Raw genomic sequence first — 144,179 nt, 5'->3', positions numbered from 1 at the left:
GTAACCGGGACCTCAGAAGTAGGCGTAGACGTAACCGCAGATGGTATCGTTACAGACAACCCTGCAGTTGCTACCACTGTTCTCTATAAATCGTGCCACGACCTCCGTTGGAGTAAGAGTTGGAGGTGGCAAGGATACAATCTCTGGAGTCGATAGCTGGAATGTGATGGGTGGGAGGCCGAATGCAGATGATGTAGCCACCACGGGAACGTCCGTAGCGCTTGGCCTTGTAACTTGTAATGATGTCGGGACTATAGATATACCGGACAGAGCGGGTGGAGTGAAACGTACCACCCTTGAGCTCTCACCAGCTCCCATACCTGCACCTGTCCTGTCCCTTCTTGGTCTGCGAACCAACTGATGAATTTCTTCCTCATAATCTGACTCGCTGTCATCATCGGTTCTCTTTCTTTTCCCTTGAATTCTTTCTTGCGTAACTAGAATCCGTCTCGCTTCATCCACTTCATCATCAGAATCAGAATCAGCCACCGTCGTAGCTGTCCTAGTAACATTCACACTCGAAACTTGTGCAACCGAGACTTGTACATTCTCCTGAGGATCAATCTGGTCCATATCAAAGAATCCTTGACCACCAAACAATGCATCAAGGTCTACATTCTCCTCCGGATCCACAACAGAAGCAGCAGGTATAGCTTGAGGCGATCCAGCCTGTTGTGGTGCTGGGTCCCGAAACTCATCCCCACGAGCAGGCACATACTCCCGGTTGATCAAGTACCCAAATAGTGGAGTATGTCGAGGACGGAGCTCAGGTTTGCTCCTCGCACTAGAAGATCTGCATTGGGCGAAGATCCGTTTATTCACACTTTCCACGTATCTGATTGGGCGGTGCTGAGGTAGCGTTGGAGCCACGTGATTCAAGATCATCTGAATGAATCTTGGATACATAATAAATCTCTCACGCGCCACCGCTCTTCGTTGTCGATCTATCTCGTAGAAGACCATCTGACTAAAGCTGTAACGCTTATTGTAAGTCAGAGCAGTCATCGCCGACTGCATGGTCGCGCCCATGCCATCAGTGCCAGCCTTTCTCCCTGACATGCACACGATCATGACATGCATGAGAAAGCGCCACTGATCGAGTAAGAACCCCTTCCGTCTCTGAGTATCTCCCAGGGGACCAGAGTATCCCATTCTCAGAAACGCTCCATCTCGGAAAGGAGCTACAAAGTCTGTCGGGTCATCTCTCGTCTCATCTCCAAATCGTAAAGCCGCCCGGATCTGTTCAGATGAGAACTGAACAATCTGATTGTTGACCGTTGCTCGCATCACCGGGGGCTCGACGCGACAGTCATACTCCACGGTCTGCCAAAAATCCTCAATGTTTGGCAAGGATATCGGCAGTGTTGTAATCGCGTGGAATATACGCGAGCGGAGTAAGAATGTGATGATTTCGCGGAAATCATCAACACCACTCGCATCCGGGTCTAATGTTATGTACATGTTGTCACCCGGGAAGAACTGTCGTTGGTTGTCTCCTCCATCATCTCCACCAGCACCTCCTGCTCCAGCTACAGCAGCCATTTCTGCACCAAACAGTCTAAGTTAGATAAACGTTAAGGCAAATCACAAGTTCGCTTGTTACCATGAGCGAAGTTGTGATCTATTCTGTATAGGCGAAGTTAAAGGTGGGGCGAAGTTGGAAAACAACTTCGCTTCAACTTGAACTTCGTCTGTTAACTGTTAAGTAAAAAGGTCCAGGCGAAGTTAATGATAACTTCGCCTAACCACAACATCGCCTCATATACTGTAACCTAATTAATTGTCAGGCGAAGTTAAACCTCAGGTGAAGTTACGGATAACTTCGCCGAATACGAATCGGCAACAGTTAAGGTTTCAATTCGACGTGTAGATGATGAATTTGGAGATCGAGGACTCCGTAACACATGATTTTATGAAGTTTTAGACGTTCAAGTAGTTTACGACCACGTAATAACAAGTTTGAAATCGGGTGTTTAAGGTTTCGAAAGACGAGGTCGAGAATCGAGTCGAAACGACCGATGATTAACCTCAATAGACAGAGATTATACGATTCGACTACCCTACACACCTTTAATCACGGATTAGAACTGAAAAAAGTGAACACAGAAGATTCGATCGATAACTTCGCTTAGGGTTACGAAAGTATAAGTTCGCTGGTTTGTGAAATAATGAACAGTCTGACCTTTAAAACTTCTTTATATAGGGTCAAAATTTTACAGGCGAAGTTATGGATAACTTCGCCTATTGCAGGCGAAGTTATGGATAAGTTCGCCTATATATGAAAATTTTCAAAACAAACCCCTATAATTTGAACAATTTGCAATTAAGTTTTAAAACATCCTTTAAAGCGTTAAATGATATTATCAAGACCAAGTAACCAGGTATAAAATCATACAACTACATAAGTAGAAAAAATTTTAACAATAAAGTACACGGGATCAAATTTCAGTCTCGTTAGGGACTACTACGTTTTAGAAAAGATCCGAACAGGAATCATACTAATTACGTGACTGTCACATAGATCCGTGTTTAGCTGTATTATGACATAAAGAAACAGGTTGTAAGCAGGTAAATGACTTAAAATGGTTTTCATCGTTTCTGTGATACGGGTTAGGTTCAATTAATCTCAAAACTTAAGTGGTCAACAACTCAGAGATTATGATGCCTCCTATCTATTCTCAAAGCGTATTTGGCTTTCCCCAAGTCACCCAGAGTTGACCTCGACCCGTAGTGTCTGATTAACTAGAAAGTACTCTTCGATCTTTAGACTCTGCTTCCCGTTCTCTTTCTTACACCTTGATTGAGAAGTCTTAACATTATGAACTCTAGAATGTCTCAAAAACACACACAAATTTTTTTTTTTTTTTTTTTAAATTAAACAAAGTATTTACATAACTTCAGAGTAGTAAACAACTGCAAGTCCCGAATCTGGATCACTGCAGTGTCTTGACACGCTATCTTCACGGGAATCAGAACACTCACGGGCTCTTGTATGACTGGGTAATCGCTTTTCTGCCTATCATTCGGAAAGATATATATGAAGACATGCACAACTCTTAAGGAGTTACCACGTAAAATCGAGTAGATTTAGTTAGTATCACTTCTACTTTTACGCACCATAAAAAGCTACCATGACATACAATGACTGTTCTAAAGTCTTTTAGGCCTAATAACTTCACTAGTTAAGCACACAGAATCAGTATATCTATCACTTTCCAAGGTTGGATCAATTTTCTGTTAAACATAGTAAAGTAACTTATTACGAAGTAGTAGACTTGAAAAATAATTTCATCTCCCGAAAATAAATTTTAACTTCTATCGCCCCGATCAAGTCAAGTTTTCAGGTAAACGGCTATCCCGAAGATCCAATGGATCAGCTGGACCGACCACATACAAGTATGTGTCCTTCTAACTAAGTATGAAAGACTAATTTTCAGCGAAAGAATAAAAACTACATCATAAACTGTCCCGGTCACTTTCAGTCATCTGGTTAATGGCTATCCTCATATTCTACAAGTAGAAATGAGGACCAAACATATCCGAAGATATGTCCTTCAAACTGAGGCAACCGACATAATTCTAAGCGATAGTGATGTTTTTTTTTTTTTTTTTAAACATAGACAAAAAGCACGGTTACTCGGGATTGATCATCCCATTCAGCTCAACAAGGTTTTGAAATCTAGTTTTGTCAAACGCTTTCGTAAACAAGTCAGCGAAATTATCTAACGTATCAACCTTTTAGAGCACAATCAGTTTCTTCTCAGCACAATCCCGTATAAAATGATGACGTATGTCAATGTGTTTAGTTTTACTGTGCTTTACGGGATTGTTAGTTACTGAGATAGCAGCAGGGTTATCAATGCAAATAGGAGTATGAGTGAAATTCAGACCGTAATCGCGCAACTGTTGTTGAATCCAAAGAACCTGGGAGCAGCAGTTGGATGCTGCCATGTATTCTGCTTCACAGGTTGAAATGGCGACTTAGGTCTGCTTCTTGCATTGCCATGACACTAATCTTCCACCAAGAAACTGACATCCACCTGTTCTGGACTTCCGACTCTGATTGCATCCTCCATAATCAGAATCTGTGTAGGCGACCAACTCCAAGTCTCCTCCTCTCGTGTACCACAATCCCAGCTTAGGTTTGCCTTTGAGATAACGTAGAATCCTCTTCGCACCCTTCAAGTGAGATTCCTTCGGGTTTGCCTGAAAGCGAGCACAAAGACAAACTGCAAACATAATATCAGGCCTAGAAGCAGTTAAGTACATTAAAGAACCTATTATTGCCCGATATTGGGTTGGGTCCACGTCTGCATCGTTGTCTGAATCAGCACCCAATTTATGATTGACGCAGACTGGAGTATCAAATGGAGTACTGTCCTCCATCTTGAAGCGTTTGAGAACATCATGGACATACTTAGTCTAATGAATGAACATCCCATCTTTCTTCTGATCAACCTGCAGTCCTAAAAGGAAAGTTAGTTCACCCATAGCACTCATTTCAAACCTCTTTTTCATGACGGCCTCAAACTCCTGACACATGGCGACTTTTGATGCAGCAAAGATAATGTCGTCCACGTAGACTTGCACCAGTAGAAAGTCGCTCCCTTTTCTCTTAAAGAACAATGTGCTATCAATCTTACCTCTTTCAAACTCATTCTCAAGCAAGTAATCGGATAAAGTAGAGTACCAGGCACGAGGTGCCTGATGTAGTCCATACAGCGCTTTACTTAGCTTGTACACGTGATCGGGAAAGTCTGGGTCAGGAAAACCCGGAGGTTGCTCAACGTACACAACCTCATCGACTTTACCATTAAGGAACGCACTCTTCACGTCTAGCTGAAATACCTTCATCTCCTTGTGTGCCGCAAATGCCAAAAACAAACGAATGGCTTCCAATCTCGCCACAGGAGCAAACACCTCATTGTAATCAATCCCCTCTTGTTGATTAAAACCTTTTACTACCAGCCTCGCCTTGTTCCTGATAATAATCCCTTTCTCATCTCTCTTGCATTTGAAAACCCATTTTGTGCCAATCGCATGCACATCCTTCGGTTTTGCAACCAAGTTCCATACCTCCATCTTCTTAAACTGGGCTAACTCTTCTTGCATAGCTTCGACCCACGAGCTGTCCTTGAGAGCCATTTGATAATTCTTTGGTTCAATCTGGCTGATGAAGCAGGTGTACAAGCATTCGTTAATTATGCCTGATTCTTTAATGCTTGTGTAAACACAGGTGTGCTCATTCAATCTTTGTCTTGTTTGTACACCATCGGACAGATCACCTATCACGTTCTCCAAAGGGTGATTCTTGTGAACTCTCGTAGTTGGAATCGTACTGGCATTCAGATTGTCTTCTAGGTTCGAAGGTATCTCATCAATGGGTGATTGTTGTTGAGAGTGAAACGGATTGAAGAACTCTTCTTCAGTAGAGGCAGCAGGGGTATCGACAGCATTTGACGAGGAAGGCTGACATTCATCGTACTGTGGTCGTTGCACCAAAGTGTCTTCCTCATCGTAAATCATCTTCGTAGCAATTTTCTTATCAACTTCTGCACAATCCAAATAAGGTATGTTAAAAGATTTAAAAAGTCTATCATAGTCGAAAACCCCAGCGGGTCCCGTGCTTGGTTTTGGTGATTTGTAACTTGTGATATCAGTGTTACACACCACCTCAACCTTGCTGGTCGATATATTAAAGACACGTCTGTTAGGAGTCCCAACAACATATCCGACTAAAATTCCTTCGTCGGCTATTTCACCAAATTTAGAATTTGTCTTTAATATCGAACACGGGGACCCGAATGGTTCAAGACCACTCAAGTTGGGCTTTCTCCCATGCATAAGTTCAAAACATGTTTTATTCAGTCTTTTAACAGTTAACACTCTATTAAGGATATAACAGGCTGTTGCAACAGCTTCAGCCAGAACACCACAGGAAGCTTCGAATCAGCCAGCATGGTTCTGGCTCCTTCAATTAACGTTCTGTTCTTCCTCTCAGCCACCCCATTTTGTTGCGGAGTATACGGTGCGCTGTACTGGTGTTCAATCCCTTTCTGTAAGCAGAAGATCTCCATCTCATAGTTTTTGAACTCTGTCCCATTGTCACTCCTGATGTATTTAACCCTTTTCCCCATGATATTCTCAACCTTGGTAATCAAATTCTTTACCATCTGAACCGTTTCATCTTCTGACTTCAGGAAATATACCCAAGAATATCGTGAGAAATCATCAGTTATCACCAAGCAGTATGATGTTCCTCCTAGGCTTTTTACATTCACTGGACCGAAGAGATCCATGTGAAGTAGGTCTAGGGTACTGACTATAGAATTAACCTTCTTGGTGTGATGGGATTTCTTGTGTTGCTTTCCCTTTTTGCATGATAAGCATTGGTCTTAAAAATTAAAACTCTTCAAGGGAACACCCAGCACTAACCCATTTTTTACAATGTAATTCATTTTCCGAAGATGAATATGCCCCATTCTCCTATGCCATAACTCGGACTCCGATTCTGTTGCTTTTGACAGAAGACACGATTCTTCTGTGGCCATCTCAGTCGACCTCATGTCCATAATATACGTATTCTTTTCTCTTGGAGCCTTCATAACAATCCAATCCTCTGGTATCTTAAAACCAGGATACAGCACGATCGCCTCATTCTTGGTAAAGTGCACGGTGTACTCTTTGTCACAGATCTGCGATACACTCAGCAGATTATGCTTCAATTCTTCAACAAAATTCACTTTCTCTAAAGTCATTTTTCCATTCGTCACCGTCCCAATTCCTGTAATCCTTCCACCGCTCTCTCCAGCAAAACTCACTCTTCCTCCTTGAACAGGTTTCCATTCATGTAACAAATTATTGTTACCCGTCATGTGCCGGGAACAGCCGCTATCCACAACCCATAGATTGTTGCAGCCCTGTTCAACTGTTCCTGCACGATTAAAGCAGAGGATTAAAATCTGGGGACCCAAGACCTATTGGTCTTGGGTCGATACATCCCGTACCTTGGCTGTCCAAAGTTAGTATCAGAATAATTTCTGTAAGTCCTAAAAGGATACCTTCTTGGAGATTGACTATGAGGCCATCCAAACCTTCGTGAATTAAATGAATTATTACTTATGGTTTGGTTGTTAGCAGTGAAAAACTGAGATCGAATTCTTGGAAAACCTGGATTAGTTCAATTTCTGAATTTTGATGGGTTTTCATTTTTACCATTATATTGATTACTGTTAGTTCTTTTCTCAGATTTTGAAGGCCTCACACCTCTGAATCTCTGCTTCAGAGGGCAATCAGCAATTAGGTGTCCTAATTGATTACATCTGAAACAACTTCTGTGTTCAACTTTCTTTTCAATAGTTGTTTTAGATGTTGAGGCTGCATTACTTCCCGTTTGTCTCACATATGGTGGGACATACGGGTTTAGTGGAGAATTCTTTTCAGTTGTTTTAATTTTCTCTCCACTTTTTGGTAACACCTCCTCTTGTTTTGTGTCACTCGACTCGGATGGCTTGTCCGAGTTTGACGAGACAGGACTAGGAACAGAAATCTTCACATTAGAAACAGGCTCACTCGTTTCGCCTTTACTAACTTCTGGATCTTTAATAGTTACCTTAACCGGAACTGTCTGACCAAAATCATCATCAACAGATTTCTGATTACTAGGATCATAAGTGTAATTATGATTGTAAGGTGGTGGAACTTCATGATAACCAATTCCTCCCCTTTTAACTGGGGAACCTTGATCACTAACGAGGTGATCAAGTATAGCGGAGGAATTTCTAAATTGCTCAAGTTTCCTGTTCAGTTCCACCACTTTCACCTGGTGATCAGCTATCTGTTTATCCCTTTCAGCTATTAGTTTGGTTTTCTCTTCTAACACTTCATAGCTAAGATCAATTACTTGAATTTTTTCAGCTAGATTTGCTTTAAGACTTCTAATGTCTTTCTCACTGGCTTTTATTTTTACCTTATAACTGTTTTCTCTAGCTTTAGTGAAATGTTGATCTTCTTTTAATGTTTTAAATTGAGCATCCAAACTAACAAACTGATCAGTTATAGTTGTCAATTGTTCAGACAGATTTTCACATTTAGTAAAAGGGAGTTTGGTACTTACCTCGGAGAGCTGGTCTGTCACATCAGCCATGAAAGCTTGATTTTCTCCAGTCACCTTCTCACTTTCTGCAGTTTCGATGTTTGCCAAATTAGCCTGTTCAAACACTTCCTCAACATGCAGATTCCAGTTGTACTCCCCGTTCTGTCTGGATATCATGGCTCTATTCTCATTACCACCCCCACTCTGCTGTGTAGACCTGCTCTGACTACATTCTACACGTTCATTTGTGCACTCCTTCGCAAAGTGGCCATTCAGCTGACAGTTGTAACACCAAACCTTCGACTTGTCAAAACCTGGCCTTTCACCAACAAACTTCCTACCGGTCTTCTTCATAAACCGTTTAACCCTTCTAACAATCATCGCCATCTGCCACTGCAGATCCATTTCTTCCAGATCATCAGCATCGATCTGATCATAGTCATCGTCCAAAATTGCAGGATCAACAATCTTACCTTAAATGTAATTTTCATATGAAGCAATGAAAGATGCATAGAGAGCAAACTGCTGTTCAGCAGATTTAACACTCATGGGCATCTTAGAGTAGTTGTTGTTCGAAACACTTGGGGAAAAACTACCCTTGGTTGCTTGAGGTTTAGAAGCATTTGATCCTCCAGCTACAAAGCACACATCACCATTCATGTTGAGAGATACATGACCTTCATGTGTTGAGTTAGAGCCCGACTCTCCCTTTGAGTAGTAAGCAGATGATTCAGACTTCGAACTTGAACTTGAGTTAATTTTTGCACCATACATTCCCGGATCTTGAACCTGATCAGTAGGTGTCTCTTTTCGAACCTTGTTTAGTTCAAAAGTTCATAACTTGTTAACTGCTGTTTCCAAGTCATAGTCGGCAAAGTCTTTGTCTTCTCTCATCAACACAGTGTACATCTCCCATTTCGGTGGGAGAGCATCAAGAAGCTTTTCAACAATTTCATCTTCTTTGTATGCAATTGAATAATTGCTGAGTTCGGTCATCATGTGATAATATCTCGTGATGATATCATCAAGTGATTCATTCTTCAAATACTTGAAGACCGAGAACTGGGTTTTAAGTAGTTTAATCTTTGATGCACGAATCCCCACATTACCCTCAAACCGATTTTCAAGTGCTTCCCAAAGCTCTCTGGCAGTTTTATACTTCCTGAAGGTGTGAAGTATTTCTTGTGGAAGAGCCATTGTTATCGCTGCATGAGCTTTACTTTCAGCCTCATACATTTTCTTCTCTTCTTCTTCCATCTTGCTGTATTTCTTAATCTGATCACGACCCTCATACTCAGCAGTTGGTGGAATGTATCCATCTTGGATGCACACCCACATCTTAGCATCTTGGTATTTGACATATTGTTCAAACCGATCCTTCCAAGCCACGAAATCGGTTCCTTTCAGCAACTTCGGTGCCTTAGTAGCTGAACCCGCTTCCACTTCCATCTTCACCAGTTCCGTGATGTTAATTGAAGACATCTTTCACGAAACACAAAGAAACCCGAAAAATAAAAATTTTATTCTTAACAGTACTGTAGGCGAAGTTGTGGTTAACTTCGCTTAAGTCTTAACTTCGCTGATTCTTAACTTCGCACTCTTTCTTAAATTCGCCTGATTTGGCGAAGTTGTGAATAACTTCGCTTGAGGTAAGCGAACTTGGGAGGTAGGCGAAGTTGTGGGTAACTTTGCTTAGGCGAACTTGTAAGGTAGGCGAAGTTGTGGATAACTTCGCTTAACCTTATATCTTCGCCGAAACCCTACTAACAGTGACGACAACTTCAACTGATGAACACGAAGTTTCTGCAGGTTTGATTTCTGGATTTTGCGAGGTTTGTGACGGTGTAATGGGTTGTTTATGATGGTGGGAGGTGAGTAGGACACAAAAACTCGGTAAACTCGTCCCGCGAATAGTCGAACGGAACGATTTCTACACCCGCGTGATAATCCCGAACCACACAATCACGAGCAAATGCTTTGATACCAATTGTAGGTTCCTAGCCGGATCTACACGAGATATCTCGTTCTACGTAGGTGCGGAATCCCTACGTAAGACGTTACGAGCGTAGAAGACGATACGATTAAACACACGTTACAATAAACACAAACACGTTGTATTGCAACCGGAAACACGTGATACAATGATCACTGATTACACAAACTCTCTGACTCGTAAACTCGAACAACTGATTGATCAGAACTCGTAAACTGACTCGTACAAAACTTATGAAACAAAGCCGTAACCTAATGGCTTATATAATCACGACAACTTCGCCTGGCATGTTCAGGCGAAGTTGTCCCTAACTTCGCTTGTATAACAAGTTCGCCTATATCAGCGAACTTGCTTGCTAACTTCGCTACATACAAAACACAAATCCAAACGACTCGATTACAGACACTAGACACTGAACTACTGACATCATGTACCAACAGATTCGGTGACCGGACATAATATAGAATGTCGTTTGATGTTTGAGTTATGTATTTTGGTTACCCGGTAAGATTAAATACTTGTTGGAATGTTTCTTAAAATTTTTGAGTTATCGGTTCCGGGTTCGTCTGGGTTAAACGAGTTTTGATTTGTTTTTTTCCTATTTGGGCAAGCCTATCGACATACGGTTTGCTTCAACCAACGTAATGTTTGGTATCTAACGATATGTTTAAAAAAAATAGCCCTACATTTAGGGTTGTCACAGTCTCCCATGTTTATAAGAAATTTCGTCCTCGAAATTTGCTTAAGGTGTGGTTTTCACACTCTATGGTCCCATTCCTTAGCTAACAAACTAGCACGACACTAATTACTTAACAAATCACAGTAAGTAAACACATAACATGAATCACATTTGCAATTAACAAAAACAATTACCTTTTTAGATATAAGGGCTCAGATCGCACAACACTCTTTTATGGTTCGGGGTCATCTATCACACATGCATCTTCGTCAATTTCACGTTGGCCTAAAAATAAACGAGGGTATTTTCTTTTTGCTTCGTCCTCCATTTCCCACGTAAACTCGGGTCCTCTTTTCGAATTCCACCTAATTTTCACTATTGGGATTTGTCGTCTCCTAAGCCTTTTCACTTGCTGATCTACTACTTCAAGTGTTTCTTCAACAAAGTTCAACTTCCCATCAAGTGTGATTTCCTCATGCGGTTTGACTAATGGTTTGTCGGCTATGCGTTTTCTTAAATTGGATATATGAAATGTGTCGTAGATATTACCTAATTCCAGTGGCAATTTAAGACGGTATGCCACCGCACCTATTCTTTCTAACACCTCAAATGGCTCTATGTATCTTGGACTTAATTTACCTTTCTTTCCAAAACGGATAGCACCTTTAACTTCATATTCTAACGGCTTTCGTCTAACATCGGCGTAGCTTTTGTATCGGTCCATTGCCATTTTCAACTTTTCCCTAATCTTAATAATCTTATCAGTCGTTTCTTGAATGATATCAGGTCCAGTCAATTGGCTATCTCCCACTTCTACCCAACACACGGGTGATCTAAACTTACGGCCATATAAGGCTTCTAATGGCGTTGGTTGAATGCTAGTGTGGTAGCTATTGTTGTATGAGAATTCCACTAGCCGTAAGTGGGTATCCCAACTTCCTCCAAAATCCAAGACACATGCCCTTAACATGTCTTCCAATGCTTGAATGGTTCGCTCACTTTGACCATCGGTCTGGGGGTGGTAAGCAGTGCTTAAATCTAAACGCGTACCTAAAGCTTGCTGAAAAGATTTCCAGAAGTTTGAGGTAAAACGACTGTCACGATCTAAAATAATTGAAATTGGTACACCATGTCGAGAGACTATTGTAAGTCCCCCCGGGGCGTCACTGATCGATACGAGATCCGCACGAGGTCTAGGAGTGCGGAATCCTCCTAGACTCGTTTAATGGTGTAGAAGACGAAGAACACGGTTACACATACATAAACACACGAACAAACACAAGAACGGGATAAACGAATCTGCAGATCCTTTCATATAATAATCATAACTCGTTACATACCAAACACGAAAACAAAGACACGGCTGACCCGAGGAGAGCTCTACCTCGGTTCGTCCCACACGACTCTCCCTCTCTGTTTCTCTCTAGACAATTGAACTACACAAAACACACTCTAACTTTTCTGGATACCCAACTCTAAAAAAGACACACCTATATATAGATACACAACTTCGCGGGCTTGGGCTTGGGCCTGTAGGCGAAGTTGTTATAACTTCGCCTAAGGCGAAGTTGTTCTAACTTCGCCTATGGCAGAAGTTGTTACAACTTCGCCTATGGCGAAGTTGCTAACTTCATACTTCGTTTCCGCTGAACATAATTGCATAGCGACGGTCACAAAATGCACCAACAGACTCCCCTTTGACCGTTGCTCTCAATTCTAACAAACACAAAAGATCATCTGTTACAAAACATGCACCAACAGACTCCCTCTTAACTGATGATCTTCTGTTTGCTCTTCAACCAGCCGTGTCTGAAACTGTCTTGTAGCTTCACAAATCTACCAATCACCCAGCGTCTTCCATATCAGATCTCCCCTTCAGTGTAAGCTTCTCCGACTATATAGATTGAGGTCTTTGAAATGCATGCATCCCCGTGCCTAATTGATCATCTCAACCAATCACGTGAGTCCTTCTGACTTCACCAACACGTGAAGTTCTTCTAACTTCACCAACACGTGAAGTTGGGCTCCCTCCACAACTTCACCAACACGTCGGCATACGATAAGGTTTAATCTTCAACTACTCAACATCAAATGATCAATTTCATCACAAAACCACCTTGACAGAATCTAACACACATGACCATTAATTAATCCGAAGCATCTTCAATCACCAGGGATAACGATCAAGAACATAAACGCTTTAATTCCCGATTAAATCCAACTTGTTCCAGAATTTTCACTTTAATAAATAAGCATCACGTTTCAGGATCCAATTCTCGAACGCCTTGAAAATAACATAAATAATATGCTCTGACCGCAATCCAGTAATGACGAAAACCTTCAGTTCAATTTGACTTTCTTCAGTTGGTCAACCTCGAACAACAACTATTTCATTGCCCACAAACACCCAAATATGTGTCAATATCCAGTTTCAATCAATATCCCATTCACAACCTCAACTCCATATCCAGAGTTGACACGTATTTGTTCACACGTAAGACCAAGAGATAACAAGTTTCACTCATTGACGGAACAACGTCTTAGGTCTCACAATAATCGTGTACACCTGGCCATACAAACGAAAACTCCAAACAAATTTTTTTTTTTTTTTTTAACTTCGCCTAAAGTCAACTTCGCCTAAAAGTCAACTTCGCCCCTCCTTAACTTCGCCTGTCCATAACTTCGCCTGACTGATAACTTCGCCTAAACCCTAAAATTTAAGCGACAACTTCGCCTGAACCCCATAACTTCGCCTGCGGCGGCTGTTTGGCCAAAAACGCATCAGAAACGTGCCAGAAACACCAAAACGCAGATCTCGAACCATAGCATAAGAGCCTAAGGCTCTGATACCACTTGTAAGTCCCCCCGTGGCGTCGCTAATCGATACGAGATCCGCACGAAGTCTAGGAGTGCGGAATCCTCCTAGACTCGTTTAATGGTGTAGAAGACGAAGAACACGGTTACACATACATAAACACACGAACAAACACAAGAACGGGATAAACGAATCTGCAGATCCTTTCATATAATAATCATAACTCGTTACATACCAAACACGAAAACAAAGACACGGCCGACCCGAGGTGAGCTCTAACTCGGGTCGCCCCACACGACTTACATATCATCTTTGGTATATCATCTTCCTTGATTCTCATTTGATGATATCCCGATCTTACATCGATTTTAGAGAAGTAACTTGACCCTTGCAATTGGTTGAATAAGTCATCAATTCTCGGTAGTGGGTACCGATTCTTGATTGTCACTTTATTCAAGTCTCTATAATCGATGCACATTCGAAGAGTTCCATCCATCTTTTTAACGAACAAAACGGGGGCTCCCCATGGCGAAAAATTTGGCCTGATAAATCCTTTATCCATGAGCTCTTGCAATTGTGTCACTATTTCTTGCATCTCTGATGGTGCTAGTCTGTAGGGTGCCTTAGCAACAGAGGCCACTCCCGGCAATAAGTCAATTCGGAATTCGACTTGTCTATGAGGTGGTAGTCCCGGCAACTCCTCAGGGAAAACATCGGAATACTCGGGTACAATTGGTACGTCCTCAATTTGCCTTTCTTCTTCCACCTTCAACACATAAGCTAGGTAGGCGACATATCCTTTCCGGACACATCGATTTGCTTTCAAGCATGAGATAAGGTTCGGCGTTTCTCTTGGCTTGTCACCGCAAATCACGAGCGTCTTCTCATCGGATAATGGGATTTTTATCAACTTTTTATCAAAAATAATTTCGGCCTTATTCTTTGCTAACCAATACATTCCTAAAACTACATCAAAACCTCCTAATTTAATTGGCATGAGGTCTATGGGAAATGTTTGGTTATCTAAACACAAAGAACATCCTTTAATTATTTCACTTACTTTCAATATTTTCCCATTTGCCAACTCCACCGTAAATTCATTATCCAACTTACACGGATCTAATCCGATCATAGGTCTAAAGGTCGAAGAAATGAAACTTTTGGTTGCGCCAGTGTCAAACAATACAGAAGCATAAAAGTCATTTAGTAGGAACGTACCCATCACCATGTCCGGTGCCTGATGAGCCTCTTCTGTTGTTATCACAAAGGCACGTCCAGCAAGCCTTCCAACATTTGTCCCTTGGGTGTTCCTAGGTTTCATGCAGTTGGTGCGGATGTGACCAAGCTCTCCACATTCATAAAACTTCGGCTTATTCCCCTGGTAACTCTTTGCTCCATTTCCAAAGTTCCTACCATGACCTCCTCCAAATTTACCCTTATTTGACTTGGTATCAAATTTCTTAAAACAACTCCCCTGATCATTCTTAGTCTTAACATCATCCCACTTCCTCTTTAATCCATTAAAACCTCTTGCAACCTCATCTGTCAGCACAACAGTCTCCACAGCCTTTTGAAAAGTAGCAGGCTTGGAAACCCTCAATGATGGCCTAATTTGGGGTTTAAGCCCCGTATGTACCTACCGATTTGCTTTGACTCGGGGGTTACCAAGTGCGGTACCAGCCTAGAGAGTTCTTCAAACCTAGTAGTGTACTCTAAGTGTGCGGTTCCTTGCATTTCCAAGGAAAGGAACTCCACCTCCATTTTCTCGATCTCATTCATTGGGAAGAATTTCTCAGTCACCAACTTCTTAAAGTCTCCCAACTTATGCGGGTGAGTGCACCTCTCCTCTAGTGCCTATTAGCATGTTCCACCAAGCTAATGCCCCGCTTTTTAATGAAATTGCGGCAAATCTAGCCTTGTCAGCTGGTAAGCAGTTGCTGATGTTCAATATGGATTCCATCTTTTCAAGCCACCTAATGGCTCCAGTAGCTCCTTCGGTACCATGAAATTCGGGGGGTTTGCATGCCATAAAGGTCTTGTAAGTGCAACCTTTCCTTTCAGCAGTCTTCTCATGATCATCTTGCTTTTCCTTTTCGTTGTTGTCACCTTGATTCTTGTCTTTTCCTTTACCCTTGTCAGCATTCAGTTGGGCCACAATATCGGGTATAGCCTTGGCGATACCGTCAGCTAACAGTTGTTCAAGGTTAGCATTTTGATTGATCCCGTCATTGTTATTAACTGATGTTTCAACGGTTGTGCCATCACGACCTTCCCATGTGGCGGCTTGGTTTACACGGCCTACACCGCGGGGACGTCCACGACCTCTTCCTCGTACCATTTTCTATAATTGAACCAAGTTAAATTGTTAATACATAAAAATACACACAACAATTCATCATTTATTCACGACACACATTTTCAACCATGCAATTAAATAAAAGAGCAAAATTTAGGCAGGAGCATAATCGCTTGCTACCTATATATATAAATGTAAATAAGCAATGTCATATGGGCAAAAGCATACTCGCTTGATGCCCTGAACAAGAAATAAAACATAATGTCAAGGCAAAAGTGGTAACACTTGATGCCTAGTACAAAAAGGAAATGAAAACAAACATCAAACATAAGTGCACTCCATCCCACTCAATGACGCTTCCCGAATCTGCGCTTTAATCCCTGAATAAACCTTCCTGTGCGGCTCATTGATGTAACCATGTCTTCTAAGTGCTCGGCTTCTTTATCCACGGCTGCTTGCTCTTCTTGAAATCGTTGACGCAATGCTGCCACCTCTCGTATGGCCATCCGTCCACGCTACTCAGTATAGAAGTCCCTCGAATACTGGAAATATTGGTCTCTGCTGTCGCATATCTAGAGAAGCTCGCACGTCCAGCCTCAATCTGGCGAGGATCATAATATCGCATCGAGTGTCCGATATGAACACTGCGCCTGGGTGCCATCTTATGCATGTGCATACCTGTCGGAAGTACCTGTGCAAATGGGGCTCTCGTAACTAATGGCTCCATGTGGAACGAGGACCGCAACTGGGTCCATTCCTGCTGAAAGTCGGTGTCGGTTTGTACCGATATTCTTGCCCCTGGTTGGGGTCTTGGTCCACCTGTTGGTCCAGATCGAACCTCCCGCGAATGTTGCGATTGGTGTGAGTGGCTCCGTGATCGGCTCCTTCTCGTGGGTGCGTTGTCGCCACTTGACTCTTCTGTCAGCTCAATCTCAGACGAGGATAGGATGTAAGGCATTCCGTGGAGTGGTGATGCCTCTCGGGGGTTGGACATCTTTGTCTTCCACGCACCTGCTTGTCGGGATGATCCATCACCAGGGTGAGTTGGTGGTGTGAAGAAGGTGCTAAAATCGTGGTGTGCAATGGGCTGGGTGGATCCTTCAATAATGTTCTTTCCATTGTTTTCCATCTCTGTGAAATACAAACTTAGTGCCCAAAAAGAAAATGGAAAATGGAAAACAAAATCAAAATATAACAATTTAATTAATTAACACATATATGTATCTAACATGATACTAGTTCACCTTTGTTTCTTAGATTCCTTAGCAAGGATTCGGTTTCCTAAATCACTTGGGCAAGGTTTACCTAAGGGTGGTGATTCCTTTGCAACTGGTGGTCGGGTTTCTTAGGTTGGTTAAAGCTTAGGTACCTAACGGGTTCCTAATTCGCTAAAATCTTAGGCTCTGATACCAATCTGTCACACCTAACCCACGGGGGCTAGTCGTGACCAATTGGTATCAATCATGAGCAGCGGAAAATTAATAAACTTAAAGGAATTTCATAACATGCTAATAGTTTGCAAATTCAAAGGTACAATTAAGTAAATGGGTCAACCATGACCCTTAAATTGTCTTAGGTTCATAGCACCGTTAATTAGTCTAGGATGTCATCTAAAGATTACATCTTTATTTATCAAATAGTCTTCCAATGACTACATTAGTTATTCTTGAGAACCAAGGCGTCTACGGTTCACTATGGCGACTAGGGCATTACCGGATTCCTCTCCCCAATGGCTAAGTTACCTGAAAAGTACATACTAAAATACGTCAACATAATGTTGATGAGCTCGTGAGTTTCAAGTCCACAATCAAACCTGCAACTAGCATAATGATAAGATTGACACATCATGGTATAACATATCATGGTATAACATATTTCAAGTCCACAATCAAACCTGCAACTAGCATAAGTATCCCCAACTCGTACTAGAAGTTAAACCGTCCCGGACTATCGCCCTGCTAAAAGCAATAATCAAACAAGTAGGTTATATGCCGCAACGATCCGTAGATCTTAGTGTGGTTCACCCAACATAGGGTCACTGTGCGTGGGGGTCTCCTAAATAGTACTACCCATACAAGCCTCCGGCCCATTTCCTCAGGCTAATAATTGTGTAAAGGTTGGGACAAAATTTAGCAGTAACTCTCCGATAATTCCATACCATATAAAAAGTTTAAGAGTATGTACCAGTTCCCAAAAATGTACGTAAAAAGGGATTACACCCGAGACTCACCGAATGCTCCAAGTAATTCAACGTCCGACTTCCCATAAGCAGTGGTTCCTGATGTGTGTCTAATAACCCTATAATAATGACCCTCACAACTAAGCTTTAATATTAAAACAAAAATCCTAAAACCACACACAACCGGCAAGTGTACCGATCGCAAGTAGTATAGACCTAAGAAGTCCGAGTATCGAACACGTGGACATGTAAGACGCTAACGATTACTAACCCTTGACAAGACCTACCTTAGAATAATATTTAATTGATTTTTGAATTCTTTTAACTTAACTGAACTAACTAGACTAACTGACAAAACTTACCAAAAATAGAAAACTTAACGAAAAACTAACTGTGTTAACTTAGGATGGAGAAAAACGTCTACCTAGGTCTGAATCAAATTGTAGGCCTAACAAGACAATGGATTGAATGACTTCAAGACATCGGTATCTAAAGATGATACGACTAAGGATCGCTCGGGCTCACTGGATTACCTCTCGGTCTCACTCAATAAACCCTAACAACTTAAAATCGGCTAAAACGACCAAACCGGGAAATAATTGCTAACATGTTCTAATGTTAGATCACCTCTCGGTCTCACCAACACTCGACCCTAATGGCAATGAATACTACACAACCAAGGATAGAGGAACAATTCAACTTAAACTAAAATAGATCAAATAGTCACTCAAAACACCTAAACCTGACAAGAAACGAACTCGCTCTCGCACAATCCTTATTCTAGCATGCAATGGCAATGAGACAACCCTAACTTCTTATCACCTCTCGGTCTCAAAGAAGGTGTTTAACCGCTGTACTTTAACCAAATAATCATGCAACAAAACCCTACGGTGGTACCTACCGCAAACAAACCCTTAACACAAAGTCTAGAATCAAACAATGCACCGATCAATCAATACAAAACTAATCAATCAACACACGGGGTTTATGCAATGAATCACCAAAATTTCCAGCCCTTAAACACAACCTATTTCATGTCTAAATCAAACTTTACAATAACAATTAAGGTCTATTAATCCAACAATCCATAAAACCAATCAAACACTAACAATAATCATCATTCCTAGGTAGAACTAACAAGATTAGCCAAGCATATTATTTGGACAACAGCTATTGATTAATAAAAACACCTTATAAATCATTCCAATCATCATAATAATCATCCAATGATCAATACTAATCAAAAACAATTCAATCTCTCAATCAAGTGCAAAACTAGTTAACAATTAAACAAGAGAATTAAAGTTGTTGAACAATGTTATGAAAGAAAGGATATTGGGTGAATATGGGGCTGCTCCTTGCTGTCAAAACTGATGAGAAACGATCACTGACACTTATTCTTTCTTGTTCTTCCTTCCCTAGCCGCCACAAACACCAAGACCTAGCCGACAAAAGATTTTTTCTTCCTTCCCCCTTGCTAGAATTTCTGATCGGCAGGTCTAGGGCTGCTAGGTTTTTATTTTTATCTTTTTATGTTATAACATTGTAAGTAATGGGCCTCCATGATGCATATGGGTCGGGCCTTGAGCTTTGTCTTGAACTTGTATGCGTAAAAGGCTCGCAGAATGCTCGAAAAGCTCGGTTTCTTTCTTTCTTTTACCCAAAACCTACAACATGAATAAAATTATGTAAAAGCTATCTAAAACGAGTTAAAACATATAAAATATAATATAATACGTAGATAAAACGTGCGGAAAATACGTGTGTTTTACAACACATCAAATATCCCCACACTTAAGACTTTTTCGTCGCTAAAAAAAAGAATACTACACAGGATCATATCCGAGTTCAACTGACAACTCTTGGTTTTATTTATTTACTATTATTATTAATATATTTTTTTTCTTCTTTTTAAAGTATTAGAACAAGTGACCCGTTACCCCTTCCAACTTTCACCTAATAAGTTGGTTTTTATAAATTAAAATATGTAGGTTTTTTAAAATATGTAGGTTTTTATAAAAATATTTCTGGAATTATTTACTAATTTATAAAAATTCATTTTATCTGTTATATTTAGCCCAAAAATCGTCCGTTATACCAAACGATCTCCGAAAAATCCGCCAAAATTGCTGAGTGACAAGAATATATTCCAAAACAACCTTGTCAAATATCCTTTTCAAGCCAAAAACGACTATGAAAATTCAAATAAATGCAAATGCACAAAACATACTTAGGTTTTTCCAAAATACCCCAAATTTCATATGTGATCATAATATACCAAATCTAAGTTTCCCACAAAATTTCATAATTTTTGAAGCATTTTAACTACTTTTTCCAAATAAACACCCCAAATCGGTAATAAATTCACCAAATATTCTCGGATGGTCAAAATAATACCAAATTTGAACAGAAGCTCAATGATATGGTCCCTGATATTTTAGCAAAATTTCATGACCTAACAATATGCACATCACAATTGAATCCTAAACAGCCCACAATCGAGTGATTCGGTATTACCTTAGCGATTTTGGTTCGTTTTCGCCCTTCTAATCAAGTTTTCGGGTTCTTGTACTTCTATGAAAGCTAGGTACAGGTCCTATGTCACAAAACAAGCAAGTTTCATCAACATGGCAGCCTCTTAACTTAGGGTTTTGGCTAGGGTATTAAACCAAACTTTTGAATCGTAAAAAACGTCGTTTAAACCCTTTAATCCGTGTTTATGGCCAAAAAAGAGTATGATTTTGATTCCTAACCATGTGTATGATCAAAACATGTTTTTGACCATTTTTATGATTTTTGCATGGTTAGGAATGATTTTTGGTAATCAAACTATGTTTATATGATATTAAACAAGATTAAACTTGTATAAAATTGATTAAATCTTATTAAATACCTGAGGTTTAGGGTGCAAGTCAGAAAGATCAGCTGAGTTTCAAGTTTATGTTCTGGAAATTTGTGTGATAAAATATCTCTAAGTTACTTAATATTAAAGAAACATAAGTATACTAATTTTAAACGGGTGGCGGCCGGAAGTTTATTGGGCCTCCTTCTTGGCCCAATTTTGGCATATTTTCTTGATTTGCGTGCCCGGACGTGAAATGCCGAGTCCAAATTTATTTCGGGTTCGGTTTTTTACCTAAAAAATATACCGGGTACGACAAACAGTGCGAAAACGAGTGTTTTTCGGCCAATTTATTCTAAATTTAGAAAAACATTGTATTTTTTCATAAATTCAAAAATATTTTTACGGATTGCTTAAAACATTCCCACTAAGTGTTTTATAAATCTTTTTCAGCTTAACGGATGATACAATGCTTATTTTGTAACTATCTTTCGCGTTTAAGTTCATAGCGGGTAGTTAAACGAGCATGTTTTCATTTAACTGGTTTGCTATCATACTAAGGCCATAATATCAATATATTGGCTTATATTAAATGTATATCACTTATAGATGTCCTTCTGAGATATCTGGGTCATAACCAGACCCGTTTGGTTTTCTGTTCGTTCGTTACGCAATAAGCGGCTAAACAATTATTCGATTTGTAAATACTTAGGTGTACCCGATTTTGTCACGAATGTCACATTCTCCCCCCCCCCCCCCGGTTAAGAAATTTCATCCCCGAAATTCAATATGCCAATTATACGCTTCTTAGGGACAAACAGGAGTATCTATTTTCGTTTTCAAATATAATCGGTTCCCCGTTGTGGATTTTACCAAACTTTGATCAATGGAATTTTGTTGAGTCGTAACTGTTTGATTTTTCCATCCATTATTTATACGAGTTCCTTATAAGTTTAGTTATGAATATGTTTTCAAGTGGTACTATCTTCGCCTCATCAGTAAGGTACTTGTTTGCTTCGGTATATAAGAAGTTATCAGTAGGGCTAAACTCATGAATGAAACTCGACTTTTAAAAGTAGTTTTAGTAGATATACTATGAGATTAATTTTGTTTGAGATAATTTCGTACGGTTCCATGTATGTTGATGTTAACTTATCGGTTTTTCCTCAACTTAAATAACACCCTTCAAAGGTCAACAATTTATTATGTACATCGGTGTTGTTCTTTGGTCAGTCTTAGGCTGCTTCCAGTCTGTTTTTTTTTAATTTTACGAGCTTTGTCTGTGGCTTCCGGAATCAAATCGGATTTTACGTTTTGAGTGTTGCCAGCTTTTAATCTAATAAAATATCGATTCATGTTCTTGCTCGTATCATAACAATTATAGTGTCGCTCAATAACATTATGACAACTATTAGTATATGAGGATTAGACTAGCAGAAAATGCTCGACTTAAATTTCTCTAAGGTTTAATATACAGGCGCAAGGTAACTCTTCCAGTGTCTGTATAGTTCGCTCAGATTGATCGTTTGTTTGGGAATGACAGGTCGTGCGTAAACCGATTTGGTTTCCTAAGTTTACCAAAATAAGAGGCGAAATGACTGTCTCAGTCTAAAGTAATCAAAACAGACACACCATGTCGAGATATGATTTTGTTGACATAATGGTAGGCGAGCCTTTTAGTTGTGATGGATCGGGAGAAAGTGTGCAAATTAAGTTAGCCGGTCAATTAGTACCCGGACTACACTGTGTTCTCGGGATGATTTATGAAAGGGTGTTACAAGGCTCATAATAATTTTTTCCCACTTCCACTGGGTGTTTCCGGTTGTTGTAACATTACCGAGGGCTTTTGATATTCTGCCTTAATTCTAGCACGAGTCAGACATTCCGACCACTAATGAAATTCCTTTAAATCTTTGTACCTCTTATCGGCACATGGATGAATAGGATCTTTGCACTTATGCGCTTTGTCCACGATCAAGTCACATGGTATACCAAAAGTTAGAATCCAGACTCGGTTTGTTTGAGGTATAAAATTTCATCGATTTTCTTTTCAAGGTTCTACTCGATCCTGTGCAAGTCTTCGTTTTCTAAATGTTAAGCTCTTAGGGCTTTCTTTTGGACGATATTAATTTGCCCGATAAGGTTCGTCTGAACAATCATTTCATGTGCTCGTACTTTCTAAGACTTAGCTTTATCCCTCCATCTTAAGGCATTGGTTTTCACAATTACAATTGTTCCACAACTCTACTCATCTTCCTTACTCCATATTTAGTTCCGTTAGATCAATTGCAGGTCGTAAGCTTTTGCGATTCATGTTATTTGTGCATTTGGTGGCATATTAGTAGTATTCCCATGTCTTAGGTGCAAAAATAATCGTTCCATACTCTGGGTCATGGATAGTATAGTTCCTTCTGAAATTTTTAATATTGGAAATGAACAAACTTTTTATATTACTAACTAGAAGGACATTTCTTGTTCTTCTTCCCAATCATGATTTCGGTCTTTCTGAGTTAGGAGGGCTAGTGGTTGAGTTATACCGAATATATTTATTTATTTATTTATTATTTTTTTAACACTAGTAGTATCCAGCTATTCCCAAAATTTGTCGAATTCCTTTTGGTGTCTTTGATGCTTGCCAACTTTTGATGAATTTTATCTCGCTTGGGTCTACATGAATTTCGCGTCGATTAACAACGTGTCCTAAAAATGTCATCTCTTATAGCCAAAATTCTCACTTCAGCAACTTGGCGTACAATTTCACCAGCTTCAACAACTCCAAGATTGTGCGTAAATATTGCTCGTGTTACTCCTTGGTTTATTAGGATGTTATTGATAAACACTATAACAAATTTATTGGGGTGCGGTTACAAACTTGGTTAATGATGTCCATGAAAAATGCGGGTGCATTAGCCAGCCCGAAAGGAATAACTAAGGATTTATAGTGGCTAAACCAAGTTCAGAACACCGATTTAGAACATCTTTCTCTTGGATTTTAATTTGGTGTTAATCAGATCAAAGGTTGATTTTCAAGAAGTAACTCGCTCCTTGGAATTGATCGAACAATTCATCTATTTGTGGGAGGAGATATTGATTTTTGTTGGTAATATTGTGTAGTTTCTGGTAGTCAATGCACGTCTTAAAACTTTCATCCTTCTCCTTTACAAATAACACCGGGGCTTCCCAAGGAGAATAACTAGGTCGCATTAAACCTTTATCTAATAATTCTTGTAATTGACTGTACAATTCTTGCATATTCGAGGGTGCTAGTCGATGAGGTGCGTTGGTAATGGAGGCTGATTCTAGGATTAGGTCAATATGGAACTCAAATCATCCGGTCGGTGGTAATCTAAGTAGTTAATTAGGAAAGACATCGGGGTATTCACGCACTTTGGGGATCTCTTCTATATGTTTTTTTTTTCACCGGAATTATTTACAGTTATGTTGCCATAAATGCCATACACCCATTGCGTAAACACTTTAAGATGAGGCACGAGAGGTGGTATTGCACCAAACTTCTCTTCTTATACCATAATCGCTTCATCATCCGAGAGAGGAATTTTAACTATTTAGCCATTACACACGATTTCCACCTTGTATATAGCTAACCAATCCATACTGACAATTTCAACGATGCTTCCCAACTATACCGGGAGTAGATCAATAAGAATCGATTGTTCTTTCAGGATGATAAGACAACTTCGGAATATTTGGTTAACAATTATATGTTTACCGTTAACGAATTCTATAGCATAGGAATCTATTAGTTCACTAAGCAGAATATTTCCCAGGGGTAAGAAATTAGTGAGAATAAGACTTCTATCGGTATCTATATCAAACAAACTGAAGCATATTAATCAGAATTTACAAATGTACCCTTCACCACATTTAAGTCTTGTGTTTTATCGGATCAAATCACTAAACGTGGCCTCTAGCCGAGTAAGACGTCAGTGTTTGTTCTTGGTTTAACCAGGGATAGTTCTTTTGGAAGCGTTTCGTATTTCCACACCCTATCAAGTATGATGGTTTGTCGTAGGTTGTGAGCGACTTGGTTGCTATTGGTATGACTATAAATGGTGAGGTTAGAACGGTTGGTTTACAGTGCTCATAATGGTTCCACAGCTACAAGCATAGTGTCCAATCTTCCGCTTTTATGATATTCGTTTGTTAGACATTCCCTCATAATAATTACATAACCACGCTTTGGCAAAGATTCATTGTATACTTTTCGTTCAGAACTAACATTGATCGCAGTATTGTTTTAAGTTGTAGGGCGCGTATGTTTAATTTGTTATACCTCTTGTACTCCTGTTTTGTGATCGGTTCATTTTGTACTGGATAATTCCTCAGGCATTCTTAACGTACCACTTTTGCCCAATTCAGAAGCTACCACACTGGCTTGTGTCACAGCATATTCAAAAGTTAAATGGATACTGAATTGACTAAAGTCTCTATTTCCGGGCAACTAACTATAGCATTAGTCGAACCAGATTGTTAGAACGGTTTGCGAATTCCAGTTGACCCACCCTTTCATTTTGGATTTTTCGGGTTCGTGTTTATACTTTCTAGATTTCATTAAAATTTACATGTTTGCAAAACTTAAATCGTTTAAACGAGTATTCCCGTTGTGAAGGATCATGGTTGTTACGACTAGTATTCATGTTCGGTAAAAGATTTTTATTGCCAATGGCATTTAGTGGGAGAAATTATCATTATCGGTAGTAGCATTAGTGCTCAGTGGTGGGGGGGTATTCTTCGTGACAATGTTCGTATTTATCAAGAAAATAACATTTGTAACTGTATTAGTATTGGGCGGCGAAATAATATCCGTGGCCGTATTAGTATTTAACATTTGATTTGTATTCATTATTGTATTATTGCCAGCAGCGAATCGTGCTACGGTTGTTAGAGTTACTATCTGTAATTGCCGAACAATCATTTCAGCCATAACTGCCTCAAATCACGTGTTTGTTTTCTTCGGGGCCATTCTATAATGATAAGCAACTAAACTTCACATAATAGTAATTTTCCCTATAACTCATTGCGCAGGGAATCACATTAGCCAACATTCATGTAATTCAAATAGCAGATACATATCACACAAACCGAATCATATACCCATATACCCAGGATAGTACATAGATTTATCTTGATATGGCCATTGTTTGCATGCATATATCAAAAATTTTCATCCCGTGACAAGTAAATTTATCCCGGTAAGGGTCAATGTTTGTACTCATAGATCCAAATCGTCTCCCATATCAGCATAGCACATTACCAAATGCTTGCATGGAGTATCGAAACTATACACACATTGTCATACTATCCTTGTTTATTTGAGCACACGTTATAATAATCACGAATAGTTCACAACTTGTACAATAATTATTCAGATGTAATCCCTCCATTGGGTAACTGTTTTATCCTGCCTCTCCCGTAAATAGACATTTGTTCGTTATGAGTTTAAACTGTATGTCATAATCGGGAGGCATTTGTATACTCCCCTTGACCTTTGGATGCTATTAAATATAACTACAGAATATTCTTTCATCGGGTCATTCAATATATGCAAGCATGCTGGGTCTACTAAAAGGGATAACTTATTAGTTGGGAGTAAGTATGATCTCTACAAGCCAAGACACATCATTGGTCCACGAGCGTGAGGGTTCTCTTTTATGATACACTGATCAGAGTGGCAACAATATAGGAGTGGTTAGAGATACTCATACATAGATGATTTGATAAATTTATTATTTAAGGAGTGTTCATCAAGGTCGGTGGTACTAGTGAGGTATAGAGGAGTTATTATATTAATAGCTGGTGTATGATATATGTAGGTGGTCACGGTCTGTTATATTATTGAAAATTCAATAGGATAGTTATTATATTTATTATTATTTAACCGTAAATAGATATTGGTTCGTTATGAGTTTAAACTGTATGTTATAATCGGGAGGCATTTGTATACTCCCCTTGACCTTTGGATGCTGTTAAATATAACTACAGAATATTCTTTCATCAGGTCATTCAATATATGCAAGCATGCTGGGTCTACTAAAAGGGATAATTTATTAGTTGGGAGTAAGTATGATCTCTACAAGCCAAGACACATCATTGGTCCACGAGCGTGAGGGTTCTCTTTTATGATACACTGATCAGAGTGGCAACAATATAGGAGTGGTTAGAGATACTCATACATAGATGATTTGATAAATTTATTATTTAAGGAGTGTTCATCAAGGTCGGTGGTACTAGTGAGGTATAGAGGAATTAATATTTTAATAGCTGGTGTATGATATATGTAGGTGGTCACGGTTTGTTATATCATTGAAAATTCAATAGGATAGTTATTATATTTATAATTTGATAAACTGTACTCTTTCCTAAGTATTTTCTTAGGAGTTGTATTTATTTTTAAACAATGTAAGTGGAGAGATGGCTAGAAAATAGTTCAGTTTACTGTTAGAAACTTGTATGTGAGATGATTAAGCCCGATTTGAGAAGTGTTGTGTTCCCTTGAAATGGTCGTACGCATATCATACCTTCCACGGTTCCTTTTTGGGCCATGAATTTACGCTCGGTCTGTGATTCAATCATACAATAAGGTTTAGTTTGGACTTGCTAGAACAACCTTGCATTCCCGTTTACGGGCAACATCAGTTCTTCATCCGATATGAGACTACCGATTTCAACATCTTTCATTTCACAAATTGTCATAAAAATAATATTTTTCAATAGTAGGAATCAGAGTAGAAAATATTAATACTTAAGGCAAAAAAAAATATTTTATTTGTTCTGGTCAGGTACAATATTAATTATGATAAAATATAATATTATTTTTAATAACATATAATTTTAAATTAATATTGATTATAATCGAATATAATATTTGTTACACGGAGACTGAGTATTATCGACAGTACAATACGAATACGTATTCGTATACCTTGTTCCAGATAAGCACGTATGCGTGTTATACACACACACACACACACAAACACACACACACACATACTCAGCTTACCTTTTATACACATATGTTGCCATTTTTACCTACCCGTACGTTCCTCGACTTCTCCCCAAATTTCCTCGTACAAGCAAGTCTGTTATTATTTTCCGGACCACAATAACCCACTTGCCCTACAAGTTCATCCCAACATCCATTAGTATATAATATTAAACTATTATTTATTTCCCAGAGTTAATCGAGCCTACGGTTATATTTTTGGTACCCTAAGGGATAACCTAATCCTTTATAACCAATGGCTCTGATACCAACTTTTGCCACACCCTGTTAAGCGATTTGCGGAAGCGTAAAACGGAAATGTAACAGACACCTCTGATATCAATCACATTGTTTATAAAGAAAAATACAAAATACTTTACAATATTGTACATTGATCTAACTTCATTTACAACTAGGTGATACAAACTAAATCCAACCCATTAAGCGGCTTTACTTCCTATTAGCACACTTGCATCAATTCACCCAACATTGATCGCAAGCCAAACACGTAGCACATTGACTTTGTAATCCAATCCAGTACCTGAAAAACATGTTAAAACAGGTCAACTACAAATAGTTGGTGAGTTTCACTAGTTTCAAGAAATCAGTTGTGCGTACAACAATCACAGTTTGTAAATACGCAAGTATGTATGTATGTACGTTCACAAGTACATTTGTTTGTATGTTTATGATGTAATTATACTAAGCTACAGTGAAGCCTTGACTGTCTGTGTTGCGTGCATCCATTTCCCACGCCCAATCAACCATTGTGGCTCCCCTTCCGCCCACAACAAGCCCCGGTAGCTATGTCTAACACTACATAGCCTGCTTGTATAAGTATGGTCATGTGCAAACGGCGCTATGAGACACGGAAACCAGGCCAATTCCGTTTGGGTTTGTCAAACCAATAGTACTATTAACAAGCCACCGGCTCGAAGTTAGTCATGTGTTCGTGGGGACTTTCGTGTGTTAGCACTTAGATAATTCCGATCATCAAATAATTCAGAATATACAGATATGTATCAACATGTTTTTCACCCCAAAAGTTCGCAAAAACAGTTTAAAAGTGGGGTCATGAAACTCACGGTTTAGAAGACAGTCAGCACAGCGGTACAGTGTAAGTTCGCATTTGTTTTGACTCATTCACTAGTCCCTATAATGAATATTATAATAATATTAATATTTTAATATTATTATAATCGTTATACTAGACTGGGCTGTATAGCTAATCTGGGTATACCTGTTACACCCAGAAAGTGTCAGTAGGTTTATATTGTGATGTTGTTCAATGTCTAATACTTAAAACCGAACTTGGCTCAGTTTTCCCGTTTCACCAGCTGGGCCAAGTTGTTCGTCTATGCGTTCAGAAAACAGTTATGGGGATGTAAGCTTGGGTAAACATTTTGGTCGATAAAATGATTAAGTTATAAAGAAAGATCACCATTTGGGGACCTGGATTCGCTACGGGGCTCGTTTTCGTTTATTTTGTTTGATTTGGAGAAAATTAGCAAAATTTATTCAAATTGTCCCGATTTTTCACAAAAAGTTTTTTTTTACTTAATTAGTCCGAAAATATGATTTTTGACCACTCTTGGCGTTTTGATATTCCAACAGGTTCGTTAATCACGAACTCGTCGGTTTTTATCAGAATTGAATTTGTTTAATCTTTAAATTAGCATAATTAATTATCTGTTAATCCTTAAATTATCAAAATTTAGCCACTTATCAAATAAAATACGTAGATTTTAATAAAAATATTTCTGGAATTATTTACTGATTTGCTAATTTATAAAAATTCATGTTATCTTTTATATTTAGCCCGAAAATCGTCCGTTTATACCAAAAGATCTCCAAAAAATCCACCAAAATTTCTGAGTGACCAGAATATATTCCAAAATAGCCTGGAAAATTTCCACAATTTAAAAACCTTGCCAAATATTCTTTTCGAGCCAAAAACGACTATGAAAATTCAAATAAATACAAATGCACAAAACATACTTAGGGTTTTCCAAATAACCCCAAATTTTGTATGTGATCATAACATACCATATCTGAGTTCTCCACAAAATTTCATATGTTTTCAAGCATTTTAACTATTTTTCCCAAATAAACGCCCCCAATTCGGTAATAAATTCTCCAAGTATCCTCGGATGGTCAAAAAAGTATCAAATTTGAACAGTGACTCAATGATATGGTCCCTGATGTCTCTGCAAAATTACATGATCTAACAATATGAGCATCACAATCGAATCCTAAACAGCCCACAATCGAGTGATTGGGTATTACCTTAGCGGTTTTGGTTCGTTTCGCCCTTCTAATCAAGTTTTCGGGTTCTTGTGCTTTTATGAAAGCTAGGTAGAGGTCCTATGTCACAAAACAAGTAAGTTTCATCAACATGGCAGCCTCTTAACTTAGGGTTTCGGCTAGGGTATTAAACCGAACTTTTGAACCGTAAAAACGTCATTTAAACCCTTTAATCCATGTTTATGGCCAAAAAAGAGTATGATTCTGATTTCTAACCATGTGTATGATCAAAACATGTTTTTGAACCATTTTTATGATTTTTGCATGGTTAGGAATGATTTTTTGTAATCAAACTATGTTTATATGATATTAAATAAGATTAAACTTGTATAAAAATGATTTAATTATATCAAATACCTTAGGTTTAGGGTGCAAGTGAGAAAGGTCGGCTGAGTTTCAAGTTTATGTTCTTGAAATTTGTGGGATAAAAAATCTCTAAGTTACTTAATATTAAAGAAACATAAGTATACTAATTTTAAAGGGGGTGGCGGCCGAAAGTTTATTGGGCCTCCCCCGTGGCCTAATTTTGGCAAATTTTCTTGATTTGCATGCCCGGACGTGAAATGCCAACTCCAAATTTATTTCGGGTTTGGTTTTTGACGCGAAAAATATACCGGGTACGACAAACAGTGCGAAAACGAGTGTTTTTTGGCCAATTTATTGTAAATTTAGAAAAACATAGTATTTTTTTATAAAAGTCAAAAATATTTTCATGGATTGCTTAAAACATTCCCACTAAGTGTTTTGTAAATCTTTTTCGGCTCAATGCTTGTTTTCTATCTATCTTTTGCGTTTAAGTTTATAGCGGGTAGTTAAACGAGCATGTTTTCGTTTAATTGGTTTGCTATCATACTAAGGCCATAATATCAATATGTTGGCTTATATTAAATGTATATCACTTATAGATGGCCCTCCGAGATATCTTGGTCATAACCAGACCCGTTTGGTTATCCGTTCGTTCGTTACGCAATAAGTGGTTAAATGCTTATTTGATTTGTAAATGCTGAGTTGTATCCGGTTTTGTCATGAATGTCACACCGGTGGATAAAGTTTCCTTTTATAGAAAGTTTCCTCTATACAATTTATAAGATGTGTTTTCAAGTGTTTAGTCTAACTTCTAAATGTGTCAGTTATCTCGTTTTACTTGACCGGGTTTTAATAAAGTTTATATATTTAGAATGTTTGGGCCTTAGGTTCGATTGCGGGTTACCGTATGATCATAAAAACTATATAATTTATTCATATCAATAGCATAATCATTTCTGGTTGGAAACATTAGATCTTGGGGTTTCAAAAGTTAACAAATCGGTAGTCATCGGTGTTGTCGGTTTTTAACGAAAAGTCTTAAAAATATAGTTTGCATAAACAAATTCCCTTATAATTAAAATTCCAAATTTTTCAGAAACTTAAGGTATATGGAAACATATTATTTTCAGTTCTGACAATACAACGAGTTTGGTGCTGTAAGGACTTAGTTCGCGTACTTTCGTTTAGCATTCGTTTTGGTGAAAACCGGGTTTAAAACTTGGTTAATGTTAGGAAAATAAGTAAACACTAATATTATGACTTTGAAAAAATATAATTACTGAAAAAAAATCAGAATAGCCATATTTTTGTATTTTTGAAACTGCTCGTTCGGTTTATGTCGGTTCACCGCAACTAGCGGTAAAATGCCAAATCTTGTCCAAAATGGTGTGGTTTTTTCATAAAATGTTTTATATATTTATACTAATTATTTTAAACATAATTTTTTGAAAAAATTATGAATCTTTCCTTTTTGAAGCGTTTTAGTCTTAAAAACCGGCCCATTTGGTTTTATAAGAAACAACACTTTAAAGTTTGCAAACGGGCCCGTTTTGTAAATCCAATTTTCCGTACACATTTCATAGCTTATATCTCCCTATATAAAATTATAATCTTCTGTTTTAAAGGTTCGTTTTAATATTTTCCGGAAGTTATGGTTTAACTCGATTCTTTGTTCCAAAAATACCCTTTTTAAACAAAAACCCACTTTTAGCCAACAAACTTGTTAAGACCAGTTATGATGCATAAAAATAAGTTGTTTTTTATCATTCCTCGGGTTTTTAAATCATGCTCTTGGCTGCACTAATGCAAACATACCCGGTTTTGGCTCGTTTAGCTTCTAGTGCGAGTTTTAAGGCGAGGTTTTGCGAAAACTGATTCTGGTCAAATTATTACTTTTCGAAATGTCATTTTTAGAGCTGCAAAATATTGTTATATTCTTATTTAGGTTTGCGGGCTTATTTCTTAGTTAAACGAGTTGCAAAATGCGGGTTTTAAAAGGTTTTTAATGTGCGGTTTTGAGTTATTTTTCGGGGCTGGTTTCGTGCAATTTCTAGGGCTGGTTTTTAACTATTTTAACTTCTAGAAATTATGTAAAAAACCCAGCAGCTGAAGTGGTTACTTATCGGTGTGGTTTTCAAACTAGTTTGCCTAAAAAAAATATTACCAAATGTTGGTTTGAAAGGTATTTAGCGCACGGTTTAACTTTAGTTTTTGGGTTGGTTCTTTTCCGGGTTTAAGGACAAAAATAAAATGATTTTAACTTCTGGAAATTATATTAATTCTTTGTCAGAAAAATGTTGGTATGGTAGTCATTGTCTTATATACAACAGTGTGTAGGGGTGAGCTTATGAAACTATACTGAAAATACAATAACATATAAATTATGTCACCACAAACACACAATAACAAGAATTAGAATTCGCCACTGTTGAGATATTCGATTGGATGTAAGACTTTATTTAACGGTTAACACACATGACACATCAAAAGTTTATCGCAATGATTATATACCTCTGGAAATTAATGATTCCAGTTGGGTTTTTATACGTTAAACGCTCACTTAGAGATTCTCATTACATAAAACTCTTTAATTAAACTGGAGATTAGACAAGGACAAAAGATTAGTACTTGCAACATATTGTAAAAAATCTTAAAATTTTATGCTAAAGGAGGTTTGTTTTTGCATGACTAGACAGGTATCACAAACTAGCCAAAAATATTGAAATATGTAGCATAGAAAAAGTTTAGGAAAAATACTATATATGCAAATATCAGATTTGTTGCACTTGCCGGAACTCGACTCATCTAATTTGTTCAAAAGTGTACGTTATAAATTGGTTCCAATGAATACGAATATGATTGTGGTTTGTTCCTCTTTTTATTTTTGTTTCTTCAATCGTATGTTTGTTTTTAAGAAACAAACATTAATAATAGAATACTCAGAAACCTACCTTGTCTCTTTTGTTGGAATACCGTATGCCCGAGACACATAATTAGGTTAATGTGGCTAGTTGTGTTTGATCCAAGTCGGGTCATACCCAATAACGAGTTAGACACACACCAATTATGTATTTGTTAGGATAAGATCTATGAGACAAATACAGAACACGATACATTCAGAAAATCGGGTTTCTGAATACCTACTTGAAAGTGTTAAATAAATTAATTGGTTAATTCATTTATTCAAATAATTATTATTGGAATGATTATTTAACTATGTGTTCTTTTATAAAATGGTTTATAAAAGATGGGGTGTTTATATATTTTATGAAGTATAAAATAAATAAAAAAAAATAAATAAATAAATAAATATATTTTGGGGCCGGTTTTGGGTGGGCCCCACACCCCAAAAGTTTTGGTCAAAGTTGGTAAAGAATGGATGGAGGTTGAGTGTGATTACACTTGACCAAAAACCTAACATGGACTTGATTGAACTTGATTGAGATATGATCTCATATTATAAACATATGGTTCAACATACTTTCAAAAAAAAATACACAACCACTTTTCTTTCTTTCTTTCTTGTTTTTTTGGGTTCGGCCGAAAGTCAAGAAAGGAGGTTCGGGTCTCGGTTATTCGTGTTCAAGCTCCCTAACAAAGTTCGGTGTGTGTTGGAGGCTCGGGGTATCTTCCGTTTGAGGATTTTCCCTTTGAAAGTCTAGGATCAACATCATCATCTTCTTCAACATCAACTACACTCTTAAAAGGTTAAGAATGTAAGTGTTTATAGCTTTGATAGTTTAGTTTTTTCCGTATCATTTGATCCTTGCTTCGGGTTTCTAATAAATAGATTATTGGTAATCTTATGACATGAATAAACTAGGTTGTTCATGAACACATCTTATATAAACTTGTAATATATACATATATAAACACATGGATACATATGTTTAGTTTGTAAATATCACGCTTCCGCCATTTTAATGACTAGTTAAATGGTTAACTAAGTTTAAAATATCCATAGAAACCCAACAAATGGTATCAGAGCCGGGATACGGGAAACTAAGCTTCGGGTTTTCGGTTTTATATTTTTCCCCTTGAAAGATTTTATACAAAAATTAACATGCATGATTTTTTTTGTATTTAATCTTGTTATAATTTTTGGCTTTGTTCAAAAAAAAAAATAAATAAATAAAAAATATAAAACCGAGTACATGGGCCGAAGCCCAATTCGGGTGAAATTGGGCCGAAGCCCACTTGTTTTGGTTAATGGGCTAACCGAAAAAAAAAGGAGGGGAGAAAGTGAAATGGGCCGAAGCCCATTTTGGTTAAATGGGCCGAAGCCCATGAGACTTTTCATTGGGCCGAAGCCCATGTGTTTTGGACATGTGGGCCGAAGCTCATAATCAAGTTATTGGGTCAAGCCCAAATGGGTTGGGCTAGGCCCGATAAGGTCAAGGGGTTTTGGAACGGGATCCTAAAACATAACGGGTTATGTTTGTTAAAACTAGACCGAGCCGTAGACCAAATGGATGTTTGTTGTGATTGTTATTAATTATTCAAAGTTTCGGTTTGTAATAATTAATTAGGGGCAGTTTTGTAATTATTTATTCATATGGGTATGTAATAAATAGTTTATTTGTAATACCTTTAATTTATAGAAAAAATGTATTAGGACATTTGTTTTGTAAATTTAAAGAAGATTGCAAAATTGGAAGTTTGGGCCTTATTGGGCCGGGTATGGTGATAATGGGTCTCACAAGCCCATTAAGGGGATTCAAGCCCAAAAGAACCTAAGCCCACCCATTGAGCCCAAATGGAAGCTTATGGAAGCTAAGGCCCAAGTTCAAGCCCAATGGATTACAACGGGGTTGAAGAAGATGCTTGACGCATTTGGATGCGGGATCAAGTGGGAGCTACAACATCCATGTGTCGTGTGTCCCTTAGGATCGGACCTAAGACACACACTTGTTTCGGCTAACAAGTGTGGTCTAACTTAGTGGCTCGTGTCTAGTATAATTGTGTATGCTTGTTAATTGATTGTTTGATTGTGTGGTTGTTAGATATTAGGATATCAACTTCGTCACATAGAATTAATTAACAAAGCATAAAACGGGTTCTAATAATTATCGGTAATTACGCGACACGTAGTTTAATAAAATGGATTTATTAACTAGCCGTCTCACGCCCATAATAAAATGGTTTTATTATAAATTAGAATTTTGAAAATGGTTTCAAAATAATCATGTTACTAAATGCATGTTAGAACATGATTTAAAGTTTTACAACTAGAATTATTAAAACTAAAAAAACCCTTTTAAAATTAAGGATAACAAGTTAAACACCATCCTTTTGTATAACGCTTAACATATTAATAAGCTCTTAGTGGGAAAAAGGTCACCTAACCGCGTAGAGTAAATTAATATGTTGAGGTAATATTGGCATATAAATGGGAAAAAGGTCACCTAACCGTTTATATGTTGATATTACAAGTTGATACAAGTAGGACGACTTAAATTAGAACCATGTGAAGAGGGTCACCCAAACATGGGGTCTAATAGGTGTTGATGGGATTAACATGCCGACACGAAATATGATTTCGAACCGGTCCCATAAACTCTAGAAGTTGCAAAAGGGTTTGCAATTGTTATGAATAACTACCTTGATAAACCGACAATGGGAAAAAGGTCACCTAACCGGAGTCGTGTTTATCGTTGGATTCTAGATTTTAATTATTAATTATATTTGGTATATATAAAAGGGTATTAATAATTAAAATATGTAAAACACTAAAATGAACTTAATTAAAATTCTGCAGATGGCCGCACACGTCGACGACAACATAATCCCTAACGTCCAAAACGTATCTCTCCGATCTATTCTCGCTAAAGACCGTCTTAACCACAATAACTTTTCGGATTGGTTCCGAAATTTAAGGATTGTTCTAAAACAAGAAAAATTATATCATGTTTTGGAAACACCTATCCCCAACGAACCGGAAGAGGGAAGTGAGGTCGAATATATGAATTGGGTCCAACACACGGAAGATTCCATTCAAGTGTCATGCCTCATGTTGGCGACTATGGTTCCCGAAATCCAAAAGGATTTCGAAAACCATAATGCGTACGACATGATTACTCAACTTAAGAAAATGTTCCTTAAGCAATCAAGAGTTGAAAGGTTCGAAACGGTTCGAGCCTTGCATGCATGTAGAATGGATGATAATCAACCAGTTTCAACTTATGTACTTAAGATGAAAAGTTACATTGATCGCCTCGCCAAGCTCAATTGTCCCATCTCAAAAGAGTTAGCAACGGATTTGATCCTTAACTCCCTGTCGAAAAGGTTCGACACTTTCGTGTTAAATTATAACATGAATGGGTGGGACAAAACATTGGAGAACTTCACTCAATGCTTAAAACAGCCGAGGCGAGCATGGGTAAAAGGGTTTTACCCGTGTTTGCGATCAATGAAGGTAAATCCAAGAATCGATCTCAACCCAATTCTAAGGCTAAGGTAGCAAAAAGAAAGGGTCCTCCTGTGCATCTTAAGGGTAAGGGCAAATCACCGGTTATGGCAAAGAAACAAAAGGTTGTGGAACTGAGGGGTCATAAGGATGATCCTTGTTTTGGTTGTGGGGAGACCGGACATTGGAAACGCAATTGCCCGGTCTACCTAAAAGAGCTAAGAGACAAGAGGAATGCGGGGCATGCCTCGGGTAATGTCTTTATGATTAATATTGAGCTAAATCTTATTTCTTCTAACACATGGGTATTGGATACCGGATGTGGAACTCATATTTGCAATTGGTTGTAGGGGTTCAAAAGGAATGAAGACTTAAAGAAGGGCGAAGTGAGTCTTTTCATGGGCAACGGTGCAAGGGTGCACGTGGTCGCTAGAGGAGACTTCACTTTATCGCTTCCAAGTGGTTTGGAAGTTGTTTTGAGAAATGTTTTGTATGCTCCTAGTTTGACTAGGAACATTATTTCCGTGCACCTTCTTAGACAATGTAACTTTGACTTTAAATTTGTAAAATCAGAAATGCATGTATCATCTAATGGTATCTTTTATTTTAAAGCTGTACCAAACAACGGTATTTATGAATTAGTTCATGACAATACCTCAAATAGCTCATTATATCAAACTTCCACTAAAAGACTCAAAAAGGATTTGAGTGATTCCTACATTTGGCATTGTCGTCTTGGACACATAAACAAGAATCGTGTAAATACTCTCCAAAAGAATGGTCTTTTGAAAACAAATGAGTTAGGTTCGTTTGATGAGTGTGAATCTTGTATTCAAGGCAAGATGACCAAAGAACCTTTTAAAGGTACAAATGAGAGGGCTAAGGACTTGTTAGGTATCATACATACGGATGTATGCGGACCTCTCAAGCCCACTAGTAGGAATAGTGAAAGGTACTTCATTACCTTTACCGACGATTTTAGTCGATATGGGTATGTGTATCTAATGAAACACAAATATGAAGCCTTTGAAATGTTCAAGGAATTTCAAAATGAAGTACAAAATCAGCTCGACCGAACAATCAAGGTACTCCGCTCCGATAGAGGAGGCGAATACCTAAGTGATGCTTTTCAATGTCATCTTAGAGATTGTGGAATTATTTCACAGTTCACTCCTCCTGGAACTCCTCAACATAACGGAGTATCCGAGAGGAGGAATAGAACACTGTTGGACATGGTTCGATCAATGATGGCACGAAGCTCACTACCGCCATCATTTTGGGGATATGCGCTACTTACAGCGGCTCGTATTTTGAATATGGCCCCGACCAAAAAGGTGGATCGAATACCCTATGAAGTGTGGCATGGAAAGGTTCCATCCTTTTCATATTTAAGGGTATGGGGATGCATAGTTTATGTTAAACGTGACACCCCAAATAAGCTTGAGGCTCGATCCATCAGGTGTATCTTCATAGGATACCCAAAGGATGATATAGGATATATATTCTATGATCCTAGTGAACAAAAAGTGTTTATTTCACGCAAAGGATACTTCTTAGAAACTAGGTTCCTTATGGAAGGACCTAGTGAAAAAAGAGTGGAACTTGAAGAGGTTCAAGAATCACTGGATGATACACAGTTGGTCGATACTAGTTTTCAACACGAGGATGTTGAAGGTGATCAAATGGTTGATCATACACACGTTGCTCGCAGATCTAGTAGGATTAGTCGACCTCCCAAGAAATATGGATTTCTTGTGGATGATTGCTACTTGGTCGATTCGGATGAACCGATCTCCTACAAAGATGCTATGTCACAACCTGATTGTGACAAGTGGCTTGAAGCCATGAGCGCCGAGATGCAATCCATGCACGATAACCAAGTTTGGGAATTGGTTGATCGTCCACTTAACTCCAAAATGGTTGGATGTAAGTGGGTCTTCAAGAAGAAGACCGATATGCATGGAAATTTAGATACTTACAAAGCACGACTTGTAGCAAAAGGTTTCACGCAAACTCAAGGGATTGATTATGATGAAACCTTCTCGCCGGTCGCGATGCTTAAGTCGATCAGGATATTATTTGCCATTGCAGCTCATTTTGATTATGAGATATGGCAAATGGATGTCAAGACCGCTTTTCTTAATGGATATCTTGAGGAAGATGTCCATATGGTTCAGCCTGAAGGTTTTGTCGATCCATCTAATCCTGATAAAGTATGTAAGTTAAGGAAATCAATCTACGGGTTGAAACAAGCATCACGGATGTGGAATCATCGTTTTAATGAAGAAATCAAAGCGTTTGGTTTCGTCCAAAACGGTGATGAGGCGTGTGTGTATAAATGGGCTAGTGGGAGTATAATCATGTTCCTTATTTTGTATGTCGATGATATACTTTTATTTGGAAATGATATACCAAGTATGGAAAACGTTAAAGCGTGGTTAAGTAGTCGTTTCTCAATTAAGGATCTTGGAGAAGCGACATATATCTTGGGAATAAAGGTCTATAGGGATAGACAAAGGAAATTGATCGGACTCAATCAAAGTGCGTACATTGATAAAATCCTGAAAAGGTTCAGGATGGAAAACTCTAAGAAAGGTTTGGTACATATTCCTAGAGGAACCGTGTTAAGCTCATCCCAAAGTCCTAGCTCTAAGGAAGAGCAGGATAGGATGAAGCATGTTCCTTATGCCTCGGCAATAGGATCTATTATGTATGCAATGATGTGCACCAGACCGGACGTCTCGTATGCTTTAAGCATAACGAGTAGATACCAGCACAACCCAGGTGACAGTCATTGGATGGCTGTCAAGAATATATTAAAATACCTTAGAAGGACTAAGGATATGTTTTTAATATATGGGTCTGGTAAGGAGGAACTCGTCGTAAAGGGTTACGTGGATGCGAGTTTCCAAACTGACCGAGATGATTCTCGGTCACAGTCGGGATATGTCTTCATTTTGAATGGAGGCGCTGTCTCTTGGAAGAGTTCGAAGCAGGATGTTGTCGCGTTATCCACTACAGAATCTGAGTACATCGCCGCTTCAATGGCAGCCCAAGAGGCTGCATGGATGAAAAAGTTCATCATGGATCTAGGGATTATCTCTACCATTCAGGAGCCTCTAGAGATATTCTGTGACAATGAGGGTGCTATTGCACAGATCAAGGAGCCTCGTGCTCATCAGAAAACGAGGCACATTGAGCGCAGATTCAACTACATAAGGGATGAAGTTGAAAAGAGAAAGATATGTATTCATAAAGTTCATACCGATCAAAATATTGCGGACCCACTCACGAAGCTCCTCGATAGGCCAAAGCATGAGGGTCATGTTTGTGCATTAGGACTTCGGTATTCTAGTGAGTGGATTTAATCTGTATTTAGTGTTTGTATAAGAACGAATGTAATGGGTATCTCATGAAAATTAATTATGTTTTAATTATTCAATGAGTTATGTTCTATATTTGCATGTTTAATCCATGAATGACTTATGTTGTTCTAAACGTCCGTAGTCGATCATACTTGTGGGAACAAGTATGAAGTTAAGACTATTATGAACCCGGATTGGTTGATATTCATGTGATGAATATAGGGCATAGGTTTGCCACCAAGGTTCATAGATATTTGTGGGATACAAATATTGGACATGATCCGCTCTCAAGGATCACTGCATGGAGTTAGTGCAACTGATCATAAGTAATCCTTGAGTAAAGGCGAGTATCATTGTGTCCTTTGACCTGAGATGCATATTGGATCTGGTTTTTCATCAAGTCTGATATCTTGACTCTCTTCTTTGTTATTTCGGTAACACGATGACGTGTAAGAAAGAGCTCAGATATCATATGAGATGTCAACGAGGATGTATGCAGTCAAGATGGGATTTGTTCCTCTTATGTGTTGAGAGTTTAGATGTCTAAGGCCTGTTAAGTTAAATCATTGAGAGAATGATCACTCTGTGTCTCTTCGATTTGACAGGACATCTAGTAACAAAGGGATGTAGTGATAAGACTTACCTATATCATATCAAGTATGGACTTGAAGGGGATGATGTTATTGAATGGCACTTAGTCAAACACACTAGGGGTGGTGACCTGTTGTTAGGCGGTATTCACCATTAGCATTAACTTCTTATGAGTCACGTGCAAGTGGGAGATTGTTGGAATACCGTATGCCCGAGACACATAATTAGGTTAATGTGGCTAGTTGTGTTTGATCCAAGTCGGGTCATACCCAATAACGAGTTAGACACACACCAATTATGTATTTGTTAAGATAAGATCTATGAGACAAATACAGAACACGATACATTCAGAAAATCGGGTTTCTGAATACCTACTTGAAAGTGTTAAATAAATTAATTGGTTAATTCATTTATTCAAATAATTATTATTGGAATGATTATTTAACTATGTGTTCTTTTATAAAATGGTTTATAAAAGATGGGGTGTTTATATATTTTATGAAGTATAAAATAAAAAATAAATAAATAAATAAATATATTTTGGGGCCGGTTTTGGGTGGGCCCCACACCCCAAAAGTTTTGGTCAAAGTTGGTAAAGAATGGATGGAGGTTGAGTGTGATTACACTTGACCAAAAACCTAACATGGACTTGATTGAACTTGATTGAGATATGATCTCATATTATAAACATATGGTTCAACATACTTTCAAAAAAAAAATACACAACCACTTTTCTTTCTTTCTTTCTTGTTTTTTTGGGTTCGGCCGAAAGTCAAGAAAGGAGGTTCGGGTCTCGGTTATTCGTGTTTAAACTCCCTAACAAAGTTCGGTGTGTGTTGGAGGCTCGGGGTATCTTCCGTTTGAGGATTTTCCCTTTGAAAGTCTAGGATCAACATCATCATCTTCTTCAACATCAACTACACTCTTAAAAGGTTAAGAATGTAAGTGTTTATAGCTTTGATAGTTTAGTTTTTTCCGTATCATTTGATCCTTGCTTCGGGTTTCTAATAAATAGATTATTGGTAATCTTATGACATGAATAAACTAGGTTGTTCATGAACACATCTTATATAAACTTGTAATATATACATATATAAACACATGGATACATATGTTTAGTTTGTAAATATCACGCTTCCGCCATTTTAATGACTAGTTAAATGGTTAACTAAGTTTAAAATATCCATAGAAACCCAACATCTTTATCATTTAATCCTTGTGTGTTGTTAACACGTCTTCCTTAAGATTGCTATTCAACATAAGCCATCCTCCGAGCCGTCAAAATTTTTTGGGAGCTTAAAGTGCATAATAAGTTCGGGGCCTATTTTGTAAGAAAATTTGTTTCCAATCATGTGACTGTTGTGTTGTCTATGCGTATGTATAATTATAGACCACAAACCATATCGCCTAACAATCTCAAAACCAGAATTACTTGCATATAATTTGTTATCTTTTAGAATTTGAGGGTCCTAGAGAAGTGGATGCCTAAAGTCATTGTTTTATTAATTATTTTCACTCTTCATTGAGCCACCTAGGGCCACCTTCGCTTGGTTTTATGAACAAACAAGTTTTAATTTGGCATAATAATAAGACCAAATTCAAGATTGTTAATCTACCAAAAACTTAAAAAAAAAAAAGAAAAGGCATCGACAACTTTTTTGAACATTTTTTTGACCCTTCAATCATAAACTTCATGCACTTTTAAAGGCTTACAAAAACATAATTAAACGGAAATGTTGAACATGAACACAATTGATGTAACCACCCACTAACTAGAAGACACCATTGTCAAAAAGGGTAATAAGATATGGAAGAAACTAGCTACAAGATCAGATGGAAACGCGCACTGCATAATCGTGGGGTGCATGGCCTTGAAGGGGATGTGGTACGTATCACAAAAGATTACGCGATTAAAGTATGATGATGTTGTATCACTGTATGGAATGACAGTACTCGTTCACCCTTTAATCTCACTTTTAAATCTACATCTATGTTCATCACGGGAATGATATCCCCAACCAAACAGGGAAGGACATATTTCTGACACATCTTTATACGTTTATCAGCCTTTTTGGCTTAAATCAAGTGTAATATATTTTTTTATCAGTTAATATGTCAAACTAGATAAGGATGGGAATGTTAAGGGAAGAAACAAATGAACCTATTTTATGTGTATTAATGGCATGACGTATAAAGTTCAACGGTTTTAATTTTCAAATCTGAAATGAATGGTTTGAAGTAGAAAGGCAAAAATGATATGAAGTCACTGATAAAGAAAACTCTCTAAATTAACACCACTACTAGGGGGTGTTTGGTACAGAGAATAGAATTATAGAGAAATGGAATAGAGAAATGGAATTGCAGAGAAAGGGAATTGGTCTGGAGAATGAGAATTGACTGTTCTGTTTGGTAGTACAGAGATTTCAGTAGAGAAATATAGCTGAGAATCATTTCTCTTGTTTGGTACATAGGAAATAAACAGAGAATTATATCAACTTTATCATTAGCACAAGTATTTTTTTCATAACAAATATTTATTAAAAAATAAAAAACATATAAAAAGATGCATAAATTCCAACCAAAATATGCATTGATCAAACCAATTCACATACAACACATAGTTTTTAAGCAAAAAACATCAACCATAGTTAAAACCAATTCACATACAAAACATACTTCAACCATACACAATTATCCCATTGAACCATCGGTATACAACTCGACCATCTCAATTTTCTCTTCTATTATCAACGCAAGAAAAGAACGTCCTAGATCCACATCTTTACCAATCAAATGAGCTGCTTTGAACCGTTTTTTCGTAGTGATACCTGGTAAAGCTTTCAACTCATCACTAACCTTTTCATAGATTTCACAAGCCTCCATACCTTCTTTGCTAAGTTGTTCACCCACCATCTCCCCAAATCGAAGCAAAACTTCCTTGATATCTTTGCAAGACTCTCGATATATCTCATCTGCATCCGTGCTTCTACCTCTTTTGCGCTTGCTTGTTACACTTCCTGTTTGTCCTTTAGATCTATCAACATTTGGAACGGCTTCATCAACAAAATCAAAGTCTTCAATATCAACAGGTGAGCTTTTTTGCGTCTCTTGAACAACATCTTCTTCTCCAAGGTCAACTGCTTTACTACCAGTAGCTCTATCCTTACCGAATATGGTACACAATTTGTCATAGAAAGGAAATGACTTGTCACGAAAATTCACAGCACCTTTGTGAGACTACAAGACAATTACAAATAAATTAGACTAAAATTTTAAAATCTAAAAAATATATTTTTTAGAATATACCTTCACGTATTAATTCCAAACACTATCATCGGCAATAATACAACATTTTTGTTCATCCCAACCAAACCCACTTGTATGCACCATATCATATACAATGCTAAAGTGTGTCTTCCATGTCTTCATCCTAGACTTTATATGTGGTTCTGCTTTGAGGCCAGAGTTAGAAAGACTTACATCTAGCAATTGTTGAACACCATTTAAATAACCTGGTTTGAATCCATTGTCAGCACCAGCATACTTTCCGGATGCATGTATCTCCATTAATGCATCAATTAGCTTTGCATCTTCATCATTTGTCCAGGTATGCTTGCTCCGAGTAACTCCTCTCACTATATTTGAATCTGCTATGTCTACGTACAAATGCATAATTATACAATTAAAAATCATAATTCATGTAACTACAAATACAAATATAACAAGAAACATTAATAAAAAACAAATAAAGTGCATAAATAAACATTAATAAGAAACATCCTTGGTTCTACAAATAAAAAATACATAATTGTCAAACATAATTAAGAAACATTGTTGGCACGCTGCGCACGCATCGCAGTCCAACTATTAAACATTTCATTAGCAAGAAGGTCTCTACGATCGGTCCATTCTTGTGAGGGCTCGATCATAGAAATAACATTGTCATGGTCATTTGCAGGTTGTGTGTGATTTACTGGGATTTCGTTATCAAGAGGGTCTTCACTCATTGTTGTTCGTATGAAATTGTGCAATAAACAACAAGCAATGATGATACGTGGCATGTACTCTATAGGATGATATGAGTTATCACGCAAAATAGCCCATCTATCTTTAATCATTCCGAAACATCTTTCTATAACATTCCTGGCCGATGAATGTCTCATATTAAAGAACTCCTTAGCATTCGTAGGAGGACGAGACCAATCGTTAAGATGATAACGTTGACCTTGATATGGAGTTAAAAATCCTTCACCATTTGTATAACCGGCATCACAAAGGTAGTATGTTCCTACAATTAACCATAAACTCTATGTTAATTATCATACTTAAATCTATGTATATTCTTTGAAAATTGTCTATCACATACCCGGAGTTATTTTAAGACCATTGGGTCTACTGATTGCATCACGCAAAACTCTACTATCAGCTGCAGAACCCTCCCATCCCGCTAAGACATACGTAAATAAAAGGTCTCTCGTACATACTCCGAGTACGTTAGTACAAATCTGCCCTTTTCTTGTCCTATAAGGTTTTCTATCAATAGCAGGGACTTTAACTTTAATGTATGTTCCATCTAATGCTCCTAAGCAACCCTGAGTTAAAAGAAAACATTACTTACTAATTTATGTTAGCAAAAAATATCTTTAATAAAAAATGTGTTTGACTAACCTTAAACCATTTCCATCTTTCATCAGTTTCATTATCTGGCACTGGCACGGGTGACTTGTAGAGTTCTTTGTGTAATCGACATATAGCATTTAAGACTAACTTGAAATACCGACTTACAGTTTCCCCGGACCGATGAAATCTGTTGACTAGTATCCTATTCTTTGCATTATGAGCAAGGGTATGTAAAAACATAGCAACTTGCTCATCGACTAGCATGTTTTTACTATTCTTTAGTCCCCCTCTAGTTTCTAGCATGTCACAAAGTGTTGTAAATGCATGTATATTCATTCTTATGTTAACAACACTCGTAACATCACTTTCATAAACCATCCTCACCATGTTTTCACGCCTATTATGGTAACTCATTAAATATTTTGTACGTAAAGTCATTGACTCAATCGACCGACGCAAATGATAAGTACACAACATCCACCAACGAATCGTAACATAAATGACATAAAATGCACCTATGGCAACTATTCTTTGTCTGGAAGGTGATCTTGCCATCTACACATAAAAATATAAGAAAATTCAAGAAAAGCAAATAACTCCAAAATATAATCCAAATATTAGCAACAAAGTGATCATGAAAGCAAGAAAAATGATTACAGGCTACTTTATTCACTGACTTGCTGAATGTTGTTTAATTGCCAATGTTTACATCAATATATATGTTATTTTGGATGAAATTGAACATCCAAGTTTCCATGTGAGTTACAAGTCAATGTTATACAAGATCCCTAAGGTTTCCATGTGAGTTACAAGTCAATTTCTAGATAAAAATGGTGTAAAAAGTGATGATTTGTTGATATGTAGAAATCTGAGTTTTTTGGTCAGATTTGAGTTTGTAAATATAGATTTATTTATCAACAAAACAATTGAAATAAATTATGAAAATATTTTCACAGAAACTTCAACATCTCTAGGTGTTTATATATTTTTCTCAAATTTTTAAAGTATGCATAAGGTTTTCAACTAAAATGCTAATTATCAAAGGTATCTAAAACTTACTGTTCAGAGTTTGTAAATGTCAAAATTTCTCAAAAATTGACTACTCAGGATTTGCATTCAAGGCCAATTGGGAAATATTCTAGACACTTAAAATGTTCATTAGAAAGAGGAATGAAGTCTAAAACTTCAAAAACAAGAGAGTTATGCTCTTTAGAAGTGGACCTAAAATCTGTCAGTCAAAAACAGATTTGACCTTCGGTTTTATTTTTCACGTTTGGGTAATCAAAACTTCTCTAAAAATTACGAAACCAGTGGGGTTTGAAACTAGACTCTTTGAACTTAATGTTAGACTCAAGAAACGATCAATTTGCATCTGTTATGATCAAAATATTGTTTGAACAAAACATTACAGATTTCATCAGCAACAGCATTCAAGCAACTCATGTAAACATTCAATTTATCGGTTCCAACATTCAACCTAGCATCTAAATATCATTCTAACATAAAATTCATGATTCAAACTCATCAATTTCATACCATATAATGTTCAATTCCCAACATAGACATCAAAGATTTCATCAAGAGTCGAATTAAACATAAACCATTGAAATCTAACATATCTAAATCGATTACCAACAACATACAAACATCCCACGATAACAATCGACATCAGCAGCTGAGTTTGGATCGAGGTTTAGGTCTGGTCGAGCATAAGAAAGTCGAAAAAATGAAAGTTTCATACCTAGGTTCGTTGGAATCGAAGCAAGGATCGCGAATACGAACTCAGTTCTTGGATTAGAGATGATTTGTGGGTGATTAGAGGCTGCAAGTCGATCGAACAGCAGGGAGAGGCGTGAGTTTGCTACTGTAGATCGAACAGCAGGGAGAGGCGTGAGAGAGTGAGGCTGAGAAATGAAACCCTAGAAATCCAATTCTCCACTTTTTTTAGAGAAACAAAATCAGAGAAATGGAAATAGTTTATTTCCATTTCTCACCTCTTTCTTTCATAAACAAACAAGAGAATTCTTTCCAATTCCATTTCTCACCCCTCAATTCCCTCTACCAAACACCAAGTTAAAAACGTTACTATGTGATGTTAATAATTAGGGGCCAGCAAAGCCAGAAACCCGACCCGATTTGGAAAAAGCCGAACGACCAGGCCCAATACCCAAGATTAGGAAGATATAGAACCCGAAGACTGGACCTTAAGTCGTGCAACGGGTTTCAGTCATACGACTCAGTTTCCCGGTCCAGTGCAATAGACTGAAAACGGAGCTTAGCATCAACCTGTTCGATCCAATGGTGCTGTTTGAATTCTATGCAGTCATATCTTTCAATAGAAAACTAGTTCATCCCTAAGCATTTCATCGTGCTGTGCTCTGTATTTTGTCAAGCCTTGGCCAACTATGTAAAAAAAATTTTGTAACTAATATCGGGCTTCGATTTAATGTGGCTTCTGTAGGGTACAAATCCGAACCCGAGACCAAAATCAGAACCGAAGTAGAAGATGCAACTGTAGGGTCGGTTATGTCAGGTTTTTCGGTACACACCTAATTATGCTCGCCCCTAGAATATTAATAACTTTTACATGAATGATTGCCACCGAATATATATGTAAGCAAAGTATAAACTTTGGGGTGTTACAAGAACAAATGTTATCTTAAAATATCAAAGAGGAAACAAAAGGAAAGGAGAAATACTTCCTCTCAAAGGTTGAGCTTTCGAGTATATATAATATATAAATAATTATTTTTAAACAATTAATAAAAATCAAGCAAGTCTGAGCCCGACTCATACTTGAAAATTTTCTCACGAGCCGAGCTCAAGCTTTGGATATAGCTCTAAATGAGCATGCTACCAATTGCAAAGTTATCGACTTACCGGTACAAACTTAAAACTTACATTGACCGATAAAGCTGTGATGATCTCATAGTCAAAACGGTACCAAACAAATTGTCGATACGGTGCAGGTACAAGATCATGTCTATATAATGAACTTTGTACATCCTTCATTTTCTTGGACAATGAACAATGGAATCAGGCATTCCTGTTATTGTCAACCTGTGCATCAACCGAAGCTGATTCCTTTCCCGGGAACTGAATGCCTGGTTCCCGGGAAATGGAATCAGAATCTGTGACTTCTGTAATAACAGTGTCACGTGCAGCACTATCGGGTCCTTGGGGTTTAAGCAGATTGGCATCAGTGATTCCATTGCCATTCTGCAAATCATTCAGTTCTACTTTGGAACCGGAATCAGCATCGCCAGTTTCTTTAACTATCGCGCTCATATCCAGTATCACGTCTTTTGAAACATTAGGGTCAGATTGTTTGTCTGATTCCTTTCTGGATGATCGGATTGCACTTTCAGAAGGGTTTCCAGTACTGGAATCCCCATTCTGTTTGGCTGCGTTATTTGATTCGAGTTCCAACGACTTATTGCCTGCATCATAGATTAAGAAACCAATGTTCAAGTACATTAAAAGGTTAAATGGGAGAGGTGACAATTTTGACACGTTAACTAATGTATATCTGTGTTTTTGATGTAAAGGGATTAATAAAGAAAATTAAGTAAACACGACCCGTTGAAAGTTGGTTAAGCTTTATTAACGCATACAACCTCCCAGAACTGTCCAAACCGAAGCAAGTCGGCTGGTTTGGTCGATCAAATACAACATGTTCGGCTTTAACGGATGGGTCTGGTTTGAAACTTTGAACCAACCATGTACACGTACCGGCCATTTAACCTTTATTATTTTTATACCCTTTTTTCTTTAATATGTAGTCATGTATATGCACAATAATCATAAATTTTTTTATAATTTTTCATAAAAACTAATGATTTTGAAAAGAAAAACTAAAAAATTGGTTCAGACTGTCAAAACTGAACCATGAAACCGATAAAATCGGCCAGTTCGGTTTGTTGTACCCCTAAACCAGACTGTGACCACCCCCCAATTTTGAATCAAGATATAAATTCTAATTTATAATAATATTATTCTTGTATCATCTTATCGCGTTTTAACTAATATAAAAAAGAACATTAAAAAACTGTTTGTGGGTCAACCCAAACTAACCCATCCAAATTCAACCAGTTAAAATTCATGTCTAAACCCAAAAACCCAAGTTGGCCTGTTACCAAACAGGGCACAACCTGCCCATTTTAAAACTTCTATCGAGATAATTATGTGAAAATGTGGTTTTGGTTTGATGATAAACCTTTCTGTGAAGTTATGTTGGCTCTCGAGGTGCCTTTATTCAATAGCGGCTTATATAACATATCAGTTCCGGGAAAGACCAACATATTAATGGACCTCATTTCTTGTTTCTCTGACTTTTCAAGCGGGCTGAAGCCAAAAGCATTAGTCCATGTATGCAAATGTTCTTCAATGGCGGGAATAACCAATTTCTCAACTTTCAGAGAGGAGAGAGCCTGAAAATAGATAATGCCATATATTCTTACCCAAAATTACTATAAGATTGTTAGCATGATAGGAATAATAGACAACAAACAATGCAATACACACACATACACACACAATTTCCTTACTGATTCAATGGCATTCAATAGGCGACGACACATGCCTTGGCGTCTATATGAATGGCGGGTCCCAATGAATGGCATCTCTGCTAGTCGGGTCCCATGTATCCTAGGAATATTATCAAATATAAGATTGAAAGTTTCAATAATAAACAGTGTCGAGTATTCACATACACAGAAAGCAAACTTTTAGAATGACAATAGTAAAGCAGGCTACCTGATGGATGCAGCACAAATCATTTCATCACCCTTGTCCAAAATGGCTGTGAAGAAGCCACTATAGTTCAGCCGACTAAAGTTTGATCTAGAAGATAAATATTACAAAATATCAGCTACATCCAGAAAGTTTGTTGTAACATAAACATACAACCCCCCCCCCCCCCTTCTTTTTTTTCTATCAACCAAGGCAATATCACAAGAGGTGACAATTTCAACCCTTTTTAACGATGAATCGGTCGACTCAGGGTTGTGTTTTATCTCAGAATTTCAGCTGAAAAGAGAATAGACACATTGAATGCCTCAAAATCTATTTTAATATTTATAGCATATACAAACTCCTAAAATATTAGTTTAATACTGCATAAATATTGTTCTCTTTTCTTGCAAAAAATTGTTTGCAGGTCAGACCAAACCAGCCCAGCTAGATGTGTAAAAGAGCCGAGCGGAGCAGCTCGTGAACAACTTGGAATCCACTCGCTAGAAGCTCAAACTGATCCGAGCTTAAACGAGCCAAGCCCAAGATTCACTTATCAAGCTCGACTATGCTATTGAGCACAAACAAGCATGTTATTCATATATCCTTTGAAAATTGAAATATGTTAAATATATATTTGCATAACAATTACTATTATCTATAAATTATGATAAAAATAACTGAGACATTTATTATGTTCCATATAAAATACTAGAATCATAAATATATATTAACATAATTATAAATGTATACAAACAAAATAATTAGATAACTAATAGATGATAAACGAGGCACGATCGAGCTTGGAAAACTATTCACAATCCAAGCTTGAGCATTAGAAATAGAGCTCAAGCTCCCTCAAATTAAACAAGCCGAGCTCGGGCTCAGCTCATTTACACCCTAAGCCCAGCCATCTGGGCCCATACTAAAAAGTGACCTACAGCTTACCCACAATTGTAGACAACATTATGAATTAGAGAAATCCCACTTCTGCTGTCAATAATAGGCAAAAAACACTCATCCATAACAGACAGAGCAACTGCCAGTTTGGAATTGGATTCTACTCTTTGAGAAAAGTTGACAGATGACACATCTGGTACCGGATCAGATCGACGAATGAGATACCACGAGAATCCTGAATCCAATTCATGTTTCACCCACAGAATCTTCTGCAAGCGGTTGTATACCTGCAAAAGCAGACCATTGTATTATATTAATTCTCTCTAAATTGTAAACATTTACCACCAGCTAAAATATTCTCTCTAACTGTTTATTAGTTAGTTTCGGTGAACAATTTTAATTGACCACTTCATATAAACTTATGAAAAGGCAACGAACCAAACGTTCAGTGAACCGTTGGTGAATTGTTCAGCAGAAAGTTCGCTTATGTTTGTTTATCTAATAAATGTACGAACATGAGCACATGTCTCATTCATTCACTTACATTTGTAAACGTTCATTTATATTTGTTAGTTTGCATGTGTTTAACTTCGTTCGTTTACATTCGTCTGTATACTCAATTAAAATGTTTTAAGGCCCACTACAATTTAGCCTAGTTTTAAAATTTTTTAAGCCTGACAGATAGATGTTCATGTTTAACTTTAATTGGTGTTTGCTCGGTTATGCTCATCTATGTTTAGTTATATTAGTCCATTTATGTTCCTTAACCGTCCGTTTATACTATTAACAAACAGAGTAGCGGACATAAACGAACATGAACACTCATTTTCTTAACAATACTTCTGTTGTATTACTTCAAATACAATCCATAAATAAGAAGCTTGTGTACCTCTCGACACTTTCGTTCACAGAAACGAAAACTCAAATCATTAGAATCAGTACGCATGTCAAGCGTATCCGGGCAGCAGGATTTATGATCTGCAAGAACAATAAGTTGCATTTCAACACAACGTTAAACAAGACATGAAAATAAAAGGTTATAAGGCCCTTCTAGAAGAGTAATATTACATTTTTTCTCACACAGGCGACATGTAAGAAGTGAATTTTCAAATCTACCACTCGCTTTAGTGCTATATCTACCAACTCTTTCACAATATTTGCATGCACAATTTGGACAGTGCCAATCGCCTTGCGGAAGCATCTGAAATAAGAAGAGAAGAGAATTTGTTTATCTACGTTTGTTTAATAAACGAACAAACATGAACATAAGTCTTCATTTATATGAGCATTTATTTATATACGTTCACTTAAATTCGCTTATGTTCGTTCGTTTGCATTCATTTATGCTCATTACTTATGGTTGATTAAGTTCATTTGTTGATATATTCATTTAAACTTTTTAGTAGTCTAGTTTTAATATCCTTTTAGGCCTAGCACATTATTGTTCACATTTTAACTGGTTTTAAGTTATGTTCGTTCATTTACGTTCTTTTATGCTGTTAACGAATGAAAACAAACATGCACATTTTCTTAAAGAATGAACAGGACCACAAAAAACTCTGTTCGTTTGATTGTTCACAGATCGTTTGTTCAGTTAAAGTAAAACAGGCAACACGATATGCTCCTTTTGCCTCAATTCGGTATGTTTACAAGCTACATAGATAAAATCAGTCTGTACAGAGCAATCCCATATCATTTTCTCAAAAACATTTTTACAATTATATCTGAAACCTGCAAATAATCAAATAAATCGAGATAAAAATGTGTAATATCAGCCCATCCATAATACCTGCATATCTAAGCAGCTAAGGTGGAAAGTTGATGGGCAGCCATCACAGCAGATTAAATCTCCACCGTCCCCACATTTCCCACATGTATCATCATTAGGATCATCACCATCAACATCTACAGCATGAAACCCTTTTCTCTCCGACTCATCTTGTTTATTCCAACCGTCAATCTGACACTGCATTAACGACTTACCAGATTTTACAAAAATGTTTTCAAATGGTTTCCCAAGTTTGCTTCCTGCATGAAGCTCGAATCTTGATATTGTTATGATCTTGCTGCAACAATCACAGTGGATTCCATCATCAGTTATCCAACCTTCTTGCATTACACGGGTTCTTCTAAGATTCATATATTCCACCTTTTGACCAACAGATACCATTCCAGAATCAATCAACCATGATAGCAGGTTCCTTTTTACCACATTATCCTCTGAATCACGAACCAGCAAAGTAAGTCTGTTTTTTTCTCCTTGTACAATATGAGAATTAGTACGAATAGTCGACTTCTTCAGCCCATGTTTTTGCAATCTTTCCTTATCAACACCGCCACTTTCTTCACGTCGTCTTTCTAATAACTTAACAGCTTTGTCATGCGCAAGCTTTTTCACTTTAGCCCGTTTAGACTTCCTACTGATACTAATACCTTCATTTTTCCCGTTATTCTCAATCTCTCTTTCAAGTTTCTTCCGTGTCTGCCTCGTTAACTTACTAAGTATCTCAGTCGGTAAAGGAGTAAACTCTCCACCCTCTTTTGAACCATCTTTCTCTTTCTTTTTCAAAGCGTCATACGCTTTCGTTATCGACCAAAAAGCACTTCCAGAGGGACTTATATACACCGAATCCAAATAATCTCTACCCCTTCTCGGTCTGTAATCAATCGTCCATCCCGCTCCTAGTAGCATATTCTTAATCTTCTCACGTAACAACTGCTTTTCAGTGTAATTAGCCCGCTGAATCTTCACTTCCTTAACAACACTCTTCATTCGCCCCTTCGCATTCGCATCCTGTTTCTTCTCCGTTTTCACTAATCCTTTCCGTTTACCATCTTCTTCATTTACATTCGATACCGACGACAACCGCAACTTCAATTCATCATGATCCTTTGCACTACTACCACTTCCAGATTCCCTTTGATTCACATTTAACAGCAACTTATGTTTCCCATTACTAACCTCTTCTTCGGTTTCCACGGAACCAGTCCCAATTTTACAAGCATCCTTGTTAATCTTCCCGGAGCGAACCTCCTCTTCGATTTCGACGGAACCGGTGCCAATCTTATAAACTTTCCGCCTGACCGGCTCATCACTGGAGTCGGAATCACTGATGACAACACGAGATCGCTTCAGATGCAACAACTGCTTATCGGTAAAGCCCATAACACCTCCAACGCCATACGAAGGCTTCCTTTCAACAATATCTTTCATGGCCGTACAACATGAACCCTAGGGTTTGGAAAAAATTGGGCGAAATGAGTGATGCATAGATTGATTGAGAGTGTAATGTAATGATGGATGAGATCGACTTCAATTTCACCTGAAATCGTGAATTTGGAGATTTTGATTTGATTTCTTTTGTATCGGTGTGTGAAAACTGAAATGTATTAAGTTATTTTTTAATAAAAAAGATTTTGATTTGGTAGCCCCTGTTTGAGTTTTATCCGTGTCTTTAGATGATATGTACTCCTGGACAAGTCTTGATGTTACTAACATGTGAAAAGATATGTTTTAATGATTTTATTTTATTAACAAACTACCATATAATTGATACAAGGTTGAGTGTGTTTTGTTACATTTTTTTAAGGACTTAGTGGAGTCTTTTATGGTTAAATTTCAGAGAGACGTTAAGTGATTCAGACCGCATATTAATTCAGCACTCGATTACAGACAACCCCTTCGATGTTATATATGATGTACAAAAGATATTTACTGAAATATACAACTTGTTATTTTTATTTGTGTTTTATAAAAGACAGTATTAACAATTCTTTCCCTTCAATTTAATCTGTTTTATTTAAAGACATTATGTAACGTACAAAAAAAGAAAAAAAAACTTCACTTGTTACTTAGTGGTAGGAGGCTTGGGTTTTTCAATGGAGACCCAAGTTCAATGCTTGCTTGTGTCACTTTTGATGGATTATGGCAATGAACGATTTGATCTAGGCCTTGCGTGGTTGACAGTTCGAATGCCAAACCCACCCGGGTTTTCGTCCCGCCGTGTGTTACACCAAAGAGTTATAGTCATGTGGTGGCATAACAGATGTCAAGTGATAGTCGGCAATATGGTTTCCAAGCCAAACTATAAAGTCAGTGGACCTGAGTAAGACAACATAGTCTGACCAGAAAAGAGCAACATGGCTCTTCAAATTTAGAGATTGTAGTTGTAATTATATTATAACAAGGTTTTTGATAACTTTACTAAATTATGCACAAACACGTCAAATCTTTTACTTATTTTGTTGATTGAAATGGAACCGGTTGAAATAACTCTCGAGTCTTGACTATGTGGATTTTTAATTCAAATTATGTTGTTAATATGGGATGCACCTTACGAACAAGAGGATCTATAGAAAGAACAATGGCTGGAATGGCGAATTCACTGGTTGTTTATTTGGGTAAACATTGCCCTAGTTTGGCCACCCCTTGCTCAATGACTTTGAAGAATATTATTAAGTTTATTATGTATGTGATACTTTGAAGAGTATGTTTTAGCTTTTGTTTTTTTTAAGTTTGTGATACTTTGCTTCTATATAAAATATTTTAATGTTTGTAAGAAATTTATTTAAAACTTACCTAGAGATGTAATGGTAATTTGGTTCATTGTATCTTTTTTTCATAAAGAAATCGGAATTGAAATTAATTTGGAATTGTTCAAAGCATTTGGAATTTAAGAAATGGGAATCTATCAAAGGAAGTAGAACTTTTGATGCATTTGTTCACAGTATAACCATGTTTAGTTTGTAAATTTGTTAAAGAAGTTGAAATGTGGTGATGGCAATCTTTATGACAGCAAGGTTCATATGATAAAGGTAGTGGGGAATTGACGATCGTGGTGGTGGCGGTGGCGACAATGACGGTCATGGTATGCTTGTCGTCAGTGGCAAAGCTTGGACGGAAACATGGAAGGGCGGACGAAAACACGTGTAGATATTTTCATAAACAGAGGGGGACGAACTTAAATTTTTGGACAAAAACAGGTAAATGAGTCCGGACAAAAACATGTCTAAATATTTAAGGCTTTTTCGATTTGAGTTTTTCACGATTCGATCTCGACTAACTCACTAACGTTGTGACTCGTTTACAGCTCTATTTGGCTATTTGTGTTTCTTTTTTCTTTTCCCTAATGAAAGATTAAAAATTGAAGGGGCTGTTTGGGATTACTTATTTTCACCTCCTTATAACTTATAAGGAGAAGTCATAAGTTACAAAAGTGTAACTTATCAACATTTCCTCTCACATAATAAGAAAACCCAAACACTTTTTTTTTAACTTATCGTAAGTTATAAGTTATAAGGAGGTAAAAATAAGGAATCCCAAACAGCCCCTTAAACACAACCCAAAGAATACACTCAATTTCCATGTCCCTTTGGTCTGCTAATATCAATCCCTCTTCGCTAGCAAGAATACATTCATTTTTCAACATAAACATAATACAGCATGCCCTACAACCAAGCCAAGCCCTACCCACACGCAACCTCGTATCCAAGTCGAGACACAAACCGCGTCTTCATGCAATGGCATACGGGATTGTTTCTAACTCGGTGGGCCGCCACATGCTCTTTTGGACACATAATAATCCTTCCTTATCTTTAGAGTAAGTTAACCTCACTTCCCAATTCATGGACCTCACCATGTTTTCAACTTCATTCACAGTATCTACTGTGTCCCGAATAATAAGTTTACCTTCTGGTCTCAATATTCGATCGACCTCCACAACTAAAGCCGTCATATTACATCTGTAACAGATCAAACACGTAAAATTCTTATAAAACAAATTATGCAAAAATAAAATGAGTTACGAGGGATCAAAAGTCATCTGGAGCGCATTCAAACGATTACAATGTCTAGGGTTGATCAGAAGGCCCGCAGTTCGCTCGAAAAAAGTTTGGTTTGTAAAAAAATCATTCGTAAACAAGCCTATGTTGGCTCGGCTCATAGCTCGCTTGATAATTGGCTCATTTTAATTATACCCCAAATTCTAATATAATAATAACAACATATAGAAGTATTGAAAAAAAAACAATAATAATAATAATACAATATAAAATGCCTCCAAATCTTTAAAAACTTGAAAAAAAATAACTAAAATAATACAAATAATGTTATAAATTATCTAGCCTATAAACTTCTGTGTTATGTGCATGTTCAATATATGTAAAAACGATTAACAAAGCCACGACTCAAGCTTTTTACGAGCAGAGCTCGAGCTCGACTTTCCAGCTCGTTAAAATAAAGGAGCCGGCTGCCGGCCCATTTGTCATATTTCCTTATTAGGTAACTTCTTCTAATTCTACCCATTTGACCCGTTAGTAATATAAAAATAACAGGTTTTAATCCACTCGCAAAAAAAAAATTAATACGGAAAGATAATTGATAGGAATACTCACTTGTTTTTTATCTTGGAGAATAAATGGTCTGCATGCAGAAGATCATAAGATCTCGGATACGTGCTGAATGATTCACACCAGTCATGATATATTCCAAATAATCCTCGTTCGTATATTATCGGTAACGTATCTGGCGAATCAACCGATACAATATTCATCACCCAAATATTCTTGTCTTTTAACGCAGCCGCAAATCTGCAATATAAATTTGTTATTTGTCAAATTTCAAAAATACACAACAGTAATTCTGTAAACGAACCGAACAAACACAAACCAGATGTTCATGTTCGTTCAATTAGCTTTAACCGAACAACCGATCTAACACGAATAATTAAAAGTAAGGGTTTTCGTGTTTGTGTTCATTCGTTAAGAAAATGAACATGTTCATTTATGTTCATTCGCAAACAGTATAAGCGAATGGTTCATGAACTTAAACAAACATATCGAGCGAACACTAATTGAAAGAAAATGCGAACATCAATCTGTTGAGCTTTAAATATTTAATAAAACTAGACCAAATTATAACGGGTGATATTTAATTTTCAGAAAACTGGACTAAATTGTAATGGACCTAAAAGATCATATGAATATATACACTAATGAACTTAACAATTGTAAACTAATGAACATAACGAAGGTGAACGAAAACTCATAAGCGAACGTTAACGAGCGAACATAAACAAGCGTTCATGAAAATAAACGAACGAGCGAGACACCCATTCATGTTCATTTAGCTAAAAGAACAAAAAATTATGTTTGTTTCATTCATTTATTAAATAAACAAACTTTATTGGTGAACACTATATTAAAGTAGCATGAACATCTGCTGAGATTAAAAGAATTGATAAAACTAGACCACAAACGAATTAAAACAAATGTAAACTCACAAACATAACCAAACATTAACGAATGAACATAAACAAACGTTCATGAACATAAATGAACGAGCGATACATCTGTTCATGTTCGTCCGTTTAACTATATATACAAAAGAATGTTCAGTTCGTTCATTTATTAAATAAAGATACATAAATGAATTCCAAGCCAAACGGTCCACTGAACGTTTGGTTCGTTTAGAAGCTATGAAGGAGGGGAAGAAAGGTCAATATAGTGCTTACCCCCCATATATAGCTCTCATGTCCATGACATTCCTGACAGTTGACCAGTTTATCCCGAGGCCGTTCATGTATGACTTGTTGACCACTCGTTTCCAGTGTTCAAAGTCAGCAGAAAAATCATCGGGTGCAGGTTTTCCATATACACCAACTTGTGAAGATAATAACCAGTAAGGTACTTTTTCAACCCTTGAAGGCCATTGTTCGGGCCATTGGGACCCACGCACCTGTGGGTCAACTGGTACCTTGTGTATACATGTCTGCAGAGGCACTTTCCTATAAAAATAAAACACTAGACATTAATATTATCTAATCGCGTTACATCAAAAGGGTAAAATTGTAAATCAACAAATAAAGTAACAAGTAAAACAAATTGCTCCGTGTGTAACGTTTATTGCAAAAAAACATGCTAAATAGGTTTATTAAAAATATTTAGCTTATTAGATAAAGGATAGAATACAATAATCCTTATTGTACAAAATCGTGAGCGAATTTCCACAACCCTTTGATCTAAAAAAACCCTAAATCACAAATATGCCCCATTGATCTCCACCTCCACCAAGCCATCTCCACCGCCACAGATCCACCAATCGTCGGCATCAAACAATCCTTCGTCATCATCACTGTCATCGACAACCCACTCTTCTTTTTGTTCACAAGTTTGTTTTAAGCAATTGATCAATTAAACTTCGAAATTGATCAAATTAATCATCAATTCATCCAAACAAACACATCTGGATCTTCAATTGAATCAAGTTTTGTTCGGATTGAATCAATTTTGCCCTGAGCGTAACTGATTTTTCCTTGAGCGTCTTAGGGTTTGGAATTCAACTGAGTGTTTTTGTTTTTTGTGTTTTGGCTTTGAGCGTTTTTGTTTTTAGCTTTGAGTGTTTTGTTTTTGGCTTGAGCGTGATTCACGAACGTTTTTGCACAATAAAGATTATCGTACGATAGCTTAACTCTAGCTTATTAATGGAATAAAAGATTTTTTGTGATTAGGCCAGTAAACAAACGGAATGCTCACTAAACAATTTGTGAATCATTCAGCAGTAAGTTCATATATTTAATAAGTGAACGTACATGAACACATGTTTTCGTTCATTTACGTTAGTGAGCGTTCGCTTAAGTCCGTTTATGTTCATACATTTATGTTTGTTTACGTTTGTTCATTCATGTAATCATTTAAATTGTGGCCCATTAGAATTTAGTCTAGCTTTATTAAATTAAAATCACTCATTGCAATTTAGCCTGCTTTTATTAGTTTTTTAGGCCCAAGAGATCAATTCACAGTTGCTTTTAACTGCTGTTTGCTCAATTATGTTTGTTTATATTCATTCATCTATGTTTAGTTATATTCGTTCGTTTATGTTCATGAACTATTCGTTTATACTATTAACGAACGAAAATAAACAAACAAGAACACGCTCATTTTCTTAATGAACACTACTAATTTAAGGCATTTAAAACTCATAATAAAACTATAAAAAGAATCGAAAAGAGTGTTTTCGGGGGTCAACCCAACCAGACCCGACACGCTTAGAATAAAGAATAGTACCAAGCAGCATTTGGATCATCAGATTCAGTACACAGTGGAGGCTCGTTTTGTTGTCTTCTTTCATAGCATTCATTAGACACTGGTTTCCGATAAATAGCCACACCAACTTTGTTGACTTTATCCTTACCAACTGCTTGGACTTCCCAGCACATTGACTTGGTCAATCTTTTCATTGCTGCCAAAATTTTGAAAATAAATAGACAGTAATTATTCGGGATCCACAAACATGTATAATAAATATCTAAAAATGCATACCGTCCCAAATTCCGACGTCTTCTGGATTTTTCTGATAGATAGGAGTTGCAGACCACACAAAGTAACCGCCAGGTCGCAGTAGGCGATTTAGCTCTAGAAGAAGCTTACCACCTAGAGAGAAAAATATATAAATAAATAACTGAAAAAAAGTGAGAAAAAATATATATTTTTTCTTTTTACATTTTCGCTTACCTGATGTGTGGTAACTTTGACCTGTGTACATATGAATGGGCAGACTAAGGGTGGTAAACGGGCCATGTTTGGGGGTTGGCACATTTTATTTATTTTTTATTTTCACATGTTAATACTTTAAATATTCATTTTTAGAACAAAAAATACAGATTTATGTAGACCAATATTCATTTGTTCCAAAATGAAATCAAAATATCAAAACGTATCACTAATCCAAGATCAATCTTATGTCAATTTCTACTTAACTTTCAAATTTTGGAATAAAATACCCAACCAGTAAAAAAAATCCCCGAACCCACTGGATAGACCCAAACATGACCCTTTTAGCTAAATGGGTTCGTGAAGTTCGACCCAAAACTGACCCGTACCCCTTCATATCAAACCCAAACCCGTGAATTTTGTGGTGGATTCATGTCATTCACAAATTCACACCCCTAGCTGATTTAGGTTATGTTTAAACTCAAATGGGTCAAAAGAAAAATAAGTAATATTCCTACTATTGTTATAAAACATGTTTTTATCATTATTAGGCTATTAGCGCATTGAAATATTTATAAAAATGCATAAAGAAGAATTTGTGGGTAAACCCAACCCAATTGAGACCCAATACTTAGCCTGCTCATTTTGCCAACTATAGGCTATAATATGTTGTGATAGTCTATGGTTGTTAATTATGCAATAAAAATTTAAAAATAATAATAATTTAAATTACCTTCAATATGCCATGGAACTCTGCAACGCGCACAATGAACTACATCAAATACTCGAGCTGGAAACGGAAGTCGTTGTGTTCCCATGACTGCAGAAATGGCGGGAATTCCTCTTTCTAGTGCAAACTGAACTTGAGCTTCGTGTTCATCTTTAGGAGCAAGAGACATTGCCAGAACATCTCTATCAAATAGAAACCCTCCAAAGCTAGCAACTCCACATCCAACGTCTAAAATTACACGTGACCGTTTTCCCCATGCAATATCAGGCACATTCTGTTATAATAATATTAATATTAATATGGATAAAAGAAACTTCTAAGGAAAATTTTATGTGACCAAGTGAATCTTGTAATCACATTAAATTAACAGATGTAATAGATATAGAAGTTATAAGTAGATACATCATATATGCATCTTCTGTAGTGTCAAACTTCAAAGTAATTGATTAATCAAGAGATAATATAGCATTATGAAGGTGGCTAAGATTATTACTTCTTGTATGAAATCAATGTAATGAAGAGCACCATGCTTAAACTGAGTTCCGCCACCAGGGAATGTTAGGAATTCGCCATCAACTTTAACCCAGTTTTGGTGTCCTTTAAGAACTGCCAGCTTAGTGTGAGGAACATTATGGTACCATATCTGCAAAAAAGTAGATATGCTACATTGTTCATATATGAAGCTCATAAAAGCTATTACTAAATTCCAAATTGGAGATATACAAAAGTTTGATAAAAATATACTCGATTTTGGAATAAAAACATCAAGATGACGACACAGTGCATAGCTATTAGATTTGACAGTTTCGACCCATATACTTACGAATGGGTCCATTTGGTTAGTGCTTATCTCAAATGGTTTCAAACAAAATACAAGTAACAGGGGAATGAGTAGAATATTTGACAGTCGCGTATTAATTTTAATGCATACAAACTCCTAATCATTGTCTGTAAAAGCATTGTTTATATAATTATAACTAGCACATTTAGTTTTATTAAAGAAAAGTTTAATAACAGATAAAACGAAGCGTTTGCAGGTCAATCCGGCCAGACCTGGACCACTTTGACCCGTTTCAACCAAACCAATTTTGACCGGCTACACACATGCGCATCTTTGTATAAATGCATGATGAAAGAAGACATTAGTACCAGGCCTGTAAGCAAACCAAATGAACACAAACAATTAAATAGACTTTTCTGGTCCCTGTACGTTTGTTTAAAAAAATGAGCGTGCTTGTGTTTGTTTATGTTCGTTCATTAACAATATAAACAAACAGTTCAGAACGTAACGACCAAACAAAACTGAACACAGATGAACGAGCATAAACAAAATAAAAGAAAATGTTAACAATGTGTTGGGCCTAAAAAGTTATTACAAGTAGACTAAATTGTAACGGACCTAAAAGATTTAATTGAGTATATTAACGAACATAAACAAACGAACTTCAACACAAGTATACTAATGAACTGAACTCAAACAAACAAACGAACACAAATGATTTTAAATGAATGAACGCTCACGAACATAAATGACGAACAAGACACATGTTCATGTTCGTTAGTTACGAACTTCCCGCTGAATGGTTCACTGAAAGTTCGTTTTGTTTACAGGCCTAGACATAATATAAAAAGTAGACATAATATAAAAAGTAAGTGAAAACAATATTATAAAACCAGTATACCTTTTCCCTGCTTGTGGGCCACTGTATTGGGCGCTGGTATCCTTCAGGCAAAGGAACAAGGCAAGTAGGCGGGTTCTCGGGACAGTGCCTTTCCCTATGTTCATAATGCTTAGTGGTCCTAAGGCTCCTAATTGCTTGAATATTATCAAGGCATGGAATATAATCAGGCCCAGCAGTAACATTACAAAGTTTCCAATTATACCCTTTATTGTCCTCAGGTTTTACTGCCTTATGTGCTTGCTTTTCTTTACTTGACTCGGTTGCTTGAGTCGAAAACGACCCGTTCTTAACAGATGTTTCACTCAAAAGCTCCGAATCAGCCCCAGAAGGCAAAACCTCAGTTTTTGGATCATCAAATTTGTCATTTTTACCCTCACTTTCTTCATTGTTTTCTTGTTCATCACCATTTTTAGACTTATCGTCTTGTTTTATCTCTTTTTCACTATCATTTGTTGTTTCATCATCCTCTTTAGTATTGTTTTTGTCCTGTTGAGAATGTGTATTAGTATCTCCTTTTGTTGCATCATAAGGTAAATCACCAGGGTTATCCTCAAACTGCTTTGAAGAGGTGGTATCAGGTGTTGCATTCTCGTCATTGTTTACGGTGGTCTCATCAGTATTATCTTCAGTATCCAAGGTTTTAGTGATTACTTGTTTAGCATCGTTGATCTTCTGTGTAGTGTCTATGTTTTGAAGAGGGATAACTGATGATGATGTCATCATCCATACGCCAACCAAGCACAGTGCTACAAAAGCCACCAGTGTAACGGTTGAACAGTAACTGTTTGCTGATTTTCTGCCATCAGCTTTAGGGTGTTTTGGCACTGCCATTTGTATTGATTTTAATTATATCTTAAATATATGAAGCCTGCAAATGAAAATCAACATATCACAGTGTTAATTGACTAAGAACCTTATTTATTATATCTTAACTAGAAGTATAAATCATCTTACTATTATAATATACTGCGTATAGATATGTGAGTGTGTGTGTAAATTCATCTATGTATTCATATACTATTAGATGTTTATAGTGATTTTGAGATCAAAGTGTCCGATATAGAACTCTAAGATATTAACAAATTGTATCAAATTCATACATTTTGAACTCAGACCAAAACCTTCTGATCACAATATTAAATATGATTCGAAGCCTTTTTTCAACTTTAGCTGCTAACAAGACCATAATCAACCAGTGTTGCAAAAATCGCTATTATTCGGTGACTAGTCACTAATCACTGCCTCGCCAATTCGATTTTGGCTAGTCGATGACACTAATCGCTAATCGGTCAAACTCGGTCAAAGCCGGCTGACTAGCGCCTAGCAAGTTCTACAACACTGCAATCAACAATATAAAAAATCTAAAAAAATAAATAAGAATCCTAAAGACAGAAAACTCTGATAACTCATAAAAAAGAATAATATACAAATCACCTTCAGTTTTAGCAACATGCTGTGCACCATAAATTTAGGTCAACTACTAGAGCAAAACAATCCTGATTTCAATTATCAAAACTGTAGCAATTTTCAAATTGGCTAATCGATGAGACTAATCGCTAATCATTGAAACCCGGACCTAATCGCCGGCCGAATAGCGCCTAGCGAGTTCTACAGCACCGTTATCAACAATAAGAAACACTATAAAAAACCAACCCCAAAGACAGAATTTGAATAAAATAATATACAAATGAAATCACCTTCAGTTTTATTTAGCAGGATACTTGAAAAAACAAATTTCAATATTTCATACCACAATATATTAGTTCAACAAAACAACACTCCTTACAATTTTAAGTAAAATGATCAAAATTGTAACAACAGCATGCTAATATAATAAATATCCAACAAGTAATAATAATAACTGATTGCTTCATCATGAAGCTACCAAACTGTATAATAATAATTACAACATTTTGATGAACACTTTTAGGTCATCATTCGCCTAATTACAACAAAAAAAAAGAAAAAAAAGGATATTAATCATAATCTACATAATAATAATAAGTGAAAAGTTATTACGTGTGCATAGGCATACGTACAGATCTGAAGATGGACGGTGCAGATTCAACATGTACCTTAATGATGAAGCTAACGGCGGATCTGGAAGATGAAGAAGCAGCTGCTGCTCATTAGTACGATGGGATCAGTAGGAATAAAGTAAAGAGATGAGATTAAAACACAACGTGTGAGAACTGAGATTCGACCTATTTATTTTTTTTTATTATGTGTTGTATTTCTAGTCCAATAGCATGCGTTTGATGCTTAGGATCTTAAACTCTTATGCTTGAAATGTTTGAAGTAGGGGTAATAAACGTGATTTATGGATTGAATGGGTTGTATTAAAATGTAAATAATATGTCGGAATGTGTCAAACTAAAAAAAGAAAAGGATTGAAACAAGTCGAAACAGGTTGACATTCTTGAGTTTTTTTTATGGAACGAGAAAAACGAAAGAAACTTTTTAGTTTTTACTTTTTTAGTTTTAGATTTATATTTCGGGTTATGATTTTTTAATATAACATAAATGAACCATTATACTGGAAAAAAACACATTAGTAACAGATTTTGTAATATTATTTGAAAACTAAGCTTACAAATGCATACCAGGTTTAAACTTATATTTTAACTCGTGTAGAGTTTTCGTTCAAAAACCTTTTGAAACAAAAAAAATGTCGGGTTTAAAAACCGTAGCTTGCATTCGATTCTCCTATCATGAATTAATAATAATAATAATAATAAACATGTGTAGATAATTAATGAAAAGAGTAGTATAGAGAAAGGAAAATATAAAACAATAAAGAACTTACAGATTGATCCATGAGGACCATCTCCATCAAGAAGTCATTGTTTGAAGTGTTTGTTATCCTTGACGGTCCATACTCTCAAAACTCTAACCTTAATTGTGGATGGAGATGTTTTGAGAACATCAATTTCATCCAACATTGTAAAGATTTGAACCTCCATTGTAATCTGTTTTAAATCAAACGATAAAAGACTTTACTGAAATAATTCATTTAAATATAAAATTTATAATTAACTGTTGAAGAATTTACTTTGTAAAAACCTAGTAAATTTAATAAGTTTTTTAATTCTAACAATAATTAGAATAATTAATATCATAATTACATTAATAAGTTACAAAAATATAAAAGTCAATATCATTGATTAAAATTTTATTGTGAATATGTGGAAATTAGATTTATGGAAGGTTGATGACATAAAAGCCTATGTGGACAACCTAGGTGAAGGACATGCAGACAAAATTGTGTTGCTTTGATATATTAGTTAGATGTTGTTCTTCACAAAAATCGATTAAACACTAAAATATAAATCATACCTGATAATTGCAAACGATGAATATATTTGATGTTGTTTGGATTATGAAACCGACAAATAATGAAGAACCGGTTATAGACGAGGCGAAAAATCTGGTTACACGATGGGGAGCGTTATGATTTTTGAACAAAGCATGTGCCTTTTAAAAAAGAAACGATGAACAATTTAAACATAGTAAATTAATAAGTTTTTTAATTCTAACAATAATTAGAATAATTAATATCATAATTACATTAATAAGTTACAAAAATATAAAAGTCAATATCCTTAATTAAAATTTTGTTATGAATATGTGAAAAAATATATTTATGGAAGGTTGATGACATGGAAGCCTATGTAAACAACCTAGGTGAAGGACATGTAAACAAAATTACGTTGCTTTAATATATTAATTAGATTTATTTATCATATATATTTTATTTTATGTGACGAATTTCTCTCAGTTTAACTTTAGAGAGTACGTATGGTATAGTAGGTATGATTTTAATAATTTATTATTATGTAATGCCAATAATGTTGTTAACCCCACACGCCTTTTATATCAAATCTTTTCTTTTTTCCAAAAGTTACAATAATAATATGAATTAATTTTAGAGACAATACTTCATAAAATATCTAATTATGAGAGAAATTTGAATAATATAAACGATAGAAACACAATGATTAAGCATTAGAACCCTTCTCAGGTTGTTAAGCAATTTAGTAGTTCTGGGTATGAGAATTGAAGTGTTTTAACTCAAAAACAATCGGTGTATTTATGTGTGTCTGAGAAAACAACCTAAAGCTACTCACATTTAAAAGCATAACTAGTTTAATATATTTTTTTTCCACTAAATAAATCAAAAGAGTTAATGAGTTGTTATCAAGTTATAATTATTAAACATCACTTAAAACTTTATTAAAACTTATTATTTTTTTTATATATTTATATGGAGTTCTTAATTGCCTAAAGAAGAAAACTAAGCATAACTTAAATTTTATTGTTATAAATTAATAAATTAATTTTTGTAAAGTCTTAGTAGGTTTATATATTTATAATTTAACAAACCTTATATATAAATATAAAAAATTTATAAATGCAACTTACATTTTATGAAAACGGAAAGAAAAAGGTAAGAGAGAAACACTGGAGGTTCTTAGCCACAAACTTTACTTAAATATCACTTAGGAATACGTTTGAATATGATTTAAACGTCAACAACACAAATATATTTACAACCTAGTGTCATTATTTAGTTAAAATGGTATCTTTGGGATACAATGTCTCAAAATAATTACGAGACATGTTATTTAACGGAAATAATCACAAAGATATATTTTACATGACATATTTTGGATAAAATTATTTATACATACTTATTTATATAAATAATTTGGTGGATGATTAAATTATATAATATATCATTTATTTTATTAAAGTTTATAAATATAGGATTTTAACAACATATTTTGAAAATTGTTGTCTTGACTCTCCGCTTCACTTTTTTTGGGAGAACCGGGTTGTGGGTCAAGGAGTGTGGGCTTCCTTTTGTTTGTCAGTAATTTTGTTCTACGAGTACAAAGAAAGTCTTTGAAAGGTAGAGGTGTACAAAATTGGTTTTAAACCCAAACCGAACCGGTTTATAAACTGAACCGGTTTGGTAAACGGCTGGTCAAAATCGGTTTGACTTAAACCGGTTCGGTTTATAAACCGGTTTAAACACAAAATAGGTCGACCTGGTCATGTCGGTTCAGTTCGGTTTATAAACCGGTTTAACCGGTTTTAAACCGGTTTTAGCCGGTTTTAAACCGGTTTTCCTCAAACCGGTTCGGTTTTAAAACTGGTTTGGCCGATCTTAAGGGGAATCAATCATGAAACTGACGGTTTGGGTCGGTGTGGGAACCGGTTGGGTGAAACCAGTTTTAAACCCAAACCGGTTCGATTCTGTTTGCCTAAAACCGATCCCAAACCGGTTTTTTGTGTACACCTCTATTGAAAGGAGATTGATGATTGAGCTGACAAAATGAAGGTAAAAATGCTTTACATTTTTTATCAAGTCTTCTAGAAAAGCTGGTGCTCGTTTAAATTTTAAAATGTGAGGGAAAAAAAAAGAAAAAAGAGGTTTTTCTTGGATTGGCTACTTCAAGTAGAGAAGCAAGCTCTCACAAAAGGGTTGATTTTGTGCTAAACACTCTCGGATGTTTACCATATTTACAGTTACATATTAACACTACATTTTTACGAGGGTTGTTTTACATTATTTATTTTTAATATATATATATATACACACACTAGATTTTATCCTCCGTATTACGGGGGTTGTTATAACCCGTTTAAAAGCAATATGGATTTGGTGGATCATGATTTGCTTATGTTTTTTAATATAAAATTGGTTATTAATTATAAATAACTAGATTTTATCCCCCGTATTACGGGGAATGTTTTACGTTATTTGTTTTTAATATTTATATATGTATATTTGGATTTTAATTTTATTTATTGTAAGAAAGTTAATAATTAATATACTTGAAGTTTGATTATGAAATGGTTTCACAAATAAATTATATGTTATAATCCGGTTTAAAAGCCATCTGGGTTTGGTGATACCCATTATCCATTTATTTTATTTATTATAAAATTGTTTCTTAATTATAAATAATATCTTTTTTTAAATAAAATAGGATATTAATTTTTAGTATATTCCTATTTTGTAGGATTTTCATATCAAATATTTGATTAGATTATTTTTTTTAATATAATGAGATGTTATAACCCGTTTAAGAGCTATCTGGGTTTGGTGAGCGTTTACCCGTGAATTCGGGTCAAATTCGTGAGAAGTCTTCATTTACAAATAAAGCAATCTGATGGCTTAAGAGAATGGTTGTTTTACATTTTTCGTTTTTTAATATTTATATTTTGGATTTTAATTTTCTTTATTGTAAGAAAGTTAATAATATACTTAGGGTTTAATGATGAAAGGGTTTCATAAATAAATGATATGTTATAACCCGTTTAAAAGCTATATGGATTTGGTAACCCATGACCCGCTTATGTTTTTTTACTATAAAATTGTTTATTAATTACAAATAATATCTTTTTCTTTTTAAATTGGATATTAAATTTTAGTATATCCCAATTTTATAGGATTTTCATATCAAATAATTGGTTAGATTAATTTTTAATTTAATGAGATGTTATAACCCGTTTAAGAGCTATCTGGTTTTGGTAAAACTCATACCCATGAATTTGAGTAAATCAATGAGAGGCCTTCATTTAAAAATTAAGAAATCTGGTGGCTTTCATAAAAGGGGGGAGCGACCACATCGTGACACATAGGATTTTAGGGTTTTCGTTTATATATATTATAGATATCTTTTTTTTTTAAATTGAATATTAAATTTTAGTATATCCCTATTTTATAGGATTTTCATATCAAATAATTGGTAAGATTAATTTTTAATTTAATGAGATGTTATAACCCGTTAAAGAGCTATCTGGATTTGATAAGACCCATACCCATGAATTTGGGTTAAATCAATGAGAGGCGTCCATTTAAAAATCAAGCAATCTGGTGGGTTTCATAAAAGATGGGAGCGACCACATCGCGACACGCAGGATTTTAAGGTTTCGTTTATATATATATTATATATATATATATATATATATATATTTGGATTTTAATTTTATTTAATGTAAGAAAGTTAATAATTAATATACTTGAGGGTTGATGATAAAATGATTTTACAAATAAATGATATGTTATAATCCGATTTAAAAGCTATCTGGGTTTGGTGATAACCATTAGCCGTTTATTTTCTTTATTATAATTTTTTTTAGTTATAAATAAAACTTTTTTTAAATAAAATGGGATATTTATATTTAGTATATCTCTATTTTATAGGATTTTCATATCAAATATTTTATGAGATTAATTTTTAATATAATGAGAAGTTATAAACCGTTTAAGAGCTATCTGAGTTTGGTGAGACCTTTACCCGTGAATTCGGGTCAAATGTGTGAGAAGGCTTCATTTACAAATAAAGCAATCTGATGGCTTAAAAGAATGGTTGTTTTACATTTTTCTTTTTTTAATATTTATTTTTTGGATTTTAATTTTCTTTATTGTAAAAAGTTAATAATAAACTTAGGGTTTGATGATGAAAGGGTTTCATAAATAAATGATATATTATAACCCGTTTAATAGTTATATGGATTTGGTGGATCATGATCCGCTTATGCTTTTTACTATAAAATTGTTTATTAATTATAAATAATATCTTTTTTTTTAAATTGGATATTAAATTTTAGTATATCCCTATTTTATAGGATTTTCATATCAAATAATTGGTAAGATTAATTTTTAATTTAATGAGATGTTATAACCCGTTTAAGAGCTATCTGGTTTTGGTAAGACCTATACCCATGAATTTGGGTTAAATCAATGAGAGACCTCCATTTAAAAATCAAGCAATCTGGTGGCTTCCATAAAAGAGGGGAGCAACCACATCGCGACACATAGGATTTTAGGGGTTTCGTTTATATATATTATGTATATGTGTGTGTGTGTGTGTATATATATATATTTGGCTTTTAATTTTATTTAATGTAAGAAAGTTAATAATTAATATAATTGAGGTTTGATGTTAAAATGGTTTTACAAATAAATGATATGTTATAATCCGGTTTAAAAGCTATCTGGGTTTGGTGATACCCATTAGCCGTTTATTTTCTTTTTTATAATTTTTTTTAGTTATAATAATACCTATTTTTTTTAAATAAAATGGGATATTAATATTTAGTATATCCCTATTTTATAGGATTTTCATATTAAATATTTTATGAGATTAATTTTTAATATAATGAGATGTTATAACCCGTTTAAAAGCTATCTGAGTTTGGTGAGACTTTTACCCGTGAATTCGGGTCAAATGCGTGAGAAGCCTTCATTTACAAATAAAGCAATCTGATGGCTTGAGAGAGTGATTGTTTTACATTTTTCTTTTTGTAATATTTATTTTTTTGGATTTTAATTTTCTTTATTGTAAAAAGTTAATAATATACTTAGGGTTTGATGATGAAATGATTTCATAAATAAATGATATGTTATAACCCGTTTAAAAGCTATCTGGATTTGGTGGATGATCCGCTTATGTTTTTTACTATAAAATTGTTTATTAATTATAAATAATATCTTTTTTTTAACTTGGATATTAAATTTTAGTATATCGCTATTTTATAGGATTTTCATATCAAATAATTGGTAAGATTAATTTTTAATCTAATGAGATCTTATAACCCGTTTAAGAGCTATCCGGTTTTGGTAAGACACATACCCATGAATTTGGGTTAAATCAATGAGAGACCTCTATTTAAAAATCAAGCAATCTGGTGGCTTCCATAAAAGAGGGGAGCGACCACATCGCGACACGTAAGAATTTAGGGGTTTCGTTTATATATATATATATATGTATAGAAAAGGGTTCAAATAAGAATAAAGAGTTTCCTAAGAATGGTAAGAACCAATATATTTTTGACATTTGGCATTAAAACCAATGGTAAAAGAATAATTCTAGGAAACTATGTCGGTAATAATGGTGAAAAAGTAATTCTAGGAAATTATATCGGTTTTTGGTAATTTTAAATCTCAACCCTTGGATCTCCTAATCTAATGGCCCATAATTATTTTTACCATTCCTATGAAACATTGTCTTTTTACAATAACCTATCCCTATATATATATATATGGATTTTAATTTATTTAATGTAAGAAAGTTAATAATTAATATACTTGAGGTTTGATGATAAAATGGTTTTACAAATAAATGATTTGTTATAATCCGGTTTAAAAGCTATATGGGTTTGGTGATACCCATTAGCCGTTTATTTTCTTTATTATAATTTTTTTAGTTATAAATAATATCTTTTTTTTAAATAAAATGTGATATTAATATTTAGTATATCCCTATTTTATAGGATTTTCATATCAAATATTTTATGAGATGAATTTTTAATATAATGAAATGTTATAACCCGTTTAAGAGCTATCTTAGTTTGGTGAGACCTTTACCCGTGAATTCGGGTCAAATGCGTGAGAAGCCTTCATTTACAAATAAAGCAATCTGATGGCTTGAGAGAGTGGTTGTTTTACATTTTTCTTTTTGTAATATTTATTTTTTTGGATTTTAATTTTCTTTATTGTAAAAAGTTAATAATATACTTAGGGTTTGATGATGAAATGGTTTCATAAATAAATGATATGTTACAACCCGTTTAAAAATTATCTGGATTTGGTGACCCATGACCCGCTTATGTTTTTTAGTATAAAATTGATTATTAATTATAAATAATATCTTTTTCTTTTTAAATTGAATTTTAAATTTTAGTATATCCATATTTTATAGGATTTTCATATCAAATAATCGGTAAGATTAATTTTTAATTTAATGAGATGTTATAACCCGTTTAAAAGTTTTCTGGTTTTGGTAAGACCCATACCCATGAATTTGTGTTAAATCAATGAGAGATATCCATTTAAAAATCAAGCAATCTGGTGGCTTCCATAAAAGAGGGGAGCGACCAAATCGTGACACGTAGGATTTTAGGGGTTTTATTTATATATATTATTAAAGATATAGATTATAGATTTTAAAAGCATACATATGATCGATCCTCTAGATTCTTTAACTCCTGTGAGAATAAGTAAACACAACTCACGTGTTACTGTATGTTGGTAGTCCATTTGTAACGGTAACCTTACCAATTATCATATTCTTCAGTTAGGTTTATTTTTGGATGATTTTATTTTTTGATGATTCTGAGTATATATAAAATTAAAGGCTACTAACTTATGTATTTAGTTTGAGATAAATCTAGTTTTTTTCCTTTTTGGTTGGTATATGTTGGTTAATGGATCTTCTTAATGAGCTCTTAAGTAATCTATGAATTTGGATTCTTTAAGGTTAAATAATAAATAGGCTCTAAAGATTTTTATTTTAGGCTTAATTTTTTAGTAACATAGTCTTTATAAGAGCTTTTGGGCTCATTTATATTATATTATAAGACAGTAATATTGTTTTTAATAAAGTTGAAGATTTTTTTTTTAAATTTGTAACTTAATTCTCAAATAATAATGTATATCTTTATTAACTATATCTAAAGGATATTATATATGAATTATATTAATTATTTTCTTTAAGATGATTGGTTCATTATGTCGGTCAGATGAGGGTTTAGTGCTTATTAAAAGGACAAGGGTTACTAAATTCTTGTTCATGCTAAAAGAAGATTGTATATGAAACAAAGATGATTTGTTCAATATGTTGACAATATTTGTTTTTTCTATTTACTTTTTTGAGCTTTTTATTTTAAAATTTAAAACTGTGATCATTATGAAAAGTCATCGTTTGGAAAATGTGTCTGCAAATTAATGACATAATAACTTGTTTTATAAAATCCCTTAATCTTCCATTCAATATCCTATCATAGCTCAATTACAAATTTTAGGTCACACATTCAAATTGATTTTAAAGAATCAATCATTAATATTCGATGGAGAATTTAGTTCAATGGTGTTATTGTAACTTGTTTAATAGATACGTATTTGTTCTTAGAGATCGCTCTGTTATTGAGAAGGTTAATGCTATTGAAGTTTTCACTTTAATTGATTGATTTCTGTCTCAAATACATTTTATTGGGTTGAGAAAATTGTTTCCATCTAATGAAGAAAGATCATTGATCACTACGATTTCTGATATGATTGAAAATAATAATCAAGAAGAGGGACCGATTGTTTTTTTTTGAGGAATGGTTCTAATGTCCGGATATTGATAGAGCTCTTATTAGGTGGGAGAATGGTGTAGTGAAAATAATGAAGCGGTCGGAAGTGATGAACTCAACTGATTTGGCTATGTTAAGATGTTTGGATGATTTACAGATTTTGAATGAATTCAAGCAAAGAGCTCAATATGAGTTTGAAGAAGACGTTAACAAAAAAGTGAAGTCGCTATTGCAAGTTCTAAACACTGAATCTGATTTTGATGCTCTTTCTGATGATTCTGATTTTGATGGTGAAGATTAAGGTAACTTTATATTATCTTATGAACTTCATTATTTAATGTTTCTAATGTGATTATATTTGTTTATATATGTTGATGTATTAGAGTATTCAATTAGTGTACCATTGAACGTTTTTTTTTTCCAAGTTATGGTCATTTATCAATGTTTGTGTAGTAGAAGATATGGGTAGTGATGACAAAGATATGTAGTTCTTTTTTAAGATGATGATATTTATACAGTCTTTTTTGTAATGTTAAGAATATTTTAAGATCATGTTAATCTTTTAATTTAAGAAAACTTTGTAAATTATTTTTATGAATGGTATGTTTCTTTAGTTGTTTGTGTTTGTACATATATACAAGTGTTGTGTTTTTTTTGCAGATTAATGTTCAGTGAACTTTGACATTGATTCATCATGTATTATTGCCAAAATAGAAGTGATAGTAAAGTTGGGTTTTATATGTTATATTTGAGTTGTTTTGTAGTGCATTTGGAGCTGTGTTGGTTTTTGGTCAGCCATCCACATTTAGTCATTTCAAATTAAACTATTAAATATTAGTGACAAAAAGATCAAAAATGAAGATTAGAAACTGTGGATTATGTGGCATTCCTGTTTTAACCAGTATTTATTATTAATGATTGTGATTCTCTTTCCTGAAGTTGAATACTTAGGCTGAGGGGTGTGGGGCTTCAACGGGGGCGCTAGAGCCCCTCCGCTCGCGCCCCCAGGCGCTAACACCACACCATCGGGGCGTTAACCGGGGCGCTAACGGGGCGCTAGCGCGGAAAAACATGCAGGCGTGAGCCTGTTAGCGGGAGAAGAGAGAGAAAAGCTGTCTTGGTTTTCGAAAAAGAGCCGTTGGGCTCTTATTAAATTAAAAAAAAAATATTTTTTCCTATATAATACCCCATTTCACCCATTTTTATACCACAACTTCAAACCCTGCTGGAGCCCCTCCACACCAGGGCCAGGGGCTCTAACGGGGGCTCCAACACCCCCCTTATCCAGTTTCTCTCTCTGCCACACGTCATAATATTATTGGTTGGAGCCCCCATTAAAGCCCCCCACACCCCTCAGCCTTATAAGGTATATGTTCTTGGTAACAAAAACAATAGTACAGTCCCAAGAGATAAACACGAGCTATAATTAGTTATATGCCATATGGCTTTAGAATTTAGATTAGCTTATAGACACGATCATAATTTAAGTTTTAAAAAGGATTTTACCAAACGATGCCTTACACTACAACAACCTAGTGGCAAATGCTTTTTCGTGCAAGAAAAGTCTTCCATATCTTTTAAGTGGTTAGTTTGAGCAAAGTAACACTTCCTCGAGCAAGGGATGCTCTCGATCATACAAGTTTTGTTTCCAAGAAAACTTGTTGAAGAACAATTGGTTAAAGAAGGTTCTCGAGCAATTTTGTGGGTCGAGTAAGATGTTGCATGAATAAAACATCACGAGCAGGCTAGTAAGGAGTTTTTGAATTTATCTGAGTGATACTCCTAATAAGGTTCATTCTCGAGCTAGCAAGTCAACAATACCCGAGCATACAATTGGTTGCTCTAATAAAATTATGTTATAGATTGAATTGATTTGAGCAAGAATTCTCTTGATTGTGGTAGCATGTCGAGAAAAGTTTGGCTTGCTTGAGAAGATTAAGGCATACTTGAGAGGAAATGCTTGCTCGATGCAAATTATCGTAAGTGTAAGTTTGCTTACAGAAGACCAAGACTTGCTTGAAGATTACTAAGATGAAGGAATCGTGCTCGAGAAAGACTAAAGCTTGCTCGAAGATCTTTTTATTTATGTAATTGTGTGTTTATGGATACAATAATTTTCATGAGTTAACATAATTAAATATTTTAAATGGGGCCTTATTGATTATATGTAGTTATTTGTTTATGTTACTAGTTTAATATTCTATTTAAGATATTATGGTCCGAGTGAGGGTTATGTTACTTGTCATGCGTATTATCCAGTTTCGTATGCATATATATAATAATTTTAATGAGTGAAAATATGGACTTTTGTATGAGCCTATTTTTTTTATAATAAATATATTTTTGGGATTATATGGGCGAATATTATTTTGGTTAAAATTTCAAATTTTGGGTTCAAAAGTTATGAAAATTTGGACTTAAATGGCCTATTTTATACAATTCTTTTAGGCTTTTTATGTTTTAAGTTAAAAAATTAAAATAGATGTGTCGTCATTTGAAAAATGTGACTATAATGATTTTATCTTCTTTCAAGAAACCCTCTGTTCTTCATTTACTCTTAACAATCCGTTCATTTCTTAATTACAAACCCTAGTTTAAAATTTAATCCATCTCCCCTAAGTAAATTTTATAGTGGCAAACATAGTTGATTGGTATTATTGTAGATTGTTCTCAACAGATTTTTTTTTCGTTTTGAGTGATCGGTATACAATTGAGAAACCTAATGTGAATGAAGTTTTTTCACTAAGTCAACGATCTCTGACTCAAATACATTCCCTTGGAGTGAGAAAAGTTCTTCCATCTTATGAAAAAACTGCTTTAATAAATGAAATTTCAGCCAGAATTGAAGAAGATGATGGTTCTGTTGTTTATGTGCGAGAATTGTTTTTCTATCCAAATTAAAATAGAGCTGTTATTAGGTTTGAAAGTGGTGTTGTTAAGCGTGAAACATTGTTGGAGTCAAATGATGCTGAGAGAGATGGATTTTGGTTGAAGGTTTTGAATGCAAGAAAGGAGACAACTCATTTTGATTTGGAAGATGAAGTCAGCAAGAAGGTTAATTGGATGTTAGGATGTTTAAATAATGAGTCTGCTTTTGATGATGAAGCGCAAAGTATTATCAGTTTAATAAAAAGAACTTTATTATTGATATAGTATAATGAGAATATTTTTTGATGATTTTTAAATAGATAATATGTTGAATGTTGTGTCATTGCTTTCTTTGATTTGCTTATAAAATGTAGTATGAAAATATCAAAACAAAAGAATGAGTAATATTGGTTGTTTTGCAAAATCCAAGAAAAGTAACTTGTAGTTTGTTATAGATTTGTTATTAAGAAATTTAGGTTTTTAGAATTAGCTTATTTAGCTTAGTTACATCTAATAAGTTGTGAATATGATAGTTATATAAATTGTTATATTTAGGATTTAGATTACATAATAGTAAATGAGGTTTGTGTTTAGATTTTGTAAATATGTTTTTAGTTTTTGTGTTGTTAGCATAAGAATTCTGTTTCATACTATACTCGAAACTAATAATTTTAAGCTTTGAATAGTGGTGCTCGAATTTGTTTTAAGTTATATGGACTTTTCCATACACATAACTGAATATTTAGAATAATTTTAGGTCAGTAATCATTGTTAATGGGTGGTAAAATTCAGCTAAATGTACAATGTATTTGCGAATTTCAAGTTCTCTAAAAAGTAGTTTACTTATTTACAACATTAAGGCTGAGGGGTGTGGAGCGCTAGAAAGGGCGCAAGAGGCCAGACGATCGCGCCCCGGGGCGCGAGCACCACACCACCGAGGCGCGAGAGGGGCGCGAGAGCGGAAAAAGAGGCAGGCGCCAGGGGGTTCGCGGGACAGGTTGAGCGCTAGGGTGCTTGGGGTTTTGTGAATATAGCCGTTTGAAAGATAAATGAGCCGTTGGCTCTTAATATTTAAAAAAAAAAAAAAATTTCTACTACTATATATTACCCATTTTATACAACACTTTAACACAACTTCAAAAAACACCAAACTTACCCATTTCTTTATACAACACTTCCTATATATTACCCATTTCTTTCAAACTTTTTTAAAAAAAACCTTTACAAAATCCTATATAATACCCCTAAATCAACCCATTTTTACCATATCAAACACAACTTCAATCTCCAAACAACCCATCGTCCCATTTTTTTTTAAAAAATAATGTCGTCGTACACGTCTGATTCCGACTCCTCCGAAGAGGATGATTTGCTTCTTCATGTAGGGGGAGTTTTGACCGCAGCCGTGGTAAATCTCTTGCAAAATCAAGCCCATCAACCCCGACTCCCGAGGGTTAGAGCACCACCTCGTGATCGTGATCGATCGGGTGCTAACGATACTTTGATGAGGCATTATTTTAGCCCTCAACCGGTATACGCGGAGTCGGATTTTCGAACTCGTTTTCGAATGAGCAGGCAATTGTTCACGCGTATAGCGAGTGATTTAGAGGCACGGTATCCCTTTTTCCAACAAAGGGAGGATGCTAGGGGTCTTCCCGGTTTTACCCCTCTTCAAAAATGCACGGCTGCTATCCGTCAACTAGCGTACGGCATCTCGTCGGACGCTTTGGATGAGTATTTACAGATGTCGAAAAGGGTTGCACGTGAATCCCTTCATTTTTTCTGCCAAGGTAAAAAACATTAATTTTACTTTTTATTAAATATTTATTACATTTTTTAATATATATTGTACGTAGGAGTCATATCGACTTACGCTCGGAGATATATGCGTAAACCTACAACGTATGACATCCAACGCATATATGAGGTGCACGCAGAAAAACATGGTTTTCCTGGGATGCTAGGTAGCATCGATTGTACGCATGTTGGATGGGCTATGTGTCCAACGGCCTGGCGAGGTCAGTTCCACCGTGGTGATCATGAAGGGCCGACCCTCATACTTGAGGCGGCGGTGTCACAGGATCTTTGGTTTTGGCATGCTTTTTTTGGTGTTGCTGGGTCAAATAACGACCTTAATGTTATCGATCAGTCACATTTGATCAACGACCTTATCGACGGGGTTGAACCACCTCAATCTTTTGTTGCAAATGAAGAACTCTTCAAGTACGGGTACTATCTGGTCGATGGTATTTACAACGAATGGGTTGTGTTAGTTCAAGCTTTTACAGATCCAGTCGCCGACAAACGGAAGTATTTTACGAAGAAGCAAGAGTCTGCTAGAAAAGATATTGAAAGAGCTTTTGGAGCTATAAAAAAACAATATTATGTTCTGGCGAACCCGATACGTTATTGGACTCGGGAGAGGATAATGGACGTCGTCTACACGTGTCTTATCCTACACAACATGACGTTAGAAGACGAGGGCAAAGCTATATGCCAAAACTACCAAGGTGACATTCCGCCACAACCGTCCACAATCAGTGATCAACAAAAACTTCATAACATAGCAAATATCAAGAGCCGTGAGATACACGGGGATCTTCGACATGAGTTGGTTGAACATTTGTGGGCGAGGCGACCAGAGGATCTTGTATTAGATTAGTTTTATTATTAAATATTATTGTTTGTTTAATTTTTAGTATGTTTTTTTTATTATATGAATTTTCAAAAAAATGTGTGTTTTTTTAAATAATTTCTTGTTTTTTTAATAATACGTTTTTTTAATACATTTATAAAAAAATAAAAAAATAAACCGCTCGCGCCCCCTCTCGCGCCCCTCCACACCATAGCCCGGGGCGCTATCACCACTACCAACATCCATCTTATCAAGTTTCTCTCTCTGCCACACGTCACAATATTATTGGCTGGCGCCCCCACTCGCGCCCCCTCTCGCGCCCCCCACACCCCTCAGCCTTAACATATGACATTACTTGATCTATGCGAAAACTTCAACATGTTAGAATTGCGTATAGACTAAATATAAATTATCTATTATGACACTAAATTCCTTTGATTACTTATTAGATTTGAATGATTCTGTTTGACAGGTTGTGAAATCAAGAATCTTTTTGCTGTTTCAATGTACATGATGGCGATGGGAATCAACAGAAGATGTTGAAGTTTTTTCTCTTTTAATTAGATGGATGTGTCAACCAACGTTATGCTCAGCTATTTATGAATGGCTTGTCAACAACGGGTTACTGAACAATCTCTTTGTGAATATTTTATGTTTTAATTTGAAGTCTAATGATGATATTTATATAGTTTCTTCATAATGTCTTGTAGTTGAATTTGTTATCTTCTATTTAATGTATATAATATTATGGAGTTTAGAATATAAACCAACCAATAACATCATATAAAGAAGTGAAATTAATATATTAAATACCAAAAAAAGTATTGCTACCAATGACAATTCAATTTACTTCAAATTAGAAAATGAAATATGATGCAATTATTTTAAGTATGTACTTGCTCGTAGAAAACTAAGACTTGCTTGAAGATTACAAACGTCTTGAAGATTACAAACGTCAAAGGAGCCATGCTCGAGAACTAAAGCTAATAAATATTTCTCTTTATAACTAGACAGAATTACAAATTTTGTCCTTTAAACCAAGTCAATTTATGGATCGTGTCCCTTTTTTAGTTTTCTTACAGGCGGTGTCCTTTAAACATTTTTTCCTACACGTTATGCCTTTACGCTAACTGGGTTAGAAAAACTCAGTTAAAAAACGTCACGTGAGTCGCATGTGAGGGTTGTTTGGTCTTTTCATCTATACCTGCAAATGTATGTCAGTTCCCTTATCTTTTAAACCCCCCCCCCCCCCCCCCCCCGATTAGGGCTTCAATTCAATAACCCAAATTAGGGCTAGGGTGAAGTTCCAAAAGGGGTTGCCGCTAATAAGCATTTGCATAAACCGGTAAAATATTTCATCTTCCCTCTCTTTTTCTTCATATCATCGGGCCTTAATTCATTTCTCTCTCTCGTCTCGCTGTCCAAAGCTGTCGCCGGCCACCACTCCTCTACTCCGACGCCGGCTACCACTCCTCTGCTCCGACGCCGGCTACCACTCCTCTGCTCTGACGCCGACCACCATTCCGCTAGTACTCCGACGCCGGCCTTCACTCCGCTATTCCGACGCCGGCCACCACTCCGCTAATAAGTTTTGTGAGGTGTTGTTCCTCCGACGCCAGCCACCACTCCGACGCTACCGGGCACTCTGAACTCCGATGCATTTGGGTTATTGAATTGAAGCCCAAATCGGGGGGGGGGGGGGTTAAAAGAGAAGGGAACTAACATACATTTGCAGGTATAGATGAAAAGACCAAACATCCCTCACATGCGACTCACGTGACGTTTTTAACTGAGTTTTTTTAACCCAATTAGTGTAAAGGACATAACGTGTAGGAAAAAAATGTTTAAAGGACACCGCCTGTAAGAAAACTAAAAAAGAGACACGATCCATAAATTGGCTTTGTTTAAAGGACAAAATTTGTAATCTTCCTTATAACTATTACAATTAGTTTTTGTTCAAATAAGGAAAAATCTCATTGAAAATGACATTTGTGGTCTTATTAGTCTGTTTACCATGCTTGCTTAGAATAAGTATCTTCAAACCCTTTTTGCTTGTAACTCTTGATAAAGCGACATATAGCAATCTATGAGAGAAAAGATCATTCTTTAAGTATAAACACACTCTTTGTAATGATTGTCCTTGACTTTTGTTTACAGTCATAGCAAAGTAAATTGATAAAGGATATTGTCGTCTTGTAAATATGAATGTTATGTTTTTTTCCGAAGGTGTTAGTGCTATTCTTGGAATAGAGTTTCTTTTCACCTGTATTACTTCCTGAAAGAACTTTAACTTTGATTACATGCGTTCCGAAAGAAACAACTTGAAGTCTAGTGTCGTTGCATAAGCCTAGTCTTTGATTAAGATTTCTTAGAAGCATTACCGGTATGCCGACTTTTAGTATAACCTTGTGGTTTGGGAGTCCTAATATGTTAATACCATTAAGTAGTTCAGGAGAATATAAAGTTGGATCTACGTTTCCCTCTATGTACTCAGACTTTGCTACATAATCAGATCTTAAATGCTTGACTGATTCACAGGGAAATGATTGAAGTACACGATCATTAAGCTTGTTGACCACCTCATTTGTTGGTGCAAGCAATCCCCTATGTTGAAAGTAAGTAGGGTCTTGGCTTTTGTTTATAATGTTAGGATACGCAAATTGAAATAGTTTTGTGATAGGATCGCCACATTTTTCAATAAGTAAATCACCAGGTATCTCTATTTTTGCCTTACCATAATTTAGGTCTACCATCTTCACCTTCTCATATATCCAATAGCCATTTAGAAATTTTTTTTATATCTTCTATATCAACCATTCTTTGAAAAATTGTTAACCTTAGATTTTTTGTTAGTTTAAGAATATGAACATGATGCCAAATATAAGAGGAACATAAAGAGGCACTTACTATTTGTTGTCTACTTCCTTTCTTTATTGCCGAAAAAATCTGTTTGAAGTCACCACCAAACACAATAACTTTTCCACCAAAAGGCAATTTAGACTTTAGGACGTCTTTGTAGGATTTATCTAGAGCCTGAAATGTGTGCTTGTGGCCATTTATGCTTCATCCCAAATTATTAGATTAGTTTTTCTAATAATCCAGCCTCATCTGAACCACGTTCCATTACAAACATCTCGAACGTCCGCCGGCAAAGAGCAAAGGAAACTATGTACGGCTCGAAGAAGTCGGTGGGCACATGTCGAAATGTGGAAAAGAACACGCATGTGAGCTAGACATACTATGTCAAGTCACACACGAGGACCTGATCAACCCGAGCTCCTAATAGCTCTGATCATCCCCTACTGGCCCATTGCACGAAGTAGTGTCCTGTTTATCGTGCGGTCTCGAAGGAGCTGTACCACCATGAACCGACGATACATGGTCTGCTCCTCCGACAGTGGTGCATATCGGAGCACCACACGGGGGTCTAGAGGCTGTCTCCAACGATATGCTTCCGAACCATGTCGGGAGTAATCGGGATCTCCTCACCATCGTACCTAATAAGGTGTGGTGGCCGTACCACGAACTGCGGGGGATCTGGTGCACCCCGTGGAGCGTCAACGAGACTGCGTCGTCCCGCGCCCGGCGATCGCTGCCTAGGCCGCTTGCGCCCGGCGGCGCTGGAAGACCCAGGTATATCTGCCATAACTGCAAAATAATACAATATTAAATTTAAAATGAAAAATTCAGGGATACCCTATGTACAAGTTTATAAAATCAGGTATGCCCGCCCGAAGGAGATTGAGTACGGGCGGATTACCCTGGAATTGTTTAACTCTCACCTTAACAAACTATACCCCTGAAACTCAACAAACAATTATATAAACAAAACTCGATACAATTAGACGAACATGAACTGACTCTAACAGACAGACTCAACTGACGCCTCGAAAAACATGCCATAACGGATCAAAGTCAGTGTGTACACTAATCGGACGGTTCGGGCATCGTAATCCATTAGTATTATTAAAATATTTTTAAATTAGTAATATTATATATATTATATTAAAATATTCTTAATATATAAAATGTTATTATTTATATTATATATATTATTAGTATTATATATGTTAAAATATTAAAATATTATCATATTATATTACATAATAAAATATTTAAAAATTTGTTTTTATAATTTTTATATTGACATAATATTAAAATATATTAAAATAATTTTAATTTTTTTAGAATTACACAACCCGACCCATTGTCCAATATTTTAAAATCAAACCGACAACCTAACATCAATCCCGCCAAAACCCGACAACGACAAACCACTATATCCAATTACTACCCTGAAACTACAAACACGACAAACAAACCATATATCCAACGCATACCATTTAACTGACTGAACCAAACCATATATCCAACATTCTAATCTAAGTCTCGGTTTAAAATTCGAACCAACAAACTAACTAAAACAAGTCCGACAAATCAACTGATAATTAAACCATACCTCGAGCGGATATTAAATCGAACAAGAATGAAAAGGTGGATGATGACTGTGGTTGTGGATGGATGAATGAATGATGAAGACAATGGTGGTAGTCTGAGAACAGTGACGGTGGTGGTAGAGTGTCGGTGGATGGCGATGGATGATTGATAGTGATGATGATGAAAGATGATGGATGATGGTGAATGATGACGATTATGAATGGTGGTAATGGAGGTAGTATGGCGGCGGTGGTGGACGGTGGCTAAAAGAGAGATAGAGAGGAAGAAGATGATGAAAGTGAAGAAGTGGTAACGGCGGTTTGCCATTATATATATATTTTTTCTAGATATCCACGACCCATCGTGGTACGCGATGGGTCTGTAACACATGTTGTGACCCAACTTATGAAATTAGGGTTTATACCTCATTGCGATACGCTATGTGGTTTGGCTGGCGTCATATCGTATCGTGATGACGTCAGCTGTCTGGATGTCTATAAACCTATCGTGATACGCGATGGGGTGTTGACCAGGATCCTCGCGTACCGCGATGGGTCTTGTTAACTGAAAGTTTTGCCCGTTTTTGGGCCCGAACATTTGCTGAACCGACCACTTTTTGACATCCCGACATCACCCTGAACACGTTCCCGAAGTCAAAACATGCATTATGTACCTAGAAAGACGTGTAGTTGACCAAACGCTTACCGAACTTCCATGACTTGAGCTTCACCAAAAACCTCCCTATACTCGGAATTTGCTGCACAAAACTCGAGACGAAAATTAATATACGACTCAATATACCGAAAACAAATCGGAAACAAACTTATAAACCTTGGGTTGCCTCCTGGTTAGTGCTGAATTGCGTGTCTACAACTCGACATTGCCTCGAATGCTCAATTATCTTCATAAACCGATGAGGTCACAATGAACTCACCGATTCCTTGTCCATCTTGTGTATATCGTCCATCTCCAAATATGGCTTTAACCGATAGCCATTCACCACTCGAAGGATGTGGTCATCAAAATCCTCAATCTCAAATTGCCCGTGATTACCAACTCCAACTATCACAAACGGGCCCGCCCACTTACTTTTCAACTTTCCTAGGAAGAGCTTCATCCTAGTGTTGTATAACCAAACCTTTTGTCCAACTTCAAAGTTCTTCAACCGGATCTTCACGTTATGTACCTTTTTTATCTTTGCCTTATAAGCTGATGCACACTCGTACGCCTCATCGCCTAACACTTCGATCTCGCACAATGCCAATTTCCTAGCTTTATCTGCATCATCATATCTAGTATTAACTTCTTTTGTGACCCAATAAGCACGTTATGCAATCTCAACCAGTAAATCTATAAGGTGTGGTACCAATCGGCATTTTATAAGCAGTTCGGTAGGCCCATAAGGCATCATTCAACTTCATTGACCAATCCTTTCGGTATGTCTGAATGTTTTTATGTATAATCTGTTTAATTTGCCGATTTGACACCTCAACTTGTCTACTCGTTTGTGGATGGTAAGGAGCTGCAACTCTATGATCCACCTTGTATCGTTTAAGCAACTTACCGAGCTTAAAATTTTTGAAATGAGATCCCCCATCACTAATAATAGTTCGAGGGCTTCCTAATCTAAAAAAAATGTTGCTTTGAATGAAATTACAAACCACAAGGTGATCATTGGTCCTAGTGGCTATCGCCTCGACCCAATTAGACACATAGTCGACGACCACTAGGATAATCTTATATCAACAACAGCTGACTGAAGATTTAATCAATATTCCATTACTAGAAGCTCCTATTTTTATTGATCCTCAAACTATCCCTGATCCTGTCCAAACTGATGCTATACCTGTGACAACTCCCGTTTTCAATGACGATGGTGAATCATCTGAGGAATTGATAGAGGCAATTTCTTCTGTATCAAACGAAGTGTCAGTCGAAGATAATTTAACCAATGTCCAACTCGATGTGATTGTGTCCACTGATGTCATGCCAAGGACTTTGTCACATCATCCTGAGGAGAACATTATCGGTGATCTAAACACTAGGGGTACAAACAAGGCATCAAATTGATCAGAGCCTCCGTTGTTTCTATACAAGTGTGTCACCACTGCAGAGCAGGTTCTTGTTTAAATGTTTTATCTCTCAGATTGAAACTAAAACATATAAAGAAGCATTGACTGAAAACAGCTGGGTCAATGCTATGCAAGAAGAGCTTATGTCGTTTAAGAAACTGGGGGTTTGGAAACTCGTCGAGTTTCCAGAAAATAAGAAACATATCAACACCAAATAGGTGTTCAAATGCAAGCATGACGAGAATGGAATCATTTAACCAAAGAGAGGGGATAGATTATAATGAATTTTATGCGCCAGTTGCGAGACTGGAAGCTATTTGGATCTTCCTAGCCTTCGCTTCCTGGAAAGGTTTCAAGGTTTATCAGTTAGATGTAAATTTGCTTTTCTCAACGGGATAATTAATGAAGAAGTCTACGTGGGATAACCACCGGGGTTCGTTGAATTGGTCCACAAGGACAATGTGTACTTACTCAACAAAGCCCTTTACAGACTTCATCAGGCCCCGAGAGCCTGGTATAAGACATTGTCCCAACATCTGCTAGACAATAGCTTTATCCGAGGAACCGTTGATTGTACACTGTTCACTAAACAAGTGGATGGCCATCTACTGATCATGCAGATTTACATGGATGATATCATATTAGGGTCTAAAATGATACTCTATGCAAGCAGTTTGAAGAGGTAATGAAACAGAAGTTTGAGATGAGTGCAATGGGGGAAATTAAATTTTTCCTTGGGATTCAGGTGGATCAGTTACTCGATGGTATCTTCATTCACTAGACAAAGTATGTCAATGACGTCCTGGCGAAATTTAACATGACTGATTTATCGGCAATCAGTACTCCTTTACCATTGAATCATGGGATTGGCCCTGATCCCAACGGTAAGAAGGTGGATCAAACTCTCTGCTGATCCACGATTGGCTCATTCATGTACCTTACTACTTCTCGGCCAGACATCATGTATGCTACATGTTTGTGTACCCGATATCAGCCCAATCCGAAGGTTTCACATCTCATAATCGTCAAGTACATTCTACACTATGTGAAGGGGTATACGGGGTCGGTCTTTGGTATCTGTGAGACGATGAGTTTGTGCTGAGGACATACTCAGATTCAGATTATGGCAGCTGCAAGCTTAATGCCAAATCTACAACTGCTGGTTGCCAATTCTTTGGCAGAAGGTTAGTCACGTGGCAATGTAAAAAACAAACCATTGTGCCGTTGTCTACATGTGAAGCTGAGTACGTAGCTGCTTCTATTTGCTGCTCTCAGGTTCTCTGAATTCAATAACAAATGCGGGACTAAGGTTTGAATTTTCTGACTACTCCTATTTTTGTAGATAATTCTGCAGCTATACCTATCACTAAAAATCCAGCAAATCACTCTAAAACAAAACATATTGAAATACGGTATCACTTCATTCGTGATTGCTACGAAAAGAATTGATTTCCATTGACAAAATTCGCAAGGATGAACAAAAGGCTGATCTTTTTACCAAAGCTTTCGATAGAAATCGTTTTACATATTTACTAAAGCTTAACGATATTAAAGCATTGGGCGGTGGGGAAAAGAGTGAAACCGAGATTATGGATTATGATAACCTGTGAACTCATTCATCAGAGTCACTTTTTTTGTAAATAAAAAATTTTCAAATAGTTTTTGTTTTTAGGGGGAGAAATTTTTTAGAAAACCAAAAACATTCAAATATTTGAAAAAGTCAAAAACATTAAAAAGTAAAAAAACATTCAAAAATGTTTGCTCCTCAGAATATGAGTTTTTGAAGAAAAAAGGGAAGATGATAGTACATTGATAATCTGGTCCCAAGTCCGGTAAAAAGTAAGCAAAAAGGTTGTGTGCTTAATTGCATCAGTGCATTGATAGTCCTTTAAACAAACAAGTATGAAAAAGTATGTAATATAAATATAAAAACAACCGTTCTAGTGGGGGAACATCTTGAAGCTTGATTAATATCTGTTTTAAGCAAAGAAAAATTCAAAGATTGCTGTGTGTGCATGCTTTCGTTTTGCAAAGAAATTTAACTTATTTTTCATTTTATTTTGCAAAGAAATTCAATTTGCTTTTTTCTTTATTTTTGTTCAAATCCTGGATCCTCTCCTGCGTGATAAGACTATCCGACCTAAGGGTTAAGATCTGAATATTCTGCTTTATTTTCTTGGTGTTTCGTACAAGCCTTGGATCTCCTCTGTGTATACTATAACCACAAAGGTATGAAAGTCATGTATCGAACTAGAGGTATGGCCTGTACAACTTCAATTTATTTTTATCTTTTTATTTTGTTAAAATGGAATCTTATCTGCGTGTAGTAATACCGACCTTAAGGGAAAATTTTTAATGTTCTGAGTTGTTTTGATTTGTTATTTTTGCATGAGTCACAGCCAATCAAGTTTAAGTATTCAAAACAAAAACATACATGTGAAAACTCATAGTATAAGATATACGAATTATGTCTGAAAGGTGGGGTCTACATAAGATTCGTGCTTAATTGAACCAAATTAAACCATATAACAGAAATTTCAAAATCATTTGTTGGAAGGTTTAGGTGGACAAAAATACCAATGTTTGACTTAAAGTCAGAATAAAGCTGGAAATAAAATCGTGATGGAATGACAATTTGGTCAACATGATTCCTTTCTCAAACTCACAAAATATGTATTTGTTTACATATTTGAAAATAACTTGAAGTTATTTGTTCATTGTCTTTACTGCTTTTTGTTAAAAACAAAAAGATTTTATCTTCTGATTTAGTTTCGACTCTTGATGTCTGGGTGAACTATCTCTTGGTTTAATGATGAATGATGAACTGAGCTGAGTTTCAAAATTATTTCAAAAGATACAAACGTTTATCTGTTATATTCATGGTCATTAATTTGGACTTGATATATAGTAAGTTTTCAACAATTGAGCTATTTAAGTTATTCTTTTAGTTGTACATGCACATTAATTTGTACTTGGAACAACACATGGGTGTGAATTGGAAAATTAATCAGAAACTGGATTATGCACTTATGCAGCGCATAAGTGTTTCAACTTATGCGACGCATAAGATATGCGCCGTATAAGTTCAAAGACCTATCCGCCGCATATGTATGATATATTATACTGTCATATCCGTCTGATTTGGTAGATAGATAGCATTATGTTTTGACTAAACAGTGATCAGTAGGTGAAAACAGTAAACTTGCTATTAGTAAGTAAAATCTTTCATAATAACACCGAGTATTTCTGCGTTCCTCTTCAAATTGAACGGTGTTCTTTCATTGAAGCATTAAGGTCAGGTCGCTGCAATAGGTAATACTATGATTGAAATCTTATAATGTTTGAGGTAAGAAACTATAAGTCGGGATTTAATCGTGAAATATTGAATTGAGAAATTTTTATTGTCAACTCAAAATCCTTTTTGATAATTGTAAAGCTTGAGTTTAACGATGTGGTTATAGGATTGTTTGAAATCTGGGTTAATGACAGATAAATCGGTCTCCGTAAAACTTATACGGGACTGATTTGAAAAAGTGTAAACTTATACTAAACAAATTTGGAAATATGACTTATACAGGACAGTTTCTACATATATTGCCATAGTTACTGAGGGTTGTTTGTAGGTAATGATGCTGTGTGAAAGTGATGAAGAAAATGATTCAGTGATGATGAAAGGATGATGAAGAAAATGAGAATTCGAGGATTTACAAAGAAAGGACAAGTTCCAATATTTCAATATCATATCTTGATAAGTATCTTCGGATATACATAATGTGAAAATATATCATGGATCAGATACATTGATGGTGATCTTTCCAATGTTTTGATCATCATCAATAAATTATAAGGCCCCGAACCCCGGGAACCCTACAGTTGGTATTCATACAAAATACTTAAGAAAATATTTAAACTTGAAAACAGTTCCTTCCATTAAAAACAAACATTTCAGAGTATAATTTCAGCGGAAAACATAAATGATAAAATAAATTCCCAAAAACCCGGGAATTTTGCCCAAAACCAATTTAAATATAATTTATAAAACTTTTTGAAATAAAATGTTCAAAAATAAATTCTTCCATCCACGTATGCCTTCACCGTATAAGTAGCTTCGTGCACGTCCAAGCGATAAGGCATCCTCTTCCTAACCTGAAACTCACACTAACATGCACACAAAGTCAGCTTGAGCTGAGTGAGTTCAAGTTTTAAATAAATAACATCAGTAATAGTAATTATGATAGTCATACCAAAAGTTTAAAAATAAAAAGAGTACATCCATTAAGTCAGCATCACTGATAGATAATCATTCTCATACATATATATATATATACACACATAAATATATATAAACATCCTTACAAGTACATCCCTATATATATAAAAATATATATATAACATCCAAGTATAACATCAGGGTCGAGCAAACGTACAACCCAAACACGTAACATCTCATCAACGCATGCAAACACAAAGTAGGCATACGTAACATTAGTAGTCGATACGACTACAACATCGCCAAATATAGGTCAAACAATAATGTGTGTGTATATATATATATATATATATATATATACTATAACAACCCATGGCCTACCATATACTAGCAAGCCTATGTAAAATAGTTTAAACGTTTCATCAAGTAAAATCACATAGGTGTGCATGCTAGCCCAAAACTTAAAAGGAGTTAAAAAAGGGCATCATGAACTCACCTGACACAAGACACGGATTCGCCACGAGCTAGAAAATCCCTAAGTAATCCCAAAACTCAAATACCTGTCGGTTTACATTCAATCAATACTAATGACATCAAGATGACTCGTTTATCTTAAGAGACGTTCTAACATGGTTCGAGTTACCTAAACCCTCGACCTCATCAAACTAAACCACAACAGCCCCCGAGGCCTCACATTCACCAAAACGACCCTTAGGTACTCCCGGGAATAAAGAATTCCCAATTTGCCCTCGGAAGCACTAGGTGACACTAACACGCGCGTTTAAGAGTCGTTTAGGCCATTAACATTCAACTCAACCCAGTGTGGACCCATTATGATAAAATCACAGCCAACAAGTCCACACAATGCCACACGAGGTAAATGGGTCGGTAACCCGCAAGTACAACACACCAACTATTCAATAAACGAATTGCGAGTTGTACCGACCCGTTGGAGTAACTGACAACCAATTCAGCGCCATAACTTATAAAAATGAACTTTGAACAGCCCGTACCTCAAACCGAGTGTCCCCGAGCTGAATTGGTCGTAAATCACTTCAACTCTCGCGTTAAACGCACCAAACTACAATTCTAGTCAACCGAACATAACCAAACTACAACTAGTTGACCGACCTAACGAACACCAATGAACATGATTCTCAAATATGTTATACTAGATATACCTAGAAAGATTTTGGTGCAAAAACCTCAACCAAAACAGTCCCGGAAATGCTCAATTGGACAGCCACCCGGTTAACCTAAAACAAGTCGTTTATCGATCAATACGCGTAATATAAAGATCAATTATGGTGTAAAAGACATGGGGAATCATAAAACCGACCTTGAATTGAATTTTTTACGGTTTAATTTTGGCTGCACAGAAGGAAAATCACAAGGGGGGGGGGGGCTGTTGGTCCGATCGGCGCTGGTGGGAAAGTTAGGGTTAGATATTTTTTGTTTTATGATATAATATAAGAAGTTACATCCAAGTCCCTCCAAATTGAAGTATAAGGTATTATGGAAGAAAAGTTAAATGGTTTAACGTACCGAGATGACGTAAAGGCTTCCGAGAAACGTCGGTTAAATCCCGAGAATTATACATGCTTTACAAGCTTTAACTCTTGGAACCAAAATTAACAGGCGTTACAAGTCCACCCCCTTACAATGGGATTCGTCCCCGAATCCCGACGCGACAGGTACAACTGCGGATAGAGTTTCATCATCTCGTCTTTGGACTCCTAAGTAGCCTCGGAACCCTTACGGTGCCTCCATTGCACCTTCACCTGTCTAACCACCTTATTCCTCAAACGCCTTTCCTGACGGTCAAGTATTGCAATAGGCTCCTCAACGTAGTTCAACTTACTATCCTGCTCAATATCATCAAGAGGCACATGGGCCTCCTCATCTGCTAAATATTTCCTAAGATGGGACACGTGGAACGTAGGATGAATCCCCGCGAGCTCATCGGGCAACTCCAGTCTATACGCTACCTCACTAACACAGGACAAAATACAGAACGGATCTATGAACCTCGGACTAAGCTTCCCCCTCTTACGAAAACGAATAATGGCCTTCCAAGGAGAAAATTTCAACATAACCCGGTCCCTAGCCTCAAACACAATAGGTCTTTGCCTTTTATCCGCATAGGACTTTTGGCGACCCTGAGCGGCCTTCATAAAAGCCTTAATCTTATCGAGCTTCTCAGTCGTAGCCTCAACCACCTCCAAACTACCCAACTGTTTCTGACCAATGGAACCCCAACAGACTGGAGTCCTACACCTCCAACCATACAACATCTCAAACGATGGCGTCCCGATCGTGGCGTGATAACTGTTATTATATGAGAAATCTACCAATGGTAAGTGACGATCCCAACTACCACCGAAATCGATAACACAAGCCCGCAACATGTCCTCAAGAGTCTGAATGGTCCTCTCGGACTGACCATCTGTCTGTGGGTGATAGGTAGTACTGATGAGGAGTTTGGTACCCATCTCCTCATTAAACTTCTTTTAGAACCTGGAGGTAAAACGCGTATCCCTATCCGAAACAATAGATACCGCCACCCCGTGCCTAGACACGATCTCACGAATAAACACATCGGCCAACTGCTCAAAATTAAAAGTCTCTCGAATCGGCAAGAAATGAGCGCTCTAGGTCAGTCTATCAACGATTACCCAAATGGTGTCATAATTACCCGTAGGAATACGAGGCAGTTTAGTCACAAAATCCATCGTAAGATGCTCCCATTTCCACTCAGGTATTTCTAATGGTTGAAGTTTCCCGAACGGCTTCTGGTGCTCGGCCTTAACTTGTAGACACGTCAAACACTTACTCACATACTGAGCCACCTTAAACTTCATCGCAGGCCACCAATAATTCTTTTTCAGGTCTTGGTACATCTTGGTTGCGCCCGGATGAATGGAATAGCGCGACTTGTGTGCTTCATCCAAAAATTTACCTCTGAATCCCCCATACTTCGGTACCCATAAACGCCCATCCTTATACTTTATCCCATCACCGACGTCTTCCAATAACTTTTCCTGACCCCAAATACGTTTTGACATAATCCATTCCACCTGCAAAGCTTCATTCTGGACGTTGGCTAATTGTTTCAAGATATCGGGTTTAAGAATGAGCTGGTAAGATTTCACACGAATAGGTTTTGGTCTCTCCTTTCGGCTCAACGCGTCGGCTACCACGTTAGCCTTACCGGGATGGTACATAATCTCCAGATCATAGTCTTTAATCAACTCCAACCATCGACGCTGCCGCATATTCAGTTCCTTTTGTTCGAAGAAATACTTTAAACTCTTATGATCGGTATAGATAACGCAAGGAACACCGTACAAATAATGCCTCCACAACTTGAGCGTATACACAACTGTTGCCAGCTCCAAATCGTGCGTAGGATAATTCGCATCATGAGGCTTCAACTGCCGTGAGTCATAAGCGATGACTCGACCTCGCTGCATCAAAACACACCCAATCCCCTGATAAGAGGCATCAGAATACACCACCAGATCATCTGTGCTATCAGGTAAAGCTAAAATTAGGGTATGCGTCAACCGGTTCTTCAACTCGAGAAATGCCTCCTCTTGCTTAGTGCCCCAAACGAACTTAACACTCTTCTTAGTCAACTTGGTCAATGACGAAGCAATTTTCGAAAAGTCGGGAATGAAGCGGCGGTAATACCCTGCCAAGCCCAGAAAACAACGAATTTCAGATGGAGACTTTGGAGATTCCCATTCGTTCACGGCTTCCACCTTTGCAGGGTCTACCAAAATACCACTCGGGTTAATAACATGACCCAAGAAATGAACCTCGCGCAACCAAAAAGAGCACTTAGAAAACTTCGCATACAACTTGTTCTTTCGCAGTGCTTCCAAAACTTCCATGAGATGACCGACGTGATCGGATTCGCTTTTGGAATATACCAGAATGTCGTCGATGAATACAATAACCGAACGGTCGAGCATCGGCCTACACACCCGGTTCATGAGATCCATGAACGCCGCCGGTGCGTTGGTCAAATCGAAAGACATCACGAGGAACTCATAATGTCCATAACGAGTGCGGAAGGCGGTTTTAGGAATATCTTCCTCCCGAATTTTCAACTGATGATACCCGGACCTAAGGTCAATCTTCGAGAACCAACTAGCTCACTGGAGCTGATCAAATAAGTCGTCGATCCTCGGAAGAGGGTACCGATTTTTAACCGTGGGCTTATTCAATTCACGGTAGTCAATGCACATCCGCATGCTATCGTCCTTCTTCTTAACGAACAGGATTTGGGCACCCCAAGGTGAGATGCTAGGTCGAATGAAGCCCTTGTCGAGCAAGTCTTCCAACTGGGCCATAAGTTCTTTCATTTCATTCGGTGCTAGACGATAAGGGGCTCGAGCAATGGGTTTTGCGCCCGGCACAAGGTCTTTCTGGAACTCGACCTCGCGATCCGGCGGCACATCTGACAAATCATCTGGGAATACATCCCGGAAATCCCGAACAATAGGAACATCACTGACGGTAGCCACCTCGGTTTTCATATTTATAGCATACGCTAGATACGCCCCGCAACCCCGTTGCATCAACCTTCTTGCCTTAAGCATAGATATGATATGTGGCGTCGTACCATTCTGGTCACCGAAGACCATAATTTGGGTCCCATCCGGAGCCCTCAGACGAATAAGTTTCTGACCGCAAATGATCTGAGCATCAACACTTGCGAGCCAATCCATCCCGAGCACCACATCGAAACAACCAAGCGGCATCAATTACAACCGCACTAGAAATCTATACCCAGACAACTTGATAGAACAACCCTGGATAACCCTAGACAAGGACACGGATTTTCCTACGGCGACCTCAACTTCAAAAACATCGATTACGCGCTCGGGTGATTTATTCAACGAGGAACAGAAAGCGGTAGACACAAAACTTCTACTGGCGCCCGAATCAAAACAAACTGACGCCTGTAATTCATCAAGTTGGAGGGTACCTGGGATAATATTATACTACTGCTTAGCTACATGATCATCACATACAATTCCAAAGGAATAGGAAATTTATAACGGTGGAATAAAAGCTAAATAAGGAAAAGTACCTGAAACAACATCCGCATCCTCCTTCACCTCCCTCTTGGAGATGTTGAAGGCCCTCGCCCTGGCCTTCGGCTTCTCTTCCACCTTCCCCCTCGAGGAAGTCCCCTGACCGGACCCCCCGCCTTACTGGTAGGACAGTTTGATGCTAAGTGACCCGAACCCTTACAGCGGAAACAAGTGAATGTCGGACACTCAAAGTGGGGGTGTATAACCTTATCACAACGAAAACAGGAGCCAGACCCACTCTTACATTCCCCCTTGTGCGGCTTCCCGCACTTTTTGCAATTACCCAATGACGTATCCATTTTAAAATCCGAATTTTTTGTCTTTACCCTCTTCTCAGCCGAATTAAAGTTGTTTCCCCCTGGTCGCTTACCCTACGAATTTGAGTCCCAAGTCTTTCTAGTCTCGGTCGGTGGAAATTTATGCCTCTGATCATACAATGTACTTGCTAGAGTAACCACCGAGTGAAAAGAGTTCATGTCGGTAGTCACCACACCCCTACGAATATCCACCGGAAGCCCCTTCACATACTTTTTAATCCTCTTGGCCTCTGGAGTAACCAAATCGGGACATAAACGAGCCATCTGGTTAAACTTGGTGGTATACTCCCGATGCGTCATGCTACCCGCCTCCAAGGTCAAGAATTCCTGTTCCTTCTTATCCAATTCATGCGGAGGACAAAACTGATCAAGAACCAATTTCTTCAACTCATCCCATGTCATCCTCCTAATCGAACGATCACCCATAGCCTGCACCAAGTTATCCTACCAACATAGTGCCTCGGAACGAAACGAGGCAGTAGCATAAGTCACCATGTCATCCCCCTTGCACTTACTAACCCTCAGAACGGCCTCCATCTCTCTCACCCACTGATGTGCTGCCAACGCATCTTTAGTACCATCGAAAGAAGGGGGGTCACACTTCTTAAAGTCACCATACTAGCAACCCCGAGTAGATACACTAATAGTCCGCACCTCATTTTCATCCCCACTCGGCACATACACTTCCTCTTCCTCTTCGACCCGCACCTCCTTACTCTTCCTTCCCTTATCCGAACCCTTACCAACCAGTGACTCCTCCATGGCCCTAATGGCCTCATAAACGATCTCAAGAATGGCGCTATGGAGCACCTGGTAAACCTCATCCGCGATTGCCGCGTGCATAGCAGGATCTAAGGCGGGGTTATCCCCCTCCTTGTTAATCGGGGCTTCCTGCTGGGAAGTAGGAATCTCATTCTCGGCTTCGGCACGTGGCTTACGACCAAGACCACGACCACTAGAACCACCTCTCTTAGCTGCTCGAGTATTAACCATGACTTATCCTTACAAAGACAGAATTTTAATATGGTCAAGTACAAGTGGCATTTAGAACATGTACGGTATGGGTAAGCTGCTAATGACGTTGATCAAGTGTAATTAGTCGTTTACTTTACCCGCCCGTCCAAATCATCCCCTACCCCTAACCACATTAGCCTTCTATCTGACACTTAAACAGTTAATCGCATACTGGAAACTTTCAAATTCAAAGGAATGACTAATTAATCTAACGTTACCTCTTGGCGTCCAGCTACTCGCGGTGGGCATGCTAGTTTCTTTCTTATAGTTCGAGTCCAAGCATTCGGGGATGCTCGGATCCTTCGAACCATGGCTTTGATACCAACTTGTAAGGCCCCGAACCCCGGGAACCCTACACTTGGTATTCATACAAAATACTTAAGAAAACATTTAAACTTGAAAACGGTTCCTTCCATTAAAAAAAACATGTCAGAGTATAATTTCAGCGGCAAATATAAATGATAAAATAAATTCCCAAAAACCCGGGAATTTTTCCCAAAACCAATTTAAATATAATTTATAAAACTTTTTGAAATAAAATGTTCAAAAATAAATTCTTCCATCCACGTATGCCCTTCACCGTCCAAGTAGCTTCGTGCACGTCCAAGCGATAAGGCATCCTCTTCCTAACCTGAAACTCACACTAACATGCACACAAAGTCAGCTTGAGTTGAGTGAGTTCAAGTTTTAAATAAATAACATCAGTAATAGTAATTATGATAGTCATACCAAAAGTTTAAAAATAAAAAGAGTACATCCATTAAGTCATCATCACTGATAGATAATCATTCTCATACATACATATATATATACACATAAATATATATATAAACATCCTTACGAGTACATCCCTATATATATAAAAATATATATATATAACATCCAAGTATAACATCAGGGTCGAGCAAACGTACAACCCAAACACGTAACATCTCATCAACACATGCAAACACAAAGTAGGCATACGTAACATAAGTAGTCGATACGACTACAACCTCGCCAAATATAGTCCAAACAATAATGTGTGTATATATATATATACTATAACATCCTATGGCCTACCATATACTAGCAAGCCTATGTAAAACAGTTTAAACGTTTCATCAAGTAAAATCACTTAGGTGTGCATGCTAGCCCAAAACTTAAAAAGAGTTAAAAATGGGCATCATGAACTCACCTGACACAAGACACGGATTCACCACGAGCTAGAAAATCCCTAAGTAATCACAAACCTCAAACACCTGTCAGTTTACATTCAATCAATACTAATGACATCAAGATGTCTCGTTTATCCTACGAGACGTTCTAACGTGGTTCGAGTTACCTAAACCCTCGACCACATCAAACTAAACCACAACAGCCCCCGAGGCCTCACATTCACCAAAACGACCCTTAGGTACTCCCGGGAATAAAGAATTCCCAATTTGCCCCCGGAAGCACTAGGTGACACTAACACGCGCGTTTAAGAGTCGTTTAGGCCATTAACATTCAACTCAGCCTAGTGTGGACCCATTATGATAAAATCACAGCCAACAAGTCCACACGACGCCACACGAGTTAAATGGGTCGGTAACCCGCAAGTACAACGCATCAACTATTCAATAAACGAAATTGCGCGTTGTACCGACTCGTTGGAGTAACCGACAACCAATTCAGCCCCATAACTTATAAAAATTAATTTTGAACAGCCCGTACATCAAAACGAGTGTCCCCGAGCTGAATTGGTCGTTAATCACTTCAACTCTCGCGTTAAACGCACCAAACTACAATTCTAGTCAACCGAACATAACAACCAAACTACAACTAGTTGACCGACCTAACGAACACCAATGAACATGATTCTCAATTATGTTATACTAGACATACCTAGGAAGATTTTGGTGCAAAAACCTCAACCAAAACAGTCCCGGAAATGCTCAATTGGACAGCCACCCGGTTAACCTAAAACAAGTCTTTATCGATCAATACGCGTAACATAAAGATCAATTAAGGTTTAAAAGACATGGGGAATCATAAAACCGACCTTGAATTGAATTTTTTACTGTTAATTTTGGCTGCACAGATGGAAAATCGCAAGGGGGGGGGGCTGCTGGTCCGATCGGCGTTGGTGGGAGAGTTAGGGTTAGATATTTTTTGGTTTGTGATATAATATAAGAAGTTACATCCAAGTCCCTCCAAATTGAAGTATAAGGCATTATGGAAGAAAAGTTAAATGGTTTAACGTACCGAGATGACGTAAAGGCTTCCGAGAAACGTCGGTTAAATCCCGAGAATTATACATGCTTTACAAGCTTTAACTCTTGGAACCGAAATTAACGGGCGTTACATAAATATATATTCTAATCAAGTTCAACAGACTGAATCTTCTGGTGGCTGCGATGTTGTCAAGACTACTACAACAAATGTTTGATGGTAGTTTGATAGATTCTGAGTCAAAATTTTGTATATGATTGAATATTTGGTTGTATAATGAATGTTTGTTTAGGATAATAGATCTAGCTATATCCAAGGGGGAGTTTGTTAGGACATGAACGTCTATAGCTAGTATATGTATTAGGAATTGTACTTAATTGTCAAACTGTATAGCTTTTGTAAGTAGTGCATAAGTCTCACCTAGTCCGCATAACTTATGTTGCGCATAAGTTATGCGCCGTATAACATATGCTCCTAGGTGAAGAACTTTGAAGTCTGTAAATAGTAAGAACTTATGTGTGAATAGTAGAATTTATGAGAATTGTCAGATTCTAGAGAGAGAAAGTGTACTGAGAATTGTCATATCTTTGTATTGATTTTTTAAAGTTAATGAAGAATGATGTTAAATTTTCTTGTGTGTTTCCACCTTTGTTGATTACCGCGCTTCAAAGTTAGAACTAATAACATTGCGATCTTACGTATAAGCTTATGTCAGAGTCACGTCTTCTCACCAAACCACAATAACAGCCAAGATCATCATGAAAACAACTCGAATCCACCAGTAAATTCCAACCAAAAACCAAACCTGAACAACTCTGCTCATCAATCATGAAACTGAAACAATCACCAACCCTTACCATTAGCTCCACATGTAAGTGCACGGATTTTGTGTCCGCAGCTGTTCGAATAGGAGATGGGTAGTTTAGTCTTTTCACTTAATGTATAAAGGCTCATTCTCTAACCATGTTTAGCGAATGAGGCCTCATTCGTTAAGACTAGGCTTATCCGTTAATGTAAGAGCCCATTCGTTACTACAGTGTAACGAATGGTGGCTCATTCGTTAAGGTATACCCATTCGCTAAGGATGTTTAGCGAATGGGCTATGGAAAGACCTCATTCGTTAGTGATGTTAATGAATGAGAGTCTCATTCGTTACTACAGTTCTAACGAATGAGGCATGCCTATAAATTGGCCTTCAATAGTTGTTTAGCATAGAGATTTGTACCATATTTATGTTTATGTACCGTTACCATGCTGGATTCTCTCTAGACCTCCTATGTATTCCTCCATCATAATGTATCTTCATGTAACGCATTGATCATCAATAAAGTATTCCGTTAATGTATGAGCACGATCTTAACGTATCGATTTGCGACTAGATCTTGGCTTGTAATAGCGTCACTTGATTGAGCATAGAAGGATCTAGATCTACGATGACATCGTGTTCTTCATTGATTGATCGATACGATTACGAGGAATACGACTAGTGTGTGAACTATTTGTGTTGAGAGAGTATTTGGGCAGAGTAACGAGGCAGAATGGATAAAAATAAGGGACTGATTGCATTAATGATAACATTATAGGTATATATAGACGATGACACATTCGTTAACTTAACCTTAACGAATGTGTCATTCGTTACATAAACACTAACGAATGAACATCCTCATTTGTTTTAAATTAAAGACTAACGAATGCCCTTCATTCGTTGACACATTCGTTAAACTGGGTTAACGAATGTGGCTTACAAACATAACGAATGTAGCTTATTTGTTACAGGGTAATGTATAGGTTTACCTTAGAGCGAATGGGGATATATTTACCAAAATACCCCTTACATTATCATAAATATAATAATACTATTACAAAAACTGAGACGCTCAAATCGTGTATCAACAAACTCCCCCTCGTCTCAAGCTCTTTATACTTTACTTCTGGAACATATTCATCTTCCAGTCATTGCAGCGATGAATCTTGAATGCATAACAGACTCGTACAACTCTCTGAAACTACATCACAAGATCATAATCGCTTACGTTAGGAAATCTAATCTGACTATGAAATAAAGCGTCGTTGTCAGACTCAGATAAGTTAACAAGCCACATAGGATCGATTACATGAATAACACTTGTGTTTGATCCGATGCCCAATACGATTACCGCTTCAATAGTTTGATTATCATAATAGCATCTGTTGAACGAGGTGAATAGACTCTGAGGAAATATCTTCATTGGAGCCCTCTTCATAGTCTTCGGCGGCTTGACCTGCAAGATCATTTTTCTCCAGCCAGTGCGAGGATCAATCTCATCGATGTATTTGTGTATCGGCACTTGTGGCTTGAAGAATTTGAAACCATATCGGGTTTCATGAAGTAGATGAGCATAGAACCACTCAGCCCATTTATCCTTTCCTCGATTAACAAACGGTCTGTTGGCTAGTGTTCTCACATCCCATCTTGGCATAGATAAGATATCGTGTGGGCGCTTGAAATAATAAATACCATGTTCCCATTTCATGATATATACCTTAAGTTCTGCATCAAACTGCCATGCTACCAAATCACCTTTCACATCTTTTACAGTCTTGTACTTCTTCATTTGGTATGCAGATGCTCGAACCTTTGCTAATCTAACTTCCTCCTGTTCTTGATATATGAAGGTCTCGATCATCTTATTCATACGCTTCACATCCTGTCTAAACATACCATCCTAAGCATGTTTACGTTTCTTCTCTTTCGTAGATAAGTGACTGGTCTCAGCTGCTTTATTCCATCTTTCCCGTTCTTCTCGTAAACGCTGTTCTGCTGCCTCAAAATGTTCTGTTGTGAAGAATGGAATACCTGAATCATTTTTGTTGTTGTTGTCGGTATACAGATCAGGATACTCCTTAGCAGTCACGTCCTCCACTTCAACTTCTTCATACTCAGCCACATTCCCACGCGAAATGCCTGGATTCGTACTTTCCTCAAAATCTATTTCCACATCCATTGCCTTTCCCAGTTCATCGACCTCATCTTCATTCAAATCTAGAAGCAGGGCAATCTGTTTTTTGGTCAGCGAATGATCTAAAAACTCACCCTCTTCAATCTCATCAGCATTCACCATACTATACACAATCCCGTTCATACCCACAAACAAAATCATATTTGCCGGTATAACATCAATCGGTTTAGCTCTAGTATAGTCCTTGTACGGCACAATCTGCAAATTATTTCCCTCACTACCACCACTAGTACTCGTTCCACCAGCTTGATCACCTACTGACGATGTACTACCGCCCGGTTGTTGGTCACCAACACCCCCTACATTCGGATCATCTTCATCATTCCTCAACTTTTTCAACTCATCATCTTTACTAAGTTGGAGGATGATCTCGTCTTGTTTATCTAATCTCTCCCCATGAGCAGCAACTAGGGATTTTAACTCCCTATTTTCTCTTTGAATAAATTGAATATGCCTAAACATATTCCCTACACTTGCTCATGAGCTGCCCGGTCTGATTGCATCTGTGTTTGTTGAAGATCTCGGAATCGACTGAGGAGTAGAAGAAGTAGGAACAGAAACTGGAATAGATACAGGTGGAGACGGTCTTACAAATGGTTGGTTTGGTATCTCAACACCTGAACCTCGTCTCACACTTTGCTTCTTTGGTTTGTCCCCCTTTTCCACCATTGGCTCTTTACCTTTACGTTTGCGCTTCTGTGCATATGTTAGCTCAGCGCTCGAACCTTAACCACCATCACCACCATTACCACCATCACCACCCTCACGCTCAAAATCAGAATCATCATGAGCCCAACAATCATTAGATGGCGCTTCATAATCAATATTGGCAAGATGGCCAATCAATCGCTTAAACCTCGGCCGATCCTGATACTTTGACCACGGTAAGATCGTAAACGTTTTATAGTCTCAGCATTCATATGTTCCAGCTTCAATATATCATCTGGATCTTTAAATAAAGTAGGCTGCAGATCATTAATCATCAGCTGCAAGAATCTCGGATACATTAGAAACTTGTGACGGCTTGTAAGATTCTCCTTTAAGTGATAAAAAACCAATTCAGAATAATTGAACGGTTTGTTTAGCACTAAGGCAACAAAAGCGGATTGCAGCATAACTCGGCATTCATCAAATCCTCCTTTACATCCACTGAGACAATGTATTAGTATATGCATCAAATACTTATACTGCTGGCATGAATTCGCTTTGTTATACACAGACTTGCCCAAATATCCATTATATCTCACTCTTCCGAACAACCCATGTATCAAACTCTTATCGAATTCACATCGTCATCCACAATATCAACAAATCCCAAAATGTCTCTAATTACCCCCTCATCAATGACCACACGTTTCTCTTCAATGATAGCTTATATCTGGTTCTCGGCTTCATTAAACCTAGCAGTATCCCAAAAGGCTCGTATAATGCTTTGATAAACCAAAGTGTGTGTCGATATAGCCTTGTAAATCCTGGAACGTATCAAGAAATTAATCATCCCTCCAAAAATAGGTGAATCTTCAAAATTATCGTTTAAAAAAGCACAAATATTGTGACTTTTATTCCACGATAACAAAACAGGAGCTTGCTCGGGTTTATCAACTTGTTCTTGAACCTGAGCCTCAGGTTGTTATTCTGGATTAACCTTTGGATTTTGCTCGGGAGCTGGATTTTGAATGATCTCGTCAGCCATTCTGCTTTAACAAGAATAAACTATTAGGAAAATATTCAAGAATATCATACTGATTAACGAATGAGTATCTCTTTCGTTATAACCAACTATACGAATGTTTCATTCGTCTAAAATTTATGTATAACGAATTGGTCACATTCGTTAGTTATAACGAACTGTCATATTCGTTAAATATTTATTACATTAAACACTGATTCGTTATGAATTAGATAACCCATTCGCTCTCTTAGCAAATAAGGCAATCATTTGTTAACTCATAACGAATCTGATTGATCATTCGTTAAATGAATAACGAATCTGAATAGTCATTCGTTAATGACTAACGAATCTGTTTTAAACTTAACATTTGACTATCAAATGTAACGCCCGCAAATTTTTGTTAAAAGGATCTATGTGTTGTAGAGTTTGTAATTTTACCGAGACTCGATCTGGCCTTCCTCGGGGACCTCTTTTTCTTTCTTGTAAGCCTATTTGTTTAACGTTTAATCCAATACATCATAATTTATAAGTGGAAGGGCCTAGATGTAAAATTTTTATAACATAAACCCTAAAACTCCTTCTCCTTCCTCTTAGTTCCGATCGGCGCCTCTCACCAGCCTTCCCACTCGATTTTCGTGCAGGTTCCAGCCATTCTCCGGCCTCCCGAGACTAATTCAAGGTCGATTCTACCTTAGTATAACTCTTTTTCACCATTAAACCCTTTGTTGAACACGTTAGGGTTGAGTTTTGATGATATCAGTTTGCTGACAGATTCGTATTCGTTTATTGTAGGGTCTGTAACGCGATGATAATCCATTGGTTTTGATCGATTCTTATTTCCATGATGTTCTAATTTGAGTCTAGTTTCCAGAAAGGTATAATTTGTAATTTTTGAACGAGATTTGAATGGTTTTTATGAATTTATAAGATCGAGTGTCAAAGCTGATGCGGGATGACGGATTCTGGTCTATCTTCCCGACATCATAACTCTTTTTCAACAAGTCCAAATTAGTTGGTTCCACTTCTGGAAATTAATATTTTGAGTTAAGAATCAAACCTAATTGGAATCGTTTAATTTGGTTTGGTAATGAATTTTATAAAAAAATAAAACCATTTTGTTGCGCACTGAAATAGCTGCACGTACCTTGTTGTGTTGGAGGAATTTTTATTATTTTTTTGTCCACTAGAAAAATATAATAAAAGTATTTTTATAAACCTAAGACATTTATTAAAGTCTGGTAAAAATTTAATAATTTATTTCAAAGGTTATCCTATGTAATTAAATGCATCTTCGCATGCTAAAATCTGCACGTTTTACTTGTTATTGATCGATAAGTTCGTTTTAAGCGTAACCGGTGGATGTTCAATTGTGTTCTTGTCGGGGCTGTTTGAAGTTAGTTTTTGCACCACAATCTTCCTAGGTATGTCCCATATATCATACTTTTAAATCATGTCCTTTGGTGTTCGTTTGATTGGTCAACTAGTTGTAGATTGAAAACTAGTTTTCGGTTGTCTAGAATAGAGTTTTATTACGTTTAACGCAAGGGATGAAGTAAGTGATGACCAATTCAGTTCGGATAGCTTCGGTTTAATGTACGGGCTGTTGGAAAATGATTTTTATAAGTATTGGGGCTGAATTGGTTGTCGGTTACTCAAACGGGTCGGTACAACGCGTATTCGCGTTTATTGATTAGTTAGGGCGTTGTGCTTGCGAGCTATTGACCCATTTGACTCGTGTAGTGCCGTGCGGATTTGATGGCTGTGAATTTATCATATTGGGTCCACACGGGGCTGATTTGGTTGTTAATTGCCTAAACAACTCTTAAACGCGCGTGTTGATGTCACCTAGTGCTTCCGGGGGTAATTTGGGAATTCTTTATTCCCGGGAGTATCTAAGGGTCGCGTTGGTGACTGTAAGGCCCCGGGGGGCTGTTATAATTGAAAGTGGTAAGGAAGAGGCTTAGGTAACTCAAACCATGTTAGAACACCTCGTAGGATAAACGAGTCGGTACGGTTTAGTTAGTAATCTTTGTGTGAAATCCGACAGGTTGTGAATTGCGGATTTTATTAGAGGTTCTCTAGCTCGTTGTTGATTGTGTGCCTCGTGTCAGGTGAGTTCATGATGCCTCTTTTACTCTTTTTACGTTTTGGGCTAGCATGCACACCATATCACAATTTTATCCGACTATACTTGTTTAAACTATTTGGATGGTATTACATAGCCTTATTCATACTTGTGGATTTATGAAAATATGTGTGAATTATACTCTATGCCCTGGAATATTAGAGGCTCGTCTATGGTTATATATTTTATAAGGTTATAGACATTACTTATGGTCTAGACTCAAGGATGTAGGCTTACTCGTATTGTAGTATGTCATGAGATGATATTTATGAATGGGTATGCTGGTGTTACTTTAAGACCCTAGGCTTACTTTCATGATGGTATGTTTGGGATGATATATATATATATATATACACACACATATAGATATACGCGTGTTTATGCATGCGTTATTTTGTGGCCAATAATTGACGATGTTATTAGTCGTTATCGACTAAGGATGTTGCGCATGCCTATTTTGTGTTTGCATACGGATGGATGGTGATCTTGGCCGGGCCAAACTATACTACTCAGGTTTTTAAATCCTGTGGTGGGCCCTGAAAAGTCCGTGAGGGGGGAGGCTCGTTGTCACACCCCGTTAAGCGATTTGCGAAAGCGTAAAACGGAAATGCAACAGATACAACTGGTATCAAATACATTGTTCATAAAGTAACATTACTAACTAATTACAATATATTACATCGTTCTAATCTCTTTTACAAACTAGGTGATACAATCAAACCGGTTCTTCAATTACTTTACTTCTAACTCAAATGCCCACGACATCAATCATTAGTCAGACACGTAACGCACAGGAAATTACTTCTCATATCTGATTACATGAAAAGCATGTTAAAACAGGTTAACTACGAATAGTTGGTGAGTTTCATAAGTTTAATGAAATCAGTTCTGCGTACCACACAGTCATAGTTTGTATGTACGCGAGTATGTAAAAATATGTATTTACATTTGTATAAATATGTACAGCCATATCCTTGTGTGTGCATATGCACACATGTAAGTTTATAATATAAATTCAAAATTTCGGTAAAATCGTGATTGTTTGTTCGTACTACCTGTTTCCAATTTCCGTGTTTAACCAACCACTGTGGACCCCCTTCCTCCCACAACGGTTCCACATAAACTCAACCACTGTGGCCCCCCTTCCACCCACAATGATTCCACGTAAACTCAAATATTAGATAGTGTACACGCAAATAATTAGTATATTCTACACATAGTATTTCTTACGGCTAATCGCATAGCATGTATATAGACACAAATACACATATAGTATTTATAACGTATCACCAAATACTGTGGCTCCCCATCCGCCCACAATACGCATAATCACATTATTTTCTTAACATTCATGTCATAGTCAAGTTAGTTCGTTTAATAAGTTGCAGCAGAACTTGACTCATAGGCCATACTCAACTTTAGTTTATAAGTTGCAGCAGAACTTGGCTCATAGGCCATACTCAACTTTAGTTTAGTAAGTTGCAGCAGAACTTGGCTCATAGGCCATACTCAACTTTAGTTTATAAGTTGCAGCAGAACTTAGCTCATAGGCTATACTCAACTTTAGTTTATAAGTTGCAGCAGAACTTGGCTCATAGGCCATACTCAACTTTAGTTTAGTAAGTTGCAGCACAATTTCGCTCATAGGCCATACTCAACTTTAGTTTGTCACTATTGTGGCCCCCCTTCTGCCCACAATAGCCCCATAATCATCACAGACCACGTTATCCCCATGGCCATTACGGACCACGTTATCCCCATGGCCATTACAGACCATGTTGTCTCCCAAATTAGTTATGTTTAACATTACATAACGTGTTTGTATAAACATGCTGTCACGTGTAATTTCATTATGTTTTGCAATTCGTATTATCTCCACTCAATATATCAATCAACGATAATAATCATCTTTCATCAGCACGTAGTCAATCATTATGTTTGTAGGGACTTTTCATATATAAATGTTCAGATATTTCCTGAAATTCGTTTGTTTATCCCAAACAATTTCCAAAAATTCCACAAAATTTCCTGAATACTCAAATAATGTCCCAAAACAACCTGTATCAATTTCAGAATGTAAAAAGCTTTTTCAATATTCTTTTCGGCCCAAATTCGGCTATAAAAATTAGCATGTACGCATATGTACAAAATACCTTTAGACTTCTCCAAATGATCTAAAAATTCATATGTGATCAAAATACATCAAATCTTAGTTCCCAGAAAATTTTCATAATTTTTGAAGTATTTTATCTATTTTTCCCAAATAAATGTCTCAATTCGGTAATAAATTCGCCAAATATTCTCGGATGGTCAAAAAATTACCAAATTTAAACAGGGACTTATTGACATGGTCCCTGATGTTCCTGCAAAATTTCAAGGCCTAAAAATATGCACATCATAACCTTAACCTAAACAGCCCGTAATCGAGTAAATCGGTATTACCTTTGCGGTTTTGGTTCGTTTTCGCTCTCTTAATCCAATTTTCGGGTTCTTGTGCATCTATATAAGCTAGGTACAGGTCCTATATCACAAACTAAGCAATTTTTCATCAACATAACAGCTCTTAACTTAGGGTTTCGGCTAGTGCACAAAAACGAACTTTTTGAACCGTAAAAACGCCGTTTCAACCCTTTCATCCGTGTTTATGGCCAAAAAAACTATCAAAACAGGTTCCTTACCATGTGTATGATCAAAACATATTTATGGACCATTTTTGGGATTTTTACACGGTTAGGAATGATTTTTAGTAATCAAGACATGTTTTTATAGTATTAAACGAGTTTAAACAAGCCGACAATCTTATTATTTAAGACCTCTTTACCTTGTTTCTTGCTGGTTTTTGGCTGGAGCAGAACTTGTGTCCAGAGTTTTCAAGAAAATGAGGTTAGAAATATCTTGTATCTAGTTTATATGTGAAAGGAAAAATAGGGGGTGGGGTGGCGGCTGCGGCCGGAACCCATGGGCCTCCCCTTTGGGCTGTTTTGGCCCAATAATCTGGTTTCTCAAGCCCAAATACGAAAAGCCCAGTCCAAATTTAGTTCGGGTTCGGTTTTTGGCGCCAAAAACTTATCGGGTGCGTTAAACAGCGCGAAAACGAGTGTTTTTCGGCTAGTTTTGTGTAAAATTATAAAAACATACTATATGTTTGTAAAAATCAAAAATATTTTCACAGATCACTTAAAACATTTCAAATAAGTGTTTGGTAAGTCTTTTTCGGCTTAACGGATGATACAATGCTTGGTTTGTAATTATATTTCGCGTTTAAATCTATAGCGGGTAGTTAAACGAGCATGTTTTCGTTTAAGTTGTTTGCTATCGAACTAAGGCCATATTACTAATATCTTAGCTTATGTTAAACGTATATCACTTATAGATGGCACCCCGGGATATCCGGACCATAACCAGACCCGTTTGGTTATTCGTTTGTTCGTTACGCAATAAGCGGTTAAACGCTTATTCGAATTTGTAAGTACTAAGGTGTACTCGGTTTTGCCACGGATGTCACACTCGTGTGGCATGATCATCATCGGATGTTACGTGTTTGGGTTGTACGTGTGCTCGACCCTGATGTTATTACTTGGATGAGATGTTACGTGTTTGGGTTGTACGTGTGCTCGACCCTGATGTTATTATTTGGATGATATTTATAGGGATATAAATATATGGATGTATATAGATGTCTAAGTACGAATACTTAGTGTTGATGATGGCCCAACTGTTCGTATCCCGTATTATATTTTTTAGACTCTTGGAATGTTTTATAATCTTGTTTTTATTTTTAAACCCTTGGAATGATTTATTTAAATGTCAATTATTAAAACTTGAACTCACTCAGCTCAAGCTGACTTTGTGTGTATGTTAGTGTGAGTTTCAGGTTTAGAGGAGGATGCTTACCGCTTGGACGTGCTCGAGACTACTTGGACGGTTGAAGGCATATCTAGTCGGAGATTAATTACGCAAACTGTTTTCTTTTCATTTATTACTTTAAACATTTAAATTATGGTCTTGGGCACTCTTCCCGGGTTTTGGGAACTTGGTTTTAGTACTTATGATTTTTTGCTGTTTATTACTCTGAAACAAATTTTAATAAGATGAAATTGTTTGACTTTAAATTTTTGGGAATTTTTGGATATGATTACCAACTGTAGGATTCCTGGGATCCGGGGTCTTACATCAAAAGTCAAAAATACAATCAATTTTGACTCAGTTCAGTGAATGATGAAGAACATCATCAATAAACCCATCGAATCCATACCAATTTCACAATCAAACTCTATGAATCTATTCGGAAATTCGGTTAATACATTTAGTCGTTGAATAACTGTCATAACATTCATCAAAAGTTGGTTTTTTAAGTTGTTAACAATTTGGTTTATAACTGATTATCAAATCAATCAATTATCCCCTAAAAACCCACGGAAACATCCATATTTTGATATCCTTGTGCTCGCCAATACCTGATGAATGTAGAAATGTTAATCAATCTATCTGAATCAAAGGTAAGGATTTATGAGAAAAATTTGCGACAGTTTCCTTAGGAAGGCGATGAAATAGTGATCAAGCGAATGAGGGTTCATTCGTCTGTCTAGGGATTTTAAACCCTCAATAATTTGATGCGAATCGAGGTCTTCATTCAAATTTTGAACTAACGAATGGCCTTATTCGTTAAATTAAAGAATCTGATTCGTTAAACAAGTAACGAATCTGACTCTCATTCGTGAAAATGTTAATGAATGATACCATTAACTTTTCATTCGTCAACTGTTTCAACGAATTACTTCCATTCGTTAGCTGTTTATACGAATGTCTTTTATTCGTTATGCTCAGCGGAAGCGAATGTCTTAAATAACGAATGAGTTCATTCGTTACTTATAGATGACAATTGTCAGGACGTTCGTTAAACAATGTTAACGAATCACCAAATACCCTTAGCGAATGAGATAAAATCTCATTAATAATTTAAATAATCATTTTAAAAACCAATTAGGGTTTTGTAAATGAATTAAATAATCAATTAAAAACCAATTAGGTTTTAAATTGCATACTTTAAAATACCCAATCCCTCAAAGATCGGTAATGTTTAACTTAAGCGGATTTTTACATTAAAACCCAACTGTTACCAGTTGAAAATACATTAAGCACGAATTAACTTAAAATTTTAGGGTTAAAAACTCTTTTTTTTTTTGAATTATTCGCTAGCTCGGCAAGTCGAAAATAAAGCAGAAAAATAAAATCTTTTTAGAATTCTGAAGTTTTCAAAATACAGAAAATGTAAAGCAGTAAACAATTAAACTAACAATGCAGTACATATTTTTGTGAGTTCGAGCAGCGAATCATATTGATCAAATTTTCCTTCCATCACAGTTTTATTTTCGGTTTTTATTATGACTGATGTTAAGTCGATTATTGGTATTGTTGTCCACTTAAATCTTCTAACAAGTGTTCCAGAACTTTCAGTGATATGTTTAATTGGTTCAATTAGGCACGAATATCATAAATTATCAGTTCTAATCTTGATTCAAGCTTAATTTGATTTTCTCCAAATCACCCCAATACATCAATGCAATTAAGCATACAGTCTTTTATGACTTACTTTTTACTGGACTTGGGAACAAATGACCAATGTACTATCATTTTCCCTCTTTGTCCGAGAACTCATTTTAAGGAGCATTTTTCAATGTTTTTGTATTTTTCGATATTTGAATGTTTTTTTGGTGTTTTTAATTTTCTCTGTACAAACTAAAAATCACAATATTTTTGGATTTTTATATTTTTCTCTCGTAAAAACGACAAACAACAAAAAAAATAAGAAAAATGAAAATAAAATGATTCAACCGAGCTGTTGAATATCAGTAAATCTTTTTAAACCATCTATACCCAGCAAATATTGAAAACGTTTTTTTATTAAATGCCTTGGTATAAAGGTCAGTCTTATTAAAATTCGTATGTATTTTTTCAATATCAATAAGTTTCTTTTCAAAGCAATCACGTATAAAGTGATAATGTATTTCAATATGTTTAGTTTTTGAATTTTGAACCGGATTTTTGGTGATAGAGATAGCGGCCGAATTGTCAATGTAAATAAGAGTGGTAGGAAACTTCAAACCGTAATCCCGCAGATCCTGCTGGATCCAGATAACCTGTGAACAGCAACTCGAGGCCGCCACATACTCTGTTTCGGCTGTTGAAGTTGAGACCGTTGTCTGCTTCTTACACTTCCAGGAAACCAGCCGTTTTCCTAAGAATTGACAACCCGCTGTTGTAGATTTGAAATTGATCTTGCATCCTCCATAGTCCGAATCAGTATAATCCATGAGATCAAACTTTTCGTCCTTGGGTTACCACAACCCAATGTCGGGATTTCCCCTCAGGTAATATAAGATATGCCTAACTGCCGCCAGATGAGTCACTCGGGGACTCGATTGGTACCTGGCACACAAACAAACAGCAAACATTATATCAGGACGCGACACAGTCAAATGCATGAGAGATCCGATCATAGCTCGATATTGGGTTGGATCAACGGTATCCTCCAATTCATCCGGTGATAAATTGTGACCCACTAGAAGAGGTGTCGAAGGGATTTTGCCATCAGATATCTTGAATCGGCTCAAGAAATCATTCACATATTTGGTCTGATGGATAAATATCCTGGAATCAGACTGGTGAACTTGCAATCCCAAGAAGAAACTCATCTCCCCCATCGAACTCATCTTGAATTTGGTTTGCATCATCGCCTCGAAGTCTTTGCACAAACTGTCGTTTGTCGAACCGAAAATAATGTCATCCACGTAAATTTGGACGAGGAGCAGATCTTCACCAACATTCTTGTAGAATAGAGTACAATCCACAGTTCCCCTCTTAAATCCACTATCAATCAGATGGTCAGCCAAAGTGCTGTACCAGGCTCTCGGGGCCTGGTGTAAACCATAAAAAGCTTTGTTTAAACAAAAAACACGCTCAGGATAGTCTGGATCCACAAAGTCGGGAGGCTGTTTCACGTACACTTCTTCAGGAATCTCTTCGTTTAAGAATGCCGATTTAACATCCATCTGATAAACTTTAAAGTTCTTGAAGGCTGCATAGGCAAGAAAGATACGTATAGCTTCCAGTCGTGCCACCGGAGCATATACTTCGATGTAGTCAATGCCTTCTTGTTGATTATAACCCAGTACGACCAATCGTGCCTTGTTTCTCACAATTACCCCACGGTCATCCTTTTTGCACTTAAAAACCCATTTCGTCAGTATAGCTCTTTTGACTCGATCGGGTTTGTCAATCAGATCCCATACACCTAGTCTTATGAACTGTTGCAGCTCCTCCTGCATAGCCTCAACGCAAGATGGTTCCTTGAGTGCCATCGTGACACTTGTCGGTTCAATCTGTGATAAGAAACAGGTGTATTGTGCAATATTTAGAATCCCCAATGAGTGCAAATCCGCATAAGCACACACAATCGGATCATCTGTAGGATATAAGTTACATTCAACCACATCATCATATTCATTAGCCAATTGGTGTCTAGCACGAACACCATCGTTCACATCCCTAATTATCTGTTCCTACGGATGATTCGTGTGAATCCTTAAAGAAGGAATCGCAGGCACAGATACATTATCACCAAGATTGGTGATATTTTCCTCCGCTATGTCTAACGAGACACTTGATGATAAATATTCAACTAAAATTGGCTTATTTGTTTCTTGAGCTTCATTCAAAGGAATTGAAGATGAATCAACAAACTCAGCATCATCGGAAGATTCAGAAACATCATTAGATGCCTCAGATACATTAGGAGATACTGTCACATCAACAGATGAAGAACTTGGAATAGGTAGACATTGTTCTTCCATATATGATCGAACCAAGTCTTCAGGAATTTCTTCAATTGTTGGTGTAAACGATTTAAATAACCCATCATATTCAAACATCTAATCGGGACCTGTACCCGCAGGAGGTGCAGTGTAGCTTTGACTGCCTACGTGATACCATTCTTCTACACAACCTGAAGAGAGAATGAAGATACGCTTCTTAGGAGTATTATAGCCCAAAAAGTAACCCTCAAATGCCTTTTCGTCAAACTTTCCGGCATCTCTCTTCAATACTATTGGGTCAGATTTTTGATAAGAAAGATTGGAATCTTCTCAACCTCCTTAGGAAACGGCTAAGTATGGACTTCGAGCAAGCCTAGAGTATTGAGCATGGTTTTACTACTTCGAGCAAGGTCTTCAAAACCATTTGTGGTTGATTCTTCTAAGTGTTAAGGCTTCGAGCAAGCTACACTTCAACGAGCAAGAGTATTCTTCTATCAAGCATGGATTGCCAATCAAGCAAACAACTTGATCATACAAGTTTTAACCAAGTGTTACGAGCACAGGATGGTCGAGCACATGGGGACAAGAATGGATGCAATAAGAAGATGTCATATGTTCAAAGCAAGGACTTCGAGCATGGTTCAGTTCCCCGAGCAAGATTTAAATCCGAGCATGCTAAAGATTGTTCAATAAGTCTCTTTAGACAAGACTGAAGACATCAAGAAGAATGAGCTTGCTTGATGGACTAGTTCGAGCAAAGCATGGATTATTCAAGAGGAATGAAGCTTTCTAAAGGAGAATATGTTCACTGAAGATATTCTAAGTAAAGTATGCTCGAAGACACTCATCGAGCATACCTAGGATAGTAAGTCTGCTCGAGCAATATAATTATCATGCTCGAAGACTCTTACACTTGCATTTGTTTTTATCTTTCATTATGTAATATTAGAAGGAATGTCGGGGTCTATAAATAGGATCCTAGGTTTCCATTTAGGGCATGGATAACGAGACGGCTGTACACACAGAATACGAAAACATTCCAAAGAATATTCTCTTTGTTTTTCTCGTACCGCCGCCGCCGCCACGAAACCCTAGACATTCCATTTACTGTTTCATTGAATGATGCATTTATTACGTGTGACATTCATGGCAAAACGAGGTATACTATATTCTTTACGTAACAAGTAAACGATAAATCGGTTAATTCGTAGTGCTTAAACCGATACTAATTATGACCCGTATACATACTGAGGGGTCATATACGAGTTATATATATGTTATAGAGGCTAACATATTGATATTTAGGTCCCAGTACGTTTAAACTCTTTAAACGAAAAAGGTTTCGTTTAACGATACGCTATAAGCTTAAACGCAATCGTTAATATCAAAACAAGCATTGTAGCATCCGTTAAGCCGAAAAAGATTTATAAAACACTTATATGACATGTTCTAAGCAATCCGTGAAAATATTTTGGAATTTTACAACGAGTCAGTACGTTTTTCTTATTTTACAAAAATAAGCTGAAAAACACTCGTTTTTGCGCTATTTCTCACACCCGAATTAATTTTCTTGCGAAAAACCGAACCCGAACTAAATTTGAAGTGGGCTTTTCATGTTTGGGCTTGTATGATTGGAGTAATGGGCCAAAACAGCCCATTAAGGGCCTTCCAATAGTCCGATCGCCAGCCACCAAACCATACATTCTTTTTTTTTTTATATAACTTCATTCTTAAGTTAGTGTTATTCATTCTAACATACAAACTTTTGAAGTCCAAAGCAGCTCTAGCTCTGCTCTATCAGCTCTCCTTCAAAACCCTAAGGTAAGATCAAGTTTTGTGAAGATTTAACCAAGTTTGATTCAAATAATTAACATATAAACATGTTTTAGTTAGTTTTAAACATGTTTAACCATCCAAAAACCCTAAAAATCAAGTAAAATCATGTTTTGATGTTAAACATGTTTAAAAACCAGGAACATATACTTTTTTGGTCAAAAACGCGGATTAGAACATGAATACAACGTTTTTACGGTTAGAAAGTTCGGTTTGAATCCAAAACCGAAACCCTAATTATCAAGGCTGTTACATGGATGATTTATGCTTGGTTTGATGTTATATGATATGTAGATATACTGAGTTTGCAACCCGAGACCCGGAAAGTCGTTTAAGCTAGCAAAATTCATCGAAAACTGACAAGGTAAACCCGTAACACTCGTTTAGGGGCTGTTTAGTGTTAGGTTGTGACGTGCTTATTGTTAGCTTGTGAAAACTTTCAGGGACATTAGGTATCATATAAATGAGTCCCTGTTCAAATTTGGTAATTTTTCGATAAACGGAGAATATTTGGTGAATTTATTCCCGTTTATGAGCGTTTATTTGGGAAAAATAGCTAAAAATATTGAAAAATTATGAAACTTGGTTTTGGAGTTTAATATGTGATGGTAAGATCACTGGTAAAGTTTGGGAATCATTGGAAATGCCTAAGTATGGTTTGTGCAATCATGGCTTAACCGAATTTTAACAGCCGAAAAACGCAAAAAAAGGCATTTTGTCAAACGAGTTAGATTCTGGAAATTTTGCAGGGGCTATGTAATAACATTGAGGTCATTGGTAAAAATTATCGGATTTTTCGGAGGTCGTTTGATATAAGCGGACCATTTATTACACGATTATAACCTATTAAATGAATTTTTATAAATAAATAATTAATCATAAAATTTCTGAAAATATTTTTATAAAATTCTCCATGTCTTAATGTATTTTTACAAAAATTTGGATAATTTATATATAAGTACATATTTAGTTATGATTAATCAAAGATTTAAATTATAATTGTTTTAACGAAACCGGCAGTTTTGTGTTTAACGGACTGACTGGTATGTCAAAATGTCAAAAGTGGTCAAATATCATATTTTTGAATGATATTGATAAAAACGAACTTTTTACGGGAATTCCGGACAAATCGGGTGGATTGTGCGCGTTTTGTATAATCAAACCCGTGTGAAAACGGAAACAAACCCTGCGATCAAACCAGACACCGAAACCTTAAAATTCTTTCATAAATCAAATTATTTTATCAATCAATATATTTACTTAAGTTTTATGTGATCTTACCTAATCCCGAAACGTATAAACGATCAACTGAGCTAGGCTCGGGAAACGGTGAAACTGAGCCAAATCTAGTTTTAAACATTTCATAGTATACAACGTCACAATCTAAGACTATGGTCATGTTCTGGGCCTAACAGCTATACCCAGATTATCTATACAGCCCGACTTAGCTTGAACACTGTACTAGTAATAACGATACGATACCGTTTATAGGAATCAGGCTATAAACGAGACATCTGACTTATTGATACGTGATTCTGTGCGAACTACGATAAGGTGAGTTTCACGACCCCCACTTTCTAAACTGTTTTACGAACTTTTGGGGTGAAAAGCATGTTTACATAAACTGATATACTTGAAAACGTGTGATGATGTGGATTATCAAAGTACTAACACTTGACAAGTCCCCACAAACACAAGTGATTAACTTCGTGCCGGTGACGTGTGGATAGTACTATCGGTTTGACAAACCCAACTGACAGAGCCGGTGGGGTATGCCGGAACATATGTAAACCCAGTTGCACATTGTCATTATATTTTTACATACTGCTATGTGGTGTTAGACATAGTACATACTTGGGGCAAAGTGGCTGTTAAATGCCAACGGTAGTGCATGGGCAGTGGAGGCCATGTGTTTTAGCTCGTTTCGGTTTCACTTGTGGCTTAGTATAATACATCATACACAGACATATATACATACACACTGTAAACTTTACGAACTCGTGAACTGATTTCATTGATACTCGTGAAACTTGAAACTCACCAACTAGACGTAGTTGACCCGTTTTAACATGCTTTTCAGGTAAAGCAAAAGTGGAATGATTTGCTTACATGCTTGGTGTTAGAAAGAAAGTTGAATAGCTGTGAATAGACGCTGATATAATACTGAATAAGAAGCTCGTAAACCAGTTATGTGTTTTTCATCTAGTTTGTAAACATAGTACCTACCAATGTAATATGATGTAAATTAGCTGTTGAATTTTCTTTATAAACAATGTTGTTGATACCAGTGTTATCTGTTACATTCCCGTATTACGCTTCCGCAACTACCTAGTCGGGGTGTGACAGAAGTTGGTATCAGAGCCATTGGTTATAAAGAATTAGGATATCCCTTAGGATACCCTAAGATAACCGTAGGCTCGATTAACTCTGGGAATAAAATAATATTAAATAATATACACGAATGATTCTCGTGATGAACGCGAATGGACAAGTGGGTTATTATGGTCCGGAACGTAATAACAGACTTGTTTGTACGAGGAAATTCGAGAAGAAGTCGATAAACAATCGAATAGGTAAAAACAGCAACATATGTGTATAAAATATAATAATAGATAAATATCTGGGTTTATAAACGATTATTTGTGCTTATGTGTATAAATACTTACATGTATTTTACTATGATTAATATAGAAGGATATTATTCTTATCACTAACAATTGTGCAGGAATATGTCAAGATCTACTGATCGTTTACCTAATACCCTACCAACAGAGCCTAAGAAGGAGGAGGAGGATCCGGAAGAAGAAACTGAGGAGGAGCCAGAGGAAATAGAAGGAGGTGCAGATGCGGTAATTCCACGTGAGGTACCCGCGGATCAACCCGACTTATCGGGTTATCGTTGTGACACCTATCCCCCTAGGGAATCCCCTAGGAATGTTGCAGGACAGGGAGCTACTAGTGCTTATCATTCACCTGTTAGAGCACCCAGATCCCCTACTCCACCTGTACAGCATGCACCAGTACCCCCACCCACTATTAGAAACCGTCAGACCGCTCGCATTTCAGTGCGTCCACCTGAGCACACTTCTCTCCCACCTCGATCTACGTACCATAGGGGAGAAACATCACGTGTCCAGGTCACTGAGATACCTATTCCTACTTGGGGTTTACCCGCCCCGATACCCGAGCCACCTCGTCATTCTGATTCAGCATGGTTTGGTTTAGCAACTGATCAGCTTTTAGAACAATCACATTCGATAAATAGCCTAAACCTGCATAGACATGATATGCAAGATCACATGCGGTATATGCAGCAAGAAATCAGAATTGTGCAAAGATCCAGTGCTCACAGTCACGGGCGTCAGGATCGGGCAATGATATTACTGGGGGTATGTTTGGCGGTTAATGCGGCCCTAGTGGCTGCTGTTGTTTGGTTGTGGCTCCATGTTGCAAAGAATGGATAGGACATAATAGTCTAGTCTTATGTATATAGTCTTTTGATATCCCTAGCAGCATTTTGTTACAGCATGTTGGGCTGACTTGGGAGTTGTTTGTGGTTTAGTACTATTTCAAGCACTGGCCCTTATCGGGTTAAGTCTTCATGTCACTTAGTGACAAATGTTGATACGCATATACAAGCGCTGGCCTATACCAGGTTAAGCCTATGCGCTAATTTTGGATGCATATGTACAGTAATGATTATAATTAATACAAACGTGTTTTCTTTGGCATAGTTATGTGTTGTGAAAGTGTAATATCGTAAAGTTGTGTTGATCATAGTGAAACAATATTGATTATTATATAATTGATTATTCTATAGAATGGCCCCGAAGAAAACAAACACTTTGTCTGAGGCGGAAGTGGCCGCAATGATTGCTCGTCAACTACAAGCAGTGATACCAACAATTGTAACACAAGTCACTGCAGGCATACGTGCTAACAATACTGTTAATCAACCTACGAGCACCACCACGGCCACTGTTAATACACCTCCGCCGGACACTAATGTAGCCCCGGGTGTTACTACCCCGGTGAATACTGATAATGTCATAAATAATAATAACACTCTCTCAACTATGAATGTCACTGGGAACCCAGAACCTGTTGTGCACCCTGATAATATCCCGAACCCTGTACCGGTTGTTAACACAACTAATAGTAATAATACTCGGACCAATACCGATAATAACAATAATAATAACCGAGAACCCCCGCGTCAGGAGTACTCATACAAACAATTTACATCATGTAAACCGATTGAGTTTAAGGGTATTGAAGGACCTAGCGGACTGGTCAAATGGATAGAAAAGACCGAATCAGTAATTAATATCAGTGAGTGTCCACCGAACCGCGTGGTCAAATTTGCTACCAGTATGTTTCTAGATCAAGCGCTGATGTGGTGGAACACGGTAGTCCAAATAAGGGGACAAGATGTTATTAATCGTATGTCATGGACTGAATTGAAAACCCTCATGCTAGAGCATTTTTGTCCTAAAAGTGAGATTCAGAGGTTGGAACACGAGTTATGGAATCTAGAAATGAAAGGAGCGGACCATGTGGGATACACGAATCATTTTAACGAACTGTCCCGCTTAGTTCCGTGGTTAGTTACACCGGAAGCGAAACGAATTGAACGTTATATCTGGGGACTGACCCCTGCTGTGAGAAGTATAGTGAACTCAGTTGCCCACCCGACATTAGAAAGTGCTGTATCTCAAACGGGTGTCGTTACTTTTGATCTGATGAGAAGTGGAGTAATAAGGATGCCAGGTGAAACAACAAGTTTAAAACGAACTGATTATGGGACAAGAATGCAAGGAAACCCTCAAAACAAGCGGACTCGTCCGAATACCCGAAGTTATGCCATGACCAGTTCTAATGTAAAACAAGATACCTATAAAGGGACGTTACCGAAGTGCAGAAGATGTAACTTTCATCATGTGGGTGATTGCAAACCGATCATTTGTCAAAAGTGTGGAAGAACGGGACACTATGCCCCTAACTGTAGAACCCCCACCAATACTGTTAACCGTCCACCGCAATCAACTCAACTTCCTCGACCTCAATCAACCCGCCCACAACTCAACCAACAAACCCCACCTACCACGAACCTCCGTGCCTGCTATGAATGTGGCAGTACGGAACACTTTCGGAGATACTGCCCCAATTTGAACCCGGGTGCAGTGAGAAGGCAGAACCAAGCACAAGCATCAACCTCCAATGCAGCTAAGGGACGCGCGTTTGTATTAGGACCGGGTGAAGCGCGTCATGATCCGAATGTGGTGACAGGTACATTCTTAGTTTCGGGTCAGTATGCTTCAGTTTTGTTTGATACGAGCGCCGATAGAAGTTTCGTATCTGTTAATTTCTTACCTTTAGAAAATATGCCGGTTAGTGAACTAACAAAACCATATACTATAGAACTCGCTAACGGTAAGTCTATACTTGTTAACCGAATAGCCCGAAACTGTTCCCTTATCCTAAACGACCACCCATTCCTTATTGATTTACTTCCGGTGGAATTGGGAAGTTTCGATGTTATAGTCGGTATGGACTGGCTATCTAAGTATAAAGCTGAAATTGTCTGTAAGGATAAGACCGTTAGAATACCTCTTTCGAATGATGAAGCTATGATTGTTCAAGGTGAGAAATCTGGTACAGTACTGCCTCTCATATCTCAACTTAAGGCATTGAGATATTTACGCCAAGGTTGTACTTTATACCTGGCGAGTGTAACAGTTAAGGAACCCGAGGAAAAACGAATGGAAGACATCCCAGTGGTACACGAGTATTCAGATGTATTCCCCGATGAGTTGCCTGGTTTACCACCGACCCGACAAGTTGAATTCCGTATTGACTTGATACCGGGAGCAGCACCCATTGCTAAGGCACCTTATCGACTTGCACCTTCTGAAATGCAAGAACTGTCCAACCAGTTACAAGAATTACTGGACAGGGGTTTTATTCGCCCTAGTTACTCACCGTGGGGAGCACCAGTGTTGTTTGTAAAGAAGAAAGATGGGAGTTTTCGAAATGTGTATTGATTATCGGGAATTGAATAAAGTGACTATAAAGAATAGATACCCCTTACCTCGAATTGATGACTTGTTTGATCAGCTTCAAGGTGCGAAGTATTTTTCAAAAATTGATCTTAGATCTGGTTATCATCAAGTAAGAATTCAGGAAGAAGACATACCAAAAACAGCTTTCCGAACTCGGTATGGTCACTATGAATTTTTGGTTATGCCGTTTGGGTTGACAAATGCACCCGCAGTGTTTATGGACCTCATGAACCGAATTTGCAAACCATACCTTGACAAGTTCGTGATAGTGTTTATCGATGACATTTTGATATATTCGAGAAGTAAGGAGGAACACGAACAACATTTGCGGGAAATCTTAAAATTATTGAGGCAAGAGAAGTTATACGCAAAGTTGTCCAAATGTGAGTTTTGGCTACAAGAAGTACAGTTTTGGGACACATTGTGAACCATCAAGGAATCCAAGTAGACCCAAGTAAAATTGAGGCCATTAAGAATTGGCAAGTGCCTAAGTCACCAAGAGAAATTCGTCAATTCTTAGGACTAGCCGGGTATTATAGAAGATTCATTGAAAACTTTTCAAGTATTGCACAACCTCTAACCCTCCTAACTCAAAAAGATCGAGCATATGATGGGGAGAAGAACAAGAAATGGCCTTCCAAACGTTAAAACAGAAGTTATGTGAGGCTCCAATATTAAGCCTTCCAGATGGAACTGATGAATTGGTGGTATATTGTGACGCATCTCGTAAAGGTTTAGGATGCGTACTGATGCAAAGAAAGAAAGTAATAGCATATGCTTCCCGACAATTAAAAGTACATGAAAAGAATTATACGACCCATGATTTGGAACTGGGAGCAGTTATCTTTGCATTGAAGATTTGGAGACATTACTTGTATGGCACTAAATGTACCATCTATACTGATCACAAAAGCCTACAACACATATTCGATCAGAAAGAGCTAAACATGAGACAAAGGAGATGGGTAGAACTGTTAAATGATTATGATTGTGAGATTAAATACCATCCGGGTAAGGCCAACGTAGTAGCTGATGCTCTAAGTCGAAAAGACAGAATAAGACCATTAAGGGTACGAGCACTCGGAATGATTGTTCAAAGTAGCCTAACCGAACAAGTTCGCGTTGCACAAGATGAGGCCTTGAAGGCAGATCAGCTAGAAAAAGAAGAACTACATGGAAATGAAAGGAATTTTGAGAAGAAAATTGATGAAGTATATTATTACAAAAACCGGGTCTGGATTCCAACACTTCATAAACTCCGAAAGTTGATTCTTGATGAAGCACACAAATCCAAATATTCTATTCATCCAGGTACTGATAAGATGTATAAGGATGTTAAAGAATTTTACTGGTGGCCTGGTATGAAAAAGGATATAGCCGTGTATGTAAGTAAATGTGCAACATGTGCAAGGGTAAAGGCGGAATATCAAAAACCTTCGGGAATGTTACAACAACCCGAAATCCCACAATGGAAATGGGAACAAATTACTATGGACTTTGTGATACACCTTCCTAAAACCTCTCAAGGACACAACGCAATTTGGGTAATTGTGGACCGATTAACCAAATCCGCACACTTTATTCCCATCCGTAACAACTACACCACCGAAAAACTCGCTCAAATTTACATCGATGAAATAGTATCTCGACACGGAGTACCTCTTTCGATTATTTCCGATAGAGACAGTCACTTTACTTCACATTTCTGGCAAGCAGTACAAGAAGCCTTGGGAACCCGAATCGACCTAAGTACGGCTTACCATCCCCAAACCGATGGTCAATCTGAACGAACCATCCAAACCTTAGAAGATTTACTTCGTGCTTGTGTACTCGACTTCAAAGGGAATTGGGATCAACACCTCCCGCTCATTGAATTCTCTTACAATAACAGTTATCACAGTAGTATACAAGCAGCACCTTATGAAGCTCTATACGGGCGAAAATGTAGATCACCACTATGTTGGACAGAAGTGGGTGATACTCAAATTTCAAGATCCGATTTAATCCAGGAAACCACTGATAAAATTCACCAAGTTAAACAAAAATTGAAAGCTGCCCGTGACCGACAAAAGAGTTATGCCGATGTTCGCAGAAAACCGTTATCTTTTGAATTAGGTGATAAGGTATTTTTAAAAGTATCGCCATGGAAGGGTGTTATAAGATTTGGAAAGACTGGTAAACTAGCCCCGAGATACATCGGACCTTTTGAGATTGTCGCAAAAATTGGTCCCGTAGCTTACCGATTAAAACTACCCTTAGAACTGAGCACTATTCATGACGTGTTTCATGTATCGAATCTGAAAAAGTGTTTGACTGATGAAACGACAATAGTACCACTGGAAGATGTTCAGATCAACGAAAAGCTCAACTTCGTAGAGGAACCGGTAGAAATTGTAGACGGGAAAACCAAACAATTACGACGCAACAAAATTTCATTAGTAAAAGTTCGGTGGAATTCAAAACAAGGACCCGAATATACTTGGGAACGAAAGGACGAATTCCGAAAGAAATACCCACACCTGTTTCCTAGAAACCCGATGACACATTAAATTTCGGGGACGAAATTTCTTAACGGGGGGAGAATGTGACATTCATGGCAAAACGAGGTATACTATATTCTTTACGTAACAAGTAAACGATAAATCGGTTAATTCGTAGTGCTTAAACGAGTAACCGACCGATACTAATTATGACCCGTATACATACTGAGGGGTCATATACGAGTTATATATATGTTATAGAGGCTAACATATTGATATTTAGGTCCCAGTACGTTTAAACTCTTTAAACGAAAAAGGTTTCGTTTATCGATACGCTATAAGCTTAAACGCAATCGTTAATATCAAAACAAGCATTGTAGCATCCGTTAAGCCGAAAAAGATTTATAAAACACTTATATGACATGTTCTAAGCAATCCGTGAAAATATTTTGGAATTTTACAACGAGTCAGTACGTTTTTCTTATTTTACAAAAATAAGCTGAAAAACACTCGTTTTTGCGCTATTTCTCACACCCGAATTAATTTTCTTGCGAAAAACCGAACCCGAACTAAATTTGAAGTGGGCTTTTCATGTTTGGGCTTGTATGATTGGAGTAATGGGCCAAAACAGCCCATTAAGGGCCTTCCAATAGTCCGATCGCCAGCCACCAAACCTTACATTCTTTTTTTTATATAACTTCATTCTTAAGTTAGTGTTATTCATTCTAACATACAAACTTTTGAAGTCCAAAGTAGCTCTAGCTCTGCTCTATCAGCTCTCCTTCAAAACCCTAAGGTAAGATCAAGTTTTGTGAAGATTTAACCAAGTTTGATTCAAATAATTAACATATAAACATGTTTTAGTTAGTTTTAAACATGTTTAACCATCCAAAAACCCTAAAAATCAAGTAAAATCATGTTTTGATGTTAAACATGTTTACAAACCAGGAACATATACTTTTTTGGTCAAAAACGTGGATTAGAACATGAATACAACGTTTTTACGGTTAGAAAGTTCGGTTTGAATCCAAAACCGAAACCCTAATTATCAAGGCTGTTACATGGATGATTTATGCTTGGTTTGATGTTATATGATATGTAGATATACTGAGTTTGCAACCCGAGACCCGGAAAGTCGTTTAAGCTAGCAAAATTCATCGAAAACCGACAAGGTAAACCCGTAACACTCGTTTAGGGGCTGTTTAGTATTAGGTTGTGACGTGCTTGTTGTTAGCTTGTGAAAACTTGCAGGGACATTAGGGATCATATAAATGAGTCCCTGTTCAAATTTGGTAATTTTTCGATAAACGGAGAATATTTGGTGAATTTATTCCCGTTTAAGAGCGTTTATTTGGGAAAAATAGCTAAAAATATTGAAAAATTATGAAACTTGGTTTTGGAGTTTAATATGTGATGGTAAGATCACTGGTAAAGTTTGGGAATCATTGGAAATGCCTAAGTATGGTTTGTGCAATCATGGCTTAACCGAATTTTAACAGCCGAAAAACGCACAAAAAGGCATTTTGTCAAAAGCGTTAGGTTCTGGAAATTTTTCAGGGACTATGTAATAACATTGAGGTCATTGGTAAAAATTATCGGATTTTTCGGAGGTCGTTTGATATAAGCGGACCATTTATTACACGATTATAACCTATTAAATGAATTTTTATAAATAAATAATTAATCATAAAATTTCTGAAAATATTTTTATAAAATTCTCCATGTCTTAATGTATTTTTACAAAAATTTGCATAATTTATATATAAGTACATATTTAGTTATGATTAATCAAAGATTTAAATTATAATTGTTTTAACGAAACCGGCAGTTTTGTGTTTAACGGACTGACTGGTATGTCAAAATGTCAAAAGTGGTCAAATATCATATTTTTGAATGATACTGATAAAAACGAACTTTTTACGGGAATTCCGGACAAATCGGGTGGATTGTGCGCGTTTTGTATAATCAAACCCGTGTGAAAACGGAAACAAACCCTGCGATCAAACCAGACACCGAAACCTTAAAATTCTTTCATAAATCAAATTATTTTATCAATCAATATATTTACTTAAGTTTTATGTGATCTTACCTAATCCCGAAACGTATAAACGATCAACTGAGCTAGGCTCGGGAAACGGTGAAACTGAGCCAAATCTAGTTTTAAACATTTCATAGTATACAACGTCACAATCTAAGACTATGGTCATGTTCTGGGCCTAACAGCTATACCCAGATTATCTATACAGCCCGACTTAGCTTGAACACTGTACTAGTAATAACGATACGATACCGTTTATAGGAATCAGGCTATAAACGAGACATCTGACTTATTGATACGTGATTCTGTGCGAACTACGATAAGGTGAGTTTCACGACCCCCACTTTCTAAACTGTTTTACGAACTTTTGGGGTGAAAAGCATGTTTACATAAACTGATATACTTGAAAACGTGTGATGATGTGGATTATCAAAGTACTAACACTTGACAAGTCCCCACAAACACAAGTGATTAACTTCGTGCCGGTGACGTGTGGATAGTACTATCGGTTTGACAAACCCAACTGACAGAGCCGGTGGGGTATGCCGGAACATATGTAAACCCAGTTGCACATTGTCATTATATTTTTACATACTGCTATGTGGTGTTAGACATAGTACATACTTGGGGCAAAGTGGCTGTTAAATGCCAACGGTAGTGCATGGGCAGTGGAGGCCATGTGTTTTAGCTCGTTTCGGTTTCACTTGTGGCTTAGTATAATACATCATACACAGACATATATACATACACACTGTAAACTTTACGAACTCGTGAACTGATTTCATTGATACTCGTGAAACTTGAAACTCACCAACTAGACGTAGTTGACCCGTTTTAACATGCTTTTCAGGTAAAGCAAAAGTGGAATGATTTGCTTACATGCTTGGTGTTAGAAAGAAAGTTGAATAGCTGTGAATAGACGCTGATATAATACTGAATAAGAAGCTCGTAAACCAGTTATGTGTTTTTCATCTAGTTTGTAAACATAGTACCTACCAATGTAATATGATGTAAATTAGCTGTTGAATTTTCTTTATAAACAATGTTGTTGATACCAGTGTTATCTGTTACATTCCCGTATTACGCTTCCGCAACTACCTAGTCGGGGTGTGACATTACAGTAAATCTTCGTCTTTGTATTTCCTTGGACCGAATATTTATTGTTGTTTCGTTGGTTATCATTTCACACCTTTGTTCCCATTCGTTGGATATCCTGATTCCCCCGGGATATTCAATAGGCCTTTGGGTTATTGAGTCTGTGTGTTCTTGTCAACCTTTCTAAGGTTTCACCTGACTCATGGTCCTGACAAGTGGCATCAGAGCTTTGGAAGCTCGCTGAAGGCCACGAGACTGAAGGTTTGTGAAAAAGCTTGAAGCTTTACTTTGTTTGTCTTCCATCAAAGTTCAGATCTGCTGAAATGGAAGACCAAGAAGTTTCTACGAACAAGATTCCATGACTTCTTGGACAAGAGAACTTTATTAAATGGAAGGTGCTTTTCTAAGCCGCTGTAAACTACAATGACCCGGAACTCTAGACATCTATTACAGAGGGAAACTATGTTGCTTCCACTGCTGCAATCAATAGGGCCACTGTAGAGTTGAAAATGAAGAAAAGAGATGACAAAGCACTATCTATGCTGAAGCTAGGTTTGTATTGGGAAATATTGACAACTGTCAATCATCACAAAATTGATAAAGATATGTATGATGCAGTTATTGATTTGTTTTAGGGCAATACAGAACTGAGAGACATTAAGAAGGATAAACTGAAGCAACAGCTGGATAGATTCAAGTTCAAAGATGGTGAAAGATTAAAATCAGTGTTGGAAAGGTTTATGGTGATTGTGAATGATATAAGAACAACTGACCTGCAAATCTCTGATTTTGAGCTAAAAAAGAAGCTCCTGTCATCTTTATCTGGTGAATGGTACACAACAAGCAAGTTTATCAAGGAAAAGGCAAGCTTTCCCAACTTTAAGTTAGATGATGTGATTGCTTTCCTCAAAGCTGTAGAACATGAAATGATTGAGAATCACATGAGTAGAAGGGATAAGCCCAGTTTTCCAATGAACAATGCTCTTGTAGCACCGATGGGAAATCTCTCTGTCAAGAATCAGCAACCAATTATTGAAGAGCCTTCTGAGACAAATTCAACATGTGGTGGACAGACAAGATTCAATGTCCAGTTGATAGAAGATGATGTTACCTCAATAGCAAGTGGACAGTCTACATTTGTGCAGAACAATACAAGCCAAGGAACTGATTATCAAGCATTGTTCTCAATGTTCACTGATTCATACCATGCATTTGTGGCCAAGAACCTGATCAACACAAGCATTGTGCAGGAAGACATTGAGCAAATTGATGACTTAGAGGATATGGACATCAAATGACAGGCAGCCATGTTAGTTGTGAGAAGCAAAGGACTGTTCAACAGGACAGGAAGAGCAAGCTTCAATGGACCCAATGAAAGGATAGGTTTTGACAAGTCAAAAGCCATCTGCTACAACTGTCAACAACCTGGACACTTTGCTAGAGAATGCAATATGCCCAAGCAGATAGAAAATCAAGTGAATCAAAATCAGTTTTACCATAATCAGAATCAAAACTTCCAACATCAGAGAAATCAGATCACTAATCAAAACCCCTATCAGAACCAGAATAGACCCTAGCAGCAACCATTTCAACCTCAAAGAAATACCCAACTACAGATTCACAATAACCAGAATAGAGTAAATCAAAATAATGTGAATCAGGTTAGGGATCAAGGGAATGTTACAGTCACAAGGGTACCTCAACATGGGGAGTTTGACTGGAGTAACCATGCAGCAGAGATGGAAAAAGCAAATGTTGCTTTCATGGCCAAAGTGCAGGACAAACCAGAATCTTCTAATGCACATGTACATTCTGATATCTCTATTTCTGATCTTCTATTAACAATTGATGAGCTTAATCAGGAAATTGGAAAGTGGAAGTCAGAATGTGGTAGAAAGGAAGCCTTTTTGAATGTGTATGAAACCAGTGAGGCAATCTATGAAAACCAGATTAAGGGATTAGAAGAAGACTGTATGCAAGCATACATAACTCAATCAAGAATGACAGTTGAGATTGAGGGATTGAAGAAGATGTATGCAGATGAGAAGCTTAAAAATGTTGAGCTGACAATTCAAATGGATTTCCTGAAGAACTTTGTGTCTACTGGAAACATATTTGGATTTGTGGACAAAATGATTGATGAGGAGAAATACAAGAAGGTGCCACCACCTTTTTGTAACAGTTATCTACTGAAGGTGGACAAGGAAAATAGGAATGAGTATTTGAAACAGTTTAAGAATGTGTTTGAAGATACAGCTGAGTTTGTGAAGGGATATGAAGATGTAATTGTTGATAATAAGAAAGAGTTTAGTTTGAAGCAAAATGAACAATCAGAGGAGAAGAAGGCTATAGAAAAGGATGAATCAAAGAAGAAATGGAGTGAATACTCCAGTGATGGAAGTAATTGCAGTTGTGGGAGTACCAAATCGTCAAAAGGAAAGAAGAAAAAGATGGGATTAAACAAGAAGAAAGATGAAAAGATTCCACTACTGCCAAAGATGACTCCCAACATGAGGAAGCATTATGAACAGATGAAAAGAGAGCATGTGGTATTTGACATTTGTGCCAGACCTAAATCAGAAGTCAAGAAAAAGAATGATATACCTCAGAAATCTTCATATGATCAAACTCATCCACCAATCTATCCAGTTTTCTCCAATCATGAACTGTTTGATATTGGAGATGTGGACTATGTGCCAACGAGGAGACATTCAAGGGATCAAGAAGGAAGCTCTTCAAGAAATCCATCAAAGCTAAAGAAAATCGTGTTTGTATAATAAAAGTATCCACAGACACTTGACATAAGCAAGCCCATCAAAATGGATTTCTCAAATTCCTTGTGTCCAAAAACCTCTTTAGGCTTTGACTTCCCAAAGCCAAGTGACAAAATCAAAGACATGAAAATGCTTGAAGACATGGGAAGTTTTGCCAAAGTCTGGTGCAAGAAGTGTGATGCATATAGACATCATACTGATTTTTGTTGGATTGTTGATGATACATTTGAAATTCCTAATGTGGTGAGTGGTTTTGATATGAAGAGCTACAAGGAGATGTATGAGAGATACTTAAATGGAAACAGAAGTCCATCTGACAATGAGGAACAAAAGCATCTCCTAGAAAAGAGGCTCAAAACAATTCTGAAAATTAAAGAGCATAGTCAAGAATCAGATCAGACTGTGAAGAACAAAAGGTCAAAGGATAAGGGAAAAGCCAATATTAGACCTGATGTTCTTAATTGTGATGAAAAGTTCTTAATGAAACAAGGGTTTGAACCAAAAGGGTTTCAGTGTAAGACAAAGAAGGAGTTAAAGGAATGGAAAGACTATGTGATTGATCAAGTTGAAAACTGTATCAAATCACCAGTTAAGAAAGATGGGTCAGACTCAGACTCAGAAGAAGACTATGAAGATCCACTTCCACTTCCACTTCCAACTCATAATGAATCTCCAATTGAATCTGATTTGCAAACTGATATAGTTTGTGACTCAGAATCTAAATGATTCTCTTATATGTGTTTGTGCAGGAATAGTCCATGAATTGCAATGATGTATGGTATATGGATAGTGGTTGTTCCAGGCACATGACCTATGACTAGGAAACACTTATCAATTATGAAAGAAGGTATGAAGGTCCAGTAGCTTTTGGGAGTGATGAAAATGAAGGGAAGATTGTTGGAAGTGGCACACTCACCAATGATAAGGTATCCTTTGAGAATGTGCTGTATGTTAAAGGACTACAATATAATCTACTCAGCATTTCTCAAGTTTGTGACAAAGGGTACAAAGTGGCTTTCAATGATGAACACTGCCTAATCCTAAAGCCTGAATTTGTGATTCCAACTGAGATGATCATGATGATGGCTCCAAGAAATGGCAACCTCTATGAGCTTAGAATGAATATTGCTACATCTAGGGGTGGTTCATGTTTTGTTTCAAAGGCCACTGAAAATGAGACTAAATTGTGGCATAGAAAGATGTGTCATGCCAACTTGAAGAATATGAACAAGCTAGTGAAAGGTGAACACATTGTTGGCCTTCCCACCAGAGAATTTAAGCTTGAAGAAAATTGCACATCTTGCCTAAAGGGAAAACAACACAAATCCTCCAACAAAAGAAAATTGATAAATACCATTGATGAGGTCTTGGAACTGATTCACATGGATCCTTTTGGTCCAGTGAGTGTGCCAAGTATTGGAAAGAAACGATACTACCTGGTTATCACAGATGACTACTCAAGATTTACCTGGGTTTACTTCATGAGTAGCAAGGATGAAACCCCTAATCTGATTAAGACTTATGTCCTGAAGATGGAAAATCAACTTGAAAGGAAAGTTAAGGTCATTAGAAGTGACAATGGCACAGAATTCAAGACTGGATTAATGGAAGAATTCTGCACTTCTAAGGGGATCTCTCAACAGTACAGTGCTCCAAGAAATCCTGAGCAGAATGGGGTTGCAGAGAGAAGAAAAGAACCTTGATTGAAGCTGCAAGGACCATGATTGCTGATGCAAATCTGCCAGTCACTTTCTGGGTAGAAGCAATCAACATTGCCTGCTATATGCTGAACAGGGTTCTATTAAAAAAGGCTCAAAATAAGACTCCATATGAGGTTATCTTCAAAAGAAAACCTTATGTGAAGTTCTTAAAGCCTTTTGGATGTAGATGCTCACTTTTGAATACAAAGGACTATCTAAATAAATTCCAGTCAATCACCGGAATGTTTCTTTGTGGGTTACTCCTCTCATTCAAAGGCTTACAGAGTCTATGTGAAGGAGCACATGGTAGTCATTGAGTCTTCATATATCATCTTCAATGAAAACCATTTTAACACTGTTGAAGGACCCAAATGGCTCTTTGATCTGGAAAAGATGATAAAGTTCTTCAAAATATACTGTGAAGACATGGATGATAGCATGTACAGAACAAGTGTTGATGACAAAGGAAAACATAATCAACTTGATCTGGAGAAACCGTGGTCATCTGTTGCTCCTAAGCCAAATGGATTTACCTTTGAGAGATGCAATCAAGGAGCAGCTGAAGTTGAGATGAATGGACAAGAAGCTGTAGTTGAAGTTTCTAATGAAGGACCAAGTGATCTGGAGAGTGAACCTATCCAAAGTCAGCAACCTGTCCAACCAGAAATGACAAATGAATTTGAAGATAGATTTCAATCTTTATTTGACTCTCTACAAATTGGATCAAATGAAGCATCATCATCTGAGATTAATCAAACTTAAGAAGCTGTTGAAACTCAAGAAAGAATTGAAAGTGAAACTGCTGAGATCAATATGACCAATCTTGAGACAAAAGTGTCAGCACAACAAATTGTGCAGACTACTTCTTTTGAAAGAAATCATTCTGCAGAGAACATCATAGGAGACTTGCATGAGAGAGTGACAAGAAGTTCATCTGAAAAGGCAAACATCTGTCTGTATGCTTGCTTTCTATCTCAAGTTGAACCAAAGAACATCAATCACGCTTTAAAGGATAACAGCTGGGTAGAAGCTATGCAGGAAGAGTTAGCTCAATTTAGAGACTTACACGTATGGGACTTGGTTGACAAGCCCAGAGGCAAGTATGCTATTGGAACCAAATGGATGTTTAGAAACTGGAAGGATAAGAGAGGAATTATCGTTAAAAACAAGGCAAGACTGGTGGCTCTAGTGTGCTTAAAAGAAGAAGGGGTGGACTTTGAAGAAGTATTTGCTCCAGTTGCAAGACTAGAAGCCATCATAATCTTTCTAGCATATGTAGCATCTATGAACATAAAAGTTTATCAATTAGATGTGAAATCTGCATTTTTAAATGGAAAGATAGATGAAGAGGTGTAAGTGACTCAACCTCCAGGGTTTGACAATCCAACCCATGCTAACAAGGTGTACAAGCTCAGCAAGGCATTGTATGGACTACATCAAGCTCCTAGAGCATGGTATGATGAGCTATCAAACCACCTGTTAGACAATGGTTTCTGCAGAGGAGCCATTGACAAGACCCTGTTCTACAAAAGATAGAAAAAGGATCTGCTACTGTTGCAAGTCTATGTAGATGACATCATTTTTGGCTCTACCAATGAACAAATGTGCAAGAAATTTGAGCAAGTAATGAAGTCTAAATACAAGATGAGTTTAATGGGAGAAATGAACTTCTTCCTTGGACTTCAAGTGTAGCAAAAGGCAGATGGGATTTTTATCAATCAATCAAAGTATGCCCAAGAGATTCTTAACAAGTTCAAGTGCCAAGAATTCAAGACAGTGTCCACACCAATGGACACACATGAGAAAATGGTACCTGATGAGAAGGGGGAGCCGGTGGACCCACATGAATATAGGGCCAAGATAGGATCACTGATGTATCTTACAGCATCTAGCCCAGATATTATGTTTGCTGTGTGTGTCTGTGCAAGATTCCAAGCTAACCCCAAGGTCTCACATGCTAGCAGTAAAAAGAATTTTCAGATATCTCAAAGGGAAACCAGATTTGGGGATTTGGTATTTAAAGAACTCTTCTTTTGATTTGATGGCCTACACATACATTGACTATGATGGTAGCAACATGAATAGAAAATCAACTTCAAGAGGCTGTCAGTTTTTAGGGAACAGGTTGGTGTCATGGCAATGCAAGAAGCAGACTACAGTGTCCATTTCAACTGTTGAAGCTGAATACATTGCTGCATCCGCTTGCTGTGCACAAGTTCTATGGATTCATAATCAACTGCTGGATTATGGTCTGAATTTCTTATTTACTCCAATTTTAATTGATAACACTGCTGCTATGTTCATTGTTAAGAATCCATTCTAAACATTCTAAAACTAAGCACATTGAGATTAGACATCACTTTATTAGGGATTGTCAGGAAAAAGGCTTAATAGAAATGAAATGAGTAGACACATCTGATAATCTGGCTGATTTATTTACCAAACCTTTAGATAAGACTAGGTTTCATTTTCCGTTAAAATGTCTAGGTATGATAAATGCTGATGAAGTTTAACTGATGATGTGTGCTAATGTGAGGTGCTTACTGATTATCTATGTTTCTCACTATGAATGTTTGCATGATTTATTGCCTTGCTTGACTGATTATTCTGATTGCATGAATCATGTTTGTGATTGTTTCTCTATGAGTAATTATTATGAACTGAATGTTTTGTTTACATTGTTTAGATCTATGCATACATGATATATATTTTTGCGGTATAAGTATTTCGAGCATGAATCTGTGCTTGATGCTGTGTTTGCTGCTCCTCGAGCACAGACAGTGCTACCTGATGACTTTCTAAGTAATTCGAGCACAGATAACATGACTCAGCTGCTTGAGCATAGAAACATGCTTTGAAAACCCTTTCCAAAGTATTTCGAGCATGATTCTATGTCTAATGGTATGTTGTTGCTTTTCGAGCACAAGTAAACCACGCTTAAGAACTTTCAAGTAATTCGAGAACAAAGGAAATATTTGGCAATTCGAGCATGGACATGTCCTGGAAAGCTTTCTAAGTATTTCTAGCACAAGTCTACTGCTCGAACACAGTATTAATGTCATGAACTTTCATGAAGTCTCTCGAGCACAGACTCTGTAATGATGGATCTTAAGGTTGCTCGATAGACTTCCGAGTATGCTCGATAAATTTCTGAGCATGCTCGATAGACTTATGTGCTTATCTGAATGATTTATGCTGTCTGAATGAATGTGTTTGATATTGTTGAAGTGTGTGCTTGTTAAATGTGCTTAAATGACAATACTGTTTTTAGAATCAATGTTTAAGATGAACTTTCAAAAGAAATGATTTTGAAACCGTAAAATGTTTTTAACTAGGCAACACCGTCTTTGGTGATCTCAAAAGAGATATGATAAGATTATTTAGTTATAAGCTTTATAGAAGCTTAAAGGTTTTTGGATAGAAATTGTATCTAACCTTTTGGGGAATGATAGTATGTTGTTTAAATTCCTAACCCATGGAATATAGTCCTAAAGGATCTCTGTTCAGTAAATTGACATTTTGCTTTGAGTATCTTTTCATGAGTGTAGTGACATACGTGATACAAATATAATGAAAATGCTAAGTCTGATGTGGTGACTCATTTGAAGACCAAGTTATGTATCCATGCATATCTCTCCGAATGATAGGCAGAAAGGCAATTATCCAATCATACACGAGCCTGTTGGTGTTTTGGTCACACAAAAATATACTTAAAAAGTATCTAAGCATATATAAAAGTATAGCTATACAAAAGCTTATCAAAAAGAAAAAGAAAGAAAAAGAACGAGGAAAAATATAGAAAAAGAAAATTGCTTCAAAGTAATATATCAAATAATAATATATCATGACTTAAGGGGCACTAAGGGAACTACAGGGGTGGGGCATCCAAATAAGTCCTAAGCACCCTGAATGTAAGCTTGTAAGTCCGGATTGCATGTAAGTCCAACGTTCAACCTTATAGTCTGATATTTATATACAATTTTCAAATAAACTGCTCATAAAAACAAATTTGGACCAAGGCATCAAGGGTTGAAGTCAAATTGGGGTGATTGGAGAAAGCTAAAGAAGCTTTGAGAAGAGATAAGGAACAATCTGAAGTCCAAAATGTAACCATTCTTCACTTAGGCTTTAATTTAACTTTAAGTATATCACAAATGTTATGATAATCATGCTAAGTGCAATTACCTAATGTCAACCTGACATAAATCGTAATAAGGCTTACTATGAAATGGTGTGAAAGTTTCTAAACAATCTGATCCCATGTTGAGATCTTTCTATGAAAATGCTTTCAAAAGAATACTCAACTGAAATTTGATCTCTTATTTCACCTTAAACTAATTGCTTAGGCCAACTCAATGTTCTGAAATGATTATCTTTTATGCAAAATTGCAATTCGAACAAAGGATGTGTGTGAAAATGTCCAGACTAATTGGCATAAGATGTGTTGATTTCACAGTCTGAACTGAAAAACTTTTAAGTATGTCGAGCAAAGAAACTTTGTTTGTTTGTGTGATTACATTGCTTCGAGTATGCTATATGAACTGTAAGATTCATCTATGTATTTTGAGCATGCATCTTACTTTCGAGCACCTTCTAGGTCATGAAAATTGATATTATGTGTTTCGAGCATGATTGCATGTTAAGTGGTTAGACCTAAGTCTATGAGCACAAAGAACTGAAAGGAGACATTTAAGTGTTTCGAGCAAGGTTGTGTACTAGGCACTTTGGTCTGTGAGTTTCGAGCATAGGAGCTAGATGGACATAATTGCTAAAGGATTCGAGCAAAATCGTGTACTAGACTCTTAAGTTTGAGTGTTCGAGTACAGGCATAGGAAGGATTAAATCTGCTAAGGCTTTCGAGCATAAAGGTACCTCGAGCACATTGAGGTGTAGTAATCTAAGTCAGTCGAGCAAAGGTTATAACACCACTAAGGGGAGTTGCATCTCGAGCATATGTTTGTTTATGATAGATTTCTAAGTAATGTTGAGCATGATGCATAATCGAGTAAGGTTAAGCAATGAGTGTGTCTCACGTATACATGACGAAGTGAATTTTACTAAGTGCTGTCAAGTACACTTCTTGTCGAGCATGGTCCTATACTGGAGCAAGTGAAGTAACTTCAATTTACTTTGACGTCGAGCACTAGTGTATTTGAGCAACCTATCTCGAGTATACTGGTTCTCGAGCATCAACATATAAGTACGTTGAGCAAGAATTGTACTAAGTACTTGAGCACAGTGGGAGCCAGCTGTTATTTTGGCCGATGCTCGAGCAAGGGATGTACATTAAATTTGAAATTAAATGACAACTGTTGTACACTAGACGATAGAAGGAGGTACTGTACTACCCAAACGTTAGGTATAAAAGGAGGACTTAGAAACTTTTTCACATATTTCTTCTCCCTCTCTTAAACCTAATTGCAAACCTCTTGCTCGTGCATCCCCTTCTTACTCGAATCTCAATTCCTGGTCGAATATACTTTGAAATTAGCCATTATCTCTATTTTGACTTCGGTAAGATAACGTTATTCGATATTTATCTCGCCGATTTTGAAATTAGGGTTTCTAATCGGATTTCGGACTAATTGTTTACTTGTTTTTGTAGGTACGCATATTACTATGGAACAAGTTACTGAAGACGCCAATATTTTCTAACTACCTTCGCGTATTATTTCTGCAACTTTGTGTACTGACTATTGTCTTATTTTTGCAGAACTGATGGCCTTCAAATTCAAAAAATGATATAATATGTGTGCTCAATTGGAGCTGGATAATGACAATAGGGAATTGGAACCTATGATAAATTTCTTGAACAATTCCAACCTAAGGACAGCTCTTACTGAAAGTCCAACAATTTACAGGAACCATATTTCAGATTTTTGGGGATCAGCCACATATGTGAATGACATTAATGGGAAGAGGATTGAGGCCTCTATCCTAAATCATGACATTGAAGTCACTAAAACTACAATACGAGCAGCATTGAGCCTTAATGATAATTTGGAAGACCAACCATCTTATTCATCCTCGAGGATCTTAAGAGTCTTTCAAGAGACTATGGGCTACCAAGGGTAAGTGAAAGAAGGATAGTTTCAAGGGAGCTTCCCACTGATATACTGTTTCCTAATCCATCATGTCATCCAGTCCTTATCTCCAAGGAGAGGGACTTGGACTCTATTGAGCAAGGAACTGGCTACCTTGACAGCAGCTATTCTCTATCAGCAACCATTTAATGTATCAAGACTCATCTTCAATGGTTTAGTATCAAATGCAGAGAAGGATGTAAATTAGAGGTTCCTAATGTACCCAAGGTTCCTGCAGGTTTTGATAAACAGGTCAGTGCCAGAACTTCAACATACAGGAGAAGCTTTGAGACTACAAGATCCTAACATCTGCCAGAGAATGAAAGATGCGAAAAGCAAGTTTACAGAGAATAATGATTGGGATGTACTCTCATGGCTGCTTGTGCTAGCCTTAGGTGCCATTGATGTGCCTAGAACCCCATTAAACAGTGATGATGATAGTGAAGATGGTAATGATGATCAGAATGATGTAGGGGACAATGGTCCAGATGGTGATAATGATATTGATGAGGGTAATGTTGATCATGATGATGGTAATCAAGATGTTGTTGTCGATAATGAGCCTGTGATTGAAGAAATTGCTCATGAAGGAGATGATGCAGAGATAGTGGGTGGAGATTCTGAAGTGAATGAACCTGTGTTTAATCCTATTGGAAATGAGATGAGTGTATTCGCTGGGGATGAATCTATTGCTAACTTGGAAAATCAAGAGGGTTTTAAAGGACCAGAGTTGGAAGTTAATGATCAGACTGATGAGCCAGTTGAGGGTCCTAGCAATAGAGCTACTGAGCATATAGATGATGATGAGCTTATAGAAAATGTAATATCAAATGTTGCTGACACCATATAAAAGATTACTCCACAAGCCTCACCACCTCCTGAAGAATATCATGATGAACTGACTCCGTTGAAATTGATGATGTTGATGACAATATTCCTTCCTCACATGCTACTACTAAACCAACATTATCTGACAATGAACCACTTCATGATACACATGTTCCTTCACCACCAACTTCCCCATTACAAGAACCCATTATCTCCTCACCACCTGTTTCCCCACATGCCCAAACTGTTCGAGATACACATATTCCAACCCCACCATCCTCCCTAATACAAGACCATCCTACTACTACTATTGGTTAACCTACCCAATCCATTCCCACAGAACCTGAGCCATACAAGTTACCCTCTCCAGAAACCTCTGAATCTGAACCTTTTTCGGAGCCTGCAATCAAGCCAACTCAAGAAACACCACCATGCAGCCCTAACATTTGTGACCTTATCAAAAAGAATTCTGAACTAGAGTTTGAAAATATATTTTTAAAGGAAAAGAATGCATTCCTGGAAATCAAGAACCAAGCTCTTGAGACTGCCCTGCAACAAGCCTTGATGAAAATTCAATCCTGGAGCACTCTGAGGTTGAGAAGACCTCAGATGCACCAAAACAGGGGGAGATAATTGAAGAAGCAGGTGGATTAAAACTAATCGAAAATATATACACTAGTTATGATGAAGAAGTTGTAGAAGCTGGAACCTCAAATTCACTAAAGATGATAAATCAAGAATATGAGGAAGATGCTGATGATGAGGGGGAGTCTGATAAGGAAGATGAAACTGGAGAGAATATAAGTTAAAAAGAAAACAGAAAGGGAAAGGGATTACGTACACAGATGATGATTTACATCCAAAGTCTCTACATAATAGGCAATCTGGTGATGACATACTTCTGAAAGACAATGTGATTGATCCAGATATGACCGAAGTGGAATATGTCAAAACAGCCATAAGACTAATGAATGAAGATTTGGATTCTATAAACCAAGAGGATCAAGAAGATGAGGTGGAAATTCCTCAAGAAGTGCTTGAAGCACTGATTAAAATGAAGGAGAAAGAAGCAGAGGATGAAAGAATGAGGAAGGAGGCAGATGATGCTATTAAGGCTACACTGGAGGTTCTGAAAGCCAAACAAAATGATGATGAACAAGAGCTTGTACAAACTGAGGCAGTGTTAACTGAGCCTATGCAAACTGAACCTGAGCCCACAAATTCAAATATTGATACACATAGAGAACAAGAGCTCGGCTTGGGTCAAGTAAATCAAGAACAGGATGAGACAATTGAAGTATCCGCAAGCACCATGGTGAAGTTAGTAATTATGAGAAACCTAACTGACGTTCTTAATGAGCCAGAAAAGAACCATCCTGAGATTGTGTCAGCTACCAAAAAGGCCCAAAAGGATTTCATAAATCTAAGCAGCAAAGCACAATTTGATCCAGTAGTTGAGAAGGCTGTTGAAACAAATGAGCCAGTTATACAGGAAATTACTGAAGAAGATGAAGATGCTCATGAAAAGGAACCAATAGTTGAAGATATCAATGATGAAGTGACAGCAACTGAAACCGTAGAGCCTATAATCACAGAAACTATTGACGATGAAGTGCATAAGACTGTAAATGAAGAACCAATTATCACTGAGCCAACAGAACCCAAAACTGAAGCTGAGGGGGGGGGGGTAAAAAGGAAAGAGACATCTGAAGTGGAACCTCCTAAGGCTAAAAGACAAAAATCTGTTAATAAAAGAAGACTGAAAACCAAGTCTGTGTTTAAGACTCCTGAACCTGAGAATGAAGAACCAATTATAGGACTTAGATGAGATTATTGAAAGTGATGAAGAAGAAGAAAGATCAAAGACAAATGATGACAAGGAGGATGAGGATAAAGCCGACTTGATGAGTCTCGAATATGATGAAAGATACATTGAAAGAATGACTAAAGAAAGTATTCAACAGGAGGCTGAAGGATGGAGACAAAGGAATTCAAAAAGGGAATTTTTGATGAAAGCAGGACACAAGCCTGCCTTTCTGAACCTACAGCCCTTTGACACTATTGACAGACTGTACAAGAATGCCTTTGTAGACGACATAGCAAATTTTGTTGAAAAGGTAAGCAAGAAGAAGAGGGTGAATGATGATGCAGAATATGAGTCTGTCAAAGCTAAACATAAAGAAATCAAGTTTTTGCAAGTACATGGCTTTGAATACAATTCATTGATCAAGCTTTCTTTGGAAGAAATGAAAAGAAAAGTACAAAGTGTTAAAGACTCTCACAAAAGTCAAAAGAACACAGCTGAAAGTGAAAGAGAAAAGAGAACGAAGATGCAGAAGGAAAAGGAAAGAGTGGAGGCTGCAAAGAAGAAGAAGAAGTCAGAATGTGGTTTGAGGACCCTCAAAGGGTGGAGACTTTGAAGAAAATTGTGATGGAAAAGGGAATGTTTGAGGAGGAGTTTGACCAAATGCCTCATGCTCAACTTCTAGATATATACAAAAAAGAGCAGAGAATGTACCTTGAGACTCAGAGAAAATTGGAAGAAGATAAAAGGAAAATGGATGAGGTGGTTAGAGCTGAGATGATGAGCGCATTGCACAAGAGGGGTGCCAACATGGGAAGACTCATTGTGCAAACTGATGATACAATAAAGAGATGGTTCGAAGAGTCTGAGATTGAAGAATCTAAAAAGAAGAAACAAGCTAGTTCAAGCCGAACCCCAAGGTCATAGATTGTAAGGCCTGAACCACAAAGAAACTTGAATCTGCCTACAAATCTCTACTATGACAAAAGATCCAAGACCTTGAGGGTGATAACTGAGGATAGTGAAGAGACTCTGATCATCTTCAGGGATGATTTGAGAGAATTTTCAGAAGAACAGCTGAAGAAGATGGCGGAGCTAAACTTATATGACAATCAAAGCAGGAGCCAAAAGGCTGGACAGCAAAGGAATGATCTATCCAAATTTATCAAGGAACAGTCTGAAAAGGGATTTCCATTCTTGAAAAAAGAGAGGAGAGAAATTCAGAGCCAAGCAGAGAGAGACAAAAAAAGAAAAAGAATAAATGAAGTTCATACTTCAGAACTCATTTTTCCAGACTCTAAAAGGAGAAAAACTAATCAGGCAAGCAGCTCAGGTGTAAAACGAAGAACATTGAGGGAGTGCTTAGCTTTAAGGAGGGAGATGCTTGAACCAAATTCAGTTGTGCAGCACAATGGAAAGATCACTTATGTCACTTACAACAAACACAATGACTCAGCATCCTTGAGGAATGAATCGGGAATAACAATTACTGTGATCCTGTATGATGAGGATCTTCAATTCATACATCCTATAGATCTCCAAGATATAGTAGATGCAGAGTTTCCCATCGACTCCTCTGTTGCTGTGGAGTTAGACATGATTAAGCAAAAAGCCGCCCTTGTCAAATTGAAAAAGGAAAAATCTGACCCACGGAGCAGGAGGAGGAGATAGCAGAATGGAGATTTAATGATGATTAATTTTATTTCTGTTTATCTTTTAATTTTGTTTAATTTGTATTTTGATGTGAAACAATTTGATGTGTAATGCCCAAGAGGCAGAATTCCTATTTATGTAATGAAATGACTTGTTCCTAAATGATTTATCTTTGATATTTGATACATGTGTAACTCTATGCATGTGTGTTTTGGTGCATCTGTGCTTGTTCCAATCTAGGGGGAGATTGTTGGGTTAGATTTTTGATAAGAAAGATTGGAATCTTCTCAACCTCCTCAGGAAACGGCTAAGTATGGACTTCGAGCAAGCCTAGACTATCGAGCATGGTTTTACTACTTCGAGCAAGGTCTTTAGAACCATTTGTGGTTGATTCTTCTAAGTGTTAAGGCTTCGAGCAAGCTACACTTCAACGAGCAAGAGTATTCTTCTATCAAGCATGGATTCCCAATCGAGCAAACAACTTGATCATACAAGTTTTAACCAAGTGTTACGAGCACAGGATGGTCGAGCACATGGGGACAGAATGGATGCAATAAAAAGATGTCATATGTTCAAAGCAAGGACTTCGAGCATGGTTCAGTTCCCCGAGCAAGATTTACATCCGAGCATGCTAAAGATTGTTCAATAAGTCTCTTTAGACAAGACTGAAGACATCAAGAAGAATGAGCTTGCTTGATGGACTAGTTCGAGCAAAGCATGGATTAGTCAAGAGGAATGAAACTTGATGGAGGAGAATATGTTCACTGAAGATATTTTAAGTAAAGTATGCTCGAAGACACTCATCGAGCATACCTAGGATAGCGAGTCTGCTCGAGCAAGATAATTATCTTGCTCGAAGACTCCTACACTTACATTTGTTTTTGTCTTTCATTATGTAATACTTAGGACTTCTAGAAGGAATGTCAAGGTCAATAAATAGGATCCTAGGTTTCCATTTAGGGCACGGATAACAGACGGCTGTACACACAGAATACGAAAACATTCCAAAGAATTTTCTCTTTGTTTTTCTCGTACCGCCGCCGCCGTCACGAAACCCTAGACATTCCATTTACTATTTCATTGAATGATGCATTTATTACAGTAAATCTTTGTCTTTGTATTTTCTTGTGCTGAATATTTATTGCTGTTTCATTGGTTATCATTTCACACCTTCATTCCCATCAGTTGGATGTCCTGATTTCGCCGGGATATTCAATAGGCCTTTGGGTTATTGAGCCTGTGTGTTCTTGTCAACCTTTCTAAGGTTTCACCTGACTCACGGTCCTGACAAATACAATACAAGGACACCCGAAAGGATCCAAATACTTTAGGTTCGGTTTACGATGATTTAGAAGTTCATAGCTTGTTTTCTTCAACTTCTTTACAGTTAGGAGGCGTTTCAATGTGTAACAAGCAGTATTTACGGCTTCATTCCAAAATTGAACAGGAAGCTTAGAATCTGCAAGCATTATTCCAGCAGTCTCTATCAATGTCCGATTCTTCCGTTCAGACACACCATTCTGTTGAGTAACATATGGTGCACTGAATTCCCGATGTATTCCCTTTTGATTACAAAAGAAATCCAATATGTTGATATTAAATTCCGTCCCATTATCACTCTGAATTCGTCTCACTTTCAGTTTATAAAGTGATTCGATCTTTGTAATAAGGTTCTGAATTAAAACAGGAGTTTGATCTTTCGAACCCATAAATAACACCCATGAACATCTTGAGAAGTCATCGGTTAAAGCCAAGCAGTATAAATCACCCGCAATACTGGCACTATTCACTGGACCAAATAAATCCACATGAAGTCATTCCAGTGGCGTGATAATTGAGTTGATCGATTTGCACGGGTGTGACTTTTTTTTCTGTTTCCCCTTCTTGCATGCAACGCAATGATCATTTAACTTGAAGTTTTTAAGGGTCACACCATCCACCAAATCATTTGAAATAAGAAAATTCATTTTGCGTATGTGGATGTGCCCCATGCGTCGATGCCAAAGAATCGAGTCTTTCTCTATAGCTTTAGAGACAAAACACGTTTCAGAGGGTGAAACGTTTACATTAACACTCATGTCGAGGACATAAATATCATTTGATCGAGGTGATCACATGACAACCATTTCTTCAGGAATCGTGTATCCCGATTGAAGGATAACACATTCCTTGTCTATGAAAATCGTGGTATATTTCTTATCACATATCTGTGAAACACTCAACAGATTATGATCCACTTTTTCACAAT

General features: G+C 37.0%; 3 protein-coding genes across 3 annotated transcripts; all 3 read right to left on the bottom strand.

Annotated features, from left to right (window-relative positions):
* Positions 1–43,452: 43,452 nt before the first annotated feature.
* Positions 43,453–46,080, bottom strand: LOC143629072 (uncharacterized). The gene is made up of 2 exons (XM_077098441.1): positions 45,860–46,080; positions 43,453–44,101 (listed from the first exon to the last, which is right to left on the bottom strand). Exons 1-2 carry the CDS (start codon positions 46,047–46,049, stop codon positions 43,566–43,568), a joined length of 726 nt encoding a protein of 241 aa, XP_076954556.1. The 5' UTR covers positions 46,050–46,080; the 3' UTR covers positions 43,453–43,565.
* A 2,450-nt stretch (positions 46,081–48,530) lies between these two features.
* Positions 48,531–54,339, bottom strand: LOC143629083 (uncharacterized). The gene is made up of 8 exons (XM_077098448.1): positions 52,915–54,339; positions 52,194–52,326; positions 52,015–52,103; positions 51,174–51,412; positions 50,250–50,336; positions 50,042–50,141; positions 49,711–49,924; positions 48,531–48,934 (listed from the first exon to the last, which is right to left on the bottom strand). Exons 1-8 carry the CDS (start codon positions 54,337–54,339, stop codon positions 48,531–48,533), a joined length of 2,691 nt encoding a protein of 896 aa, XP_076954563.1.
* Positions 54,340–56,488: 2,149 nt separating this feature from the next.
* On the bottom strand, positions 56,489–63,882 carry LOC143629078 (putative methyltransferase PMT26). The gene is made up of 8 exons (XM_077098445.1): positions 63,027–63,882; positions 61,838–61,987; positions 61,348–61,618; positions 60,444–60,554; positions 60,189–60,363; positions 58,637–58,909; positions 57,519–57,713; positions 56,489–56,867 (listed from the first exon to the last, which is right to left on the bottom strand). The coding sequence occupies exons 1-8, from the start codon at positions 63,855–63,857 to the stop codon at positions 56,639–56,641; spliced, it is 2,235 nt and encodes a 744-aa protein (XP_076954560.1). The 5' UTR covers positions 63,858–63,882; the 3' UTR covers positions 56,489–56,638.
* Positions 63,883–144,179: the final 80,297 nt, after the last annotated feature.

Source organism: Bidens hawaiensis, unplaced genomic scaffold, assembly GCF_021521415.1.
Source record: "Bidens hawaiensis isolate Kalapana, Puna unplaced genomic scaffold, B.hawaiensis_p1.1 tig00005145_1, whole genome shotgun sequence".
Classification (NCBI taxonomy): Eukaryota; Viridiplantae; Streptophyta; class Magnoliopsida; order Asterales; family Asteraceae; genus Bidens; species Bidens hawaiensis.
This window is presented reverse-complemented; position numbering and strand designations above follow the sequence as displayed.

Excerpts from the sequence above, each read along its gene's own strand:
- LOC143629072 (XM_077098441.1), bottom strand. The coding sequence starts at position 46,049 with ATGGCAAGATCACCTTCCAGACAAAGAATAGTTGCCATAGGTGCATTT. Across the intron at positions 44,102-45,859 it reads GGTGAGGATGGTTTATGAAA|GTGCTGTGAATTTTCGTGAC; the intron begins GTGATGTTACGA and ends AGTCTCACAAAG.
- LOC143629083 (XM_077098448.1), bottom strand. The coding sequence starts at position 54,339 with ATGAAAGATATTGTTGAAAGGAAGCCTTCGTATGGCGTTGGAGGTGTT. Across the intron at positions 51,413-52,014 it reads GTGAACGAAAGTGTCGAGAG|GTATACAACCGCTTGCAGAA; the intron begins GTACACAAGCTT and ends CTGCTTTTGCAG. Across the intron at positions 50,142-50,249 it reads ATTTGTGCTGCATCCATCAG|GATACATGGGACCCGACTAG; the intron begins GTAGCCTGCTTT and ends TAATATTCCTAG.
- LOC143629078 (XM_077098445.1), bottom strand. The coding sequence starts at position 63,857 with ATGGCAGTGCCAAAACACCCTAAAGCTGATGGCAGAAAATCAGCAAAC. Across the intron at positions 61,988-63,026 it reads GGCCCACAAGCAGGGAAAAG|ATATGGTACCATAATGTTCC; the intron begins GTATACTGGTTT and ends ACTTTTTTGCAG. Across the intron at positions 61,619-61,837 it reads ACATTGATTTCATACAAGAA|AATGTGCCTGATATTGCATG; the intron begins GTAATAATCTTA and ends TTATTATAACAG.